General features: G+C 39.9%; 2 protein-coding genes across 8 annotated transcripts; both read left to right on the forward strand.

Annotated features, from left to right (window-relative positions):
* The first annotated feature begins 10,693 nt into the window (after positions 1 to 10,693).
* Positions 10,694 to 86,005, forward strand: atp2b2 (ATPase plasma membrane Ca2+ transporting 2). 7 transcript variants are annotated; one of them, XM_088422594.1, is made up of 25 exons: positions 10,694 to 10,910; positions 18,961 to 19,558; positions 40,954 to 41,154; positions 42,522 to 42,779; positions 43,452 to 43,577; positions 45,261 to 45,386; positions 45,649 to 45,681; positions 47,300 to 47,392; positions 50,838 to 50,879; positions 53,336 to 53,497; positions 55,988 to 56,202; positions 56,275 to 56,517; positions 65,804 to 66,045; positions 66,347 to 66,581; positions 69,207 to 69,386; positions 69,457 to 69,544; positions 70,445 to 70,551; positions 71,285 to 71,476; positions 72,376 to 72,589; positions 72,751 to 72,962; positions 73,053 to 73,160; positions 73,892 to 74,074; positions 75,695 to 75,878; positions 77,141 to 77,190; positions 81,281 to 81,424. In XM_088422594.1, the coding sequence occupies exons 2-24, from the start codon at positions 19,357 to 19,359 to the stop codon at positions 77,146 to 77,148; spliced, it is 3,654 nt and encodes a 1,217-aa protein (XP_088278720.1). In that variant the 5' UTR covers positions 10,694 to 10,910; positions 18,961 to 19,356; the 3' UTR covers positions 77,149 to 77,190; positions 81,281 to 81,424. The 7 variants fall into 7 exon arrangements, with proteins under 7 accessions (XP_088278720.1, XP_088278723.1, XP_088278717.1 ...); XM_088422597.1 differs by lacking the exon at positions 77,141 to 77,190 and having other exon boundaries at positions 75,695 to 75,787; positions 81,281 to 86,005; XM_088422591.1 differs by lacking the exons at positions 75,695 to 75,878; positions 77,141 to 77,190 and having other exon boundaries at positions 18,958 to 19,558; positions 81,281 to 86,005.
* A 6,888-nt stretch (positions 86,006 to 92,893) lies between these two features.
* Positions 92,894 to 115,124, forward strand: slc6a11b (solute carrier family 6 member 11b). Its single transcript, XM_088422850.1, has 15 exons — positions 92,894 to 93,059; positions 93,238 to 93,528; positions 95,063 to 95,197; positions 95,287 to 95,427; positions 95,496 to 95,577; positions 98,285 to 98,417; positions 101,758 to 101,892; positions 105,131 to 105,234; positions 105,305 to 105,429; positions 106,077 to 106,189; positions 107,049 to 107,186; positions 109,752 to 109,854; positions 110,076 to 110,176; positions 110,483 to 110,653; positions 111,332 to 115,124. Exons 2-15 carry the CDS (start codon positions 93,318 to 93,320, stop codon positions 111,473 to 111,475), a joined length of 1,836 nt encoding a protein of 611 aa, XP_088278976.1. The 5' UTR covers positions 92,894 to 93,059; positions 93,238 to 93,317; the 3' UTR covers positions 111,476 to 115,124.
* The last annotated feature ends 10,602 nt before the right edge of the window (positions 115,125 to 125,726 follow it).

Consider the following 125,726-nt stretch of genomic DNA (forward strand, 5'->3'; position numbering starts at 1 on the left):
AGTGACGCGTTTCTATGGCTCTATTATTTAGCTACGTGAAAGCGGACACGTTCAGTGGAACAACGAGTTGGCCGCTGGAAATATTAAGAAGTAGAAACAACCTTTGGGAGCGTGGTTGTGATTTAGAGTTCGAACCTCCGCCCTTGCCTTCCTGTGTGGGTTGACGTGTTCTTGTGTTGGCTACACCAGTTTTTCCCCACTCTACAAAGTATCTATTTGTTTAACTGTAACTAATAGATGTGATTGTGAGTGTGAATGGTTGTTTGTGTCTGTGTGCCCTGTGATTGGCTGGCATCCAGTTCAAGGTTAGGTTAGGTTAGGGTTGTCTTGTTTGACTCTCATGGGTCCATCATTTTACACGGTAGATGACAATATTTCAGTGACATGCTTTCAGCAGCTTGAAGGCTTCACTTGTCGCGGTCCGAATTGGTTATGATCCTATGCGGCAGATGTCCTGGAGTTTCACAGGGGTCAATATCGGGCCCATGCTCTTTTATCGCGAAGGCGATGTTTCACAAACTAGGAAAGATTCGATAGATTCTCTTTAGGGTTGTGCATCTCTCCACAAAAGACAATTCAATAAAATTTTTGCTCGAATAGCTAGAACTGATCTGTTACTGCTACCTTAATCAGTCTACATTTCCTGCTGTCTGCTCGGTTGAAACTGTGAAGTAAACACATTTGTTCCTAATTTACAGGAATCCATACATATAGACTATATGAATAGTTCAACTAGTCTGCAGTGAAGTCAAGTCAATATTTGTGCGAAGCTTTTGCTAGCAGGCATGTAGATGTGTTCGGAAACATTCTTTTAGGGCGATACTCTGGTACAAGCAGGCAAAAGTGTACATATTCAGATCATATCCATATTGCTGTCGTTCAAAGTGATAAAAAAAGAGAGAGAAAAGGGGGCACAAAGCTCTGCCCTTTTAAATGTGCAAAATGCATATGCTATGTCTTTTTGGGTCTGGTTGGGTTCTGGTTGGCTAAACGTCATTTAGCTTGTGGTTGAAGCTAAGCTAATTTACATTAATATGTAATTTTTAACGGTTTGTGGGGGAAAAAAAATGTTTGTAAGGTAGCTGAATAATATAGTACTGTTCCTAAGTCTCGTCATCCTCAATGTGAGACTGTTTAAAGACATGTTCGTCGTGATTCATGTGTCAAAGGTCTGTATGATGAAGATATGATTATGCATCTCCAAAATGCCTTTGGGCTATATAACAGCACATGGTGTTCGTGTTCAAAATAAATCTAATGTTTGTTGGGAACAGGCGGTATTAGCTCATCAAGGTGTTAAACAATGACCGACGCTTTGGTTTTCGTGACGCCGTCCTCCGACGCGTCACGCTAGTGGACCTTGGTGCCCAGTGAATAATTTATTGACAGTGTTGTCTTGGTTACGATACACTTGAGTTGCTTAAGAAATCAACCTATATTATAATTATTATAATAAGTCTTTCCTGCTTTGGACGGACTGTTCTGTATGTGAGCTCTAACGTCATCAACATACACTTTTTCAAATTATACTTACTGTATATACAATAAGTAGTAGATAGATGTCAGTATTTTCTGTATCTACAATCAAATCACATTGCAGCCGTTTCTTTAAAAATCCGTTTTAAAAGTTTGGTTGATAGATGATAGGTACAGTTGCCCAGGGAAGCATGTGGGTGGAGTGTAGAACTGTCAAAACTTATAAATGAACTGACAAGCTATCGAATATCAAATTAATAGCAACTATTTTAAAATTGAAATAAAAGTTTCAATTGTCAATCTTATGATTTCAGCCGCTCAGCAGTAATTATTCTGTGGATTATTTTGTAAACACAAATATAAGGCCAGTAACTGCTTATGTAGCTGTTAATAGTGATTTATTCAGCTCATTAAAAACGGATCTTTCATGTCTATGTTTGTCAATGGCCATGAATGGGTTAATCCAAACAGGAGGTTTTCTTTATTTATTTAGTTTCCAAAATAGCAACCTAATTTATTGTTTTTTCAAAATCTCTTAATTCTTGGAAGTTGGCACCCTTTGCCCAGTTGTACACATTTTGCTAGTTTTATGATGTGGGTGATGCCTAATGATATGGAATGACTTGATACCAGTGCAATTTAGATTTGTCAAAATAGGCACCTTTTGCCCAGAACAGATTTGCACATCTTTTCGTTTATGTTCCCAGTCAACTTTATGGTGTGGATGATGCTTGATGATGTGGAATGACTTTCGGTTGACAGCTATGTATTTTCAAGAGTTAATAGCTTGTATTTCCAGAATACATTTCTTGAGTTTGAAGATTTTCCCAAATTTTTGACTGATAGTACATTTTTTTTGAGTCGGGTAAGTCAACAAACGATGCATGAACAAAGACAATTGTTTGACAAATTGTTTAGACGCGTGTCAATCAAAATAAGAATAATGGCTCCATCTGTTGTTTTGGCTTCTACATGTTTACCTAATGTGTGTACTCCCACTCTGCTGTCATGTTTTTTTTTTGTTTTTTTTCACATCAGTGGGCTTGTTGGCAAGTTAACATTTGAAGCAATCCTAATGAGTGTTTGGAATCCCGCCAAGCCCACCGACACTTGTTGGGACCCTCGCTCGGGTCAACGTGCGCCTTCTCCAATTCCAGATAATAAGTTGCCCCCGGCGCGTGCGCGTTACTTGCATCCTCTCGTTATGTTCTCCCTGGATCCACCCCACCTTGTCACCTCCCTCACTTTGCTGCAGTGCGTCCTCCTCTTTCTCCTCTTCATAATCTCCATCATCGCTATTATCATCATCACCAGAAGGCACATTAACATCTCCGTTACGCCTCTTTAAGGCATCTCTCCTTTCCCGTTGTCCTTCCTTTTCTTAATTCCCTTCCGCGTGCGTAGTTTGTTCCCGTCGAGCCCCCCCCCCCTTTTTTTAAACACTAGCCTCCTGTCTGCCTTTCATGTGCGATCAGCGCCGTGAGAAATTGTTATTTCATCCTCCTCCTCCTTTTTCTCATCCTACTCCTCTTCCTCTTCTCCAGTGATGAGCTGTGCTGTTCCGAGGGAACCGATGCCCTTGGTTTGACCGTGAATGAGAGAGAATATGAGAGAGCAAGAGAGGGAGAGAGATGCATGCGCTAAAGCTCTGCAGTAGCAAGCTAGTGAGCAAGCAAGTTTTTTTTTTTTTTTTTTGCCTCTCAGCCGCTTGTTGGTATATGCAAATGTTGACATCAGCAGGGATGGAGCAAACAAGAAGCAAATGGGGCAGCACTAGTCGTTATGTTTTTATTTTTTTTAAACCTGATCCAACTTTTGTTTACGTCTTTGAAGCATGTTAGGAGCATTTGAATGTAATTTGATCAAACTTGTAATTACATTCTTTTTCATGATCATGACCATGCTAATGTGTCAAGCTAAAAAAAGGTCGTTGGTGTTTTGTTAGAGGCTGACCAATATGGATTTGTTCATGCTTGATGATGATATTGATTAGGAGGCCAATTAATTCAAATAAACATATAATTTTAAATATTACGTCAAAAAATTCTACTATTGCAAAATTTTTCATAATTAATCGCATTCCTCTATCAACAATTTCTACTATTTTCTTCAAATCTTGTAAGACATTCATTCAATGAAAATATTATAATTAACATAAATTTATCAAAAACAAAAAAATATAAAAAATAAAAAAATACAACATTCCCTCTAAAATGGGTCATATTTAAATAATAATGAATGACGACAGCGCGATAAATGTTATTACTGAAGACGACTGGACTCCACTCTTATTATTTTCCTGAAAGTGTCACTTAGGATTAGGACCTTCATTTCTCTGTCTTGTGTTTAGTTTTGACATCACGGCTTTTGATTTCAGTCTCGTTGAAATGCAAAAGCCGTTTTGTACAAAACTGTGAAAAGAGCTGTAAAAATATGAGATCAGATTATACACATTTCGTTGTTGAACTTTTAATAGTTCAATCTCTTAGAACAAGTGCAGAATTAGCCTACATTCTGTACTGCTTACAGTGTGTGTGTGTGTGTGTGTGTGTGTGTGTGTGTGAAGTGCTCTATGTATCCTGTGTGAGCTAACATTTCTGTGTGCCAGGCAGATCAGTTGCATAGCAACAAGAACTTTTTCAAGCGCAGGAAAATCTTTCAGCAGTGGAATGTATTGGGCACAAAACAGTGCAAGAAAATATGGAAGGAAGCATGCCCTCAACTTTTTCCCCATTCTGTCTCTTCATTAGACTAGCTGGAAATCATACAAAAATGTTAACACTAGGGATAGAACAAGATCTGGTACGATGAGATCTTGTGAGGTTAAAAAAAAATCACCAGATTTCCCGTCCTTAGATACCACATGATCTTTTTTTATTCTTTTTTTTTTTCTTTGCTTTTTTTGGCCACCTTTTTTTTGGAACACAGCAAAACGCGCTGCATGGCATGGGAAACACGCCACCAAACGTGGGGTGAAGGCCAGGGCTTCAAAATGAACCTTAGCATACTAAATGCTACATAGTTTTTGTCGCGAGTAATGGAGATGACATTTTATGGGCAAATGTGCGGCTACTTTGACCGTCATTCACTCTAAAATGCTGCACTCTTAACTGTGAAGCTAGATTGGCGTCACAAGAGTGGGAACTAAATACATGTTAACACAATGTCATTAAATTGCTCATTAAAATGTGGAAAAATGTCACAACTAGCGCCAAGCACGTGAGGGCAACTGTTGCCAATCACAAACGTGATTTTGGGGGTAACTGATTTGTCACTTGCTGTCAACTGAAACTGACATCACAGTTGTTCAGCTAATGACGAATCAAAACTCACTTGTTTTATGAGTATAGCCCTGTGACATTTGCAAACTGAGCTGTGATTGGTCCTTACTGAGCCCTCAACAGCTGTGATTTCAGTTTCAGTGGCCATCACGTGGCCACTGAACAAAAGTTCAGTGTTTTGTCCAATCCTTTGATCCTTACTTGAAAGGCATTTCAGATCAAAGGGAAAGCGTTGAAAGAAAACACTAGGGAGCTGAAATCTCACCCAGATGGCAACAACAAAATGCTACCAGGAATGTGCCATCGCTTGGGTAAAATACTGGGGAAATGATGTGGAAGAAGATGATCAAAATACCACACAAGGTTTAACTTCTGTTTTATTCTATTGTACATTTATAGAATCACTTCATTTATTCTCGTCATTTTTGTTGTTTTTTGCCTACATTTCAGTGTCAGGTATACGCTTGCTTCCTTTCAGTAAACCTATTGGAAGAGGCTAATGCTGATCATTTCAACCAATCAATACGTCACACATGTGCTGACATGGCAGTAATTAAATTTGAAGATGCCTCGGGGAATAATGTTCATCATTATTCCTTCCCGCCATTTGGGTAATTTACACTAATAGGCCTGCGTAGGGTTGTGAGGTTTGGATTGCAGCGGGGGCGGCGCTCTTCATCAAACTGATCAATAATTTTCATAGTATATGCTTAGGAAACCAGTCCAAAAGATGATTTATCTCGGCCGCAGTCATCTCGGAAGTTGACTTTTGTTTTTGTCGGAATTTATTGGCGGTCTTTCGCTGCATTAGTTGTGATTCAAAAGAGTGGGCCATTGTGCACTTTGGCTGCCGCAGCATGATAACTTGAGCACACCACTGATCGCTCATTAAGGAATCGCGCACCGTCTCCGGGAATGTACTTGTTCTATTTGCTTAATATATCTTTTCTTCTGGAAAAAACAGATAACCCACTCAGCCAATATTGCCTTTTCAGTGACTCTTGAGTTTCCGTCGCTTTGTATTTTTTTATAAATGAGGAGTCGTTGAGAAGACTGGCTGAGCAAATAGTTTTAATGAGGCGCAGAGCTTATTTGGTGAGAGATGTAAAGAACGTGAAGGAAAAGTAATAATAAAAGTATAACCTCACAGAGGTTATAGTCCGGTCTACATAAACGAGTGCAATTTAATAACAAATATGGCAACACATCCATTTTTATTCCAGTGAACCAAGCAGGCCTCGATTTAATTACAGTGAAATTTTTTAACAAATACGAATCGTTACACTGTTCAATTTACTCTTTTGCATTTTAATGTATTTGTTTATTTAAAATGTTTTTTCGTTCATTTTTTAATTTCATTTTAAAATTTGATTGAAAATTACTATAGTTTTAAGCCTTTGGGTGCACTTTTGAAAACACATTAGATTTTTTTTATTGCCTTTTCAATTTTGTTTTGTATATTTTGTATTTGTATTTTATTCATGTGGAATTAATTTCTTGTTTAACTTTTTTCGACCCTGTGCTTGAGAATAAATGTCAGTCATAACCACAAGTGGAAATGACCTTACATAAAGTCTTATACAAAACACATGCAATAGTTTCATGTGACTTAATTTCTTGATTGTTAATCCTTTGAATACAATCGACCCTTTTAGAACAAGAATCGCGCCTTTATCTCTCTCTATTTTCAAGCGAGGACCTTTTGAAAGTGATCAAAACTAAAACAAAGTATTTCGAAAACTTGTACCTGAATGCTTAAGAAAATGCTAGAGAATCCAACAAACTCTGCCATAAGATCTCCTTTTTTTTCTCTCTTTTTAAGTGCAGGTTACCACCCCCTGTAGATATTTTAACTGTGTGTACTTAGCTGCAATGTACACCCAATTTTTATTGTCTTTCTTGTGACTGACGCAAACTCCTTATGTGCATTGAGTGTTCTACAAAGTGTGCGTTTCTATTTAGCTATGCCCGAGGCTTATCCTTGGGGCAGGAAGTTTTCCGTGACCTGCCTTCCCCAGTAGCGTGAGGAACATATGAGTCAATTAATACTTTGAGTACGAGGAAGGTTCTACCTCTGGGAGCCATCTCATTAACGTCACACACACACACACCAGCGGTTTTATTTTACTACAGCACTTAAGAGATGGTTTGAGGCTTGTGCAATTAATAAGGCTAATGGTTATTGGCCGGTGCTAGTAGTGATCAATGCGTGAGATTTATCCACAAAGTAAACAGGGCACTTAATCGGTTAACACAGCAACCCTCCTCCCCCGTTCCTCACCCAAACACACACCCACAATGGGAAACATGGCTCCTAAGCTTAAGAATTACTGTATGAGTGCATTTGTATTTGTATGACTTCTTGTCTCCTTCATGTGGCGCAATTCACAACACTCCATCTTTTATGATGTGTGTGTGATTTTGGCCAAAATTAAATGGTTACAAAAAGTCACATTTCAGCCATGGTATCTCACAATAACATGATAATGATATTGGCAAACACAATGGCAGCCAATCAGCGTCCACCTCGTGTTGAGCCTGAAGCATTAAATGGATTTAATCAGGATGCATCGAGTTACACATTAAAAATTAGAATTCTTGGATAATTTAGTATGTGCTACACACCACCAGCCATGCATGTTTTTTTCGAGTGTGGGAGGAAGCCAAAGTGTCTGGAGGGAACCCATGCGGGCTTGGGGAGAACATGCAAACTCCACACAGGAAGCCAGGGGCCAGGTGGATTTGAACTCGGGTCCCCTTACTGTGAGGCGACGAACGAACCACTGCACTACAGAGCCGCCTACTGTATTCTATTAATTAGTTATTGTCCATAATAATATACATATTGGAACAGCGCTTCCAAATTCGTTGTATAACTGCGTACAATGAAAATAAAGCTACGCTATTCTCAACTTGTCTAGCCTAGTCTAATCAATTAGTTGTCAATTAATCTTTGGCCCACTACATGAGACCAATAAAATACACTTCAGCGTTGTCTTTTGACTGTGCAACCATCTTCTATTAGGCAAAGCCTTGATTATGGCTTCATAGGTGTCTAACTTGAGTCCTTGAGTTCATATTTTCAATATTTCTCTCTCCAACACACCTTATTCAAATGTTTAGGCTCATATCCAAGCTCCCGCAAAGCTTCGTGATGAGCTCATCATTTGAATCAGCTGTGTTGGAGAGAGAAATATCGAAAACATGTAGAATACCGGTTTGAGTCTAAAAGGTTAAACGGATTTGAAACAAACAACTTAGGCAATTAAACATACGAAGAAAATTTGTATTAGCATGAGCTTTCGTCTTTGCAGCAAGAGCTTAGTCAATAAAAGATAAGGCTAAATGCACGTGGGCATGGCTTTATAGCTGTGCAGCAAGTACAAACTGCAACAGATGTAACATGGCCAGAGCGCCTCCAACCGCACTGCATTATTGATAGGAGTCAAGAAAAAAGGACACACAGGTGAAAACTGCTAATGTGGGGCCGATAGCTACAGTATATTTCAGGCAGTATTTTTCATGCGGCTCTTGTCAAAGATTCGAGCCGGGTGCACCTAATGAAGTGGCAAGTGTGAAGCGGGGTATGTCCTGTTTAACATACTGCGGATGCCCAGACCACCCGCACCTGGCGATACCTGCAGCACTCCGCGTGTCCTCCCCTGCTCTTCCTCGCGCTTTTTTGGTGCACTGCAGCTCTGGAATCTTTCAGACTGCGCTGCATTGATATTCAAAGCTTGCGTCTGATCCCCATCACTGCTCTCCTTCCTTTTCCCTCTCTCCCTTGCTCTTGCACTGTAGGTCGCCCTCTCTTTTTCGACCATGTCCAAGTTAAATAGTCTTAACAGCTGTTGTGTAAAACTAACACTCCATTCGAATCTCCCCGAGAGTACGCTCCAACTGGGTGAACGATTGCTTCTCAGTGTTGCAACTTCGTGAAACTTACTGAAACTGAAGTAAGGCATCATTTATGCCGTACTTTTATTGTTTTATTTGTTTTTTTCATTTCATGTCATACCACATGGTTGCCTTAAATAAGACCAAGGCCAAAAAATGACACCGCGTATGCTAACATTAGCCTACCTTGCTGATGTGCTTTAACCTTGCACGATGATGCGGCACAACAGATCCTCTTTGTCTTTTGCTGCTATTGTTGTTTGATAGCTCATGTGTTGCTCTTACTGACAAGGCGCCCTTTTTTTGCAGTACAGTATTACTTTGAAATGCAAAAGTGGAAGTTGATTGTGCTCGTGTGCCGCCAATGTGCCCAAACTGAGATTAAACATCATTTATGGTCATGTCTGGAGGCTACCTTCAGCGAGAACGCACAATCCTCCGCGTGTTTTCTTTTCGCTAACTTCACGTTACTATGGCACCGCTCTAAATGGTTTGTGAAATTACTGGGCCTATTTCGCAAAATGGACAGCTTTTAAAGTGCACTTAAGGATTATATTCTTATTGTTTTAATCTAACAAACTGAAAATAATGGGTGCATGTGTACTTATTACGTACTCTTGTGTACGTATTGTCCATATTCATCCTGCCGTCCGCTGCTGGCGCATTCATCTTAGCTGGACATCCCGGACTTTTCTCCTTCAATCTCGCGGTGTTTTCGGTGAATTCGGGGGGTTAAAAAACACCACTCACAGACTCAAAATGCATTGTAATGTATTACTTTACCCTCATTTTTTTGTTGGTAATGCAGTATATTACATTACCGCGTTACAGTAAAAAGTAATCCAACACTGCTCAGTAATATGGTCATTGCGCCCCCACTTTTAAAACACTGTATTTTCTTTAACACCGCATCTGATTTAAGATGAATTTATAGTACACTTAATACCTTTTAAATTTTGCAAGTTGCTGTTGTCTGAAAATGACATCACATATGTGCTCAGGGCTCTTAAATAACCAATCATCAGCTTGGGAAGATTTTACCAAGAGTTCTATCGTAATTAATAGGAGTTTCGAGTTTAAACTGCTTCCCTGTTAGCATGTTTGGTCAGCTACGATTTCCACTTTAGGTCACAATGGCCAAGGGCTGTTAGTCTGAGGGTAGCTCTCGCCCTCCGTGTTCCCGACTATAGCTGAATAGCTGAAAGAAAAGTAAAGAATACATTTAAGAAATAGCCATCGTCTGTGTTTAATTTAAAATATTGTTGCTTAGCTGATGTGGCTCCAAATATACCTGCCTGGAAGTTATGTTAGACTGGTCAATTGGTATCGGTGGTCTGGCATCAGAGCGTTTTTCAAGTATGAGCACAGATATATTGGTGTCAGAATCAGTATTGAAATGTTGACAATATGCCAGGATGACTTTGCTTTACCGTTAGGACATTTTCACTTTTTTAACTTCTCCTACTCTCAAAGTCATTCCTAAAGTATCTTGCATGTTTTCCAGATTTCTTTCCTGACACACCTGATTCAAATGATCAGGGTCATCATCAGGCTTCTGCTGAGCTTGCCGGTGTGCTGATCATTTGAATCAGGTGTGCCGGTGAAAGAAACTTTGAAAACACCCCTGACCTTTCTGGTAGAATTGAAATGGACTTGAGCAGGGGTGGCCTAGTCCGGTCTTCGAGAGCCACAATCCAGCCTGTTTTAAATGTATCCCTTCATCCTTCACACCTGACTCAAAGTAAGATCATTTATCAATATTCTGCAAAGCATGCTGATGAGCTAATAATCTGTCATCACCATTCTCCTATCTTCCATCTCTTTGTCCCTTTTGCCTTTCCGCATCTTTTCTCATCCTTGCTCAGGTACGATGTATTTTTTTCAATGTATTTTTAGACGTTAAAACTCCTTGTCACACACAGACACACACACGCACGCAAACACACTCAACACCCCCTGCTGCTAGCCGACATGGTACAGGCTGTGCAGTGAGACAGCCCCAGCTGAGGTGGCAGCACAGTGTGGGAGAGAGAGAGAGAGAGCTGCTCACAGCCTCAGCCTCCTCACACACACTCACATGCACACACACGCACACACACGCAGTCATACACCTACACTTACATTCACACGCACTCGCACTCACACACACATCCAGCACATCGCTGCGGTGGTTAGTCCGCCACCGCCGCAGCCGCATGTGCTGGTGCGCTCGCAGGTGGATTGTAGGACTGCGGGTGACTGTAACCTTGATGTCATGTAAGTGCTTTTTCTCTTGTGTTGTGTGGCTTGAGATGGAAAACACGAGACTTAGTCACGGAATGACACCTTTACCGTCCCTGTTATGAATGTAAGCTACACATCATCTCAACTCGGCCGTTTTTGCCTTTGGCTGGAAGGAGTAGGGAGCGTTATCTCTACGGCGGCGCGTGACCTGCGAGCGTGTCCGATAAACGACCGACTCGTCGGGGATTCGACAGCCCGCGGCGGCTGCTTTGGCAGATAAATCGATGCGCCTAAAGATCATTGTTAAGACAAGCGGGCATGGAGATTGAGTATAGCTGCTATTGGAAAACCGGGATGACTGCATGACCTTAATGGTATTTAAGAACTACCACATCACCATCGTTAATTGCCTTTGCTCCTTATATGCAGACGGCTGTCCATTTTGATATTCTCCTATGTTGTGTTCAATTTTTTTCCATTTGCTACAGTGGTTGGTACCCAATCAAAAAGGTGCTAAGACACAGTTGAGTATGGATGAGTTATTTTGGAACTATTCTGTTTTGCCCCAAATAGGTACCACAGTGAATGGCGCTCAATGGCGCTGTATGGTCCCGTATAGACCGGTTGTTTTGGAACCGAACGTTTTAAAATGTACTGGCATGTCTCTGTGCTTGGTACTTAATAAAATGGTGTTCAAAAAGGGTATCAAATGTCCCCATTTTTTTTTTTTTTTTTTTGCTAGCCCTCACACATGTTGTGAACATCCATCCATCCATCTTCTAGAGCGGCTTATCCTCACAAGGGTCGCAGGCTTGCTGGTGCCTATCCCAGTTGTCTTTGGGCAGTAGGCGGGGGACACCCTGAATTGGTTCACAGCCAATCACGGGGCATCTTGTGAACATGTAAATGAAAAATAAACTGCATGTCATACCAATCTGCAATGCATGAAGAATGGCCGCTATATTTGGTCATCCAAGTGAAGGCTGTCTAAAATGTAGTTATATATTTTCATACCTGCCTCAACCATACTCAGAAGTACCAGAATGATGGAAATGGTACTGCTCCTATAAGTAGCAATGTGAGAGGATTTAAACAAAAAAGAAAATCTGTCAAAACACTTTTTTTTTTTAGGTGATACTGCTTTTAAAAAATGTTCAAATTAGAGTAAACCAGTATGACTTCATTATCTCTCAGCATTCCTTTCAATTATTCCATTGCGTCTTTTCAAATTTTCCTCACTACAAGAAAACAAAAAATTAAAACTGATGAACGTTTGGATGAAGTTTGTTTAACATTTGCGATCTTGAGCAAATCCTTACAAACCCCTGATGTGAACTTGCATTTGCTCCTTTTGCCAACATCCGCATTTGGATGAAAGCTTGAGCTGATAAGTTTTAGGAAAAAAATATCCATCCAAAATTTGTCGGGCAGGCCGAAATTCCGACACATCCAACGTGTCAAAGTTAGCATTATTTTACTACTTATCTTTAAACATCAACCAAGTCCATCCATCCATCTTCTTCCGCTGCGTTCCGGGGTCGGGTCGCGGGGTCAGCTGCTGGAGCAAGGAAGTGCAGACTTCCCTCTCCCCGGCCACTTGGTCCAGCTCCAGGGAGGATCCCCAGACGTTCCAGGCCAGCCGAGAGACACAGTCCCTCCAGCGTGTCCTGGGTCGTCCCCGGGGCCTCCTCCCTGTGGGACATGCTCAGAACACCTCACCAGGGAGGCGTCCGGCAGGCATCCTAACCAGATGCCCCAACCACCTCAACTGGCTCCTCTCAACGCGGAGGAGCAGCGGCTCGATGCTGAGCCTCTTCCGGATGACCGAGCTTCTCACCCTATCTCTAAGGGAGAGCCCGGACACCCTGCGGAGGAAACTCATTTCGCCCGCTTGTATCCGGGATCTTGTTCTTTGGGTCACGGCCCCCAGCTCGTGACCATGGGTGGGTGCAGGAACGTAGATCGGCCGATAAATCGAGAGCTTCGCCTTTCGGTTCAGCTCTTTCCTAACCGAGCGGTATAGCGTCCGCAACATCTCCCGTTCTATCCTACCCTCACTGCTGAACAAGACCAAAAACTACCAAAATCTTCCATTTGGGGCAAGACCCCATCACTGGTCCAATGAGGGCACTCCACGACCCAGTGAGGGCACTCCACCCTTTTCCTACTGAGGACCATGTTCTCAGATTTGGAACCTTCACCGCCAATTAAGGCTTTTGTCGCTGTAACATTAATTTACAGCCATTGGCCACAACCTGCACTGCACATCGTGTGTATGGAACATCCAGGTGCTCATCACATGCCTTAAAATGTCACATTATTGACTGGAGCTTGGGCAGAAGCACATTAATTGCAGTTTACTTTGATGGGTAACAGGAAACGTACGATAAATGGATCATTGTGCTGCCTTTCGTGTAATGTACTGTGTTTGTCCAGCATTTAAGAAATTCTCGTTAGACGGTCCTTAGTGTCTGTCAAAACAAGGTCCATGTCATGCTATGTTTTGAAATTCCCTCCCTTCCTTCGATCCTTCCTTCCTTCGAATGTTTTGCGTTTATTAGTATGTAATAAATCCATTTAAAATGGCTAGAAGTGATTCTTATTGTTAGCAGCAGGATAGACCTGCTCAACTAGCCAGTCATCTTCATTCTACCTTATCTCCCTGTAGACAGCTGAATTCAAAGATAGACTAACAAGCCTCCTTTTTTAGGCCTGATGCCCGTTGTCCTATTTTTCACTCAAATCTTGCCCCAGCTCTTTTTCCACCCTCACGTTGGTTGTCATCTTCCTGTTTCACTGCATCATTCAAGTACAGTTACTTTTTTTTCCCCCTTTTAATGGGTTCAATTAGGATATACGTCATGAAAGCGTGAGTTCGGAAAAGTAACGCGATCAGATTTCTTTAGATTGGGACTAGCCTCATTGGAAATGAAAACGTAATTGTGTCCACTACTGGCCATGTTAACCTTGGTGTGTGTGAGATGTGTTTTCACAAAACCAGGAATATGTCGCGGAGATTCGTCTTGAGTTGTTGACAAAAGTATACATCTTCAACAGATGTCCATGTTTGGATTTCACCAAAAACAACCTTCTGAAGGTCTTGATTTTCACTTCCCTGCAACTAAATGCTTACATTTTGAATCAAAGTGTATGAAAAGATAGGATTAGTAGACGATATGCATCATTGCCTGCTATAACGCGTCCTGCTAAACCTGTCAACATATAAGCCGAATATCCTCGCCTCTAACGCAATTCACAAAAAAAGTAATATAAACGGACATAGGGACCAATAAAAGTAAAAAAAGAACAAAGAACAAAAGCCAGAGTAAGTGAAAAGAAATCATTTTTTCGGAAGTTTAAGTGTTTGCTATGGTATATTTGAGTTTTTTTTTTTTTACACAAATTGCTATGTTAAAATGTAAGCAACTGGATATCTGCAGAGGTTATTCCTATTGAAATCAATTGGGGAGGAGTGAAAAATACTTTGTAATGTAATTGTATTTATTATCCGCTTCTGGATGTTGACGTCGGTAGAGTTATTGAGTATTGACAGTACATGCACTGCAATGCACCTGAAAAAATGTAATAAATAATAAACCAATGCAAATACATTTCGCATGTTGTAGTTGCTCACTAAAAGTAATCTAAATATATGTGTATTTTATCATAATACCTAAAATGAAAGCTGTAATAGATTTTAGAACTAATTTATCCGACAAGCATCTTTAAATTAACACCGGGGCCTTGAGTCACGCCAATTTATTTGAGTAATAAAGTGATAGTTTAACATAGCGGGACACTTGCTTGACTTGTGTGCACGCTGCGTGGGTTCACTTCCCACTCAGTGACAGTGTGAATAATTGATCGTCTTATTCTGTGCCCTGTGACTGACAGATGACCAGCTTAGGGTCCGCCTTTCATCTAAAGTCAACTGGCATGTGCTCATGCAGCCTGCAAGCAAGAACAAGCGAAGCTGTAGTGAAAATGAATGGGCTAATACTATATTTGAAATATGCCGTTCTGAATGGCAATATATATAATATATATATATATATATATATATAACACCACTGTACCTAATGGTTTTATGGATTGTTTATTACTATTCTTTAACAGTATTAATTTGTGCTCATTACTGCGGTTGTAGATCGGCTTGGTGTGCTTTGCTACACTGCATCACGCTGAGAGGCCATAATAATATTTTTGTGACCTTACCTAATGTAGCGGTGGCCTGTGAGTCAATCATCCGCAGGGGATTCTCATGCACTGCAGGGGGCGCTGTGTGTCAGTGATCCTGCCGCTGCAGCAGTGAGTCCTGCTCAAATCTCAGCACTCTGCTCAAGGACGTTTTTTTTTTTTTTTTTTTTTTTTTTTTTTTTAAGAAAGCATGTCATTTCAATGAAAGAACATGTTTTCTTGGTTAGCGCCCGTTTCTCGACTTGAACGCTTATTGCCATGTACTCGTCATGTGTATATGTTCTAGTTGGCTGATCAGGTGTCAGGCAGCTGCTTAAATTAAAGCTCACGTCCCATATGGTGTCCATGGTCCAAGACCAATTAGATGCACTTTCAAAAGAACAAAACAAAAAACCTTTTAATAACATCATCTGCACAATCTGCATTTTGTCTTGCAGTGTGTACTCGTGTTAATCATTAGTCACTGTCAGATCAAGAGGGCCAAAAGTGAATGAAAAGAGAAGCAAGTTATGGGAGGACACTCACAAGAGGGTGCTGTAGTCTTTACATTATATATTATGGACTGAAATGTGTCAGCTAGTCATTTTTTTCTGGCATCCTGTTCTTGTCATCGCTCCCTGTCTTTTCTTTCATATGTGAAACAACGGACTTGACTGCCATTGACAAGCCAAAAAAAACAAATTAAAAGTAAGCTAGAACATGCTGATTCTAAGGATCCTGCTCAGAATGGTGTGCTAAAACATGCACTTCAAAACTTTTGAATTACACCTTTATATATTTATATATATTTATATATTTTCAGAATCAAGTATTTTAGCACTCAGGGTCAACTCTAGCCAATTAATAACATTAATTGGGCATTGTTTTGAATTTTAATTCATCACATCAGTCAATCGAGTAGCCGGCCAAAAGAAACTTGTTTTTACATTATAAAACCTTTACTTTTTCAAAAATGTGTCAGCTGAGAGGTGTTGCTTTTTATTTTCTGTGATTTTTGAATGTGTATGGTTTTAAATGTCCCGACCCAGTGAGTGATGTGAACATCAGTGAATCGTTGTACAGTGGGCCCCCGGGTTACGGCATCCCTGGCTTACGTTTTTTCACGTTACAAAGTGGAATACAGTACTACGTTTTTTTTGTCCTCTCTTTATGGCATTTTTCCTGCCTTACAACATCAACAACAATTACAAAATTCAAACTTGGCGATCAGTTTGCATGCATATGACTGCGAGTCGCACCACGCTCATACGTCACTACACGCGTCATTGCACATGTCGCTAAAATGCTGGTCTGCTATTAGTCGGCGTCACTGCGTCACTATCATGCTGGTCTGCTATTAGTCGGCGTCACAGAGTCTTAAGATGCTGGTCTGCTATTGGTCGGGGTCATGGAGTCATTAAGATGCTGACATGCTAAAGACTTGATCTTGCGTGAGTGCTTACAATATTGTATTAATTGTGCATTTTAATACTTAATTCAAACTTTAAATGGTTAGCCATGGGTCCCAAGATTGCTAGTGATGTTAAAGGGAGAAGAAGATGATTAGCATGGAAACAGAGCTGGATATAATCAAGAAATACGAAGGCTGGGCTAGGCTATCTTCGCAAAGGATTATGGCCATATGTAGCTCAAGTCAACGTCACTCAGTTAAAATTACGTTTTTCCTTTTATATATTTTTTATTTAGGATGTTATTTAATTATATATATATATATATATATATATATATATATATATATATATATATATACATGTAGCACTTACTGTACTATTTTGGAACAGCCAAATAAGCAACTGTGGCTTCCTTGTATCGATGTATGCTCCATATTGTAGTCTCTTCCTAATCCTCGTATGTCTGGATTGCTGTGTTACAGTACGTTCCACTTGACTGGTAAGAATTATGTCAGATAGTGTTGGCCACAGAGTCGGTACTGTGCAGCGCTTGTATGTTGGTGCAGATGGACTTCATACCTCTGGCTGTGGGTTAACTAACCGGTATTGAGATATCTGCCCAGGTTTTGTAGATTCCGCCCTATTGTGCACTGAAACCAGTGACAAACTCTATTCACTCGCTCTCTCGCTTGCTTGGCGCATGCTTCCCAAGTATGGTCTCTCTGAGACCCCAAAGTGCGCGTGCTGCATTCACGTAACACCAGTAAACGGCAATGATTAAAATGATCAAAATGATTAAAACTCATAACAAATCAAAATCAGCAATGTTCTTGTGATCCTAATGGAAATTTCAATCTTCCGTCGTCTTTTCCATTCGGTTTTCTTTCCGGTTCATCGCCTGGTCATATGCAAAGACGAGCAGCTGGGTTCCATTCTGAAGGTAGAGTCAAGGGCCACGCAGGGACATGGTGGCTCTTTTGCAGGTGCTCCATCTGCTCCCGTCAATGATGCGATTTCTTTGTAGGCGTATGATGTAGTTTCACTCCTGAGCTCGGCGCTTGATTGTCTACACACACACGCACACACACACACTCTTTTCTGGGAGATCATTTGTTTACTTTCATTTAGAGGATCTGGCCGACACAGATGCCCACTTTGGCATGTGCACAGTACAGCCGACATGGATTCAGTCTACTGGGCGAGTACAGTAGGAAAATTAATTGAAACGATATATGCAGTACTAAGTGAAGACACTAGAAAAACAAGACAAAGTAAATTCGACGAATGGAAGATGATTATTTAGACTGTAGTTATTTGCTTTCATGGATTTGATGGGCAATAATACCAAAATGAATGGAACCAACAGAGTACGGTGTGATGAATAAGAAATAACCGTTGATGTAAATTGCAAACTTTACATTATTAAATAGAGACACTAAACATGCAATATAATAATGTGATGTCCATAGCAGCAAGAACAGTCAGCACCACAGATGTATGTGGCAAAAAAGAACTTGCATCAATAAACATTGCATCTTAATTGACAGTTTCGAGCATTTACAGGCATGCGGTGCACTTACAAAAACGTTCATACAGCCATGCATTCCATTTACTGCAAGTAATTACTGCTGAAAGAGGCAAAAAAAAAAAATCAGATTAATTAATTGATCCGATTAATCTTTTTAATGTAATGTAAAAACGAGTTGTTTGAATTGTGATACATTGTGTTATTGTTGCTGATCAAAAGATTGATTTACAACAATAAAAAAGTGGCTCCAATCTAAGGTCTAAGTTTGGCTTTGCAAAGAACTGTGGTATGGCTCTCTACATTCGCGTCTTTGTTGCCATCATTAGCTGTTGATGCAGTCACAGATTGGTGCTTTGCATTTATGTGTTAGGCTAAACCTGAGCTGCTTCTGTGGTAAGCAAGCTCCTTCTTATGAAGAATGCAAATTACTCTACCTTTATCAACGATGCAGTCTATGTTTTTATTCATATATATATATATATATATATATATATATATAAAACTACATGGTTGACTGCTGAATGGTAAGAAAAGACATCCAAGTGTCTCCGCTTGTCGTCTCAAAGCGACTCTGTCCGAAATGGACCCCAATGAGACATGTGACGCCAAAGCGCCACCCCAAGTCAGCCAATCCTCCCCGGCGACAGCGCGACGCTGCATGCCGCCTCTTCCATTTTGTCGTCAGAGCGGCTCCCGGCCACCCGCCCCCACACGCACACCTCCTCTTTCTCCGCATCCGAGAGGAGCATCCTCCTCTCTCTCATCCTCTCTCGTCCTCTTACCCGCTGCTCCCTCTCCCTCTCTCTGATTGTCCTCAGAATGAGGTTAGCAGCTTCGTTAGCAGCGTTCGTCCGACACACAAGCGCCGGAGTTACCGCAGTGGCGGGCTGTGGTTGCACCTCGGCGCGCCGTCCTTCACGATCTGTCCTCTCGGAACTAACCTCCTCCACTTCTTTCTCTCCAGCAGTGATGGGGAGGACCACCATGTAGAGGCGGCAGCCGTTTCGCAGCAATGGGAAGCCACACATGGAGCGGGTCTGGACTGCAGCCGTGGTGAGCCTGAGCCCCCACACCACCCGCGCCTCGCGACCTTCTCAGGACCTGACCACAGGGGCCGTCCGACGCTCACCTGGATGCTCCCCAGTCTGCGCTTGGCCACCCCCTCCTCCATCCTCCTCTCCCCTCTTCTTCTACGCTGATGCTGAAACAGATGCTACAATAATTGGATTTTGCCCTCCTTTTTAATATCTCCACAAGTGGCATTCCCGTTGATTTGATTTTTTGATTTATCTTTTTTTTCTCCTTGAATCCCACTTTGGAGACTGATCGCATCCCTATTAGCAATAAACGAGCAGCCGGCATCATGGGGGACATGTCCAACAGCGATTTCTACGCCAAGAACCAAAGAAATGAGGGTGCCAACCACGCAGCGGGCTTCGGCTGCTCGCTCATGGAGCTGCGCTCGCTTATGGAGCTTCGCGGCACCGAGGCGGTGGTCAAGATCCAGGAGGACTACGGGGGCGTCGAGGGACTGTGCAAACGGCTGAAAACCTCACCCACGGAAGGTGAGTTCCCCATCCTTACACTCATACACTCTCCTGCGCTCATGAATGCGGGATGTCTTGTACTCATGTATCCTTGACTCACATCCTGCTGGGTTGGAGTCTTGTAGGAAATAGAACATCCTCACAGCAGAGGGAGTCCCTTTTGAAACGTCTTTTCAACCAGGTTACCTGTTTAGTATGCACAATACTGTCACCCCTTACTCCCACACGCCGCCGTCCGTGTCATTGCCCCATCAGCAGTTCAAACATATTCTCGTTATAGAAGAACGTTGATTGTAATGTGGGATGTGCACATGCCTCAATTGAGCACGTCAGAAGAATATTTGCTAATGCAAGAGGCTCGGCCTGGGCAATTGTGGCAAAAGTAAATATCGCAATTATTTTGATGTTGAAATCCAAATAAATTAACAAAATTAATCATTGAGGTGAGAGGTCGTTGATCTTCGTATTTATTTAACTACCAAAAGTCAACTTTAAATATAGCATAAAAAATATATATGATAAATGTACTTGCAATTTAAAAAAAAAATGTCAGCTGTTCCTGCTGTGCAGACCTTGGCCTCTCAGGGGCAGTGTTGTGCCTTGCATGCATGCCCTACACACAAAACAAAAAAAAACTGTAGAAAAAAAGTTTTCATTGCGCTTTACATAATTTATGCCATTGATTATTGCTGTATCACCTGTGTTACTGCAGCATTTATGTGTGAATATTTGCTATTTCAAGGAATGTCAGTCCTGGAGCGTGATGGTATTTTACATTGACTGCTTGAATTAGCACTGGGGCTGTCTCGCATTTAAATTCAGGGTAGTTACCATTCGGCACAATAACCTTTTTTTTGTGTGTGTTTAATGTTTATTTTTGAACGTGACCCTTAAACAAGACAAAATTTCAACGAATCGCATGGTACATCAAGAGGCACGATTTACTTTGAAAAAGAATCATTACTTATTATTTGTACTACATATGTATACATTCTCACATCAAACATGTCTCATAGGGAACATAGCATGTGCATACCAATCTTAACCACTGTTAATAATTCAAAATGAAATAAAAAAAATAAAGACAAAAGGAAAACTACAATAGGAGCTAGCCAGTCAGTGGCTATGTCTAGTGCATGGGAGCCCAAACTTTTTTGCCCTAAAATTGACTTTTCCAGCAGCCCCTCTCCCACGATCTTTTGGGGGAGCACGCTACAATATTTGTAAGTAGCTGTTGATTTCCCGATAACCTGTGATACAAAGACACCAATTAATATCTCCTCTTTTTTTTAGTGATATTACACTTTAGTAAACACCTCCAATGAAAATGCACATCTGCTCTGTGTCTCCTCACGTGTTCACATTTGTCTGCAATGAGAGACGGAGTCTGACTTGCTTAGCTTAGTACTCATCGCGGAAGCAAGGTCACGTCAACGATCTACTACTTGATCATCTTTACCTCTCAGCGGGAACGGCATTCGCTATAAGCAATTAACTGACTAACAATGGCTGGCGAGCTAGCAAAATAGCCACCCGTCAACAAAGGCTTTTTTGTGTGTGTTTGTCTTAATAGTTTATTTACCTCAGGGCTAACATACAATGCACAACATAATAGATGAGCTAATGGATAGCATTAGCTTGACTTTAAAGTAGACAGTTCAATGATACTTTTGTTTTCTCTATTCCTTGATTTTTATTTTTTTTTCACAATTCAATACAAATAGTTGATTATTGACATGAGAGTAACATGTTTGGTTTGATATGATGACAAATCTGTTTCATCCACAATTGTGCAATGGCGCTGTATCTATAATGTTGCAGTATTCGTATTTTCCGTCTTCATTCTTTATCATATATTTGCTGTACGAATAATTAGTGCGGCTTGGCCTTCCTGCGGTAATTCAAGAACATGTACAGACTTTTTAACCGCTTCTCTCATCTTAAGTCAGCCTTGAAGGTACCTGGATGTTGCAGGACCGTCTTAATAAACAAGATTACACACAGAGTTGCATAACAAGTGCGGCGAATGACTCAGAGAGGAGTCGCGGTGCAATGCGATGCCCGCAGTGTCGCCAGCAATATTTGAAAATGAAACTGATTTGCAAAGTGCAATAAAATTAGCATAAGTGACACATAATTTCTCACGAGCGCCCATTTTATTAGCGCACTAAACACCGCTGGAGAATTAACTGCCTGTGGACCTGTACCAAATCAAAGACCTAAGTTATAAACACCCTGAAATAAATAAAAGGATGAATTTCGCAATTATTAACATGTTTAACATGTCTGTCAGATCTGTTGTTGTCTTCTACCGCCGCTTGAAGCACAAATTGGAAGATGATGCATTTCAATGAATCGAGGCCATCGCACCCCAATTTTTAGGGCAAATGCTTAACATGATTGTCCAACTTTGAGTCCTTGGTAACAAAAAGGTTTCTTAAGAGGTTAGAAATGTGAATATAGGGTCTCTATTGCGCAATCCATGCCGTCTTTTTAAGCATGTACAAGGAATGTTGTGGCGTAAGAATATGCTAAGAAGACGTGTTCAGGTACCACTGGAGTTACTGTTTTTCTTTTGATTACCGGTACTTACATTTGTACTTTGGTTTAGCCCCCCCAACCAAAAAAAAAAAAAAAGAATGGAGGATTACTGTAATCATATTTTCTCTGCTTGGTCTTTTGACAGCAAATCTTCATTTAGGATCTCCTCAATGGCAAATGCTGTAGAATATGTTAATATCAGTCATGCAGCCACGCAGTATGCAAATAAGCTTTCAATTATTCAAAAAGTCTCCCTGAGATTAATTGGATTTCCAGCAACAGGTCGTTCTCTTCTCCTCAGATAACGGCTCGTTTCCATTACATGTTTATAGTCATCGTTATTGGATGCATGGTTGCGGCGAAGACGCTAACAAGCGAGATGCCTGCGCTCTTTCTTTGGGTGAAAATCATTAATTGATGGAATGCATTATTCCAGCGCTTTGCATGGAGAGCGCTGTCATTTGCATTAGTGATCCCAGGTGATGCATGTTTATGCCGTATCGGTTCGTTCTGTGTGGCTGCGAACACATGCTACGTGAGAAATATGATCATGCCAATTAGCTGCGAGGGTGTTGCTTTTCTTTTCAACTATGTGTGTGTGTGTGTGTGTGTTTACATCTCAAAGGCTGGTGAGAAGCCCTCGAGTAGGGCTGACTTATTACTGTCCCTGCTGCCTAGGTATAATCCATGATGCTGCATTTCATGTATGCATAAGGCCTGGTTGAATCGAAATTCCATCTTCACTTAGATTCTTTATTTATTCATCTCCTTTAAGATGAAAGCAGTTGTAAAGAGTGTTTTCATCTGTGCGTGTTTTTTGGAATGTGGAAGATGAGTTCTGATAACCTTCTACTACATCTTTTTGCTACTGAAGTTGATTGGCTAAGTTTGCTGTCTATTGGGGATGCACTTAAATGCACATTTTTGCCTCGCGGCAGCCAATCAACTTCAGGAACAGATAATGTTGCATGCAGTGTCCTGCCTTAGTCTTTAAGTGACTGATGAAAATGAAATAAAACTGCATATTATATTAAATTATTCTTGTTCTGTGTTTAACCACCTGTTCAAAGGGGAGTAATTTTAATTTGCTACAGTTTTTGTTTTTCTTTTTGAATGTTATAAGAATCATATGTAACAAAAGCAGGTTTATTCTTTATTTTGATTCATTGACATGCATTCTAACCACTAGAATGGAAGACAGAAGCCTATTTGATTGGCAGTTATTGCAATTAGGTGAAAGGTCAACACAGTTTCACTCCCATCAATATTTTTGATATATGTCAGTATTTATGGGTTGATAGAAGACCATATTACACATTTGCATGTATTGGCGTTTAATCCATTAATAGACTTTATTTTCTGTCTGAGTTAGAAATCTTCAACTGTGCTTGAACACAACACATGCATAGGTAGCAGTAAGCGCTAATGCTGAAGGTCAAATTAATTAGCAGTTTCAGCGCGCTTACTCTGCATTTAAATTTGACTTTTTATGTTTTAAAGGCAGTGTGTTGATGTTGGTAAAGACGTGATGTGGTGGTAATAAAATTAGTCATGAGGACTCAAGCTAGCCACTCCGCTAGCAATGAAGGCACCCTTCAAAACAAAAGCCTTCTACGGATATTGCATCGTCATCTATGTATTTTTTGGTGTAGTTATTTTGACGTGTGATGTGATGTTGTTGATCTTCCTTGGTAGTTTTTTTTTTTTTTTTTTTTCGGTTTGCTCATCGTCCCAGGAATGAAGTTCTTTTTTACCACTCAATGAAATGCTACTGTAGTTGTAGCTGTACTTGTGTGCATGTGTGAAATTTAGTTAGACTCTTTCAGGATTTTGCATTGTCATAACATGGTTTTTCCTTGTTAATTGTCTTTCGGACAAAAACTGAATATGCAATTTTTGCCATTTTTTTGCCATTTCTGGTTAGGGTTTGGGTCTGTCTTTACTGTAAATTGATTAATGGGCTGCTCCCTTAAAACTGGGGGCTAATGATTAAAAATCATCAGTTAATAGCACCATAACTAAAAATAAGGCATTAATCATGTTAAAACTTTGAATAAGTTAATTTATTGTTTTTATTAACTTGCTTTTCTATGAAATTATTGATATCAATCTCTGCACAATCAAGCATACGACATTATAAATTTAATCAAACAAGCACTCATGGGGAAAAATAATTCCTCTGTTAGGCTCTTAATTGTTTATTTTACAGCAAAAAGGCTAATTACAATCAAATTAATCTCTCCATTGTGATACAAATTGAGGATAATCACATTTAACGAGAATCCCGCCGCATCACGCGCCACAAGCGTGGTCGTCTTGCAGGTTTGAAAACGTGCTAGTTTTTCCGCAGTTTCAAGTCGAGCGTCTAAAATCCGCATGTCAATAACTTGTAACGTTTACCTCAATTAGAAAAAAAAAAATAGTTAAAGCGGATGCATGTTCATCAACTCTCCAAGATTACGTTGAAAAACGAATGCGGCTAAGGCGCACGTTTTCAACATGAATTTATGTATGTATTGATTGTGTGCAGTTGGCACGCCGACGTGGAGGCGGGATGCGTTTGCTCTCGGCGTGTGTTGTCATATAGGTGAGCGCGGGGTGAAGGAGCTAGTGTTCCCTTCAGGCAGACAGCAGGTGAATAAGTCATGCAGAGGCCAGATGGGATGTCAGTGGATTTACAGCTCACTTTCACAGATGCTCCAACAGGATGCTTCATATGCTATGGGGCCCCACTTTCTGTTACTCATGAAAAGGGAAAGGACGCTTTTACTGCATTTGATGACAGTACGCAATTGAGCTCCACCAGCGCTGCGGTTTATGAGAAGGGATCTCTGAGGTAGAAGTTGGATGTAAATTTTAGAAGTGGACGATGGTCCTTACCGAGACCGCGGAAATGATGCAGCCATTCTACTTGAGACAGCTTTGGTGCTTTTATGACACTATGTTACATCAAAGCAGCGCTTCTCAAATAAGGGACGGGGGCGCTTCATTTTTGCAATAAAATAACAATTATCTTTTTATTTTTTCTTAGTTTCAGGCTCTTTGGTGCATTTGGTTACTTTTTTTCTCTTGAAGCTGTAACCCGCGTAAATGCTGTAAAAAATAATTAACACTTGTTGAAAGTTAATTTGAATTCTAAAAAGAATACAGGTCTTGGTAGAGTTATATGATTTTTATAGATAATAATCTCAGCGCATTGAGTGGAGTGGAGGGGCGTTGGGGGGGCAAAACCTGTCTCTTTCCTGGGGGAGCTTGGCAAAATCTAACTAAGAAGCACTGCAGTGAAACAACATCACGTATTATACGCTCCTTAACCGACATCACGAATGAAGTACACACTCGCCATATGATTGTTTAAATCGAGACAGCACACACATAAGGAAAAAAATGAGCACGTTTGCTTTTCATGCTTATGGTGTCTTCCTGCAAATGAATGTTGCATATGAGCAATCAGAACGTGTGTATTCTTTATTTCATGTTTTGTGTGATCTGCTAACAGCGCATCATAACAAATTACTTAGTATACACCGCAGTGTAATACAGCATCTTGAGTGATTATCATATTCGTATAGCTATATCATTATTATGAATTTTCAAAAGCATTATATTAGCCATTACTGAACAACATTTGATTTTTTTTAGTCGGAGCACACAATCGCCAACTAGCCACAAAAAGGTGCATACATTGTTCAACACTGCTTAAAGATATGCATTATAAACTAGCCATTTTCAGTAGTAAAAACACTAATATTGTTTGTCTTTAATTAAAATGATCAATCATGTATAATCGATGCCCTTGAAAACACACTTTTCCATTTTCTGTCGACTGAAAATGAAATCACATTTTGGTCATGTGGTAATGTAGGTAATGTTCACAAGCTGAGCCGTGATTGGTCATGACCTGAGCCTTGAGTTTTTCTGTTGACAGCAAATGGAAACGTGTGTTTTGAAAGGTATTAATTGTACATGAGAAGTCATTTTACTATCAAAAATGTTTTCTTGTGGTATTAATTGTGTGAAAAGAAAAAAAGGGTTCTGTAATTTATCGACAAAATAACATTTTACGATTAAAAATAGCTAAAAAAAAAAATGTATTCAAAGGGCATCCAGGATGATGAGACGTTGCCATTTAAAAAAAAAATGCTGATAATAAGTGATGTGCATAAAATACGTTTATTTTTTAAAATAAAAACTTGTGTGTTTTGTCCTTCTAATGCATCTTGATGATATTTTGAAAGAATTCGGTGTTATATTGGACATGTATGGTTATTCTAAAGAAGTTAATTTGCCAGTAACAAAGCTTGGCCATCCCTCACAGCAAGATAGTTTCTGATGTTAATTTTCACGCTATAATTTGATAACTCCTCATTATACCTTCCACCTTTCTCTTGACTTCTCTGGCCCCTTTTATTTTTATCTCTTTTATTCACGCCTCTGCTCCCATTTCTATTTCCATTTGCTGGTCGGTCGCCTGTCCCAGCGGGCCGCTGCGCGGCATAGCCTAAATATACCTGCTCTACATCTCTAACCTTTATCATCTCTCCTTCCTTTGCCTGCTCAGTAACAAGGCTAAAAAAATAGCACGTCCTTTTAAAGGTTAAATCAAGATTTGGGGGGGGAAGAATACTGTTGAGGCAATGCAGCAATGTGGGAGACACAGGTTTGATATGAGCTAATGGTGTATACAGAAAATCCCAGAGGATCAAGGGCCCCGCGTTGCTTTCGCTGGCAGCCGTGACAATGGACTCGGGCGGACGGCTACATCTTCCTTTCCTCCTGGGAGAAGGCGCTGGTGTAAAGAGCCAACTCGGATTGCATTGCACCATTTGATCCCTGCATACTGACACTATTGATCGCCGATCAATTATGTGGCAATTTGCATCTATTTCCCATGCCGTTATGATGATGATGATGATAGCTAGAGGGAAAAAGTAAAGACGTGAAAATGTATATTGTAAATCTCCTTTTTGATGTTACACTCTTCAACCATGTTGACATAAAATGACCATAATGTTTTTGCATAAACCCGAAATCAATTATTATGGAAAGGGGAGTAGCAAAATGTGGCCAAAATGCTTCCAAATAATTTTTGTCTTCAAGTACCAGTCAAAATTTGGAAAAGCCTTCAAATTCAAGTCAAGATGTCAAACAATTCAAGCTAGTAATGCTTTAAAATGCAGAGCTGTGAACCGAAAGCCGTTTCAGATCATAAAGCATAATCCACGTCATAAAGCCGACTGAAAAAAAAACAAGATATGCTATTATTTGGACAAAGGGTGTCTGCTTTGAAGAATCTAAATTGCATAGCTATTCAATTGAAGTTATTCCAGCTCATTAAGCATCATATTAATGTGTCAAACTGTGAAAAAGGTGCCTACTTCCAAGGCTCAAAATTTTGAAACTTATGTTTCAATTGTTTTTTTTTCTGTTTACCAAATAATAATCAATAATAATAATCAATATTTCTTCATGATAATGATGACTTTAAGTATTAATCTACAAATTAAGGAGATTTTGAAATCAACTTAAAGAGCTGAATTAGAGCAAATTGCATCCATCAAAAACAGAATGACCCGAATTTGGATGAGTTTATCCTTTCTATGGTCAGTGTGACATTCTTGCACTGATCAACTCCGTCTACTTTTCTACTGCCTATCCTATTCCCCACTGTGAATGTCTCCCAGGTGACTTTCTGGTTAAGATGAACCATGAACCAATTTTGATATTTTTTGTTCTACTCTCTTGGTTTAAAAATGCCGCAGAAATTCAATTCAATTTCCCTAGCCTTATTTTTTTTCAAACCAAGAGCACCTTTAGAGCAGTGGTTCTCAAAGTGGGGTCCGTTGATCCCCGGCGGTCCGTGGCCTGCCTGCAGGGGGTCCGTGAAATAATTTGGGTTATTAATAAGAAATATATTCATGTTAACTTCATTTTATTTCATTTGGAGAAGCAAACATTGCGCGTTTTATATACCAAATATGGTAGCTGCTGTTTGAAAGCCATATCACCAAGCAGTTTTCATATCAAATCCCCAGCTTCCGATGGATGCTGGGTGCTAATTTTCAAACCTCGCCTTCTTCCTTCCCTGATGATCATACTAATCATAACCCCTCCCTACAAATTCGTTCCTGTCTGATGAAGTCTATTTAATCTCCGTCCCACGAGGGATCCCTTGTGCGGAACAAGGACAGTGTCTCTCGTTTCTGTATCCATGCTCAAGGTTACCGTGTGGGTAGAAAAAGTGGTAATAAAATCGGGAGCAGACAAGAATGGAGAGCGATGGATCCCACAGGACAGATTTGAAATGATACACAGCCGTTGTGCTCAGTGAGGGAGCCAAACCATAAGGTAGTCCGGCACAGGTGTGACTCATTAGAGGGCAGACAGTTGATGCACTACGGGGGGAAAATGCATTCTTTCTCTCAATGAGGGTTTTTTTTTTTTTTTTTTTTACATTGTGATTTACAAATGGGTACAATGAACCCTAATGATTAATGTTAGAATTAATTGCTGTAAGCCGCCGTGCTAATATTTTTATCTGTATTCTCAAGACTATGTTAAAAAGACGAAGCCACGAAAGGGGGAAAAAAAAACATGGTCCAATGCGCTTAGTAACAACAATTCTGCCTTCTTTGTGCAAAAATAAATGGATTGTTGATGGTGATGATTGGTGAATGATTTTAACTGAAACCAGTCAAAATAGGCCTTCTTATAGTCGAAGAAATGAAAGTTGAAGAAAAAATGCACTTTCTCATTTTGTATTAGTGATATCAGTAAAACGTTCTGTAGCTCTGACAAGCATTCGCATGATTCCTTCCCTGATTTTTCATCACCTTTTATATGATACGTCAATTAAATAAGGACATTCATTGTTTCCAAAGTGAGACAGTGAGGTACAGTATGTTTCTTCTAATTATTTAGCAAGACTTATGAACAACATATTGCAAACAGAAAAAAAAGTGCTTGCATTCAATTATTAGTAGCTACGTCTCATTTATAACTGACTGTCCTACGTCTATGGAAGACGGTTTCATTAGCATTTGTCTAAATTTCATCAGTGACATACACTACAAGGGAAACAAAGTATTGCTGAGGTTGAATCTACTAAAAACATCTTTAATTAGGGAATTAAAAAAAATGTATATCTTGCATTTCCTTGCTAAGAGCCGATCGGCGAAAAGGTGCAAAATTGGTCTGCATTCATTGGTTACGTGAAACACATCCCACAATGCTCAGCAAGAAATGAAACTGGACTTAGACAGGGAGCAACTACAAATACATGCAATAAATGAATAACAAAAGCAATTTGAATCGACCCAGTTTATTCCTTCAAATGGACATATTGTATTGCTACCAATACCTATACCGATGATAAGGACGGAGGAAAATTGCAATTCCGAAATTTTTAATTTTTTTTTTTTTTTTTTTTTTTAGTTTTCCCGTCATTTGTCAGTCCCTCAGCAAAACGGGCGTCCGTCGGCGACAGACAATCCATCAGTGCTGTCTAAGTGCCCACCTCTGAGAATTTCAGATTTCATTTTCAGCAAATAATTCGTGTCCCATATTTTATTTTAGAAAATCTATTTGCGCTAAAGCTGGTGGTGTGACTTATAAATTCATCACGACAGTGGATTTTGCTTTGGATACAGTCAGGGCGAAAGGAGTGAGTTACATCTCACACCTGTGCACTGGTATTTCATTACTAGCCAAAGGCTTTTTCTTCCCAATCATACATGCGTTTATCAAGTGTCTGATCATAATTTATTCAGTGTTGACAACCAGTTGTAGCAAGCTTTGACGTGTAGCAAACTGCGTGTGTGGGTGAGCTTGTATTTGTGTGTCTACCTGCACAGTCATGCCTTGCAGCAATACTGTACCTGTTTACTTACCGCCGCGCCACCTTCCAAAAGCTGCTAACGGCCTGCGAACGTCTCCGCTGGGACGTGCCGTGCATCTCAATCACTTTTCACATGTTTAAAATCTCATAGGCAAGCTTTGATGTGGTTCCCTGGAGTTGGCAATGGCTCGGTGTGGAATTTCTCTTCGTAGAAGGTGGCTTGTCAGTGGAAGTGACACATGCATAGTGGACATGGCTGAGAGCGTAGCTGTCCCAAGAGCTGCCTGTCTAACTTAAGCGGACATATGCCGATAAACTGACTCTTTTGTTCATATGGAGGAACACTGTCTTCCTTTAGGAGTGCTTTGAATTGATTTGCTGTACAGTACCGTATAACGTTGTATGTTCATGTTAATCTTGTATGCATGATACTAGTGACATCTGCGCTATTGCATTAAATGATTGTACCATAATTGTGTTAGAGGATTTAACCTTGTTATTAAGATCATCCGTCATGTAATCATTTCACTCATACGTCACCTCCAGAAAATGAACACGTGTTCGCTCGACGTCTCTAACTTTGAAGTAACTGGAGTAGAATTTGACCTTCATTTTAGTAAGAAAGGTAGAGATCAACTGATATGCTATTTTCAGGGTCGATACCGATCGGCGGTCGCCAAGGAGGCCGATAACAGATATTTAAAGCTGATATTTATTCCAGGGAATCAAGGAATATTTATCGTAATAAAAAATGCAATTATTATCATTATTATTGATGATCTTAATGTAGAACATCGATATCATGTTCCTTCACAAGAAATTGTCAAGATGGCTTCAGGACATATATATAAATCATATAATTTGCTGCTGCTCTCAGTCAACACAGAAAAAGCATAGTAAAAGAACTGTTAACATAATAGCAAAAATACCATTGTTATAATATTAGTAATAACTTGGTTAAACAAACAACACAGTAAAAAGCACAGTAAAATAACTGTAATAATAAAAGTATCTTTGTTATAACAGTAGTAATAATAACTTGGTTAAACAGACAATATTGTGAAGAACTGCTGTCAACAGACACACGTGTAACTTTTTTATACTTACTTATCTTCTACTTATCTAATCAGTTGCAATTTGAGTTCAATTTGTTGTAGTGTGTTTTACGTTTTTCCTCATTAGCTAAACTTAGCTCAGTTTACTTTTCCAAGCTTTCTTGTTTGACCTTTTTTCATGCTTCTTATTTTGATTTCGCTTATTTTAGTATCTCAGTTAATCTCAAAGCTGCCAGATTGAAGGAGCAGGACGCATGAAAAGATGAAGGAAGATAAAGGATACGTGACTATCAATTGGATGTATTAAAATGTGATACGTTTAGTTTCCAATGCAATCGCTTCTTCCTCTAGTATTCCATTGAAATTCACTTCATGTCCTACGGATTGTTCTGAGTGTGAAGCACCACTTGGGCGACAGCAATGTGACAAGCAGGTTGACAGGCGTAGTGATGCTTTTAGCTGCAAACGCACAGTTGCTCTCCGGCTATAACTGGCTTGTTTCTCCCGGTGTCAGCGCTTTTCCTGGGGTGGCCTCTCCCCTCTCTTTTAACTCCCCGGTTGGGTGTTTCCAGGACACTGCATCGTATCGCATGTTTTTAAGATGCAAAAACATGGCTGAAAATCCAGCTCCGCTTTGCTCATTTCATTCACTGCCATCTTCTGGATTACACGTCAAAAATTCACAGGACACAGACTCTCAACTTTAGCCAGAATCTTTCCTGATGCGTATGCATAGCTTGAAAGCATCCACTGACTTGTAAACATGTTCGTCAGCGAATGATGGCGGAATCGGGCCCCACAAAATTGATGCGTAGGCAGGCATTCCTGACACCAAACTATTTCTATGCAAAAGGTTTAAACACCACATTTCCATACTATTTCACCTTTTATTCATTAAAAAAAATACCGACACATTGATACAATTTTAATCACCATGGAGTTGTCCATTTCGCTTACAGTTCTTGTCATGACTATTTCATGCTACTTTGAATAAGAATGGCTGTCCTGCCTATTGTGTTCAAAGTGTATCTGATCTTTGGGCTGAAACCAGAGACTGACATCCAGATGGGAAATACAAGATGGTCACGCACCCTTTCTCTCGCTTTGTCAAGAGCACTCTCACTTTTCATTCCTTCCGAGGATTGTTGATCTGCGTTCTGTGTACTCTTTCATTATTTATTGTTAGACAATGCAATGCGAAAACTTAGTTTTTATACCCACAATACTACATACAGCAGCAGTAATTCTCACATGATTTTGTGTTTGTGATTCATTATACTCAGATGTACCTATTTAGAACTTTAAAAAAAAAATGGTGGCTTTGTGAGGCTCCTTACAATGCCGCCAAAGCCATGTCTAAATTGGAAAGTAGTACAGTAACTGATGTCAAGGAAATGTGGTTGTGGTGATACATAAGTGAGAGGCAAGTTTAAAACCACTGAAAAAGAACACTATTAAACGGTATTCTCTACACTTTGGCCTTAAACAAAAAGCCGTAGCTAAAGGCGTCTTCACTTCAGTCACTCAATCATATAAGTAGACACGCTTAAGATAAAATAAACTAATCACTCAGTACAATGCCTTGTGTGTGTTCCCTTAGCACTAGACTACAATAAGCAATCATATCCACTAGGATGCATGCACACAATAAAACCCTAACCCACAATATATTTATTATACCCACAATATTTTTTTCAGAAACGGTAACTTCGTGTCATACATATTATCTGTTACACACACAAATAAAAAGCAAGGGTTAGTTGAGCTAAATTTACTAGATATTGCTTTAAAAAAAAAAAAAATTCTATTTAACTTGGATTTCTTGGTTTGGAGCCAAACAGAATGAGTGTTACTTTAGTTAGTTATGTTTTTATTTAACAGGGACACTGTACATTAATGAGTTGAGTTCATGAAACCATGACGCTGAATCGCAGCGCAAACATAGACTTTCCAGCCATGTGCAGCTGTTCCTATCCTGACACTTTTACTCTTAGTTTTATCTACTGCATACTAATGCTCTAGCACTCTGCTTGCCGTTCTTGGCTGCATGTATATATTCTTGCAGCCTATTTAGAATGTGCTTACATTTTCAAATCTCAAGTATATGGCAGTTTAAACACTCCTAAGAAATTTGGAAGATTTAACTGAGTAAGGTGATAAACCATTGATTGATGACTAACTTTAGTACAGACTGCTCACCTCTGGATTTTTCATAATAATTTTTAAGGTATAGTTTGTGGTAGATTTGTAAATGCTTGTAGTGTTGAATATATTTGCCGTTTGTCTTATATGCAAATGAACACTTCAGTTGACTAGCATGAGAAGTGGTCATCATCAAAACCTCACAGATCTTACCTGCAAAATACAGTTTTCCACTTAATATTGTGCTGATGCAATATTTCACATGATGTTAAGAAAAAAAAAACATTTGTTTCAAGACAAATCGCCATCAAAAACATCGCCATTTGGTCCATGCATTGGACAGCTTGGTTGTTATCTGTTCAAAGTGAGATACTACATACAGTGCAGCTCCATCACAACAAGACAAATCCAGTGTACTTACAATTTAAGTTAAATTCACCGAATTGAAATGATAGCCACGTTTATGTCTTCATAGTGTTTTACAAAACCCCACCGAAACCTTCTGTATGGCCTTCAAAGGAGTTTTTGTTTTATCGTTGTTGTGTTCCTTGCATAAGCATATACAATCATTTTTTCCCACCTTTCAAAAAGGAACAAAAAAAACTGCAAGAATCATTGTCATGGCAACAAAAGAGCATGTGTGCACATGTACTTTGGGTCAGAAGATGCCTAATTTTATCCAAGATGACTTCTTCATTTGTTCTCACACACTTGATTTCGCCTTTACAAAATTGCCCCTAACCTCGACGCCCAGATACGTTGTGTGTGTCAGTTTGTGAGTGTGAAATAGAGAGCTGTTAGCTGTGTTCTCTCACTCCACTCCGTTATCACTCGCATGAGTCAGACTCATAGAGCACAGTGCCTGACAGCTAAACTCACCCACTTGTACAGCTGCCCCCACACGCAAATACACACACACGCACACACATGTTTGTATGGCTATACTTGTGAGGACATCCATGGACATAATGCATTTCCTCGCCCCTAAACCTAATCGTAACCCTCAGAAATGATTGCTTAACCTAACCTCAACCCTAGTGCCATTCACACCGAGATTCTAAAAGCAAGTCTTGACTCTCAAATAAAGCTCTGAACAAGTAAAGACCGGCCTAAATATCCTCACTTCTCCAAAATGTCCTCTCTATGTCTGTAGAGCACTCAAAATGGTTCTCACGAGAATAAGACATTCACTGTGTGGTATAGTACTCTACATGTGGTATAAGATCTCTTTGAACACAAACACACATATTTTTACAGCTATACTTGTGAGGACATACAATGGAGAGAATAGCCAGTCCACTGAGGCCTTCTTGTCCCGATGTGGGAGTTTGAGAGCTGCCTAGAAAGTGAGGGACACAATAATGTGGACAGAATAGTCCCTCCAACGGGTCCACTTATGGGCAGAACTGAATCTGCATTCATCCCCTGAGGATGCGCAGGTGGCAGGGATGGTGATTTTTGACTGCCGATAGAAGTGCAGTGCGGTAGGAGACCCAATGTTGGCTCTGTGATTGAACTAGCGAGCAAGTTGCTGTTCAACTAGGTGGGAGTGGCGAGAGTAGGACGCTGCGTATGGCCTGGCTTGGACTAAAAACCATGTCTGGCTTTAGGTTCATTTTTCATTCTGTGTTTTGTTTTGTTTTTGTTTCTGCACCTGGTGGGTTTTTTTTTTTGTCTTTGTGAAGCATGACGACTCAACGATGGCACCTACATCGTTTTTCACATTTTTTTCAACTCGGCGTTTTTCAGTTCTATTAACATTTACATATATTGGCTTGACGTGTGGCTCCGAACCAGAATGTACCCGCTAGCAAACAAATCAACAAAAACACAGACAACCCATCTGTTCTTCACTCTGTTTTGTTAAAGAAATTAATTTGGCTCTTATTGTGATTTTGCATTGATTGAGAGTTATCTATTTGCATTTTTATTCTCGGTGAACCACAGGCTGCCAGTTAGCAAACAGATAATAAGTCTAGCTGGTCGAGCTACTGTGTTTTTTTTTTTTTTAACCCCAAAAAAACACTTTTTATTACAAAAAGAAAAAAAAAACAAATGCTATTTTCAAAATTAGAAAACAGTTACAGTCCTGAGGTGCACGCGCCATAGCGTGAGTATTATCTGTTTGTTTGTTTTCACATTCCTTTGCCTGCACTTTGAGATTTGACAGCGTTGTGTGCACAGTTCAAGCTTGCATGTGAAGTGCTGCGACTCAAGTCATGAAACATCAACTTGAACTGGCCTCACGCTAAGCACAACGAAGCCACCATCCATCCATCCTACCCATCCTTTCAATCTGTGCAAGTGCGTACATTGGGAGATTCCCTTATCCTTTGTGCATATTCATGCAGGTGGACCTGCTGTGCTGATGGGTGTGGTCCACTTCCTTCCTTGTGTCATCCTTTTCCTTTATTTATGTTGCATGCTGAGAGTGGATGTTGTGGCACCTCCCATGGATGCCTTCTTTTTTGAGAGGGGCTGATATACACATCCTGCTGTTAAGTCAAAGTATGATTAATGATACACTATAATAATAGATAGACATTTAAAATACTGGAGAAAAGATGCACTCAAACAATTAGGAAGATATTGCAAGTACTGTAGGTACTTCGCAGAGAAAACAAAGCGCCAAGAATTTGATTAAAAAGACACAGAAGACACAGACACAGACTTAGAAACTAGCTTAACATGACCGCTTGAGAATCTGACTTGTTCTGACAATGTTGTACAATGTGTAAATGGGTATGATAGAAAATTAGCCATTTTCTGAGGATGTTTTGCACAAAACAACTAAAAAAGGTTGGGTCAAATTGACCCAAATATTGGATCGTTCCTTTTTTAACCTTTTTTTTTTTTAAACCCAACTACTTTTAGAGAGAATATATGACATCATAGAGTAATCTAAACAACCGTAGCAATTCCATAAAAACAAATATATTAAGGAACAAACCAGTTCCTACAGTTAATACAAAACCCTATATGACAAAAGTGATAAATACATACTGTAAATGTGACAAATACACAACCATTAGAAACCGCATCGCAACTGATATCACCACACAGTTGATCGAGGTCATCCAGTGCCCGAAAGGTCAGCAATTTAATTCATTATCACAGTACGGTATGCTTGCATAATGTAGAATATTATAGAAAAAACTGTTTTTTCTTTTTTGTTTTTGTCGATTTAAAAGTCTGCGATACAGTGAAACCGCCAGAAAAATGAGCTGTGACGCACTGATAGAACAACTCCACGTCAAAATTTTGCTCCCTCATACCCCTTGGTAAAGTAGCATACTTGCCATTATGATGTAGGTCATTATCAAGGACACAGTGACACATTTCTCCATCTCGTAACGGCAGCGTGATAATTAGCCACCTTTTAGCTGCTGGCTCGCTGATGGCTTTTTATTCACAATAGAGGCAGCCTACGCTCTCTGTCGCTGTGCGCTCGCTCGCATGTTCTCCCTCTGAGTCACACTTGAAGCCTCTCTGCCATTTCTGCTTTTTATTCCCAGCCCGCTTTTCAAAGAGCCACTGAGAATGCGCCACGGACATATTGATTCACTCCACTTTTCTCCCATCAATGCGTTGATCATCATCACGGGCGCCTGTTGCCATGACGACTCACACGCGACGAAGGGGGAAAAGTTGCAAAATCAAATTCTCAGCCAATACATATCATGAGAATTAACTTGAATATAAACTGTAATCCCTTTGCTGCTCTCCAAGGGCATTTAAAGGTCGCTCCGTATTTTTATTCCCCGATCGTCTTTTCTTGGTTTCCGCATGCCTGCTCCTGGACACGCCGACAAAGACGGACCACGCACACGTTTAATTCACACCTTCTTCAAGGTTCCGACTTGCGGGTATTTCCACACGAGTGGGACGCATAGTGTTTCCATAGAGATCTATTTTTAGACCCTGTTAAAATATGCCATCATGTTGCTCCTGACTGAGAGAAAAAAAAAATCTCATGCAGGGAGAGAGAAAGAGGGAACGTGGCAAGTTTTTTTTCCTTTGCTTTTCATGTCCCTGTCTGGTGTATTTGGAAACAGGATGTTGGGTAGGCGCCGTTTGTCACAGCAGATTTGAATCGAGCCGGCAACATTTGACAGATCAGCGAATTAGCAGCCGTCAACTGTTAGAGGGAGAACAGACAGCCTCTACACTCTACCCGCCTTTAAAAAGCTCAAAAAATGTTTCACTTTTGCCTCTGACAGTCAAAAAAAAAACAACTTTATTCACATAAAATTAATATATGTCATTGGGAATGAATGCCGGAAACATGCAGGACACCGACCCTCAAGGCTTGGAGTTCGACACCAACGCTTGGTCAAAATACACACACCCGCACACACGACAGCACTTAATCACACTGTTTGGGTGGGATGGTTTTGCCTCATGTGAACGCCCTTTGGTACTATGATGACCTTGGGCTCAGTGAGGCCAGCTTTGCAACTTGAGTGACATTGTTTGACTCATTCAATTGCAAATTTTAAAGAGTCAAGACATCCAATCCCATTTGGCTAAAGGAGGGTCTAAAATAACTGATACTTGTTTTAAGTGAAATTAAGGACTAAAGTACCTCATTTCCTTAGTCCTATTTTTTATTTTGATCCACATATACCAACCCCCCAAATGAAAAACGGGTATTAGGTATTATAAGTGACTAAATGGAACATTTATCTTAATGTAAGTAAAATATCAAAATAATGTCAACCCATCATTCTTCTTGATATTTCAGCGATTATAGATTGGTAGGAAGCTCGCATTATTTAGACGTTTGCGGTTATTAACATTTATTGCTTTGAGAAATCTGTTTTTGAATGAGTCTGACTGTGTTTGAATGCACCACAATTATGGCATGCACAGTGGCTAACACAAGAGACGTGTGCCGTGTCAGGACAGCATAAATGATTACCAATTTCTAAGTATCCTTAATTAGTGATTCAATATGATTTCTTTTTTTTTAAGACTTTTGATGTTGATAACTTTGTGATTTGATTGTAATAAACAGTGATGCCACGTTGCTAACAAAATTGTGAAGGCTAACTTCAAAATAAAAGCTTACTTTGGATATTGCCATACAGTATATTATTTAGTGTGTTTATTTTGAAGTTGGTCTCCATAACACGGCATTGGCATGTGACGTGATTTGGTCTTCCTTAATCTTTTGTTTGTTTGTTTTTTTTTGGCTCACTCGTGGTCTCAGAAAATGAAAGGAATCTCGACAGTGCTATTTACTCGACCCACTGAAATGCTTCATAGTAGTTGCTTACCAAGCCACGCCCTCCTACTTCAGACAAATGCCTTATACTTTATGCTCACAAAATCTGTTTGAATCTGAAAGACTTGAATGCATTATTTTTGCCGTTTTCCGGCAAAATTATGGTGGCTAAAGATTTGATGAATCTCTAAAAATAAGACTTTGTATCATTAGAGTGCTGAAATCTCTGACCCTTTGCTTTTTGTTCATGAACCGTAAGACACGAATTACTTGTCTCATCAAAACTTGGCCTAATTTCTGCCCATCGATGTTTAGTAAGTTTTTGTTAGTCTTGCAACACAAGCTAATTTTACCTTCACGTCGATACATATTTATTACAATAAACAATTGCGTCTCCATCAGCACAATCTTGTATGTTGCACCGAGCCATGAAGTCCCATTCCTCCGCAGCGCAAACATTAACATGCGTGTGACGCATTCTATTTTTTGATGGCACATCACCGCTAGCCATGCTAATGATGGCTAACAGCAGTTGGTGCAGTTTTTCCGTTTTGAACCAGCTCCCTCGTCTGCGTGGAAATGTGGGCCACGCGGAGATTTGCATATTTATTGATTTTACATCTTTCCGCCGTGGAAGAATAAACCCTTTGATGCAGTGGGGAAATGTGTTTATTGACGCCACGGCTGAAAGGACATCAAAAGGTCATTAATTGTTTCACACACACACACGCACACACACACACAGACAATGCACGTGCTGACGGTCACGACTCAGCGAGATGCACAAATTCATCCACGTGCACGCACGTGTGTGATGCCAGACGGGTTGGTGCCGCTAGTGTGAGCTCGCAGATAGAGCATGCAGGTCCTCCTCTCCCAGAGACAATTAAAAGGGAATGGATAATGAAGCTATTTATAGACAGATCTATTTGTAACAAGGGCATTCTCCTACGTAGGAGCCTGGAATGCTTCGGTTTCCTTATGGCCTCTTTCCTCGCTCCCGCCCACCTCCGTACATCTGTATGCATTTGATGCTTCGTCCGGCCCCTCTTGTCATTTATCGGTTATTTTGTGCAAACGCGGTGCGCGCGTGGCGCGTTATCAGGTATCGTCCAGGGGCACTCCTGGGAGACCCGGGTGACGCACAACTGCGTGACATAACAGTGGGCTAATGTCTGCTCTTGTGTGAGGGTGCACAATGCTGCTGTGCAAACAAACTATGGGGCTGCAATGTAGCATCTTTGGAGCGTGCCCTCTTCTTTTGCACATTTCATTTGCATCAACTTTGGGTAGACTATTAGATAGTTGATGTGATATGCTTTGGGTCATTAACGGTTGCTATCTATTGATTGATTCACATGATGCGGTATGTGTTGGATCATGATTAAATTAATAAGAAGTAGTTCCTTTTTGTAAGTAGATGGTGGTTTGTCCTTGATTCTGACTGTCTCCTTTGCATAGATTAATTCATAAATCGCACTCAGTGTGGTGTGCTTTACACGCTGAGCTGTTCTTTTCTGTAGAAAGATTGATAAATGGCCAACATAATGCTGTGGTATGCTTCAGATTCTGAGGATTTCCTTTCAATAGATAAATTTTGTTGAAAGTAGGCGTTACACAAGCAACGTTTTTTGTGACCAACCACAAACAAAATAAATAAATAAATAAAGATTTTAATATAAAAAAAAAATTGGTCGTCCCTTGGCAGGATGATGTAACATTTTCAATATACCGTACTTCTATTCCTCTCAGTAACAACAAACGTATTCTCAAGAATTTTTGCTCATGTCTAGTAATTCATAATTCATTTTCCTAGATATAGCTCTTAATGTGCTTTGCTTTGGATGTTGTGGTATTACTTTGCATATACATAGCAAATGACATAAGATATGGTTTATTTTAGAATCTGTCACTTCTTATAGATCACTAGGTAAATAGATATCACATAAGGTAGTCTGCTTTCAATCATCAGTTCATGCTTTCCATAGATAGTGATAAAAAGGTAGAAAATAATAAGTTACAGTACGGTGCATTAACTGAAATAAATGCAAGGGATTTTCCATGAATTGTTTGGGCATAATACGGCAATAATATATTTTGGAAAGCGAGCTTCCCTTTTAAATACGTGGATTAATGGATAAATAACGGGTAGCTCGGTGACGCAGTGGTTAGCACGTCCGCCTTACATTTCAGGGACACGGGTTCGAATTCACCTCGCTCTGTCCCTCCTGGGCAGAGTTTGCATGTTCTACCTGAGTCCGTGTGGGTTCGCTCCGGACAGTCTGGCTTCCTTCCACACTCCAAAAATATGCACGGCAGGTGTATTGGAAATACTAAATTGTCCTTGGGGGTGCGTGAATGGTTGTTCGTCTCTGTGTTCCCTGCAATTGGCAGCTGGGTTAGGCACCAGCAAGCCTGCGACTCTTGTGAAGATAAACGGCTCTTGAAAATGGAAGAATGGCTAAATAACACATGGTGCGGTATGCTTTGGATGATGAGTGGTTCCTTTTCAAGTTTCCTTTTCCGATGTAAGGCGTTCCGATCATGAATTTGGCACAGCAATCATTCTGACTTGTCACTGACAATTCTGGTGGCTTTTCTCCTCTGTCAGGACTCACAGGTGCCCAAGGTGACTTGGACAAGAGGAAAGAAGAATTTGGGAAAAACCTGATACCTCCAAAGAAGCCAAAAACTTTCCTACAGCTGGTATGGGAGGCCCTGCAGGACGTCACCCTCATCATCCTGGAGGTTGCCGCCCTCATCTCACTGGGTCTCTCCTTCTACCACCCGCCCGGAGAGACCAGCGGGGAGTGTGAGTATGCTTGCCTTAAAAATGTTTTAATGTGATATAAATAGGTAAAATTTAGGTATATGTAAATAGTTAGCATTTAGGTGAATTGCGTCACCATAAACCACATTCAATCTTACTTTACATTAAACGTCGCGATGAAGGCTTTCCCGGTCCAGCAGTTATTTTGTCATATTTTTGTATAGCGTAATATTGGTCAAGTAATCATCGGTCACTAATCTTTATTGATTACTCAGTACTGACTCGAATTTGGTAGAGCAATATGACACACATTCACACTGAAATGTTTGCTTCTTTAATTGCATGGTCAGGTTTCACACTGGAGGGGGGTGGAGGGTGTTGTATGTGTGTCACATGATTCACCGCGCATACTTGCATGTGCACGGCCATGTTAGCGGGAGGTTAATGAGGTATGGCGCCAAGAAATAACCTTGAGCAGCCAGTGTCCATACATTAGTCCCGCGAGCCGTGAAACAGGAAATGAAGACCCATAACGAGGCGCTGAGTCAGCACCATAAGTCACCACCGCCCGTAGCGTTATGAGAGTAATGGCGCTCAACTCGCCTCGCCAAAAGGGACCACTCATCATTTTGAAATCTGTAAAAAGTTTGAAGAATGGCCAAAGGGGACAGAAATGCTGCTATTTAGATATTGTGTGTGGCATACGGATGGTTGTTTTATTCAGATGAATTCATCGATTATGCTTCAGGTGAAACATTTTTTGAATCTTCATTTCTGTAGTTACCTCCTTCAACCTGAAAAGTGAAGAGTGCACACTCGGCAAACGAGACTATCATTAAACTCGTAACTTGGACATTTAAAAAAAAAACAACTCTGCTTTAACTTGTCGATGCATGCTCTGTGGAGTTTGAAATGCGGAGGAAAATGATTGAATGCATCATTAGCTTATGATTATGCGATTTCACTGCAGCTATTGATTTTTAAACAGGCTTTGTTGTTGATTTTTTTTTCATTTAATACAGTACCAGTCAAAACTATGGAAATGACTTCAAATTCAATATTTTTCTTCAATAATTTCTTCATGGTAAATTATTACAAAAACAATGCAGACTATGCAGCAAAACATAAGGAATTATTTAATGAACTCGTTTGGCTTCCAACAGGAGCCAAAGGTTGTAAAAAACAAATCAAAGTATTTTGGGCTTACTTTCATTAAATTTAGTCTCGATTAGGACCACTTAGTAGAGCATAGACCTCTGCCAAGGCAACAATAATAAATTGGACACTTTTAATCGTAGTTTTGTCTATTTGAGGTGTTGTGTTTATTTAAGTGGATGATCAATTGAAGCGAGAGGTCCACCCAACATTAAATTACACAATTTCCTTATAAACCTGTCTGAAACGGACAGCTTGTGGCTCGGTGACGGGCGGCGTGGAGGACGAGGGCGAAGCAGAGGCGGGCTGGATCGAGGGCGCCGCCATCCTCCTGTCGGTGGTGTGCGTGGTGCTGGTGACCGCCTTCAACGACTGGTCCAAGGAGAAGCAGTTTCGCGGGCTGCAGAGCCGCATCGAGCAGGAGCAAAAGTTCCAGGTGGTCCGGGGAAGCCAAGTCATCCAGCTGCCCGTATCGGACATACTGGTGGGCGACATAGCACAAATTAAATATGGTAAGTAGCTAATACCATGATTTTTTTTTTTTAATATAATCTTACACCTCAGTGCTTACTGCAAATCACCCTGCAAATATATTCAAGAAAAATATGTTGCTTTGTAGTATGAGTTCCACATAAAAATATGGAAAACCTGAAGTGACTTTTTGGATGCAGTTCACCATATGTTTCAGGGACACCTAAGGCCCTTTCACAATGCACTTCCATCAATCAACCCATTTGTTTCATAAACGCTGCTGTGGAGGCTGGTGACACACCAGCTAGCGCCCGAAATTAAAAATGTTCAATTGAAGTGATATCATCTCAGTACAATCAGTAGGAGAGATGTTTTTTATGAGTTTTGAGTCTTCCCCAAATTGCTCCTAGTTGTTCCTGATTAATTTATGACTTAATCAAGAATAGAATAGAATAGATTATCCTTTAGTAATCTCTTAATGGGGGAGTTCTCATTTTACTGCTTCCCTGCAGCAAAATGGACAATATCAGCACACGAGCCCAACTTCCTTGCATTTCTCACATTAGCATTGCTTGTAAAAATTAGTAAGGGCCCAGGTAAGGAATTGACCTGGATGTCACTACTTTACACATTACCTAAAGTCACGGTTTGTGAAACAACTGTTTTAATGCAAGTGTCAGCCTTATGCCCAAGTCCTGTCTCTTTGTTCTCAGGTGATTTGCTCCCCGCCGATGGAGTGTTGATCCAAGGCAACGACCTGAAGATCGACGAGTCGTCACTGACTGGAGAGTCTGATCATGTGAAGAAGTCAGCGGACAAAGACCCCATGTTGCTCTCTGGTATGCCCAAAACTCACAAGTGCAGTGCTTAGAATAACAGAAATACAGGAAATCCTACTTGAAGAGCACCACTTTATTTGGGGTTAATGTACTTACTGTACTTTTTTTCAGATGTGTGTCCAGAGTCCAATTTAACGTGAATTTCTCTTTCCACTGTTTATGCATTCTGCTTTGTGGAGGATAGCTTTTATTATTTACCTTTTACACAAAATATTTCTCCAGATTTTCTATTCTATCTAAATACATTTAATTCACTAAATTGGTATCAGATAAAAGGTTGTTCATCATCATCCCAAGGCTGACACGCCTCCTCTTTGCTTGTGCTAAACCTATCTTAAGGGTTTTCTGCGTCAGATAAATCACATTCTGTTGCTGTAGGAGTCGCACAATCTCTCTGAATAAATAATAAAAAAGGAAGAATACATTCGGTTGCATTTTTTTTCCTCCTTGGATAATTAGCTGTGTGCCGTTTTACTGCCTTCATTCATTAGCTTCAAATTCACCCACACTCTCCTAAAGGTTAATCAGGCTTAGATTAGAGAGCATACGTGTGTGTGCGTGACAATGTTTGAGAAGTTTCCATTTTTGTCAACTACCGTATATTCCGCACTATAAGACACACCGATTATAAGGCGCACCTTCAATGAATAGCCTATTTTAAAACTCTTTTCACATTTAAGGCGCACCACATTATAAGGTGCATAGAATAGAAGCTATAGTAGTAGCTGGGGTTGCGTTATGCATCCACCAGATGGAGCTGCGCTAAAGGGAATGTCAACAAAACAATCAGATAAGTCAGTCAAACTTTATTAATAGACAACAATTAATAAAGATGATTTGTGTAAAGTACCAAGTACTATGGGAAAAATACATTTTGATTCTTTCATTAAAAGACTATAGAGATTATTGCTAAGATACAGCAAGAGTTTAAAAGAATGTAATTATGATTCAATTAAATGCTAAACTTTTTTTTTTTTTAATAAAACTGCAACCAAAATCCTTAATAAATATATTGTTTTGTTAATCCAAAAACAATTTCTGGATTTATTTGATAAAATTGTGCTTTTTTTGTAAAAAAAAAAAAATTGCAGTTCCATATAAATTATTTCAAAGTTGGAGCATATATATCATAGCAAAATTTCAAACAGGGTGTTATAAACATTTTAACTGTAAAGAATACATTTATACCTGAAATGGACAGGTATAAATTAAAGAATTTACATGGCAATTAACTTTTTTTTTTGTCCTCCAAAATTGAAAACTCAAGGTTTATGCGCTGTATATGGCGCACCACATTATAAGAAGCAATGTCACCTTTGGAGAAAACTGAAGGCTTTCAGGTGTGCCTTATAGCGCAGAAAATATTGTATATTTCGACTGTGGCAATATAATCGAAACAATAAGGCTCCATATTGTTATTGATGAATATTTGTATAGGGAGTTAAATAGCATAAGTATTACCATTAGACGAGCGAATTTTGGTTGTTTTATTTTGCTAAATTTATATTATCACCACAGAATGATACCAGTTTAAAAAAAAAAAACGGTGATGACAATGGATATGTTTTTCTTCTTTCATTTGTGGGTTAACAAATATGTTTCCAACTGGAGGATGAAAAAAAAAACATAGCGTAGATTATTTTTAAAACATGGTATATAGAAGCATATATTCCATCCTTGCAGGGACTCACGTGATGGAGGGCTCAGGGCGCATGGTGGTGACCGCGGTGGGCGTCAACTCCCAGACTGGAATCATCTTCACCCTGCTTGGAGCCGGCGTTGAGGAAGAAGAGAAGAAAGAAAAGAAAGGCAAGCTATTATATTTTGAATTATTTGTCAAGAATTGATAAACATGACTCATGTTTTTTCTATTGGATTATTTTCCCACGCAAGAACCGTTTTTGTGTCCGCGAGCCTTTAAATCATATGCTGGATTACATTGCTAACGGCCATGATTGAAATACTGTTTGTTGTGTGATTTGGTGGTTGGTGGTGAGGTGTTGAGGTGCATCGGCCCTCAGGAGATTTCTTGTCCTTTACTTTGTCTCATTGTTGCACATTTGCCTTGAAGGAGGCGCAGTGGAAGATGGACACCAGAACACAGGTAGCGTATCCTCTTTGTCTCAACCCTGCGGCTGCTATTCTCAGTTCCTTTCACTTTTAATCCCTACCGTAATAATCAGCCGCAAGTCACTTCCTCCTCAAAACTAGTCCTTCTTTAAATACAGAAACCTTTTTTTTTTAATCTGTACTCCGCACAATTTGATTAAATTCACTCAAATGATAGAGCTAGCATCTATAGTTACCGGGAGTAAATCACTTCACCGGTTAGTTACTTAGTCAGTGATTAGTCACTCAGTCGGTTATTGAAATCGACACTTTTCCGCTAGGATGGTCAGTTTTCGCAGCGAGTTATTTTGACTGTCAGCCACTTAGCTAATCATCTTAGCTAATTATGTCAGTTAGTTTATTTGTTGATCAGTAAGTTAGTAAATGGGTCAGTTTTAGGGTAGCTGGTTAGTCAATGTAATACAATTTACTTATTTTAGTCAGGCAATCAACACACTAGTTAGTTTGTCAGTCAGTTAGTGGGTTTATTTGTGTGTGTTAGTCAGTCACTTGCATTCCAATTTTGGCACATTTGGTCAGTCAGTAAATTAGTTAGCCATTCCGTTCATCAGCCAATTAGTTACTCTGTCACAGTCAGTTGGTCAGACGGCAGGTCGTTATCCAGCTGTTTGGCAGTTGCATCACTTACTTAGACCGGTCGTTATTCAATCAGTTAGTTAGTGAGTACTTGCACATTGTAAATGTCAATACTGTGGGACAAATAAAGCTCATCTGAGTTAGTTAGGTGAGCTACTTATATGTGGTTGATCATTTCATCAATTCTTTGGTTACCATTGGGTACCCATTTGAGTGTAAAATGTATTTTTCCTCTATTTGAGTTGCATGCAACTGTTAATTCAAAATGAGCTGATGTGCTTGTTCAAATAGCAATTTTTTTCTCAACATAGCTATCCAGACTATTCATTTATTCATCCAGGGTTAGGCTTAGTATTATTATCATTAGGGTTATTCAATAAATATTATAAGTCTTAGACCAGGTGAACATTTATACGGTCTTGAGCATCTTTATGTTCAAACTTAAAGTACAATTAGTAAAAGACCTTTTAAAGTCCTACTGCAAAAATCGTTGAACACCGCAGTGCAATTACATCTTAATGAGACCATAAAGGAAAAATGAAGTGACCACAACTAATGACTAAATAATATTGTTGTTGTGGACCGTAAAGCCATTGATGTGGAAAAATCTCCTGAAGGCATCACTATTCAGGCACTCAATTTCAATGAATTGAACTTCAACTTTGCAAAGTTTGCATGGCGTCTGCCCAAGTAATAAAACGCCCGCGACACCACAAAAACCGAAATGGAATTACTTCTTCCCGCAATAGGTTGAGTTTTCTATGCGACGATTACTATCCGTAAACAATGTTTATATTGTGTGTTTCGTGTCTGTCCAATGTTATGCTTGTTTGTTTTAAGCATTTTTTTTCTATTACGTGAATGCTAAATACCCCACGCGTTTAATCTGCGCCATTAACTCGATAAAGATGCTAAAATTGCTAGATGTCTTATAACCATGTTATTTCTGTTCACTGTCCTACGTCTGTTCTTGTGCGTGTGTCCATTTACGTCGGGCTTCCATTGTTACTGGCTAGACTGCTCGCATCCCCCCATCCACCCCATCGCCACTATTGCCACGGATGGGGCAGCGGGCTTTAACGCCCCAGGCAGTGCCAACCTTATTAATGGTAGGTTGACAAAACCTCTGATTCTCTTTCTGTCGTCATCTTTGCCTCCTAAACATGTCATGCGGCCACTGTCTCATACTCTCTGCTTGGCCTTTAAGTTCGACCATTTTTCTTCACACTCCCTGGCCTTCAACTATCTCTTACTGTCAATGTCGGTGGTTTTGGTTGTATTCATCTACCGAGCCCCACGCCGGTGGAATTTAGCTTATTTTTTTTTATTTTTTTCAAATCTCAGACACTAAGAAACATCCCTTTCTTACTTCTGGAATTTACTCTTCAGCAGTCATTGAAATCTTCCTGAAAGTTTTGGGTCAATTTCTTTTTCCTGAGGGACTGGTTGCTATGGACATTTGAAAGATGAATGTAGCAAAACGTTAAACGCGTCTTGCTCAAAACTGGGGATTTTAACTTGGCAGCAGTCAAACTTCTCTAACTTTGTCAATTTATGACCTACTTCCATGTCGTATACATCATTTTAAAGGGACATTTGTGCAGAATTAGAGTATATCAACATGTACATTTTTGCCTATGTAAGCCTGTTTTTTTTTTTAAAAACACATTTATTTTATTTGAAGAGAGTGTAAAAATACTAAAAAACATATTTTTAATTAAGTATATACTTTCATATCTAACAAGGACTCAGAAAAGATACTATATAGCCAGATCATGTACAGGATGCTTCCTAAATAACAATAAATGAAGATCCAGCTAACAAAATAATATAAAAGCGCTCTGATCTTTTCATACAAATCTTTTTCCTTCGCTGGTTCAATCTGTAATAGAAGATTAACTTCTTTCACTGTGGCACCGCGGCGTCTCCAAGGAGACTGGCGCCAGCATGCAGCCTGTGCTTGACACAGCTGGGTGGTTATTTGTACTGTGACGGCGACCTTGCAATGTCCCGGGTTGCAGCAGTTTGCCATCCTCTCCGCAACTTTGGTGTCTGCCGTGTGAATCGGAGACTTTGCAGCCCCGCGGACTGCTCTAGCATTCTTCTCTAATGATATTTAAAGCACAAGCGGAAAGATTTTTGTCGATGACAATTAGTGCTCATCACTGCAATTACAACCAAGGATAGATAAATGGCATCTACAATGCGGTGCGATAGCTCAACCGCTGATATTGCAGACAACAAGTAAATGTATGAACAAGACATTTCTAAATGAAACTTCCTTCCTTGAGTGAGCAAGAATCAACCGATAAATTAAATTCTGTGTCCCCAAACTTTAGATTTTTTTTCCACCTTATGTAACCACCATGTGGGAGGGTTTTATTTTTTTATTTTTTTTAGGCTCTCTCTCCTTTTCTCCGTTTTCACATATTCATTCTGCTTCATTTTGAGCCTGTGATCCTGTATGCACACCAACTTTGTACATGCTGTCTCCATTTTGTGCTGTGGGGCAATCATTGTGTTCAATGTTAAATGCTACAACCTGTTCAGTTCATTGTAGGATATATGCCTTGGAACTTTCAAAAGTTCATCTGTGTTATGTATGCAGGACACTCTAAGTCAACAACCAAAATGTTGCGAAGTTTCATGCTTTATTTTATACTGTTTGTCACACACTGCTGTGGGATTGCCTGCCACTTTAAACCAGGGGTCCTCACCCAGTCTGGTTGTATTCCTCTTTCTATTACAGACATGCCGATCACAGGAATAGTCAAGTAAACAGACTCGTTAGTATGAGGAGGAACTATACGTGTTCCCAACAGCCTGGGAGATGGCCTTTCACTTTTCTACCAATCCGTGCAAATCTCAGAATGTGGCTTTTTTTGGCTAATCTAGGTTAAAATGAAGAAATCTATTCTAGGATTTTTCAATTCAGAACCCTCAGTAGTTTGAGAGAGAAACAATACACAGCTGCAACACTTGTTGCTTGTCACACAATGCTGTGGGATGACCAACTACATTTGCACGCATGAGTTAGGCTGTGTTTGTCCAGAACATGCAACATAACAGCAGTAGTGCAAAGAAGTACCATCGCCAACCTGACACGTCATGCTGGCCTCCCACTGCTGTAGGATGGCCTCCATTCTTGAATCTGTCATTGCAGGACTTTGAGTGGGCACGTGTTGGTCATTCTAGAACCAACCAGCAGCTCCAATCAATGTTCAGTTCATGAGCATGAGGAATAAAAATGGAGAAACGAGAGCTAGCAACTTTATGCTGGTCACACACTGCTGTGGGATTTAATTCCCCATTTGGTCAATCTGGAAAAAACAACCAGATTCCTTAGTTGCATGAATAATTCCTGGAAAAAGTTCGACGCTTCATGAGAGTCAACGACATTTGACTCGTAAACTAGTAGTTAATCTTTCGGCATTCTATATGGTTGTATTGGTCACTTTTTGTCAGCGGCCACACTTTGCTGAAGGATGCTAAAAAAGAAAATGGTCAGGCTTTCCTACAACAGTGTAAAAGAAGTTTATTTATTTATTCATATTAAACACATGATCAACCAAACTATGCCTGTCACGATAATTACTATCGACTTATTGTTTGATGGGGAAAAAAAGAAGCATGATTTTTTTTATTTTTTATTTGGGAAACGCTCATTTGCATGCACCTTTGTTTACATTCGTCACCAACATTCACTCACGCTGCCCCCCCCCCCCCCCCTTTCGTTGTTTGCCGCTGTGTGATCCTGCTCTCACAAACGCTCACATACTTACAAGCCACACACACACGGACACACACTCACTGAATAGCTTTTGAAAAACATTTTAGTTGCATGTCGTTCATTCATAAGCACATGCAGATCTTTATCTCAATTTTAGTAGCGATAATGTAATTTATCTTTGTTGGACAATAATGGTAATGTTAATGAGTTCTGTGAATATTCACCACACCCGCTAGGATCTCTGGTGAAGGGAACCAAATACCTGTGTTTGGTGCCAGAATTGAGTCAATGCAACATAAAGTGTTTCTGGCTCCAATGCAGTAGATCGAGAGAGATTACAGCTGGCTTCAAATTGCTGTAATTCAGGTTAATAAAAACTTGTTCGTTTTCGGGAGTTTTGTTGCGTTCACTTGCAAATCAACTTTTGTTGAGCCAAGGTTTCAAATTGACTGTGGAAATTGACTGTGGAAATATATGAAAAAAGAAAATAATAATATGTTTTTTGCCATAGTTCCTTGGAAAATTTCTCCATCCGTCCGTCTGAGCAAATGTGTGGTCACAGACCTAAACTAAACATGATTATCGAAACTTTTTGGGAAGATTTTTAACTGTGCGATTCAGTCCACTCACATATCACTTCTACGTTGCAAAAATGTATTAAAAGTCATTTTCCTGTCTTCCTTGTATATTGTTTTGTCTGTTTTTGCCGAGAGGGGATCCCTCATTGTGTTTTTTTTTGTTGTTTTTGTCCATGTGATGATTCTTTGTTGACTTGTCTGCCTTGGTTATCTTTGTTGTTACTGTCCTGTATGTCTCCATCGTAGGTAAAATGCAAGATGGCAATATGGAGAGCAACCAGATTAAAGGTAACCAGACCACATCTCTGCCTCCTCCTATCCCTCCTCCCCTTCCTCCCGGTTTTCCCTCTCTCTGGTGTGCCGTGTAAGCTGTGGGTCAAATGCAGGTTTGATTCAATTCGCCTCAACCAGGATTGCGTACTTCTAATGCACAAAAGGATTCTAGGGAATTCACTCTCCCAGACAATTAAACAGTTGGGCCGTATCGGAGCTCATGTTTGGCCTTTGTTTAACCTGGCGTCTTATTAGGTTAGCCTACAAACCCTCTCCCCTCCTCTCCTATCTCCTCCCACCGCTGCGTCTGCCACTGCTGTGTTGTCCTGTTGTTGTTTTTCTTGTTCTTCTTCTTGTCGCGACCACAGCAGCCTCTAATGTGATCAGGTCCTCCCGGCACCCAAAAACGTTCAGATTCCCGATAATAACCAATTGGATTTCAGTTACACACTTTACCTTTTGCCATCGTTCGTCTGTCGTTCATTAGTCTCCGAGGGTTTTGTCGTCACACGCTAAACTGACCTTATGTACCCAGGTAGCGCCAAGCTAGTTAATCTCCAGGTCCAGCATCCAAGTTTTTCCCTCTCATTTGTCGCTATCGCCGCATTAGTCGACAAACAACGAGGCGTCAGCCTGCCGTTACTGCGTGTACTTCCAGAGGTCTACTCGAATGAATTATTGATGTGGCCTATATGCATGTGCACTCCCTACGAAGATCGCACACGTACGGAGACGGGATGTGCCCTCTAATTATTCCTCTCTGATGACACTAAGCTACGACACGTTCTGACTTGCTTGAGAAAATCCCAACTTGACGTACGTTTTCACCCGCTACTCACTTTGAGCCGCCGCTGATTCTTGTGCAGCCCCTACTACACAAATGGCTAAACAGGACTTGACAGTTTGAGCTTTTATGTTATAGCTGATTTAATAGGCTCTCATGTTGTGTTTGACTCTCCAAGTTGACACTTGAAGCTCTTATGTGGCTGACTGGGCTCTTGTTATTGTGATAGTTTTATGGTAGACACTTTGAGGCTGTCATATCATTGAGTCTTTAGGGTGTTGTGCTGTAGTTGACACTTTTGACTTTCATAATTCACAGTCGAGGATTTCACGTGGGGGTTCACGGTTAAGGTTATCATGTTAGGGTTCGACGTTGAGGTAGGTTCTTTTGCCTTTACTGACCAAGTTCTCGTGGAGTAGTGAGGCTCTCGTTTGGCAGTTGGCGCTTTTGGCTTTCACGTCTGCTGTAATGGCGTAGTTTTTAATAGTTTGTCTAATAGATGGCTCTTGTTTCATCATGTTTTCTTTCTAGCTTTGCAGTCTGCCCTAGAAGAAGAGAAGGATAACTTCCTTCCTATCACGTTATCTTTGATGGCTGTGCGCGCGCATGCTAGTGAATAAAAACTCTGCCAAATAATAATGTCGTTGATGATTCTTCCGGTTGTCTTGTAGAATCCCTTTTCTCACTGGCACGAGTTTGTGATTGCGTTCCCAGGCTCTCATATTGTAGGCTCTCAGCGTTTAGGATGCAGTTGACACATCAGACTTTAATGTTGTGGTTGAATCTCTTGGCCAGTGGTTCTGAAACTTTTTTCCAACAAAGTATCCTGTGTGAATTTTTTCTCTTGCATGTACCCCACCGAACCAGCTCAAATAAATTTTGGATGACAAAAAGCGCTTAAAACTGAATGCTTTGACATTCGTGTCTGATTTATTAAACCTCGGAATTAGCTTTGTACTGGTATTACTGGTGCTAAGCAGATCATCTTCAGCAACTCTAGAAGATAAATTGTGTAACATCATTTATTTTATTTTTGACCCGAGCGCCGTCAAAATGCATTCTTAAAAAGAATTAACAAAATATAGTCATACAATGTTTTACAAAAAAGTGTACATAACACAATTTAGCAGTAAATTGTTTCATGTACCATTTAATTTGTTCTTTATTTATAAAGAAAAGAATGAACTGCTTCTGAAATGGCATTAAGAAATGTTTCATTAGGTTTACATAAACCTGCAGAAACCTCCCGTATCCCCTATAGGGGTACTTGTTACCCGTTTCAAAACCGCCGCTCTAGAGTTTCATGTTGTATTTTAAGCTTGCGGTTGTATTTGACAGTTTGGCCTTATATGTTGTAGTCTGATTATACATCCGAGTATATATACTGTAGATATCTGATTATTATTGTGGAAGCAGCAATTAAAACCCTGGTTTATGGTCTATTATTGAATGCTTATGCATGGAATTTAAAATCCCATCGTGGATCTTTTTACGACTATATACTTTTTTTTATGTTGGCCTAAATGGTGGCACTGATCATGTTCTTCCCAAAGGAATCTGCACACTTATTACCTCCTCTTATGATTTTTCCTTGCTTCACCCCGACTTCCCTTTTCTGTCCTTATTCCCGAGCCTAAACTCACCAGTCCTGATGTTGCTGCTCGCTTTGGCTTTGTGCTCTTTGCAGTGAAGAAGCAAGACGGCGCGGCAGCCATGGAGATGCAGCCTCTTAAGAGTGCCGAAGGGGGCGAGGAGGAAAAGGAGAGGAAGAAGGTGTCCATTCCCAAGAAGGAGAAGTCGGTGTTGCAAGGGAAGCTCACCAAGCTGGCAGTCCAGATTGGGAAAGCAGGTAAAGTCTGGTGATTAAAAGAAACCCAAACTACAGTAGAGATAGAGCTAGATCATACAATTTGGAAGTCAACCACAACTTTATTAAAAGATTCAATCTATATGCCTTTTCTGGATTAATGAAAAACGTTTTTTTTAAATGTTACTGTTTTGTCATTATATAAATACATATTTAGTGTTTTACGATTTGCCAAGTTTTCAAACAGATTTATTTATTTATATTTTTAGTTTTTTATTCATTTTTTGCACCACGCAATTTCATACAATTTAGTTTTGGGTGTACTTTATTTATTTTCCTAAGTGTTTTTATCAGGACCCCTATGCCTTATGGTAAATTAATTCATGTAATGAATTAGTAGTGTAGTGTAGTGAATTAATGGGTGGACACACAAATGTATTCAAACATTACTTGAATTGTTATCATAAGTCTCTGAACAAATATGAGCCCCCCTCATTTTTTTGCCTTTTTTAAAATGTATTCCTATTTATTAAAATGGCCTCACGCCATTCGTTATTGTGCCACCTGTTGTTTTGGCATGCACTTGTCAGACTGTTAATGTGTTTTTTCAAGGAGTTTTTAAAAATACTCTTGTACTTTCAGAAATACACTCATGAATTTAGGGTGTGAAGAAGTGCGTGTGTTTGCGTGTGCGCGTGTATTGGCAGGCATTTTTAGCACAACCAACATGCCCACATTGTGGGTGTCCTCTCCGCAGCAATGGCCTGTAGCATGCATGTAAAAGGTGTGTGTGTGTGTGTGTGTGTGTGCGCTTTCACCTAAGTACTTAAAAGTTTCATAAGAAAGTATTTTTGAGGGACTATTTTTGTGAAGGGAAAAAAAAGCTTTTGTTCTGAAAATTCCTCAAAGTCCTTGTTGTCATAGCAACGGCGTTACATCAGCCGGTCGGCGTGAGTGACGGAATGAGGACGTGGTGTCAGAACAATGCAATGCTGCGGATGGATTAGCATAAACTTGGATCATCAGGTGCTCTGGGGGCAGACAGCGTGGACTTTGTTCACTGCTGGAGCTTGTGATTGTCTCACACGTGTGTTTGCTTTATGTTACTATCGCATCGCCTTGCACTCTGCCTGACACCCAGTGTGGCACGCCGCTAAGCACCTCTTTGAAGCTTTGCAAGGTTACTTGAGGTTCAACACCGGGCAGAAAATAAAATACTTCCCAGCAAGATATATGATGTCGCAAAGCTGTTCCGGGAAACACCATCAGTTGTCTAATATTAATATCTTGGTGGACAATTAAAAACTGAAATGACATAAACTGAAATAATGCTATAATGCTCATGCTAAATAATGCTTAAAATATTGTTTTTGTTCTGTTTTTTTTCCCACCCATGTATCACTTGAGAGATAATGGTTCACTGAGATGTTTTATATTATCATATGGAACTTAATCTGGTAAATGTCCTTTACAGATGGGTATACCTACACCGTTACTAATAGGGTCCATACACTTCACTGCTATTAAGATGGGTTTCTAATAGGTTATCTAAAATGATCCAAAATGCAAATGCAAGCCACATTAATAAATACCGGTATATAACAAAATTGAAAGCTCAAGTGCCATCCACTTTATGCTGCGTGGCTTGCATTGCACCACACAAGGCTGTGCAGGTGCGCAATGTCTAACATTTCTTGTCCTTTTCCACAGCAAGCTGCTTGCTCTATGAAAAAAAAAAATATTGATTTCCAGCCGTGGGAATTGCTCACTTTTGTCGAGTGAGTTTAATCCAAATACAAAGACTGATTAAAGCACTTGTAGTGGTTGACCTTTTGCATTGGCAACGAAGCAAAATTAGGTTTGAATGATTATACTTTATATTTACTCTGTACTTGCTCTTGCTGCCTGGGGGCTTCTTGATTTATTTCTATATAGCGACGATACTGCTGTAGATATTGCCTATTAGTACTACCAGTTTTCCTATCGGATTGCCATGTTTGGATGGTATTCAATATGTACTATAAGGATAATGAGTGGGGAAAAATGTTACCTATTTCATAGGTGTCAAATTCCAGTCCTTGAGGGACGGTATCATGCATGTTTTACAGTTTCTCTCCCCAACACACCACATTTATATGATTAGCTTATTAGCAAGCTCTGCAGGAGCTTGTAAATGATCCTAATCATTGGAATCAGATGTGTTTCAGGAAGAAATTTTGAAAACATGCAGAATACCAGCCCTCGAGGACTGGCGTTTGAAACCTGTGATATAGACAAATAGATTCAAAAGAAGGTTTCAAGCCTGAGCTACATAATTCATAGTGTTTGGAATTAGCCTGAATCTTATCATCTTATAGAATTTTGAGCTTGGGTTAGATTTTTATGAAATTGTTTCTAAGGGATGTTTTCCCTCTGTGTTACTGTTTTTTTAAGCCTTTGCTAGTTTCCGGTTCAGGTCGAGAAAGAGTTTCATGTCTGATTGTGTGGATATGTGATGTGTAAATGACAGAATGTTAACTTGTATTTGGCCAGGCTTGCTAATGTCAGCCATCACGGTCATCATCCTGGTGTTGTACTTCGCCATCGACGCCTTCGTCATCCAGAAGCGTCCCTGGCTACCCGAGTGCACGCCCATCTACATTCAGTACTTTGTCAAGTTCTTCATCATCGGCGTGACCGTGCTGGTGGTCGCCGTGCCCGAGGGTCTGCCGCTGGCCGTCACCATCTCTCTGGCTTACTCTGTCAAGGTGAGCAACTGGCGCGATGGCCTCTTTTTGATAGATGGCCTTCTTGAGATGAATTTTGTTTTCGCCCGACAGAAAATGATGAAGGACAACAACCTTGTACGTCATCTGGATGCGTGCGAGACGATGGGCAACGCCACCGCCATTTGCTCGGACAAGACGGGCACACTTACCACCAACCGCATGACGGCCGTGCAGTGCTACATCGGTGACGTGCACTACAAGGAGATTCCCGAGCCGGGTGTCCTGCCTCCCAAATCGCTTGATCTGCTCGTCAATTCCATCTCCATTAACAGCGCCTACACCACCAAGATACTGGTAAGCAAAACATTTTATTCACTGCTAATTCATTGACGTTCATGTCTTATTCACTGTTAATTATATTCATTGGTATTGTTACTTTGTTCGTCAACTCGGCCTGGTGAGACTTTCCATAATCAAATATGGCCCACAAATAGACGTAGATTGTTTGACTGTATACCATGGTAAAAAAAAAAAAAAAAGTTTTATGAACCTCTAAAGTTGTCTCACCAGAAACAAGTTCTTCTTTTCTTCTTCTTCTAAAAAGTGACACAATAGTGTATGATTGGCTGCTTGCAGGGTTGACTCAATGAGATGCCTCTTTGAATTAATTAGATGCAAGTTGCCCGCCATCAAAACTATGAATGAACGTGTAAGAATTATTTTCAGTACTTACCAAAACAAAGGGAGAAATCACTGGAAGCATGTTTTATCTTCTAGTTTCTTCAAAATAGCCACTACAGTGGACCCCAGCTATACGAAATTATCCGTTCCACAGTTGGGATTGTAAGGCGAAATCGTCATATTGCGGGCAATAGAAACCAATGTTGATTAGCTAATGCTTGTAAAACCCCAGGTAAAAACATCAAACTTGTATATCCATATTAAAAACTGCTAACAAAATTTTCCTTTATCACTAGCAATCTTGGGACCCATGACTAACCGATTAAAGTTCGAATTAAACACTAAAATGCACAAAAAATATGATATTGTAAGCATTCAAACAAGATCAAATCTTTAGCATGCTGCCATTTTGATGCCGTGACGTTGACCAATAGCAGACCAGCATCTTTATGATGGCGTGACGCCGACCAAAAGCAGACCAGTATCTTAGGGAGTCCTGACGCCGAACGATAGCAGACAAGCATTGTAATGACGTAAGCAGTGACGCGTGTAGTGACGTATGAGCGCAGTAACGCACGCACACTGATCGCCATGTTTGAGAAGAGAGGTTCTTGTTTTTTATGTCGAAATGTGAAAAAAAGTCGTAAAGAGCGGACGTAAAGTGAAAAAAACATAAGGCAGGTATGTCGTAAACTGGGGGTCCACTGTATTTGCTCTGGTTACTCCTGTGCGCACTCTTTGCGTTCTCCCGATGAGCTTCAAGCGAAAGAGTCATTTGAAAAGGATGTACACACACAGTCCATCTACACACACTGTATATACAGTATATATGTATTATATACAGTAAATACATTTGTATATACACACATATATACAGTATGTGTGTGCGCACATTTGTTAATATCTTTTAAAAGCATTTTAGAGCTTTTATACAAAGCGTCTTTAGCTAAGAAGACTTGAGCTGACAATTACTTTATATGAAATGAACTGCACACAGACTTTCTTTCCATTCCAACATTTGACGGAGCAGCAAGACTTTCATGCTGCGCTGTCACCTCCACCTAGGAGACAGGAAGGCAGTCAGTGTCCTTGGCTGCCTCTTTACATGCAGGAGGCATTCGCTCAAACTTGTCACCTTGAGAGCGCTTGTGTAATTTTGGTCTAATCTGATATTCTGAGTGTAGCAGACTGCAATTGGATCCAATCTGTCCAAGTGCAGCAGAGCGGATGGATGCTGGAGAGAACTTGAGAGATGGAGTCGGACGCAAAATTTAATACCAGTTTGCATTAAAAAAAAAAAAAAAAAGGAAATCCATCCATCCATCCACTTATCCCGTCCCTTCAAAATGATTCCCACTGGGAAGCGTTTGTTCTAAGTCAGTCTGCAGAACTGGGGGGGTTGAAAAAGCTATTAGCTAAAATGACCACTCTGGATGCACACGGGAAGTTGTCACAGTTGTTTAGTCAGAAATTGTACAAAATGTTCCGCGCTGCATCATTATCTGCTGCAGTTGGATTTTGCCACGTTGTTCTTTTGCAATTGTTCAGGTTTTTCAACCTAGTCTCTTACTTTTTGTTGTTTTCTGGGTGCATTCAGAAACGAACAATAATGTAGTCTCCTTCCACTCCCTTAACGGAGTACTATACCTGCAGGTGTTCATGTTTTTGGAGAAAAGGTTTTGATGTTGGGTACATAAAATAGTCATATACTAAAATTAAAGGTAATTAAGGAAAGAATTTCCTGTTTTATCAACTGAATTTCGAAAATACAAGTCTCTTTCTGATGTTGCCTATGATATTATGAGGCCTGATTTTTTTTTTAAGACCACTGTTTTTCTTGAGATTTGGCAGGATAATCTGTTAATCAACAGGATTAAACACTTTATGCATCACAATTTTATGGGTTCATGCCCAATGAAATTATTTTCCTTCTGGTCTGTTTGCCTTTGCCACCAGGGGGCATTGAAATACCGAATACGTGAAGATGAGTTTCATGACCAAGTGAGTCCGTTTTTCAAAACAAAATTGAGATTTAGTGACTTTTGCTAATGTGGAAATATTAAAGGTAATATATGCTGACTCGCAGCTGAGATCCAGGCATAAAGAATTTATACTGAAATTGATACTTATGTTTCTTCACTCAATAAAAAAATAAAACAAGGTAAATAAAAATAATAAAACGGATTAGAGTTTACACGTGTACTTTATCAGTTCTTTATTGTTCTTATACTTTTGCAAAGAGGTTTTAAGTGATATTCCACATTGCGAACAAAATGATTGGTATGTATCGCACCACGCTCTCATATATTACTTTTTGAGAATTCAATCCCAACACCCAGAACGCTTTATTCTGCCCTTCTGGCATCTACTCACCTTCCACTGGACAGAAATGTGCGCGGACCTCAAACAGCGGCCTCACCTTTCACTGAATGTGAACAAAATGACAATATATTGCGCTTTAAGCGTATCTGCAAAAAGAAAAAAAAAAAACCCTACACCACCACTTTGACCATTCACAAGCGCCGATTAGCTCATCCATCCATGCAACCATGCATTAACAACGCATACATGCGTATATATGGATACATGTATTCTCTACAAGCTCTTGAATGAAGAAGACAAGAGAAGCACGCAATTAAGGAAGGAAGTTCACCAAAAGAGCTGAAAAAAAAAAGACATTTCAGAGGAATATTTAGCTCTTGACGCCTCCACCACTCCCTCAGCGCCGCCAGCCCTGCAGTATGTTAGCCACTGTGTTCTTATATAAGAGGCCAATCCTGTGGGATGCCTAGATGGCTGTGGAAGTCTTTGATGGCCATCACACACAGCGGCGGAAGCACAAAAGCAAGAAAGCCAGCCCTTAATACTCGTATCAAGTCCCCTTAGCGCCTCTATGTCTTCATAATCCTGCCACTATTATGCCTCACGTGGAGATGCACCATCCCCTAGGGGGGAATTGGCACAAATTCCATATGTAGACGCTCGCACATAGCGTCCATTTAGAAAGTGGGATTTTTTTTTTTTAAAGGATTTACATTTGCGACCCCACCTTTTAATATTCTAATTGCGATTCAGTACAATAGATTTTTTCTCTGCCCTGTTTTTTTTTCAAACAAACAAATCGATCTGTTCACAGAACACAATCAGATTTACTATACATAAATGTTTTTTGTGTTACACATTAAAAAAAAACTGAACGATGTAGAAACTGCTTAATGCGTCTACTTCAGTGACTGGGCTTGTCAACTTACTAAACACGTTTACTTGCAGTCTTTTGAGCGTTAACTACAACTTCACAAAAGTTTTCCAAAAATCTTTTTCTTTAACATTAGTCAATAAGTTGTACATCAGATAACAAAAATAATGCAAAGCTGCATATTTTTCAGAAAATCACTTAAAATCCTTCAATTTCCTCAGAAATCAACAGCGTGTCTCATAGTCTCATAAATCGGCGGTGCATCTCGTAATCATGTGCAATATATGTATAGGTATAAAAGTTGGGTAAAGTTTGGCCGAGAGAGCGAGAGAGAGAGAAAGAGAGAGAATGACAATTGATTCGGTGCCCTGGTGGGCTTATCGTCCCCCACCTGCTGCCCAAAGTCACCTGGGTACGGTTGCAGCTCTCCCGCAACGCTAAAGTGAGGAAAAGTGCTACTGAAATGAATGGATGGACAATTATGTTACTGCTCTGTATTCACTATAAAATACAACATGACGAAGTGCCATCTGCTCGGTGCAAATTTGCCACTGATGCTGATGAATGGCATTATGGAACAAGAGAAAAAACACACAATGTGGTTTGTATTATGAAGAATTGCTCATTTTGGCTTGGCACGCAGCTTCATTTGGGCTTCATTTGTCATCTGGAGTGTCTTGTAAATGAAAGCCACCCTCACGTAACATATTACCATATTTTGTTCATACCTCCTTTTGGGAGTCTGTAGCCATCCTTTCCATCAGAACTGACAGAGCATCATCTTCGTACTGACAATTTTGCAAGATTTAATCTTAATGGCATGATTCCATGCTTGCCTGTGTTTCTGGGCTGAGCGGTGCCACTAGTGATAGAAGTCTGAATCGTGCGTGCTTATGATAGATTACTTATCCACGGTTTGTTTGGCGATAATCAGTCAAGCCTAAAGGAAGAGTAAACAGAACACTTTAAAGAAATCGGGCCAGTCCGGATATTCTTTAGCGGAATGGCAAGAGATCTTCTCATGATTGGCCCGCAGGGACTATAACCGCCTCTTCACAGTGAAAGTGATATTTATAAGGTTGTCTTTTTCCTCTTTTTACACACAATCTGATTCCGCTGAGCACTTATATACTTACCAGTATCTCTCGTAAGGCTATTTTTGACTGCAGTAAAGGGAAATGTTCGGACACAGGGCGCATAAAGGAAAGAGGGATCTGAAGGACATTTGTGCCATACAGCCTACATATGGGGGGCGGCACGGCACGGTGGTAGAGTGGTCCACTCCCAGCTGAGAGGCTGAGGGTTCGATCCCCCGCCCACTTCTCGAAGTTCCCTTGAACAAGACGCTGAACCCCTAGGTAGAATACTAGTTAGTGTAATATATATATATATATATATATATATATATATATATATATAAACAGTTTTACGATCATAAATTTAAATAAATAATTTACAAATTAGAAGATTATACGTTTTTCAATGATTTCGTGGAAGCAGCAGGCCTTTCTTTAAGAGTTTCTATGATTTTTTTATGGAGGTGGTGGGGGTTGTTTAGCGGTACGTGGTATCAGAATCTGATTTGAGTACTGGGATAGGTCTGGAAAAAACGTGGTGTCGAACATCCCTAATTATTGTACCGCTTTGCCATTTGCTGTTCCGTGTCCTGATACAGTGTTAAAATGAAAAGAATTGGTGGGAAGACCGAGCAGGGAACGGGGAACTAGAGAAAGTAGAGTCAGACAAGATGGTGACATGATACTGTTAGAGGGAGGAGGGAGTTTGTCAGAACGCACTCAAGTGACAAGTGTCCTCATCGTGGACTGCGAGAGCGCCTCGGTGCCTTCCAGCGCACCTCCGGGCTTGAGCCCATTTGGCCTGCGCAACTCATGCGAAGCGCAAGTGTATCATCCACGAGAGGGATGGGATGGAGGAGAAAGAGAAGAGAAAAAGGTCATTGAGCGCGAGAGGAGTGAAGGAGAAGAACAGAGAAAGAAAAGAAGTGGAAGAAACAGGAGGCGTGGAGTAAGGAGAGCCTCATGTGGAACAGGAAGTCCGGTTGCCAGCTCTCCCTCTGGCATATGTCCTTGCCCGCGGGGACGCCCGAAGACCGAGGAGAGGGCAGCTGGTCCTCGACCCGAGCGGGCCCCGAAACGTGCCAATGGCAACCCAGTCGTGCCAACGTTAAACTCCTGGTGCCAGCGAGGAAGTGCGGTCGTGCTTCAACCTAAACATAGTCTCACAAAACCTCTTTCTCGGAGACCTGGACTTGGAAATGCTGTGTTTTTCCGTCATTTAGACAGAATGGGCCGACTACGCCATTTGTGGGCACTTGCCGGCAAGAATGATAAGATAGAACTGCCAAACGTTACACACAAGAACGTCTCTACACAAGCTGTGAAAAGTTGAGGTCATTCCAACGAAATTGTCAAAATTATTGGCCTACGAAATGGAGTCAAACATTTTGGAACATCCTGTACTATGGATAAATGTTGCTACTGGTTATTTACAGGAGCGTAAGACCAACATAATATTAACTGTACATATAAAAAAAAAAAAAAATCCACAAGAAAGCGGGACCATGAACATAGAACCCAAAAATGAGGAAGGTTAGCAGTAATTCCCCTTTAGATGACTTTTTATCCTGACCACAAATGATGGTTTCATATAAGCGACAGCAATTTAATTTAACAGTTTCATTCCTGCTATCTTTACAATAGCCCCAAGTCTATTTCATCTAATAATATTGTACTCTGGAATTTGAGGGAAAACTATATTTTGATTAAAAGTTGTTTTATTTATAATTAATAACGGAAATTATCTTTATCCCTAGTACAGTGTTATTGTTGCCTGTACGTTGCCTGTGGCGTTTTTGAGGATGTGAACCCAAATGCAAGGAAAACGTGAGGCAGATGTGGTCAAAAATAAAAAAAGAACTTAAGTGAAGGATAAGAGAATAAACTGTAAAACAAAACAAACAAATAAAAAAAACAGGCTGTACAAGGTGTACAAAAACAAAACCAGAAATGAACTTGCTACAAATAACTTGGAACAAGCAGGACAGCAACAAACAACATGAATGACTAAGACAATGACCCCAACAACCTTGAAAGTCACGCAGCAAACTAAATACACAATAAACTGATTAGACAACAAGGAACACCTGTACAAGAGACAAGTGGTGCAGGGAGCTGATTGGGCAACACAGGAAAATGGGCAGATTGGCACCATTGGACAAAATCAAACTACCAAGCCACTGACACAAGAGGATCACAAACTATGAACCAAATTAGAATTGAAACAAAAAACCAAACCCAACTCAAAAGACAGAACACGAAAAATAAATAAATAAATATGTAAAGTGGAAAAAACCCCACCAAATTTGAACTGAAACAACAGCAACATGAAACATGCAAAAAGAGTTTTGGCCATGAGTTGAAGTGAATTTCTGGAAAAAAAATGAACAAAGATGACCAGACCTCAGCATAGAAAAAGGAGCAAGCCGCCTCCAGAAAGAACAACTCAATATGTGGATTTCTCAGGAAGGAAGAATAATGAATGTTGATTCATTTTGCCGCGGCCATAGTTACATGGCGGTCTCCCAGCATCTGCCACCAGCAGAGAAGCTCCAGCTGAGAGAGAAAAAAAGAAATCACATAAAATCTTATCAATTATTAAAAATCCTATCATTTCATTCTGTAATCTGATTGATGTTTAGCTCCGAGCCAGGATAAAGACTTTACATTGAGTGTGTGTTTAAAAGACAAAACACATGAATTTTCGCTTCTAAATGATCGCTAATGACATCAGTGAGACGCTGCCCGTCTTTGGCTAATGAACGGAAGGAACAATTGTCGCCAGCCAGCTGCTTCATGGAACAGGTTACAAAATCACCTCACTTTGTACTCTGCAGTGAACGCAATTGAATATTGCAATAGCTGTACGTAGACCACCGCATTATAACCCACTAGACATCTTTTTTTTTGTTGTTCTTGATACTGTACCTATAGTAGTTCATGTTGTAGTTCAGGATACTTGGAAAATTTGTTTAAAAAAAATTCCCACTCCCCTTTCCACCAAGAAATACCACTGGGTATCCTAAAGACCGTGATACTCGAACAAAAAAATAAATGAAAGATAAATTAAAATGATCACCAAACGCCTACAATACATAGCAATCAGTGTAATCTATAGTAACACACATATGTAGCACATATTAGCAATATATTTCCTCAATACTAGATGGTTAATTGAGGAGAAATAGTAGTACAACACAACATACTTTGTTGACTGTGGGCCCACCATTGGCTTGTTGTGTATGGAAAAGTTGGTAAATACCACTAGAATCTGTAGATAGGCGTGTAATGAAATGCTGGGATGCCATATCAACTTATTCCCATGATTCCTATATCCACTGCAATATTTTGAAAAGCTGTAGCACATGTTGTCCCGACGTGAGTGAAGGGGACGTGGACAAGACTTGAATATTTGTTTAACTGCATATGTTAGAACACAAACGAAGGTGATATCAAATAAATTCAATTTGTATTTATTTCTACCCCAGAATGCTGCCAAAACATCTGTGTTTTGCAAGATATTTTTGTTTCCGAAGTTTAATCCAGACTTTTTTTTTATCCTGTGTGGGGTAATGCATACGACAAAAGTGGGACTGCAACTAAGCACTATTTTTACCCTTTCAATGCCAGAGGCTTAAAAAGAGAAAATACCAAGCCAATTTTCAGTATTTTGACTATGTTTTTGCAATTTTCTCATCGTAATGATTTAACTGGAGATGTCATTCCCATTTAAAAAAAAACAAAAAAAAACACTTCTCAGCAGGGTGTCAGTTGGCGTACTTTTACATAAATGGTGTTTATTGTTAAGCCAATGATCGCTTAAATATATTAGTTATTTGATAACTAATATATTTATCAAATAATGACAGCGAATTTCCTCATTGTGGCATGAATAAAATCATGACTCATCTTAATTCTACTTAATATATCACTGTCGGGGAGTTGTAATTCAATTAAACACTATTTATAATTAACATATGGAATGCATTTTCTGATTTAGCTACCCTAGCTTCTTGTCATCTTATTTTATCTTATTTTTTCAGTCATTTTTCATTCATCTATTCATCGTGAGCGTATTTAATTTATACACCTTTCCACCCTCAAATTTAATGCAAATGCATTGTCTTGATTTTCCAGTTTTGAAAAAACACTTTTTTTCTTCGTTTTTATGGTTACACGTGCATGCAAGTCACACTGACCCTTGAGCATTTTTGCTGCACCAAAAAATAAACAGAAGCAGAGGGTTGAAGCAGGCTTTCTTGATGATAAATGAGTGCGGATGACAGCATTGCTTTCTATCCTAATGTGATCTTGAGACGAGCAAATGTGCCAAGCGGCTTGCTTTAAAACGACAAAGTGTGTGCAATCTTGACATTAATGAGATTTGTGTTTCGGCGCCAGCTGAAAGGGAGCATGAATTAAAAGAAGACAGCCCGCGTTCCATGGATATTTCTTTATTTGCGTCAGCTATTCTTTTTAGTTGCCGGGTGATTAATATAAGCTCCGTGACAAAAAAAACAAAAAACAGAACTGTGTTCACATAAACCAACATGGCTTTAGTGTGATGTTACAAAACCTCTGCCGTTTGATCGAGATGATAAAACAAAAAAGAACAAGGCGCCTTTGGTCTGATCTGAGAACACAAAAACTCACAAAAACTCCAAATGTATCTTCTGCATCTCTGCAGCCCCCGGATAAAGAAGGCGGCCTGCCGAAACAGGTGGGCAACAAGACGGAGTGCGGCCTGCTGGGATTGGTGCTGGACCTGAAACGGGATTACCAGCCGATCAGGAACCAGATCCCTGAGGAAAAGCTCTACAAAGTGTATACCTTCAACTCGGTGCGCAAGTCCATGAGCACTGTCGTCAAACTGCCCGACGGAAGCTTCCGCATGTACAGCAAGGGAGCGTCTGAGATCGTCCTCAAAAAGTAGGTTTATCTCCGTACAGATTACCGTATTTTCCGCACGATAAGGCGCACTTAAAAGCCTTATTCTTTTTTAAAAAAAGCTGATGGTGCGCCTTATAATCAGGTGCGCCTTATATATGGATCAATATTGAGATTGGGATTCGTAGATGGGAAATGAACAGATACCTGTTTCTTTTGTGTGTTTACAGTTGAACAAGGTTGCTCATATTGACTGAGATATTATGCTATTGAGAGTTTACAGTTATTATTTGAGTTATTATTGTTATTACTTTGAGTATTAATATATTGTGTTTGCTCCCAGATGCAACCACATTCTGAATGAAGTGGGCGAGCCCCGGGTTTTCCGTCCACGGGACAAGGACGAGATGGTGAAAAAGGTGATCGAGCCAATGGCCTGCGACGGCCTCAGGACCATCTGCGTGGCGTACCGCGATTTCCCGGGCGACCCCGAGCCAGACTGGGACGACGAAAACAACATCCTCAGCGAGCTGACCGCCATTTGCGTCGTCGGCATCGAAGACCCCGTCAGGCCAGAGGTAGGACGGGCTTGGGATGAATTGGTGACGAGATACTGGAACACTTTCAACGGCGTCACACTTATTGATTGAAATCCGGTACACGCTGTGTAACAGCAGGAGAGCTCTGGGCCACTCATGATTTGTTTCTATTTTCATCCATGATGCATGCGTTCAATGCAATTAATTAATCTACTTCTTAAATGATCTTTCCATCTGTAAATAATATATTCCCTTGGGCTGCGAGTCCACAATCTTCTCTTGTCTCCCCTTCGTACTAGTTACTGCACATGTGCACTTCAGTTACCATGGTTATGTTTTACTCGCGCCATTCTTTCACACAGTTCACTCACATCATCCTTTGATGCTGTTGCTTTGCTTCTTGGAAATGAAAAGGATGCGGAATACCTAAGCAGAATCGGAGGCGCGTACACCAATGGCAGCGATTTTTTTTTTAAGTCATTTACGCCAAATGGCACTGAAAGAGGTCACAAACATCAAAATCTCGCCCGCCTCCCTCCTTGTTAATTTATGCACTGTGTTACGGAAATTCTCCTTAATTGAGATTTTAGGACAGCATAATTTTATAATATTTGTGGCATATCTGAGTGGTATTATTATGCAGCTGGGCACTGATCTACAGATATCCAAGGATGACTTCTTAGATAATTTTTGTGACTGTTTAACAATTGATGTGTTTTGCCTTGAAGAAAAATATGCAATTCAAATGTAGATTGTTAAATTCAATGAGAGACAAGTTATGTTTAATTGCTGTTTGCCAATTGACAGCATTTTTAACCAAAACAAAAAAAAAAAACCTTTCAAATGACAGATTACACAATCTTTTTTTTTATTTTATTTATTTTTTTTTTTTACATCTAGGTACTTTTGTGAGTCAGTTTTACGATTTGGATGATGTTTTTTGACCTGGAATGTCTTCCACTTCATAGCTGTGTCTCTTCACTCGCTTGAATTTCTCGATCTCGTTATGTCTTATAGACAATCGCAATTTGAAGGTGCTTTCAAACTTTCGACTTGTTTTGTATTTAGGACTCATAACAGTTATTTTCCACTCTGTCCAATCCAAACAAACTGTTGCTCCATTAGCAAAGTCTTGAATGTGTCTACACACATCTCTATTAATCCAATTTTAGCAGTGCGATTGAATGGTGACCATTCCAGGGTCTTTTTTTTTTTTTTTGCCTCAAGTCAGCGGTTAGAGTACATCCCTTTACATGACTGAACAAACAGTGCATGTGGCGGATATATTTTGATCTCGTGACGAGGGCAAATCAATCTTCAGGATTGTGATGTTTACAAAGAACTACTCCCAAGAGAGATAAGGAGCCAAACCGTGTTTGAAGGAAGTATCTATGTGCAGTAGGAAATCTGACCTCATTTGGCATCTCGTGCTGGTACAGAAAAGCAATGCTGCATTATTTAGCCTCTTTTCAATCTGTCTACAAGCGCAACTCACTCTCAAATTGCAGCTTTTCCATCTCCTCTGCTCATTTTCCCTCTCAATTAAAACTCTTGTAGGTTGCTTGTTTTGATGTTCTAACAAAGCTTAAATATGTGGAAAAACCCTTGGGGACTCGCGAGTCAAACGTATGCATAGGTCCGCCTCTGTGTTTGTGGATGTGTGGGTTTGGAGAGCGCTCGTTCGCCTACACTGACCTTTGCCAGAGAAGAGGACATGCTGGCTTCTCGTGTGCATCAATCTCCATACATAATATCTCCCAGCGGATCCGCCATGCTGTTCGACATCACATCATCACACACAGGCAATAACTGCGTCTGTTGCAGAATGCGTAATTTAATTCATGACGGTGGTTATTCTCTGTCATGTTAAGAAAATGTTACCATCTGGATCATCAAAGTATCATAAACAATAAATGTGCGGTTGGATTTCCTTATTCGTACATTGTGTTGTAATTGACATCCTACGAAACGATACGGAACGGAATATCAGAAAACTGAAGCAGAAATACATCAAAATTAAGAAACGTTCAACAAAATACTGGGAACGTATAGATCCCTAACCAAGAATGATTATGGATATTACGATGAAATTCGGGATTTATGGGAACCATCCTTGGTGAGCAATTTTGGGTACCCTTAACTGAAAAGTACATTTGGGACCATTTACCTTTTCAAACTGTAAACAAAAAGTTGTATCTAGGAAAACAGACCCATACAGTATTTTGGTATTCTGATCAATATTGCATTTGTTGAGTAAAATTCAAGTAGAAAAATCAACCTATTTTTATAATTTGAGGGTGGCTGTTTTTGCTCTACCTCGAAATGAAAAGCGCACATCACAATTGCTCAGGGCTCAGCTTGTGAAAGTTACACTACAAAACTGAAAAAAACAAACAAACTGGTGTGCAGTTTTTAGTTACCTGAGCAACTGTGTCTTTTTCAGTTGACAGCATGTAACAAAATGGCTGCGGAGCCGACATGGAAGATTTTGCTGTCTTAATTCATATTCCTCAAATGCAAGATTAATCTGAATATCGTGTTTAGCTTAATTGTTTTGTCAGTTTATACCTGACACAGATACAGTAAAAGAACAATGACACAACATACTGTATCCCCGCATTTACAAAAATGATGTAAACCTTTGTTGTTTGTGCACATTTGTAGGTTCCCGAAGCCATTCAGAAATGCCAGCGTGCCGGCATTACCGTACGTATGGTGACCGGTGACAACATAAACACAGCGAGGGCCATCGCCATCAAGTGCGGCATCATCCATCCCGGAGAGGACTTCCTCTGCATCGACGGCAAGGAGTTCAACAGGAGGATCCGCAACGAAAAAGGAGAGGTATGCCGCCGCCCGAGAGTTGACCCTTTGAAAACGGGACATTACTCACTCACCATGCGCTTGTGTTCAGGTGGAGCAGGAGCGCATTGATAAGGTTTGGCCCAAACTGCGCGTCCTGGCCCGATCCTCCCCGACTGACAAACATACACTGGTTAAAGGTAAATACGCATTTGTCATGGTCGCATCACTTGTTGCTAGGCAAAAATCACATTTGCAAGGTGGGCAATAATGCACAAATGCAGCTGTCATGTCCTACTATGATTCTTTCTTGGCACAGTTGGGAACACTCACAAAAATATATAAAAGACAAAACTTGTTAGTTTTTCTGTTTGTTGATTTGTAAACAATTAAAAACATAAATAGTACGCTAAAGTCATTTACGGAATGCTTTGCTGTCCTTGGCGCAGAATTAATGACGTAGACAACAGCCAAGTTCATTTATACTCATAAATTTTCATTGCTCTGCGTTAATTATAAAACACCTACAAAGCCAAACATATTTGGCATGATGCAGTCATGCCCTCCATGCTGTTTCATTGGCACATTAAATGGTACTATTTAAGATGATGGGCCAAGTTCATTTATAATATGCAACCTTATTCTTGTTAGTTTAGAGCTTTTTTTTTTTTTAGATGTTCCATTTCTTATTATTTTTTAAATCTTTTTAAGTGCGTATTTTTTTTTTACCATTTAAAAAAAAAAAAAAAAATATATATATATATATATATATATATATATATATATATATATATATATATATCTATCTTTATTCTTGAAAATAAGAACTATTAACATCCATACATTTTCGCTGCTTTGCATTCATTTTAAAGCACAAAATTGGTTAAATTTGTGTAAATGTGCTCACACTGTGAAATTACTCCGTCCTAATCAGCCGTATTTCTAAAATAAAATTCATTACATCGAACAGAAGAGGGCAAATTGTTAGTGTGAAGCACATGCAGCGCTTAAAGGATTTTTTACGTATTTATTGTGCAATTACCTTTTGCAGTTTACTGCATACGCACATACTGTATAACATGTTGCTATGCATGTGACAGGCATTATTGACAGCACCATGGTGGAGCAGAGGCAGGTGGTGGCAGTGACAGGCGACGGGACCAATGACGGGCCGGCGCTGAAGAAGGCTGATGTCGGCTTCGCCATGGTAACCAAAACTATTTTCCAGCTAGAGATAGATCTCGCTCTACATCTGCAGATGTATCTTCTTCACCTCTGCGGTATACCGGGGTGCTTTTTAAAGATGATGAGCTCCCCTTAGTGGAGGACACGGGACACACAGCATTACTGCAGCAGAATACCAAATGATTGTGTGACACTGTGTCATGTTTTGCTGCTTCTCCTCTTGATTTATTGCTATTAAACAAACACTGCATTTTAGGATTTTTTTTTTACAAACAAACTTTAGGTTTTTGTAAAGCAGTCACATTCAGATCAATTCTTTACACGACTTTCTTGCATTGCTCACCTAATAATTACTTGTAAAAACTAAGACATGTTTTGTTTTGAATGCCATATATGATGATATATATGATGATTACCAGATTATGGTATTTTATTCAGGTGTCGTGAATAATGACACCAGTATTACTTGCATACATCTGCAAATAGTTAAGTACATAAAGGTGCACATTAATATATTCAGCAAATATCTGTCATTTTGCCAAATTCTGGTCATTTTTCCGATTATTATTATTATTATTTTTTACGGCCAATGTTTGGAGGTCCACAAACAGCCAATTAAATGTTCAGGTCCGAGTTACAGTATAACGGTGGCATATGATTAATAAAGTACTAGCGTGTTTTTATCCCTATTAAAAATATATATTATTACAAAAATGACAACATAATTGAACATAATTTTCACCCTTCTCCCACAGGGCATCGCTGGCACAGATGTTGCCAAGGAGGCATCCGACATCATCCTGACTGATGATAACTTCAGCAGCATCGTCAAGGCGGTTATGTGGGGCCGCAACGTCTATGACAGCATCTCCAAATTCCTCCAGTTCCAACTCACCGTCAATGTGGTTGCCGTCATTGTGGCGTTCACGGGCGCCTGCATCACACAGGTGCGAATGCATATGCCTTGAAAAGGGAAACGGTACTTGCCACGTGTGATGATGTTGCTGCAGAAGACTTCTCTGAATGCTGCAGTGCAGTTTTAACACCACTTCATGTATCCATCCGTTTTCTGTAGCGCTTGTCCTTATTAGGATGATGGGTTAGCTGGAGCCTAGCCATGATGACTTTTGAGCAAGAAGTGAGGTACAATCTGTACCTGTTGCTAACAGCGCATAGAAACAACCATCCACACACACATTTACACCTATTAACAATTGTGAGGCTTTAGTGAATTTCACATGTTTTTGGAATGTGGGAGGAAGCTGTAGTACCTTGAAAAATTCCACGCACAGGCCCTAAAACGATGTTTTTACTTTATTTTATAAAATAGCCCGTTTTTTAGCATGTGAAACTATTTGCACTCCAGTGCCCCCTTCAAGCATAACAACATGTTATATATTTAGTTGTATGTTGCCTGATCACCACATTGAATCAATCAGTTCAAATGTAGGTTATTTTTAGCTTGAATTATGTGACCTTTTATTGAGGCAAATGAAGTATTTTACCTGTGCTGAGTAGTAGCACAACGAAGCTTGACGCTAATGCTATCTTAAACACTTTCTGTCACTGAAGCAATCAGCAAGTTATTTTGCACAAACGCGGCAGTTGGTCACTTCCGCTTGTAAGTTGCGGCGCTCATCCAGGCATTGCTTGCAAAAGTAAGAATTTTCGTTTTTTGGATTATGGACAGCAGACAAATGGATTCGGCCCTCCTAATTTTATTAATGGTTCACATAATCATCTTGCGGGCCGGATTAAATCTGCTTGCCGTTTGTTTGACGCCTCCGCTGTCGATGTTGTCGTCACGAGGCAGCTCACTTGTTTGTGCTCATCTGGCGCTCCTCAGGACTCCCCCCTGAAAGCGGTGCAGATGCTTTGGGTGAACCTGATCATGGACACGTTCGCCTCGCTGGCCCTGGCCACCGAGCCCCCCACAGAGTCTCTGCTCAGGAGGAAGCCGTACGGACGCAACAAGCCGCTCATATCCAGCACTATGACTAAGAACATTCTGGGACATGGCGTCTATCAGCTCATCATCATCTTTCTCCTCCTGTTCATCGGTACGGAATAAAGACATCTAAAGAATAAAGGCGTCAAATGGGACTAATAGCCGAGTGTATAAGATGAGGCGGTCTAATAAACTTATGCAACTATGCAATAAACTTATGCAATAAACTTATGCATATGGTAACATGACTCCTCGCTCTTCTTTCGTCCACAGGTGAGCAGATCTTCGACATCGACAGCGGCCGCAACGCCCCCCTCCACGCGCCCCCCTCGGAGCACTACACCATCATCTTCAACACCTTCGTCATGATGCAGCTCTTCAACGAGATCAACGCACGCAAGATACACGGCGAGCGCAACGTCTTCGAGGGCATCTTTCGAAATCCCATCTTCTGCTCCATTGTTTTCGGCACCTTTGCTGTACAGGCGAGTTTCCGATTTTCATCCCTTTTTTTTACAGTGCCAGTAAAGTGTATCAGTTTTTTTTTGACAATGCTTCTGTTGGTGTATTTTTAGATCGTAATCGTCCAGTTTGGAGGGAAGCCATTCAGTTGCCAACCTCTGGACCTAGAGAAATGGATGTGGTGCGTTTTCCTCGGCTTGGGGGAGCTCGTGTGGGGGCAGGTAACCAAAGAAACCGCCGAGATGTACACACGTCATTTTGGAGCGCCCCCATTCAGAACAGAGCTCATGTCCGGTATTTAGACCGCATTGGATTTTTCAGTTGAAAAATGTTGGTTTTGTGAAAATATGACTTAAATCGCGGAAACTGCAAAGCTAATGATATGAGATTGAGACAAAATTTTGACTTAACGGTTTGTTAAAAGGTACAACCTAATAAAAATAATTTTAAAAAACGTTACAATTTTGGTCTCATAAGGTTCTATTCCAACTTTGAAAATATGGTCTTATCCTCACTAGGGTGGCGAGAAGTTAAATAAAAAATAACTCAATTATTTGGGTCAATTTGATCCAGCTTTCTGCCTTTTTTTTTCCATACAGAAAAACCTTATTTTTGAGGTTTTGTTGTGCAGTATAATTTACACAACCTAGTCTGTCTCGAGCAATAGTTTTTTATTATGAGTTTTTTTTTTCCCCAAATAATCCCATCAATATTTCTTAGTAATGTTGATCATTTACGCTAAGTATGAATTCACTTCAATTCAGCAGTGCTGGGTGTTTCCAAAACCTATGCTGGCACTGTATTTATTTTTGGGGTAAGTATAGTGCTAATATGCTTTCATACAAAGCAAATCACTATTAATGTATTACATATGTAAATCTCATCATCTTTATGCGTTGCATCGTACATTTATTTCCACTTGTAAACTTCAGTCTCCTCTTGTGGGTGTCAGGTGATCGCCACAATACCCAACAGCAAGCTGCGCTTCCTGCGGCGGGCTGGCCAGCTCAGCCAAAAAGACGAACTCCCAGAGGAGGACGTAAACGAGGAGAACGAGGAGATCGACCATGCGGAGAGGGAGCTGAGGAGAGGCCAGATTCTCTGGTTCCGAGGACTCAACCGCATTCAGACTCAGGTGGGGCGCTCGTGACATCACCGAGGAAGTCCGAATGGCTAAATGTTTGTCGGCCTAGCCCGTAACGGAAAATGTTTGCTCTCAACATGAGTTGAGTTCACAGACACGCGGCTCTCGCTCGGGGTTCGGAAGCGATGGGCCTGGCGGACCTCCAGGAAGACGCTCTTTGGAACTTGAACTCGGCAGACCGTTATCACTGTGATATTCAAGACTATCTGACTGTCGTGCGCTTAGTGGTTTCATCTCACTGTGTGTGTGTCGCTGACGGTTGAGGGTGAAGCTATCACTTCGCAATGGTAATACAGGTCGACGTCCCATTGGAGCTTCGTAACGACAATTAGAAAAACAGTCAAAATATATGGGAATTTGCAGAAATAATTGTTTGCATTGTTACAGTTCATTTGTGTTTTAAGGGCTAACAATCGCTATAGTTCGGGTCCTACATGGTTTGTGAAAATTTCGCTGAAAAAAAAAGTGATTTTGTGCACGTCAAAATAAATTCACCAAAAATTATATGAACGTCAATGCTATAGCCTTAGCGGGCTTTGATTTTTCTGCATTCTGATAAGCTTGACTGTCCTCACAACTCCTTTAACCCAATTTTTTTTTTGCCATCACGTTAGATAGCTACCAAAATCGACATACATCAAAAATATCTGGTTCAAACGATGTTTAAGGACATTAAGAATTACGTATGATGCAATCTAATGCAGTCAGACATTTTAAATTCAGACAGACAATAGGCCACCATCAAACATTCATTATTTTAATAATAATGTCATCATTATTAATACAAGCCTGCTGAATAAAAAAATAATTATTTTTTGCCCAACTATACCATTTTTACAGGCCAAACCTAAAATAAATGAAATTTAAAATGCTCTTTTTTACTGTTCCCATGTTGGGATGCAAATAAAGATGATTGTTTTTAAAAATAATATGTAGATTTTGTCACTGGATTTGATTCAAACCTATTTACTTCTATTTGTTTATTCACCAAGATGACATGATTTCAAATTGACTACAGAAAATATAAAACCTTAATGAATTAAGTTTGTCACTCATTTGGTCTGTCATTTCAACCAACAAGAAGGGTCTGAAATGTTTTTTTTTTCTTTATTCCCAAAGTAAGCACAAAAGCAAATTTGTGGAGGATGACAGAGACCTGATGATATTTCATGTTGAGACGGTGAGGTAGTTTAAATTAAACGAGTAAAAACATCATTGCAGGTCTAGTCTCAAAAGCGTTTCCCTAATTATTTTAATAAATAAGTTAACCTTGTTTTTTTTCTGCACTGCTTATTATGTTCAGTTTGCTAAAGCCTATCCCAGCTGTTGGGTTTTAATAAATAAATAAATAAAACGAAAGTCTCTGGTGGATAAATCAAACACAGTTATTAGAAATATAAATTTATCCTAGAGAGAAGCCAGTGAGAGAAGCTCAAATCCAGTGGCCAGAAAGCATGTTGCCAAGGTGATGCAAAACCCTGACCTTCAGCCTCGTCTCATCACAACAGTGACTTTTTTTTTTTTTTTTTGCATTATTTTTGTCCCTGGAGTCAACACGCTCACTCGGGGCCGCCATTTGTCCTCTGCTGTCCCGCTCTCTCCCGCCCGCAGATCGAAGTAGTCAACACCTTCAAGAGTGGCACCTCCTTTCAGGGGGCGGGAGCTCTGAGACGCCAGTCGTCCACCACCAGCCAGAACCAGGATGTAACCAATATTTCTAGTCCTAGTCACGTGTCCTTGTCCAATGCCCTTTCCTCTCCTACAAGCACTGCTGCTGCTGCTCCGTCTACTGGCCGTGAGTCAGAACTCTGTCAGTCTGCTTGTCTGTCTGCCGGCACTCAGGGACGTCAGCCCCGTCAAGTTAGAAGACATAGTAGAGCCTCCAAAGTTGAACGAGCGCAAACATGGCTAGTATCGCTCATTGAACTGTTGTTACTTGCGACTGACTAAATAACAGGCGTCAAACTTCAGTCCTTGAGGGCCGGTATCTCTCCGCAACACACCGGAATCAAATGAATAGCTCATCAGGAAAGCGGGAGCTTGAAGGACATCTTTGGATTAAAAGTGTGTCTGGGAGAGGAATATCAAAAACATGCAGGATACCGGCCCTCGAGGACCGGAGTTTGACACCTGTGGTTTAAATGATTTAGCTCTGAATGCCGGCTCGCTGCTTTTGCGCTAGTGAGCAAAAGTTAATGTAAATTTAACGAAGTGCTTGCTTTTTGAAAATTTGCTGAAATTTTTTGGAAAATTTGAGGACGGGAAATACAATTGTAGCTGAAACTCTCAACGCAAATCTTAAGCGACCAAATCAGATCTAAAATGTATCCTAGATCAGTAGAGCTTAACTATAGAAAAGCATTTTTTTGGAGGGGGGGGGTGAGTGTTGTGCCATACGTGTACTATTTATTAAACTTTGAAATGACATTTGTAGTGGAATCTCGAGACATAATGTTTTCGGCAACTCCGGAAGATGGACGATCTGTTTTATTTCTGGCTCGTCTGCCGGAAAATTGTGTCACTAATAACAACGCGCATGTCACTAAACCTTAAGAAAATAACGGAATAAAACATTTTACAAAAGAGTGCCTATAATAAAAAATAGTCCTGTTATTCATGTTCCATTTAATATGCTCTTAGTTTGAAAATAAAAACGTCCTGTTTTCAATACAGCATTAAATTACGGTCGATTCTCCTGCAGAAAGACCGTTAAGACCTCACGTACCCCCTGAGGTTCCCTATCGTACCCCAGGGGTACTCGCGCCCCGGTTTGAGTACCACTGGCCTTGATGGTTTCTCAAGGTTTTACAATACATACTTTGACTCAACAGGCATCCACTTTGGAGGTTCCACTGTATTAACCCCATAAACAAATCAGAGTGCTTTTTATATTTATGGGGTTGGAGTCCCTGAATCATTCTTTTTAATTTTCTGCTTCTCTTCTGCTTTTTTGTTTGCATATTTCTGTCTTGTTGCTTTTCACGCTGGAATTCAAATCTCCTTCCATGCTCGGGTGTACTGTCCTCTCATTGGTCAATGTGTTGTCTGTTTCCTCAGAGTGCTAGGAGCGCGGGACTAAGGGTGATACCCACGGCGTGACATTTCAGGTTGTGAGTTTGTCTCCCTCTGCTCATATCGCTGTAAAAACCAACACCAGCCCCCCCACCCCCCCCCCCCCCCCCACCCCAACTTAACCCCCACCAACATTCGACCACTAACCCTCACCACCGGCATCCCACCTGACCCGTTTGCGTCTTGACGGACGCCAACTCGAACTAATTCCACTGATGGTAAACATTTAAGTATGGGCTGCAGTAGTTTGGGTCATTTAAGGATCCACTCCTAATTTTAGTACTATTACTACTTGAAATACAATAACGTTCCTCTAAAAATACTACTTTAAAAATAACAGTGTTCCGTTTCACTATCCTCTATTCAATCTATTCTGATTCTGAACTTTAAGAGTTGGTTTACTTAAAGCCCAACTCAATTTTAAGTGTGTAAAGATGCTACACTTCTAACTAAAATGTCATCTTTTCGCTTACTCGGACATTGGCGCGCACCGTTTGGATGAAGTCTTATTTTCTCAATGTTGAATGTGAGGCAACCTTGAAATGTATTCCTCAATGTTCTGTTGCTTCATGCTGTTGTGTAATTGAGTGTCCCGTCGTCATGGTTACGGGCACAGAGCACCTTGTCCGCGGCGACAGCCACTAATGGCGATGTTACGTGTCAGACGTCCTATTACCTGATCCCATATTATAATTGCGCTATTTATGAGATAAAATTCAGTATTTGACTGATAGACATTTATAAATCATTTTTTCAATATTTTAAGGTAAGTTTTCACTAATAGTTTCATTCGCGTAGTAATTGTTTTTATATTGTAAAAACATGAACATTTAAAAAAATATAAAATCTGTTAAATTTACATGATTTTAAAATATTTATATGATTGTCATTTTAATATGTAGTTTTATTTGTCTTTTGAATATAATCATGTATGACTAATGTCAAATATAAACTATTTTATTTTCACTAAACTGATGTCTTGTTTAAGAGAAAACAAATATTTGCAGAGTACTTTTACTATATATTTATTTATACTGTATTTTTTTTATATTTGATTTTGATTAAATGAGAATCATGTTAAAATGTCTAAAAGAAAGCTTACTTTAAAATGGAAAGAAACCAGCAATTTAAAAAAAAAAAAGTGAATTAAGAGGTAATCTTGTTATTTCTGTTTTACAATACTTCTTTATTTTTGTATATTTAAAAACTGAGCTGAAAAATCTGAAGGAACTATTGTGCATTTAAATTGATTGCAGGTCTTGGGGTCAAACAAAAATTCCATTTCAATCATTTTTTTACTATTGCACATTTTTATGCTATTGCACAGTAACCCTTTCCGTAAATAAACTACATTGGTACCTTGAGCTCTTACTTGAATGTTTACCAATCCATGCATGGAGTTGAGACCTGATTTATAAAAAATTAAAAAAGTATATATATAATATATATATATATATATATCTTCCCCTCCATGTGTTTTCATACTCGTTGTCTTGTTGCATGTGAGTTGTGTTGACCTCCTGTTGCAATGTTTGCTCATAGTCTCACAACATGCGTGTGCTGTTTTGTGTTGTTGTGAGTCCTCCTGCACTGCTTTGTATGTGTGCGTGAGTGTGTGCGTGTGTGTGTGCGTGTGTGCGCAAACCATTTCCACCCTCCTCTTATTTGGCACCACCCTGTGCTCTAAATGTGTGTGTCCCACGCAGAATGTGTGGATGCTGAGCCAGCAGATTTGGCTCTGGTACATTTTTTAAATTTTTTTTTAGAGCACCTGATTAGATGGCTCAGATCTAACCTCCTTCCTTTTAACTGACCTTGTCCACCAGATATCCTCCAACTTGCATGTGATATTCTCCTGAATTGTATCCCACTGTGTAGACTATGAATTCATAGTCAGCCATCTGCTGCTGCTAGATTTTACAATTGCGTTTCATCGACAGATGACATTTGTGTACAATACAAATGGAGCTAGAAAACCAGTCAAATTGTACAAGTTAACACCATTTAAATGAGGATGTGCACACTTGTGCCACACTTTTCACAGCGTTTCAATGATTAATTTTTAATATTTCATTTCTCTTTTTAGTTAATTTAGTTGTAACTGTATTAGACATGTTATCAGTCTGATGCAGTAATAACAATGATTTATATTTTATGAATAAAAACAATTTCAATTAAAATATATATTTTGTCTTTAAAATTATAATTACAATACGCGAAGAGCTTGTGTAGCTAGTCAGTCACTTTAGACGTATGAAGAAAAGAAATCAGGTTTTGTGCTGAAAACTGGAGCGTGCCCAGTGGGATACAAATGTGGTGGTTGACGACCATGCATTTTTTAAAATTTCATTTATTTTCATGTTTTTTGTCTGTGAGCATTGCGTTGATTAACGTGGCTTGTTTCTAGGTATACCGCACATTGGACTAAAAGCGTATACTTATAACAGGCATTTGTGTGGCTTTGTTGTTGTTGTTTTTTTTTTTCTTTTTTGTGATTGTTACGTTCCTCACAGTTTCCTTTAGTGCACGCCCCCAACCTGAGTGAAGTGTATAGCAATGTTGTACAAGCACAGGGAAGACCTTCTCTTCTCACCCTGCCTACTTATTACCAAGCTCTAATGGGGGAATTTGACATGATGTCACCTCGTATGAGCCGCCATATTGGTCTTGGGAAAACAAATGGCGATTTTCGCTCTTTTTACGACGGCAGCTTTAAATATGCCGTCACCACGCCCAGAACAATGATGTGTTTACATAGATGTCATCAGTTTGTGGTTAAAAATTTATTCTGTGTTATACAAAAATGATGTAAGTGAAAACACACTTTATGAATCATGAAATAAAGTGACAATTTTTAGCAAAATATTGTGCAATGACAAAGATTTTTCATCTAGAGTACACGTAGTTTACAAAATGGCGACCTCTGGCCCAAGGAAAGTTGTCTTGCTTTGTTGGAAATGGTTGCCACGTTTTCACTATGATAACTGCAAACGAGTTTTTTTTTTTGGTTTTGTTTAGTTGTTTACTTTTCTTAATGTTCCTCTATTTTAAGTGTCTTTCGGCGTTGTAAAAAGTGTGATACAAATTTGGGTAAAAAAGACTTTATTTTGTGAGGACTTTATTTCAATGTAGTTATTTGCTTCCTAATATTACTAATGCTCGCAGGTTTCTATTTCTTTGGTACCTTTCTTTGAGTTAAATAGGAGCACAAAAAAAAAAAAAAGATCCAGTACTGTAATTGCAATATATGGCACAGAGCCAATGATACACAGCGCAAAAAAAAAGCACAACGGACTGAGTCTATGCCAAAACATTTCAAAAAATGAAAATGTTGCTGAAAATGTATCTGAGTTATTTTTTTTTATTTGGCACGTAACATGCAATGTTTGCAAACCTCATTTGTAAAATGTAATATGCTCCACTTGATTTATTCTGTACTTAAAATTGAAAACAAAAATATACAAATGAGCTTATGCGAAATTACCGACTTGCACGACTGATCATGAAATCAATGCACTAATAGGAAGTTAGGCTTCCAGGTGAAATTTCTGGCTGAAGCTAAAATGCGTAATAACCTTTATAGGTAAACGTATTTGGACTTTCTGCAAGGTTTTGGATGCACATGTTGATCTTTCCGCACAACTTGGAACGGAAGAATTTCCAATCCTGGAATTTAGCCAGGGACGTAGCCAGAACATTTTCAGTGGGGTGGTCAGGGTGCGAAAGTCATGATTTTGATTGGCATTGACTATAAGAATCGAAAGTTTCTTTATTCTTCAAATATGCAGAGTATGAAGGTATCGAGGCTTCTAGGAATATTGCGGTCATGTGAAAACGGCAGATGAGTTTTCGGACACGTATCGAAAAAAATTTGCCCTGTAGTTTGGGCCAACCCTGGCAACCACGTAGCTCCACCCGCCATATTTGCGGGGCTTTCGCGGAAACTCTATCAACGGGCTTGCGGACTCACACGAGTAACTTATGTTTTACCCAACACCAATAAGGCGCCACGTATTAACAAAGAGCCAGGATGCCCGAGTCCATCCATGAGAGGCTCCCTCCTTCCCATCCCGCCGTCAAGACTCACCCTTAACCCGACGCGTGCTCTTCTCCCCCCCCCGGCAGATCCGCGTCGTGAACGCATTCCGCAGCTCCCTCTACGAAGGCCTGGAGAAGCCCGACTCCCGCACCTCCATCCACAACTTCATGACGCAGCCCGAGTTTAGGATAGAGGACTCCACGCCCAACATCCCGCTCATCGACGACACGGACGACGACTCGGCTCGCCGGAGGGGGAAGTACTCCAGCCAGCCGTCGTCGCCCAACAAGAACAACAACGCCATCGACAGCGGCATCAACCTCACCATCGACACCAGTAAATCGGCGGCCTCGTCCAGCCCCGCCAGTCCTTTGCACAGCTTGGAGACCAGCCTCTAACGTCCCGGTTTCCGAACCCTCACCTCCTCAAGTAACCGCTACATACAATCCGAAAAAAGAAAAAAAAAAAAAAGAGAAGGAAAGAGCGACACAGCCATCTCGCATCTGTGGTTGTAGGAGCAAACTGACGACGACAAGGAGGAAGACAAACACTGGAACCTCCCCTCTCCTCTCCTCTCGTGATTCCGTTCCGATCGACATTATTGTCCTATTATTATTACTGTCGCTCCTGCATGAATGTACGTTGCCCGAGTTTTATTTCAAAGGGTTCCGCCCCCGCCCTCCCGTTTGGATTCTTTCGCGATGGACGTAAGGACAGCTTCCTCTTCTTCTCCTGCGCGGCACCATCACATGACGCTGGTTCATGTGGCCGGGTGCCAGGGCTCAACTTGCACAGCAGCTTTGCACCTCCGGCCCCACCGCCTGCCCCAAAAAAGAAAGGAGGAGCGCAAACGTAATACAACGCCGATTTACGGGATTATATTCTATAAATATGAACACATATAAATATATTTACAGTAGAGAGAGTTTTATCTTTGTTTGTCGGCATGTTGCCTTGTTCCTGCTTCGAATGGCTCGAAAGTACTTTTGACTTATTTATGTCTTAAAAGAGAATGTAATTTGTTTACAGACCACTTAGAGATATACTTCCCGGTTTCTAGAAGAAGGGACGCCAGAGCTCAGACGGTGTGTTAATATTACTGCTAAGGATTAAAAAAAAAAAAAAAAAAAAACGGGGAAAAAATACGAGAACATTGTGCTGGAATTTGCCTGCTATCTTGTGAAATATTGTAGATATTTTTAGAGGATTAACAAACAAAAAGAAACCAAACTATAATGATAGTAAATGTGGAATCTTAGTATTATTCTTTATGATTGTTGGGTTGGAGCTGCCTTTGTTTTAATTATCTTTTTTTTTTAAGAAAGGCCTCCACAGGGACATGGGACATATTCTATCTCTCACTAACTTTTCTTTCATTGCTGCTTCTTCTTTCTTTTTATATATGCTATAAAATAGTGTTTTGTTTTCTCCAGTTTAAAGTTTGATACCAGGACCTTCAAAAACGAACTGCATTAGCACTCGTGTACCTTGACCTCACAGGAATCGATTCAAACAATGTCATTGGGGTATATTGTGTTTGTGTTTTATTTCATTATTATTATTCATCCAATCCAGATCATTTTCAGTGCTTTCCCTCTTTCAGAGAGGCCAACATCCACACAGCGCTGTCGGCCATTTTTAAACAAGGTTACGCCTCGTTTTATTTATTCGCCGAATAGTAAAAGTTTAACACGTTCTCATTAAACTAATAATTCGGTCTTGAATTAAATACTCTTGCTTGTTCAAACTTACTACCACGCTCGGCCCACACGCAGTGACAAAAACAAATTGTTTTTAAATTTATTGTTGCCCGTCTGTCTAAGATACCTGATTAAAATTAGGTAGCAAACAGAAATCTCGAGAAGTAGTTTTGTTTTGAGTGATACTGAAATAAATGACGGACACATCAAGCCAAAATGGCTGTGACGGATACGCTGACCAAATTTCACTTTGCTAAGTTAAACGGGCTTTGGAGGCTTTTGGAGCTTTGTTTTTTGTGCTCGAATTTTCATAATGAGTCATCAAATGGCTGTGCCATGTTCTCTGCGATGGAAACTTTAAGGCCTCAAACGTTCATAGATTCGGTCCACATTTGGGAGCAATCAGACAATCAAACTCTAGTTGTTTGCTTCTGATTGACCAATGAAATGGCCAAAATTAGCATAAAATGGTCCCTTCAAAATAAAATGCCATATTTATATTTTTTTAGGCATGGCTTCTTGGGCTATTTTGAGCTGTGGGTCTGCCTATGATATACATGGCTACCAAATTTTATGTTGATGAGGTAAACTGGTTTTGGCAACCTTGATTTCGTACCTTGTGGAGCTGGGTTAGAAGGTCTTCAGATTTCATGGCAAATCATCCAATTTTGGTGCTGCCATGGTGAAGACTCAAAAGCCTCCAAATATTGCATCGCCCGGTTATGTTGTAATGTTTTGGTTCAAATCTGGAAGCAATGACAGAATTGATTGATGGCCTCATGACCTGAATATGTTCAAGTCAAGTTTTCCTAAGACTTTTATTGTGGGTCTCCTCATGTTAGACATGGCTACAAAATTTCTTGCTGCCATATCAAACCGGGTTTTATCAAACCTGAGCTTGTGGATTTGAGTAAGTCAACATTTTTTTTTTTTTTAGGAGTTAAGTGAAAGAGTCTTTGAAATTGCTAAAATGTCCCATAAATGGCCTTGTCAAACAAAAATGGCAGACTTCCTGTGTCATTTGGTTGATTTTTGTTTTTTCTTTGAAGGTCTACTCATGTTAGTTATACCTTCCAGATTTCATATAGCGAAGTGAAACTTGCTTCCCATACGTCAAATCAAATCTTATACATAGAGTGTCTTTTTTTTTTCCAGATTAATTTGAATAGATTTTCCTCCACAAATAGCCTCACAGCGCTGTAGGCCAGTTTTAACATCTCCGGGGGGAAAACAATGATACAAAAATGGAATGTTGCTTTGGCTTGTTTTCTATATACATATATCCATATATCTAAAAAAAAAAAAAAGAGACTTTTTCTGCACTATTTGGTTATGAATGAAAATTTACGTGGTGTAAAATCTAGATGTGCTTTTTGTGTGTTTTAACCGAGCTTGTCTTCCTGCCGTCACGGAATATACAGTACTCTAGCATCTCAGCTTTGCTCACTTATAGTTGTAATATTTATTGTGCTTTGACCGATCCACACGATCAGCAGAGGGAAAGTTTAAAAAACAACAACAAAAACAACATATTGCACTCAGAAGGAAAAGGCCACTTTAAACAAGCCTGTACACTTTCTAATACTAACTCAAGTCACTGGCAAGTGCGGCATGTTCTATAGGCTCATTATGCAAACCATAACCATTTTTCTACTAAATAAAAATACACTCTTGTATTACAATGTTTATCCAAGCTGTCCTATCTCATTGGCTCCTATCCTCTCATCTGATGCCGTGTGGAGAGGGTGCACAAACTTTACCAGCCAGCTCAGGCCTTTCGAAAAATCCTTCAGTTCACCAAGAGTCGAAATTGTGTTTATTTATTTATTTGGCTGAAAAAAAAAGCAAAACTGCAATCAAGGCACACATGCAATACAATCAAAAGACAACATGCATAACACTGAATGGAAAGTACAGTGGAACCTCCAAAGTCATAGAAAAAATTGGAATAACCATCATTAGAATGGTCAATGCCTATTTAAGCCTCCTGCAGGTCAAACTGACTCGTCCATCCATTTTCTGTATGGGCTAGCATTTACAAGCCGACTTTAGCTATCGCTTCCTCCTTGGTAGCATGATTTACAGCTTTTGCAATGGAGTGGGACTATAATGCTAAATGTTATCAATTTAAAGTTGGATTCATTTTTTGAATGTACAATCAAACCAGATGAAAAATGTAGCTGCCATTCAGAAATGTTACTAACGCCACATCGCTTCCGAATTTTTTCAACTGCGTGAGGTCCCTTTGCTTCCGTTAGCTAGCCATGAGGCTTCTCCCCCTTATAAATTTCCATGGATGGGCATTCCATCAATATGCCGATTGATTTCTCTCGTTTAAGTCATTCTTTGGAGGTTCGACTGTCAATGTTACTATTGACAGTAGTATTGAGGTAGTACTGTCAATGATAAGTCTCCCATCACGCATCAGTAATCAAATTCAGTCTGTCCTAGGCGGCTCAAAACGTACGATTTTCACATCACTATTTTCTCTCTCCCTCACTCCCCCCCTCCCCCACTGATGACAACGACGATAACAATGAAACTTCTTGCAATATGCTCTCTCACCTGCCTCGATGTACTGTATTTAGCAGCATGCAGTTTGTGGAACCAAGAAAAAGAGACATGCCAACAAGCTTAACTAGCCTTTTGGCATACATGCTTAGCCATTTATTGGGTAAGTGATTTAAGTGTTCATCTTGTTTTTAAACTATCTATTTTTTTTCTAAATCTATACGATAATTGTAAATAAAGAACTCAATGTGTCTGTTCATTTAATACTATGCAAAAAGTCATGCTTTTTTTCCCCCCCTCTGATTGTTACCCACCTTTAATCCTAGAGTGTGTTGCTGGAATGTTTGTGCTCTCCAAAATCAGTTAAACAATGTGATGTAAACTAATTTTCTAGCTTGAGGAAAACTTCTATGATGATGATGATAAATGATTCTGATACAACGGGGGAGGATGCTCATGATGATGATAATCAACTGTGACTCTTGCTGCTTGACTGTCCCACTCATCACACTCCTTGACAAGAGCGCAAGTGGAAAAGATGAAAAAAAAAAGTTTAAAAAAAATGGAAAATCACTAAATAAATCTCCCAGAGCAGCATGACCCAGCATGGTGTGTCCTGACACATGTCCTCGTCTGACTCGATGCGCTTCTGCAGTATTACAGATTCTTGTATTAATGTTGGACATATTATGCGGACGTGAGCAAAATTGCAAAAAAAAAAAAAAAAAAGATGTTTAAAACTAAGTAGCCTCCAAATATAGAGGAAAAAACAGGCAGCTTGCAGTTAACTGAATGCATCTTTTGAATTGTAATTAAATTTATGTTTTATTTTGTTATATTTTTAATTATTAATACATTTATTTATATGTGATTGCAGGGGTCATAAAATGAAGGAAGAGTGGAAATCACAATGTGAAGTAAACGTTTTTCGGTAGGCTACGTTGTTCTAACATACTGCAAAGTCGTTCCAATGTATTGCTAAAGTCATTTGAATGTATTGGTATAACAAAGACTAAATGCCAAAAACTAGGGTTGTCCGATACCACTTTTTATCAGACTAATACCCGTGCAAATACTCCTCTTGGGCATAGTCGCTGTTATCAAGTACCAATAATACTTTTGATACACCAAATTCCCCCCCCAACGAAAACATACATTTAGAAAAGGACCTATATGTTCCAATATACCATTTTGTTTTGTGCATAGAATATTTTTTAATGTCATTTTTAGCTTGAATATCGAAGATTTATGATTTTATCATGAATTTATATTTGATTTTGTTTAAGTTAATAATGTGTCATTTTAATCAAAAGTAAAAAAAAAAAAAACAAAAAAAACAAAAAAACTGCTCCATACGACAGTGGAGCATTGGCTATACTTAAAACATAGTATGTTTCCCTTTTAATGCCACATGGTATTGACTTGCGCATGCTCGTAACTTTTCCATATTTTAATTACCATTCATATGTTTATTTTTCTGTATGAATATAATGTTGTTTTAACCGTGTGAAATGAACGCCATAAATTCATGAGCTTATTAGTAAATATGATTTTTTTTTTCCATTCCCGTTTTCAAAACATAAAAAAGGTGGATGAAATGTATCAACGGCGTTATGTTCCGCATGGATGTAACATTAAACGTTCGGAAAAATAAACGATAAGGAATATTTCTCCCGAGGACTTAACGTTGCTGTCGTGCTAAAGTGGCTTGAAAGAGGATTGAAGTGGAAGACTTCTTGACTTAATCTTCTTTGCTTTGCCGTTCTTCGTTCTCCGTTGCAGATATGGCAATTTGTAATATATACATCTGCTGAGCATGCTGAGCTGCTTTGATGGGCTTGTATTGCACGTCACGTGCGCGTACGACATGTTTGTGCGCGCACGAAGTGTTTGTGCGCGCGCACGTGCGTGTGTGTGTTTGGTAGGGTCAGCTACAGAAGACAGAGACCAGCCGAGCGCGTCATGTTGGTTTTGTAACCGTCAATGCACATTTTAAAACCACTGGAGGGCAGTAGCACACCAGTAGTAAATATTGCAGTTTGTGATCAATCCATGTACAGTGATTCTTTTGTTATTTAACAGTGATGGGAGCTTGTTCTTTCACTTGCATTTTCTTTGGTTTGGTTTATGTTAACATATACGGGGGTATATTTGGGATAGTTGGTATTTTTGCAGTGTTTTTGAATAGTCATACACTACTTGATATGTAAACACCTTTTATTATGGCTTTGCTTATCAATTATATTTTGCCAAACAGACACCCCCCCACCCCCCGACGCGCTGACTATAAATAAGAGTAGTATCCATACAAATGTTTGAGTATACCTACACTTTTTAACATTAACAAAAGAAAAAAAAAAAGCAATATGAATCAACTTTCAACAACTGATATTGTAGTTACGGCTTACTCTATAATTTAAAAAATAAATAAACAAGTTCGTCAAAGGGCCTGAAACAAAATGTTTGATTTTCCCCCAATATGTTTAATGTCAAAGGTTTTTTTGTGTTTGTCCCGTTGACCACTTGGGAGCAGTGTGCCAATGTGCCACATCATCCACCATTATAGCACACTTGAAATGAAATCCCTCAAATCCTCAAATTCCAGGAGCTACATTGGCACAATTCACACGTTGCATTTACGCGCACGTATAGCATCAGCATGCGTAACTGCACTTACTCGGGGGGTGGGGGCGCTCGGAACGGCCTGTGAATATAGAGTGGGCTCCCACAGCTCGGAAGATTAGCGCCGGGGTGCATTCAAGTCCGTGAGCGAGGGCCCTTTTCCAGGAAGAAAAATCCTTCACAGGGCCCCCAAGTTGAATCCTGCTGCTTTCCTTTCGCTCCAAAATGAGGGGAGCTGTAACTGACAGTCCTTTACAATGGGCCAACATTGGTGCTGTTTTGTCAAGGGAGGGGGTGCTCCTTTTTTTGGGATTGGTATGGATGTGTGCATTTGAGGTTTTGGTGCATGCGTGTTGTGTTACTGTATATCAATGCTTTTATTTTATATATAGCTTCCACTTGAAAATATAACCCCCCCCCCCCCCCCCCCCACACACACACACACACACACACACACACACACACACTTGCCATAGTATCAATGAATAAGATAATTATCTATACAAAAAATGGATCCTAAATATTAAAAAACGATAAAAACAATATAGATCAACTTTCAACAAATGTTTACTTTTTACAGGGTTTATACCGGTTACAGGTTAGTCTGAAACAGAAAAATATAACAAGCGCCTCGGACTTGGCTTCCATATTTGCGCAGCGTACATTTTCAGTTGTCTTGACCACGATATTATATTTTCCTCTAAAAGGGCCTGGGGTCCACTTACAAGTACATTGTACTGCCATTTAGTGGTGGAAGGAGTGTAAATCACATTACAAATAAGGTTCAGGATCGCTTTTAACATTAGCCCAAATAGCCAAAAGACATGTAAAATATATGTCATTTTAGAGTCCAGGTCCTGGGATGTTAAAAGTGCATCAATATACATTTGTCAACTGGACTGTTTTGATGCTGAAAAAAAAAATGAAATCAGTAAATCATAATTAATGAAACTTGATCTGGAACATTAACACAGGAACACCAATACTACAAAGTTTGTGGTATTGGTACAAATTACATAAATGTATTAACCGGGAGAAAAATGTATAAATAATGTATCCAAATGTATAAAAAAAATGTATAAATAGTATTCTTTTTTATGCCTGTTCCCCGGGGTCATACGCCGCCCCCTGGCATCGCAGTGAACCCGCCCACCTCACTATTGGAGAAGGACCGCTGTATATGTTAGAAAAGGGGTGATACCTTTATCCTGTAGTAAAACAAATAGTCAAGGGTTGACTTGGAAATACACGCTGTATGTAAGTCAAAAACAATAATATGCATTAAATTATGTCAACTCTGCATATAATGATGTTTTCGTTTGTTTGCAACCAAAGGGGGGTCAAGTAAGGACAAAGCAAATGAGTGGGGGTTTGGGATGGACTGCAGTGACCTGCTCTCATCTCTAGGGATCATCCGCTGTTGAAAGTATCAAACTCAGCACTTCGGCTTCATGATGGATTTGTAGTTGAGTATGAGATACAATACAAAAGATTAGGAGGTTTAGTTTGGGCTGGCGCCTTTCAGAGGCTGAGATGCAGGCGGGAAATCAAAAAAATTGATGTGAGAAGATGGTGGGTGTGGAAGATGATGATGTGTTACCTTACCCGCACAATGATCAATAATTTATATGTGTGTGAGGATGAATGCCAATAATAAAGACAAAGAGCACTTCAGACCAAAAGATTAGCTGATAAGTAGAAGTAATCACAAGGAAAGTCAGTGGAGGAAATGCTGCGGCTAGCCACAAGATTTTTGAACCTGAGTTTGGCACCTTCTTTGTGTCTGCTCTCCCTCTTCTGTCTCGCACTTTCTTTTTGTTGATGGCAGAGTGTTCCTCGAAAACCTCTCGGCCAAGTGACGCATGTTTAAAAGCCGCCGATTCAGGACATTAGGAGGTGCCCCGATTGATCGTTTTTTGTACGCAGCTGGTTGAAGTTATGACTTTCTTTTTCATTACTGTAGTTAATTTCAGTTCCTATGACAGAGTCCAAATGAACCCCAAGATGAGATTTTAGTGAGACATGGGACATACAGGATTACCTTTATTAAAGACAAGGGAAAAGCCAACCACTCCCGGGTTTTTGGGGATTATACAGTATATCCTTCCAGGTAGGTGCGAATGATGCAAACTTTGCATGATCTGCAAATGCAGTGGTCCAACTTTCCCTACCTCCCGAATGAAGTATTCCCACTCGGATAATGTCGCACAGCTCACAACATAAATAAAGGACTTGACTCCGGCTGAAAAGACACACGGTGTTTGCCAGCCGCTTTGGGTGGCCGTACTTCTTATGCAGACCACTTCCTCCCAGCTTCTAATGACGAGTGACCCTTGCGTGAAGGGATTCTTAGAGACTGGGTCAGGCTTTTAGAGTTAGGGGAGTTCCTTGTGTAACGAGCATATCACGCCTGGAAACCCGGCAAATCGACTTGTGTATGAACAAACACCTACAAGCTTCTTAAAACGCCGAATCCCCGGAGAGCAAGCTATTGTTCCGTGAGCGGTGCGTGCAATCGGACTTTATGACAGGCCGATCGTTAATCATGAACCGCTGACAAAGACGTTCCTCTGTTTCATTTTTCTTTTTTTGTCTTTTATTTTTAACAAAGGAGTCTATTGGTATGCCGGAGCGCGGAGTGACTGCTGCAGGAGACAAAGAGCGGTGACTTGGTATGCTGCTAGCAAAGCTGAAAAAGAGGGAGCGAACAAGACTGTTGACTTCAATTGACAAAATCAAACGGGGGTCACTGTCTCCAACTAGGCCAGGTACAAAGAGAGAAGTCTTAACTTGTTTTGTGCTGCTGGGATTTTCATGAATGCAGCTTAATGCTAAACCCATGTCACCTTTGCAGGATGAAAAACTGTTGGAACGTTTTTTAAATTGTTCATTCTATCGAGGTTGAGTAGCTCCTGTATTTTGTTGTTTGTTAAGGACTGGGACTAAAAGTTGAACACCAGTACAATGGACGTTTAACCGGTTGCTCTGTGAAAATGTGCCCCCATAGTTACACAAAACTAAAGTTCAAACCATTATTAGTGTGTGATATCAGCACATGAAAATTATATACAGTCAAAGAATGATTTGTTTAGCTGGATCAGTTGATTATGTGATATAATGTGACGTGTAACACACTGTAAATATTTTCCTTTGTTGTTTTGGGCTGTCACATTATCGTGGTGGAGAGGTTTGTGTGTCCCAATGATCCTGGACGATGCCTTGGACTTTATGTCCCTGGCAGGGTCACCCATGGCAAACAGGTCCTAGGTGAAGGTCCAGACGAAGCACAGACTCTTCATGAAGGGCAAAAGGATTGGACCTAGTGTTCCCTTCGAGGTATCAAGTTATTCTCTGGAGCCAGGCCTGAAGGTGGAGCTCCTGTGAAGAGAGGAGCAGAGCTCTCAACTGATCACCACCTGGTGATGTGTTGGCTTCGATGCTGGTGGAGTATGCTGGTCAGACCCGGCAGACCCAAACGTACTGAGAGGAGCCGGTTGAGGTGGTTTGGTTAGGATGCCACCTGGTTGCCTCCCAGGTGAGGTGTTCCGATCATGTCCCACCGGGAGCAGGGCCCGGGAACGACCCAATTTGGAAATGACGTCATTTGGATGTCCAAAAGAACTCGCATGCATGTTTTTGTTTTGTTTTTTTTGGAATGTGGAAGGTAGCTACGTGCCGAAAACTGGATTGGCAATATATCGTGATTTTTAAAAGTCACGTTTATCCGACAAACGTGTCAAAAATGTATGTTCTTTCCCTTCCTGTATCGTCTGCCTTCATGGGTGACTGCACTGTGCAGTGGGAGCTTCCTCTCATTGTGTATCATTCGAGAGCCCTCTTAGCCAATCACATTACACTTCCTGTTGTCCACTTTCTGCTTCGCCAGCAAACACGTGTAAAATGGCTAACAAGCTATCTCATGCTACTTTTGCACAGCGTTTTATGTGTTATCGCTCAAAGTAGGACACAAGCAGTCTCGCAAGCTGGAAGGGTGCCCAACCAATCAAAGTTAGGGATGATTTCGACTTTTAATAAAGTGGCAGGTGACCGTTCCGTGTATGCAGTAAGTGAGTGAGAGTGTGTGTGTGACAGAGAGCGAGAGAGAGAGAGAGAGAGTCTCCCACACAGTCGCCTACTGTGTCACTCAGAGACTAACAAAATATCCCTTTTAAGAATAAAATCTTAGTTTCATTTGATAAACTATTGGCCCTACTGTCAGATGAGCAGAAAAAACTGGATCCAGAAGCAGAGAGGGCACCACAGCATACATCAGAAACTAGACTAAAAAAACTAGACTTGGAAGCTTGACTCGGAATGTAGACTGGGAAACTAGATTAGAAATTAAAAGGACAGCTTGAAATGACAGCATACAAGCTTTACATTCTGACATGTCAGTGTGAACCCTTAGAGCTTAAATACTGTCAAACATCAATCCTATCTGACAAAATGCAAACTAAAGAACCCCAGCGACATCATAGCAACTTATTTCCAATTGATAAATTAAGAATCAAACCATTCACCACCAATTACAACAGTACTTATAGGACCCTAAATGACAAGATGATAAATACATAGAAATAACAAAGCTGACAAAAACAACACCTATTACTGGAGTTCAACGTGGGTCAATAACGTGTAACTCGGACGGCCGCAAGTTGAATCAGCCGCAGGTTTATATTGTATAGTTTAAAAACAAAAACGAAAAAAAACACAACACGTCTGACATTCAGTATCGTTTCACCTGCATCATGCCAGCGTTCCTCCATGTTTGATCATGCATGCGCCTTGCCTTCACCTCCCTCCCACCATGTGGCTTTAGTCCAAGTGGAGGCGCTTGAGAGAGGCGCGCTTGGATAGCTGGAGCGCAGTCGCACATCGTCCACCGCCCGCTGCGCAACACGGTCCGACCGGATTGGGGAATCCTCACCACTCCATCTAAATCGTTATCTGCTCCCGTTTACTCGTACGTTTTCTATCAACATCGAGAAAGCCCAAAGGAGTGTTGCCATTGTTGCTTTTGGGAGTCTACTTGGTAAGTACTTTGAATTCCACTTGGTAGATTTCAACTTTTATCTTGTGACCGTCTGCCGCTCAAGTCGTCTTTTCAGATTTGCAATCTCTTTTTGATCTGATTCTTTCATAAGCAAAATGGGAATGAATTGTTAATGATATATCACGCTCCACTTCCCCACCGTTCCTGTTTTATTCAGGGCGGAGGGCCGTGCTGCTGCATTTGAAGTGAAACTTCCTCATCTTGCCCGCTGGAGATTCTGTGCAAATCAGCAGCGAAATGACAGCCGAGAAGAGCGGGCCGGTAATAAACGGGAAACCGGAGGACGGCAGGGACACCGATGACTCCAGCTCCAGCCTGGACAACAGGGAGTACTACGAGAGAGGCCAGTGGAACAACAAGATCGAGTTTGTCCTGTCCGTGGCCGGGGAAATCATCGGCTTGGGCAATGTCTGGAGGTTCCCCTACCTCTGCTACAAGAACGGAGGAGGTAAGGATGCTTTGAAAAATGACAAATAAGGATTTCACTGCCATCAACTACGGGGACAATAAACGATCGACTGAACAATCTGTGGCTATTTTTTAATACTCATTCGATGGGGATCTCAAAATACCTTAGTGATTGTTCTGAACTCCTACTTCCATGCCTCCATGTGACATATCGTAGGTCTGCATGGAGATAAGCTCACTTTCCCTTGGTAGATGTCATGTTTTCTATTCTGTTTCGAGTCAATGCGTGCCATGGTTTTTTGTGGGAAAGGGGTCACTCCCCAACATGAAGGTCCTGGTTTTGGCCAGAGTTCCCGTGTCGAAGTGCTCTTGAGCAGCACACTGAAGCACTAAAGTAAATACTTTGGACTCAGGGGTGGACTTTACACAGACCTAATTGGCTGGATCAGTTTGAGTGATATTTTGCATTTACTGCAAAATTGGTGATTGATTATTGGTTAATTTGCGCATCGAGCAATGGCATCATTGATAGGAGCAGCAAAAAAAAAAAAAACATGAAAGCAAACATAATGTCGTTCACTCCATAGACGCCATTGTTTATAATCCAAGATTTCTTTGTATACAATCAATTTTTTTTCTCCTTCAGCTTTTTTAAAACTTTTTTTTTTTCAAGGGCAACGGTATGGGCCCCTATTTTTTTCAAATTCTATTTATTTGACATCAATTTGATCATGTTTGTGCTGTTTATGGCTAGCCTGGTCCCAATCACCGGTCGCCTAGTCGTTATCTAGATGCGATGAACTGGTGCTTGTTCTTTTTGGATTTGGTGGTCAGTTGTTTTTTATGTATTTATTTTATTTCACCGATTGTGATCAGCCCCCAAATTCCGATCGAACAATGACTATGATCCATTGCATGGACAACTGTACACTTAAAAAACTATTGGGGCAGAAATAACACAATTCGGGTTAAAAAGAAAAGGATCGAAACAGTATTTGGATCACTTTGATCCAACTTTCTGAGTTGCTTCCACAAAAAATCCCAAGAATGGAATCACAGAGTACTCGAAAACCTCAATTATTGGTTTGTTTTGAGTTAAACACCCCAAAATTTCAATCAAATTGATCCAAATATTAGGCAGGTTCTTTTTTGACCCATAACTAGGTTATTTTTGACCCAACTATTTTTAGAGTGTAAAAAAAACAGCTGACGACAACAGAAAAAGCAATCTTAAAATGACATCATCATGCTGCCGTCAGCAGGCCTAAACATTATGAGTCACTTTTTGGTCAATCTCATCCACCCATTCGTTGTATTTTTTCCAAAATATGATAGTATATTGATTAGTCCACACGTGTAGGTGTTTACACATTACAGAACTAAAATGTTGAAAATCGCTTGTTAACGGCTTAACAATGCTGATGGTCAAATAGACATGACATATTTTAGGTGTTGATTTTAGAAGATACGAGGATTCTAGCAATATCTGAGCATATTTGCGTATTTACTGTCACAGCAAATGTCCTAAACCTTAAAGGGCATTTTGTTTTGCTTTTTCTTTTTCCGGTATCAAGGTGCCTTCTTTGTTCCGTACGTCATCTTCTTTGTATGCTGTGGTATCCCCGTGTTTTTCTTGGAGACCGCTCTTGGTCAGTTCACCAGTGAGGGAGGAATCACTTGCTGGAGAAAAGTCTGTCCCCTGTTTGAGGGTAAGAAAGCCCTCACAGTATTTTAAAGGTATTTCTAATCACAGAGGTGTAATTTCACAAAACCTTTTTTTTTTTTTTTGCATTGTTAGGGATTGGCTATGCAACCCAGGTGATTGAAGCTCATCTAAATGTCTACTATGTAGTCATTCTCGCCTGGGCCATCTTCTACCTCTTTAATTGCTTCACCACTGAGCTTCCGTGGGCTGGCTGCGGCCACTACTGGAATACTGGTGGGAGAGGCGCATCTTTGATCAGGTTTTGCCTTCATCAAGCTAATGAAGTCAATGTTTCTTTACAGAGAACTGTGTCGACTACTATGGAGAAAATGCCACCAACATTACGAATCCCAACGCAACTTCTCCTGTGATTGAATTCTGGGAGTGAGTACAGTTTTTTTTTTTTTTTCAACATTCTCCTGTCATATCAGTATTCCTTAGATGTTGCTAATTTTTCTGGGAATCAAATGTGAATGAAACAGTTTCCATCTGATCACACCACAGCCATTCCTTTGTTAGTGAACATCTCGCAAAGCCTAAACCAGATAGCTTCCACTGTAATACGGAATGAAAATCTTAAAAACAGCCTCAGACGCGTTCTGCGACCTCCTCAACTTCTCTCCCCAAAATAATTAGTCAGCCTTTTCAGATTTGTCAGCAGGGTCCACTAGGCCAGCTGTCTCTCAGCTGGAGTCACAAGTATGGCAGCAGATCAGCCTGTGTCAGCGGGGAACACTGACCACACTTCCAGTCTCCTTGCCAGTCCCTGTGGTTACACCATAATGGTCCACGTTTTACTCCTTAATACTGAAACTCATCAGAGTACATTCTGAAAAAAAACAACCTTTTGGGATGATTATATATCATTTAAATTTTAATCAGCGATGAAGAATTTTGTACCTATGGAGGCAGTCTTGTTTAACCTTTTCCTATGCACCCAATAAAACAATAAAGCATGCCTTGTAGCACAGTTATGAATGTTAAAATTGTAACAGAAAAAGTGTAAACACAAAAAATGCACAATGACAATCTCCCATTTCAACAGTTGTCTTTTTACTGTAATTAATTGAGAAGAAAGTGATGCTATTTATGACTCACTGTCATAAAGTTAGAACAGAAAGATAGTTTTTTGATTGCCTAGCTTAAATTTAGACTCTTCAGAATTATTCAGAACTGCCCTATGCTAAAGCTAGCATAACTCGCACAAGTCAATGCAAAGATGAACGCTGCACAGTAAACATGTTTAAAACCTCATCGAGCGTTCCAAGTTAGCCCTCGTGGCTGACCAGGGTGTAGCAGCGTTGGACGTAGCCTGTGGCCTGCCACCAAGAACATGTCACCATGATCAATAGCTGCTTCACAATCTCCCGGGGTGAACTCGGTGGCAAAAAGTTGGCAAACGGCGTTTAGCTCTTCCGCCTCGCAGCCTCCATCAATGCCGTTGCCTGGAAATTCTTTGAAAAACAGGAAGCACAGAGTTGGTTCACCGCCGCGAGTGACCTACGGTGGCACACTTGCCAGGGTCACCTAGTCCGTAACAGCTGCAGGGCCCACCATGGTCATCAGGGCCAATATATATTGAATAACTATGGAAAATATTTGCCAATATTTTTTTTACAAGAACGGCGTGCGGATGACCACTGCTACTCGATTCTTTATTTTGATACATTGACTTAAGTGAATAGACCATTTATTGCAGTGAAGTAAAATATCAAAGTGAACGGTGAGGGTTTGAAATGGCTGACTGCATTTGAATGCACCGCCTGATGTGCGGCAAATGCTAACGCCGGAGACTTGCGTGTTTCAAATTGACTTGCGGTTTCTTCGATTTGATGTTTGTAGAGGCGCCACGTGATAACAAAAACGTAGTCGCGAGGAAGAGTAAAAGTACCTGGTAGCAACCACTGCTGCAAAGGCTAACTTAAAAAAAAAAGTGTACTGTGACATTGACATCCATATAATAGTTTGTGAGTATATTTTGAAAATGGCCTTTGAAGCACAGAGTTGATGAGTGGGACGGGATGTTACTGTCTCTTCTTCTAGAGTGCACCTCTGGCGAAGTTACATAAAAGTCGACCGGATGAAGAGATTGTTTTATTTTTTTTAGGACATTTTATATAGAATCTGAATGGTAGTAAACGAGAATCTTGATCCTGATCAATTTTTTTCCTTACCCATTTTAAAAACAACCAGGTAGATACAGTTTATTAGACACTCCAAATTGCCCTTAGGTGTGATTGTGAGCACAAATGGTTGTTTGACTGTGTACCCTGCGATTGGCAACCGGTCCAGGTTCCCCGCCGACTACCCGAAAACGGGTGGGATGGGCTACAGCAAACCAGTGACCGAAGTGATGCTAAATGGCTATAGAAAATAGATGGATGTCTAAGCACATTATTAGCATCGTTGGACTGATTTTCTCATGTAGATGGAGCATTGAGCATTGAGCTTATTGCTAAAGCCGCCAAGAGTCTTTACTGGACATTGCAAGGGTTTTCTTTACTATGTAACCTTATGTGATGTCTTATTGTCGTAATGGGTTAGTTTGGGTCAGAGGTCAGCTACCTTGTCTGACACAGACAAAGGATTGTCTGAATTATATATATATATATATATATATATATATATATATATATATATATATATATATATATATATATATATATATATATATATATATATATATATATATATATATATATATATATATATATATATATATAATGCAATTCTTCTCAGTCCCAATTCTCAATCAATAAATGGTAACACATGAGAGGCTTCACCAAGTTTTAGAGGTGAATCCATTGAAAGTAGCACATAAAAAACATATGACGCTTTTATCTTGATAGATCAATGATTAAAATAATCATCATCGAGCAGCTATCGAAAATGCGCAACTCACGCATGTGATTAGTAGGGGAATTGGTATCGGCCAGGTTTGCTCGTATAGGAATCTGCATCGTAAAACTGATGGGAACGGCCCTACATATGACAAAAAAAGTGTCGTTGGATGTCAGACATTTATAATTGGACACATTTGTATTTACGTGTTATAGTTTTGGCAAAGTAATCAGTCTTTTTGTCCATACAGACGGAGAGTGTTGAAGATCTCTGATGGCATTGAGCACGTCGGGGGGATGCGCTGGGAGCTGGCCATGTGCTTGGCGCTGGCCTGGTTTATCTGCTACTTCTGCATCTGGAAGGGCCCCAAGTCGACTGGCAAGGTGAGACAGAGTTGTTTACTGACTACTTCGCACCACTACTTAATCCACATTTAATTTCTACTATGGTCCAGAGTAGGAAGTGCATCTCAGCCTTAAGGAAACTTCTCTGAGGACCAATGATCCAGAATAAGATGGAAGATGCGGAAAAGGGTTGTACGAAGGTCAAAACGGAGAATGAAAAAAAAGGTGTGTGAGAGGGAGTAAAAACGAATGGGTTCACATTCTACAAGATGGAGGGAAAACAAAACAACGAGGAGGCAATGCTGATTTCCCCCTAAAGTGTCTTTTGTGTGTCTGTGAAGTAAAGAGGAGAGAATGCTCCTTCATGGCTGGCTTTAGCAGCCGGTCCAAGATTGATTCCTGTATTCACTGGAGGAAAGGGGAGCGTTCATGAGGAGCATGCAGAGTGTATCCTCAGCCTCTCCCTCCCTCGCTTTCTTCTCCACAGACCCAACGGGCCCATTCAGCCGCGACACCGCTAAGCTGTTTGCTTTGTGGATCTGTTTGCAAGCCGTTCTCACATTCAAGCCCTCCCGTTCAGATTTACGGCAAGGCAGGGGCAAGTTTGACCCGTAAATTTGCGCATGGCTTAAATGTTTACCCCTGGTGAGGTGGTGGCAGCATGCGGCGCTTCAGAACTTCACGCATGGAGTGAATATTGCTCTTTTTTCTCACCCCAAAAGTGAAGGAAAAGGAGGCAAGAGGTTTAGGATGTTTAATGGTTGTATTTGTCAATTTGAAAGAAGCTAGCCGCATGGCAGGAGACGGGTTTTCCCACACTTTTCCTGTCGTACATGTTGGGATTAGCGCGGCTTAAAGTGCACAACCTTAATAAGTCTTTGGCATCATAAAACATGACTTTTTCTTGCTTCTTTACAAATGTTTGCATAACATGCTCAGCCGGGAATTTGGTGTCTTGCTATATTTAGAGCCGCCGCAGCATAAGGAATCATTCCATGCGCTTACAGTGAATGGTCAGCTCTGTGTGTGTGTGTGTGTGTGTGTGTGCTTCTAAGCTGTGAATGAAGTTGTGTATTTGTCCGCTTGTTGTGCATCTCTTTGAAGCACATTTTCCCACACTGCCAGCATCACTCCTCCGGGCTCCTCCTGTTTTAGAGACTCAGCCAAGGGAGCCCTCACTTTCTTTTCACTCTCCTGGCCTGGCCAGCTCTGTTCTGTTCCGTTCTGCCCTCAATTGGTGACCGTTGACTGGGTTCCAAAAAGCCAGGCGATATATGTTGCCCACTCTGGCCTTTTTTTTTTTTTCCAAATGGGGTTCTTGAGAAGTTGAGCTTACCAACATCTACCCTTTTGGAGGTTTACTGCTGTGGTGAACACAATATATCTTAAAGGGCAGTTTTAACATGAAAAGACGTATTTTATTTTGTAATACGTATTTTGTTCATCATTAGTTTCATAAGTAAATTATTATTCATGTCCAATAATGTTTTCTCTACATTTATTTAGGAGCGGAACCCCACCCCGCTGCTGCTAAAGCTGAACGATATATTATTTCGGTCCCAAATTTGCTACCTCGGACAACGGTCTCATCCTTCGGGAATATTCGCCGAGCTCACGGGTTAGCATGCTACAGGTCATACAAAACCAGCCCTGAAGTGAAAAAGTTTTGCGTTTTTGTCGCACTGTCGCCCGTCTATGGACCTTCTATGGGCCAATAGACCAGGACCACTAGATGAAATATCTGATTTTCATTTTTTGTGATTTTTAAACTAAACTCGTTTAGTTTTTTCTTCAATTATTTTTTTAACTGGCTCCAGGAATCTCCATTTTGAGAAAAATGCAAAAAAAAAAAAACCCTTTCATAGCGTAGTATTACAGTTTATTACATACTCAACCCTTCAATTTCCATAAATAATGAGAAATGAACCCACACTGCATGCAGATAAATATGTTCTATCACATCAACAAGCTTTTTTTCCCCCTTTTTCTGCTAAGAGTGCATTTGTGTTGGCGAAACGTTTAAACACGATAATGCTTGACTCCAAAAAGTTACTTATCGTTGTTGTTTTTGGTTAAGATAAGTGTCTATGCATCCTAGTAGGAATTCATTTTTGGCAGGGAGTCACCTTTCAACAACTGATCAAACACTGAATATCCAGCCGCTTCCTGTAAGGACATATAACATTTGACCAAGTTTTGGAGTTTCTGCGCTATTGTGCTCTATTGTGCCCTTGCACTCTCACTCTCTCTCCTCACTGTCTCGTTTGCCTGGAAAGTGTGGTCTCTCTGAGACACTATTGTGCACGTGCTGCATTACCGTAATGCATGTCTCGCATTGTACGTACCTCTAAATATTAGTGATTGTCCCTATTAAAGGCACAAACAAAAGAAAGTCAATATTGTTTAGAGTTTAATGTGGGAAAGTTAGTAGCATTACTGTAATTTTGTTTGCATTTGTTTACACGGCTTTTCCCCGGAACGTCTGCCCGTGTTGCTGAAAAAAAGTCATAGAAGGAGCACTGCAATAAATATCTTTAAAAACACATTTTCCACTCATTGTCAACTGAAAATGACATCAGGACTCAAGGTAGTGACCACTTATAGCTCACCTGTGTTTGGGATTGGTTGCTGGTACTTTGTGTTTGTGTTTTAAAAACATTTTCAGACTACAAGATGATCTGGAGTATTAATCAGATTTTTAGGGTTAATTGATTTTACAATAAGGCGTCACGGTAGTAGCATATCTGCCTCACAGTTCAGAGGTCATGGGTTCGATTCTGGCTCCAGTCTTCCTGGGCGGGGTTTGCATTGTCTTCCCATGTGTGCAAGGGCTCTCTGGCCTACTGCCTAAAAATAGCTGGGGTAGGCATCAGCAAGTGAGCGAACCTTGTGAGGATAAGCGGTTACAAGGATGGATGGAATAATGGTAGGAGGAATTTACAAAACCCAAGACCAAAAAACAAAAGTGCTCGGACCCTCATCCAAAAATGGTATTCCACTATCGTTGGTGCATTTGGAAAAGTAGCAAATGAGCTTGTAATTCATTCTGCCATTCTTAGAACTGCTTCTCTTCACATTATTGTGTTTTCATCCACAAGAGGCGGTCTTGATTAGATCTTAACTACTTTATGGCCTTCAAATTAAAATTCAGCAACTTTCAGATTGGATGAAATAAAAAGTGTAATGCAAAACAAATGATGATTTGCTAAATGTGTCTTGTTTTGGGTAAATGCCTATTGTAGGCAACTAGTTAGCATTAAATCATTCATTATTGAATGATATATATATATATATATATATATATATATATATATATATGTATATATATATTATTTTTTGAGAATGAAATGTAATGTTTCACATGTAAATGTTCTTGCAGGTTGTGTATGTGACGGCCACATTCCCTTACTTCATGTTGCTGATTCTGCTGATCAGAGGAGTAACGCTGCCAGGAGCGTTTGATGGCATCAAGTTTTACCTCTACCCAGATATCTCTCGTCTCTCCGATCCTCAGGTAGGCTTGGAAATATATTTGGAGATTGTTTTGACAAATACTTGGATGTTTACATGACTCAGAATCTGAAAGATTGAAACATATATGTAATGAAAACCTGAAATTTTCACAAATGTTTGACCTTGTGTGGAATAAGGTTAGCCAGCTGTGTCACAGAACAAGCCAACTTAGTCAAGCTGCCATGACAACCTAAATAGAGGCAGATGATTGAATCTTCTTTGCATAGGGCAGGGATGTCCAAATGTGGTCCATGAGGATCTGTATCCTGCAGGTTTTCTAGGTTTCTCTCACCAACACACCTGTTTCAAAAGATCAGCTCATAAGCAAGCTCAGCTGAAGCCTCATAACGATTTTGATCAAGGACCCTCAAGGACTGGATTTGGACATGGGAGGAAGCTAGATAGAATTGATATTCCAATAGCAATCAACACCTACAGGTTTTTGGCAGTTTTGCGAACTAGTATAGAAAGCCTCTTTGCCCAAATTTGTGCAATTCGATACTGGTGGTCTGTTGGTAAATCTGTTATTTGTACATATCGTTAACCATTTTAAAGTGTTGAAAATGACTCTGAAAGCGTCAATACACTCAGTGCAGCGTTACACCATCTAAAGATCATAAGCCTGGATGTTTTGTGGATAATAATGACTTAAAATAATAAGGTTAGTTGCAAAGTAAACCTGTTCAAAATGACTGCTTTGCTCTGGTGCAGAAGGAACTGGTCAGCCACTAAGGTAAGTGCATGCAGACCTCCTTTTCTGTTGTCATGACTTGCAGCCTGTTCGCATTGATGAATATGTTTGATTTAAAAATAAAAACATCCATTATAGACTTCTTTTCAACTGCAGTGTGGAAACATTGTATCAAGTCGTAAAAAGTACAAAGAATTGAGAAAGACTGTGTGTGTGTGTGTGTGTGTGTGTGTGTGTGTGTGTGTGTGTGTGTGTGTGTGCGTTTGGGAGGGGCGGCGGAAGAGCAAAGGCCCAAACAGAGGCATTTAAGGAGAGTGATATAGATGCGACGCTGTTCAGCAGAGGAAGACATTACTTCTGACTCTGATGTTAAATTGGCTTCCTTGGAGGACAATCAGAGCTCTGTTTACTTCCAGGCTTGTGTAATGTGTGTGAGCGTGTGGTGGTGTGTTAGACCACTTCCATCAACTTACCTTGCAAGTGTTGTGCATCACTCCTCCTCTCCAGATCTCACTTTCTCTCATTGCCACCTTAAAGGTACAGTGTGTGCAATTTTGAGCATGCACACTAGGTGTGGGGAATTTAGAGAGAATACAATAAAATACAGTATTGGTTTCAGTGCACCATAGTGCGGCATCTACAAAACCTGGGCAAATGTGTGTTAACACTTGTTAGTTACCCCAGTCTTCTGCATACGCAAACAAGGAAGCCAAAGTGGAGAGCAGTTCATCGGCGCAGAAGGTTGGTAGGGTGTCGACAAATGACCACTGACGCAAAGTACAAATCCAAAGCGAAAATCCAACAATTCCCATGTTTTTTCCAAATGCAAACACAAATGAATTCTTACCAGTCAGCAGGAGTTAAAATGAACGCTGAAATACAATATACAAAGTTTGTTGTTGACACAACTTGGCGGTAACATAGCCGTAATGTAGTGTACTACAGCAAAATATTATGATAGTAATCATCACGGAGGATTTTGATCATTTTTGTGAGAATTAGGTCAAACGTTTTTAGTTTTGGAGATTTCATATTTCAGAAGTGGACAATTGTGAGTTGACTTGACCATAGGTAAATCTGCTGAAGTTTGTACGTAATTATTCGTGTCACAAGGACTGCCCCTCTTAGGCCTTTTCTACATGTAGTTTGGGTTCTTGCAAACAGGCGGTAAATGTCTCTCGTTTGCCCTATTTCCTATATGTGCTCAGGCTTTTTTTCATCAAAATCAAATATTTCAAAATTTCCGGCCAAAGTAGAGATTTGCCCAACCTTTCAGTTTCGCGGTAGGGTGGAAGAAGTTTAAACTGAAGATTTGTGTCATCGAGCTATTCTTTTTCCCGCCAAAGACGCAGATACAAGTGACGTCAGAGGCGGAAGATCTTTCTGATTGGACAGGTCAGAGGTGGACGTTCTTTCTGATTGGACAGAATTTGCATCACCAATAAAATCCCGTATATACAGAATACGCGCTTGGAGATGCAACTACTATGGTGAATGGACTTTCACTTCAAACGGCGCTTTTCAAACTTCGGTAGTCGCTACCACAAAAAATCTCCAATAGTAACCAGTAACAGGGTGTAGGTCTTCCGTTCCTCCACTTTCACATGGCAGACATTTTCAAGACCCAACACGAGCAAACACGAGCCGACCAAATTAGGCACAACATCAACAAGGGTTTCTCTCGTGGTCGGGCCGTTGAGATTTTCCTGCGCTGTGCAGCCATCAGCCCAGGGCAAACTGAAGGGAACATTAATGAACATTAGGAAAGAAAGGCCTGTTCTTCCACAGGAACAGGCCTGTGTTTGTGGGGTCACGGAAGTTACCGTGGTTACTCGCAGGAGGGAGTGAAGATTGTGCGTTTGTCAATTGTTTTGTGGCGGTGAAATGAGATTAGTGGCTGAATGGTGATGTGAGGAAGTTTTCAAAGAGCCATGCAGCATTCGGTTAGAATTTGCTAGCACCCCACGTTAGGCCTGTGGGTTTAAAGCAACTTGTAACTGGTTTCATAATGCACCCTATTTAATATACAATTTTGGGCCTAATTCATCACATGGAGTCACCTTCCAAAAATAATGGCCTGGAGTAAGTCATTTCTTCAGTTTTTGAAAATGATCTCAAATGAGTTGCCAACAAAAATCAACAAAAGCTGTTATTCCATAACGTATCAGAATCCAAAACTGAAATTCACTAACAGGAAGCGATCCCACAAAGTAAGGGCGCAAAAAAAAAAAAAAATGTGATAGGTCAATTCTGAACAAGGGTCAAGTGGGTGTGCACACTTTTGGAATGCCATTATCTCAGATAAAATGCGTTTCCATCTTCCAAAAAAAAAAAAATGTTTGCATCGCACCGATTATGGGTCACACTGGTGGAAGAACTTTGTAATCATTTATCATCTCATGCTAAATGGGTGCGTTGACAAACTATATCACACTATTAAATAAGTGCATTACGATGAAATAAGCACCAGAAATAGTATCGATAAGTATCGCGCGCTATCAATTTCCACTCCGTTTGACCTTTAAGTAATGTATGCGATAACATGCAGGTATGGGTGGATGCGGGAACGCAGATCTTCTTCTCCTACGCCATCTGCTTAGGCTGCCTTACCGCTCTTGGTAGTTATAACGCCTACAACAATAACTGCTACAGGTAAATTCGGTTTTGTCCTAATTTGAATTTGACATTTGGGGTTGTAATCTCTTGCTGCCTCGCTCCTCAGGGACTGCATCATGCTATGCTGTCTGAACAGCGGCACCAGTTTTGTCGCGGGTTTTGCAATTTTCTCCGTGCTGGGATTCATGGCCTACGAACAGAACGTTCCCATCGAGGCTGTGGCAGAATCCGGTGAGTACGGAACGGAACTCGCGGCAACTTGTTTGTGACGTGGGCGTATCAAAATCACATACTTAAGGCTGCAGAGTCTATAAATCTTTTGTTCCGTCATCCATCATAATGTGAATGCACGTTATGTAACTTCACACTCTCAGACCGCAACTTGATGATTTATTCAGGTTGGTTTGAATGATTTAGCGAGAATGACAGCGTGAAGGATTTTAAATGCTTGTCTCAGAGCACAGGGAGGAGACAACTTAATGCTTTTCGGAGAGGAGTTTGCCCCAAGATAACATGGCTTCCTGCTGCATCTTATTTTCAATCAGTTAGTGTTGCTTTGCAAAACAGGAAACATCATCAGTCGCCCGCATTTCTGTTTTGGGCCATTTATCTCTGCTGTGGTGCAACAAACTCAGCAGCGTAATGCATCACAGTTTTTCCAACTGAGTGATAAATGCGTCTGCTGGGCAATGATGGTTAAAAACGGAAAAAATGAGCGCAACTATCTTTAGACAGCGAACATGCAGCGTACACATGCTTAAGAAATAAGATGTAACCACAAAAAAAAAAGCTACTGTTCTTTAAGCATGAACAATAAAGGGCAAGAATCAATCGTCTTTTTCTTATGACAATATTGTGACACCAACGTGCGTTTTCAGGTCCCGGCCTGGCTTTCATTGCGTACCCAAAAGCTGTTACCATGATGCCTTTATCTCCTCTTTGGGCTTGTCTCTTCTTCATGATGCTCATCTTTCTCGGACTGGACAGTCAGGTGAACATAACCAAACACAATATGCGCCTATCCATGATGTGATGTTACATGTAATCATTAAAACCAATTCATAGCTATTACTCGTTTTTGGAAAACTAGGGCTGTCACTAACGATTGTTTTCATTTTCAATTAATTGGCGACTATTTTTTCGAATATATATTAATATATTTTTGCTTGAAATTAGCTAAAGCTCTGATGCAGATTCCAAATAACCTTCGGCCCTTTACATCGGTTTTAAGGTCAATATATTATATTTAAATACACACACATAACTTATCAACTTGTGTATTCAATACACAAAATAAAAAATAAAAAAATGAATTACATGAATTAAAATGATGGAAAAAAAAGAGCAATCTATATTTGAAGAGTGCAAATGCTACTTATTTGCTTGCTACATTACGTCTAAAAAACATGGATAGTGTTACATTGCTTCTGGAAACCATCCATGAGTAGTGAATTAGTACTGTAGAACTTTCACATCAGCAAGACTATAAGCTCAGCAAACCAAAATTGCAAAGTCCGTCTCGACAGAACAACCATTTTACTACAGAACAACCATTTTACAATCAGCCTTCTCCGATAACTGTAGTAAACTATGGAACACAGTATATTTTTATTGTAACACCTCTACAGAGTGGACATTTTGTAGCTTTTTTTATGTATATTTTACATTTTTACCATTTTGCAATGTTATGGAAGAACCCAACCATGGAGCAGAGTTGAGAATTAGCATTCTCTAATATGCATCACAACTGACTTTATTGTCCCTATCAAAATGATGCCTTATTTGTGTAGTAAATACATATGTTGATATCCTCACTTGTGTGACCCGTACATCGTTGTGTTATTTCCCAGTTTGTGTGCGTGGAAAGCCTGGTGACGGCTGTGGTAGATATGTACCCAGAGACGTTCAGGAGAGGTTACCGCAGAGAACTGCTGATTCTCGGCATGTCGGTGGTTTCTTTCCTAATAGGACTCATCATGTGTACAGAGGTGAGACTTGGCTTTTACATTCAAATATTGTGCAAAAAGTGGTGCCTTGGGGTACATTTGTCCTGTGAGCACACATGGAATAAATGAAAGGTTAAGATATACAAATTTCGTCCATCTGTGCGTGTGTGTGTGTGTGTGTGTGTGTGTGTGTGGACATGTGTTGCTCACAGTTTGTGTTCCAATAGCATTTTCTTAAAGTGATAAAACACTGTCAAATAGATGCCTGTCTCTGGCAATTCCCATAATGTATTACCATTAAACATTTAAGCAAAGTTATTTGGCTATTTAATTTACAATGTGTAATACTTCTTGCGGTTTAGTTTAACAGTAAACGCAAACTTAAAGTGACTTTAATCTTTGTTTTAACTCATTCAATGCCAGGGATGTATTTTCACGTTTTTTTTAAGAGTTCGGATATTAAATGCCAGATACTTAAGTATTAAACTGATACTTAAGTACAAGAACATTAAAATCTGGGATTGAATGTCTGGACTGTTAAAAAAAAACGTGAAAATACATTGCGAGCATTGAATGAGTTAAAGATTTGTACAGAAATGCTGTTTGTTGTGAAGTTGCATTCACACCTCTGATCTCAAAGGTTGCCTTTAGTCAAAGTAAAAAATACAATCATAAATCTTTTGATCTTGAAAAAGCACAGCAAATGTCAGTTCATGCGTATCTAAAGGCATTTTAAGGCGCTGCATTTAAAAGCAATTAAGTACTGCATTTTTAATTTCTGATAACCCATTTCTACTGCTCAATAACAATTGTTTTCACTTCCATGATATGTCATCATCATCGTCATCATCACTGTCATCATCATTACCATCAGAAGAAAACTAACAGGTACAAAGCATTTTGTGATACTGCGTGACTCTCATACAGTATTAGTTTAGGGTCCATTTGAATTAGTTCTATCATATTTCTAGTGTACTGCAACATGCAGTAAATGTACATTTTGTATCTGGGGCAGCCGCTACCTTTTCAAAGCTTTTAAGTCCATCTTCTGTACTGTACTTTATGACAACAATTATTTCTTATCTCAGCCACTAAAAGCTTCTCTCTGCTTCTATAAGCGCTGTATTCCATCCTCCTACTCTTAAACCTTTCTGTACGGCACAGGGTCCGTAAGAGCTATTAAATGAGACCATAACCAAACGAATCATGCTGAATTTATATGCTTATGAAAAGGTGTAATCCCTCCTCTAACAAAAACAATTTTATTTTTTTTCCGTAGTTGGTCATCACGCTTTTTCATCCCTTGTGTCACCAGTACATTAAAATATCCAATATCTTCGGCCGCTTTTACACATCTGCCACAAAATAGGACTCGTGGATTTAATAAGATTTGTAGAGTGGGTTCCTAAGGACCCTCAGGAGGTTATTGAGTATTGAGCTTGAACAGTGGAGACAATGCTGAGAATTTTTTTTTGTTTATGAGCAATCGGGTCAGACCTCTGATGTAACCCTGCTCCGGGATTCATGGGAGATTTTATTCATGAGTGTCCTTTTAGCAAAGAAGAAAGGAGGAGTTGTTCTTAGTGGATCTGCAATGCAACTGTATTAAGACCTTGCAGTGAGCAGAGGAGAAAAATATCAACCAACGTACGATTGTAGCGCTGTTGATGCTGGGAGAGTTTCAACAAAATGTCTATGATATGACATGCTAATTTATCGGAATAGGCTCACATGATTAAATGTTTTTCCTCGATGAATCAGCATAAAGCTCAACAATTATTTTGTTGTCTATGTTCCAAGTAGCACCGAAAGGTTAATCGACATTGCGACGTCGTTGAATGCAGTTTTCAAATCTCAAAATGCTCTGTAGTGTAGAAAAAAAGACATTTCGTTTTCAATGCATCAGATACTTACGATTGTAGCTGATAACAGTCACCAACACCAAGGAGTCATTTTAATATCTGGAGCTGAATCACATTCATTTTTCTGTGAATTGTATTCATGTCAATCAACTCATATCCATTAAAGATGCAACCTTTGTAACTACATGTATTACATGTTCATTAGGTGTATACAGATAGATTATTGTTGTTATTCTATTGCTTCCAAAATGTATTTATTTTGCACCAATTTCTGTATGCCTGCTAGAGTTTTTCTCTCAAGAATTCTGTCCATTTCCATCCACTTATATTAAGTACATCATTTTTGTTTTCTTTTGGAGAAAGCATCAAGCGTTTGTCTCGACTTAGGAGTATAAGTTTATTTGCTGTCAATTTCAAAAAGTGCACCTCGTTTTATATGGGGAGCTGTTTTTTTTTCTCCAGCTCTCAGTTCTGATTTGTTGGATTTTCCTGAAAAGATGAAAAACGAGATTATACACATAATTCCACAAAGCATCCAATCAGATTGATGCAAATGGCCCCTAGGGGGACATAGAGCGTATGCCTCATTATCTGGAGGATTAAGGTAGCTCCACTTTAAGTTCAAGAAATGTTTGGGTTTCATGCATCCTAGAACGAAAGGTTTCAGAGCAGCATACCCATGTAAACATATCAAATAAAAATGTATTTCATGCCATCACGTCATACCTGCCTTGTCTCCTTTCAGGGAGGGATGTACGTCTTTCAACTGTTTGACTCGTACGCCGCCAGTGGCATGTGCTTGCTGTTTGTCGCCATATTTGAATCCATATGTATCGGATGGGTATACGGTAAGAAATAATGCAAGACGTCCTGCCTGATTTGAGTAACCCTGTCGCTCACCGGTCACACGTGACACATAACTGAGAAAACCAGGATAGTGGCAAACGGCGTCATCTGCTGGACGCAGGAAAACTGTTCCGCAGGCCTTGTGGCGTCATAACAGATCAGTCAAGTGAATCATTTGAAGCCAAGGGAAGAAATTAAAGTGAGCAATATTTATGTTTTTCAGGCAGCGACAGATTCTACCGAAACATTGAGGACATGATTGGATACAAGCCCGTCTTCTTCATCAAATGGTGCTGGATGATCTTGACCCCGGGCATCTGTGCTGTGAGTCCACCACACTGACGCACACACACACATCATTATTCAGATGAGCAAGAACATGTGGAATAATACGCACACACACTTTTGTGCGTGTTTTTTTTTTTTTTTTTTTTTTAATCGTGTGGGCTTTGCTTCAATTACTAGTCCAAACTCTTACATAGTTGTTGATTAGTGAGTTATCACCCCAAATTGAAAGTGGAAACCAGGCCAACCTTCAAAGTACTGCAAAATGATTATGATGTACTTTTCAAAAGCGTTTGCAAATTAATAATGGGTTTACTTTTTTTTAATTCATCATTTGCACTGCAGGGTATTTTCCTTTTCTTCTTGATCAAATATAAACCGCTCAAGTACAACAACGTGTACACCTACCCCGACTGGGGCTACGGCATCGGCTGGTTTATGGCCATGTCTTCCATGGTGTGTATTCCTCTGGGTATCATCTGGATGATCTGGAAGACTCCCGGGACCTTTTCTGAGGTAAACACACACATGCACGCACAAACACGCACACACCTTAAAGATTCCCTGTCCAGCACAATGTACCGCAAAATGAATGCAACCATGGCAGCATGATTTCAAAATGAATTTACTGGTTTGGTCCACAGTGTGATTCACCCCTTTGTGCAACTGCTAATCTGGTTCCCAAAAGTAGACTCGATCTTAGACTCCCTAAACCGATGCAGGAAGCTTAGACGCAGTTTTGGTGGATTAGAGGATGATTAAACAAGTTTGGAGGTGCTCAACATTTGACATAAATGTGCCTGTCCTCCTGATATACAAGCTTGTATACATTTATAACATTAATCAATGAAATGAAACCAAAACAACCTGTTAGTTAAACTCAGAACTATTTGACTGGTTACATCCCAACATGGCGCACAGGGGCGCAAATGCTCCGTTATGCAGAATTTTATCATACGCAGTCCAGGAAATGACCAAAAGAGAGAAAAGTCCGGGCGCACATATAGACTGCAGTGCACACTGTGTGGGAACACCAAAATAAGACCCATAGGCTCACATTTACCCATTCACTCACACATTCATGTCTACACCAAAATACATACCAGACAGTCTTTACAGTTTGAATCTCGTGCAACCCCAGGATGACTTTGCCCAAAACCAAAAGCTCACCTCCTGATGTCTCGTCTTCTGCAGAGAATGAAGAAGTTGACAACACCAAGCCCAGACCTGAAAATGCGAGGGAAGCTTGCCGCTCTCAGTCCGTACGCCGCCAACGACGCCATGCTTAAGGCTGACGGGAAAATATCCACCGTCTCAGAGAAGGAAACGCACTTCTAACTGACTCTCTGGCCTCAATTATGTCCAACTCTTCAGAAAAGAATGACGGCAAACGTCAACTGCCGTTACAGAAATATGAAACAGTTCAAAGGCTTATTTTGATTTTGTAAAAAAAAAAAGATAAGAAAAAAATGAGGACAACGGTTCCCCAGATATTTAGTCTGCTTTTGTTTTGCACACATTTTGATAACACATTTGTTGGGTTCTTTAACCTCGTCTCTAAAGCAGACACTTTCTTTTCTAACCATTTAATAGTTTCAAGTTTTGATGATGTATGTTTATATTGCCGATAGCTGGCCACTAGTGTCTGTGCCTTGAGAACACTACCAATGTGTTGAAAAAGGCTTACGATGTACACCAGGGGCGCAGCCATGGTTTTTTTGGGTTTTTTTTTGTGGGATGGCCATGGTGAGTGTAGGCCTAGCATGGATGTGTGCGTGCATCATTCTTTATTATAATCTATACCGTCAGGGTTTCATGGCAAAAGATAATTATTTTATTGTATACATTTAAATATGATGGGCACCAGCACGCCAACAACTCTTGTGAGGATGAATGGCTATAGAAAATGGATGGGTGTTAGGAAGTTTAAATGTGCAGTTAATACAAATTACTTATGGTGTGTGTAAAGGGGTCTAAGACAACTGCATGTGTGGAAGGATGGCAGAAAATTTGCCCCTAGGTATAGAGGTGGCCAAAAGGGTGGCCAGAGACTGACCATGCATCCCCTAGCCACCATGTAGCCTCGCCCCTGGTGCACAAATCTTATTTGCTACAAGGCGCCCAAATGTTTGAAATGTTGCAACTTTGAGTCCATGTGGTGTGCGATAGAGGATACTGCCACGGGTCTTAGAATCTAAAGACTATAGGAGAGCACTGAAAGCAGTAAAACGGTCAAATCCGATTTTAATGTTGTCTAATTTCTAGTCAAAACACTTCAAATCAGGCACAATAACCAAAATGTGTTCAAATAGACAAATGCATTGTTGCGTTTGCATTGTAAAATTTGTGCTTGTATACAGAACAAGTGATTATGTACACATTATGCATCATGAACTAAGATAATCAAATGCATCATTCATGACAGCGGTTCTCAAATGGGGGTTTGTGAGATTTGAACAGGGTTTCTGCAGGTATCAGCAAATCTAATTTAATGCATTTTACATGCCGTGACAGGAACAGTATGGTCTTCTTTTCAAACTAATGGCAAATGAATTGGAACATGAATCAACTTATCGCTGGAATATACTATAGTGACTGTTTTGCAAAATGTTTTATGCCTTTATTTTAAGTTTCATGTGACCCCACATTGTCATTAGTGGGGCAATTTTCCAGCAGACGAGCAAGAAATAAAGCAGACCCGAGCTATCTTCTGGAGTTGCTGAAATAGAATATGCCCATAAATACTATAAATGTAGTTCCAAAGTTGATTAAATCAGACACAGATGGCACAGTGTTCTGTTTTAAGTCTTCCTTTTTTTGTCCATTCAAGAATGCCTTGTGTTGATTAGGGATTACTTGGCTGAAAAAGAGAGAAAAAAAAAATAATTGGAAAAAGTTTGAGAACCTTTCATTCATGAGATAAGTTGTTGATACTATGTTGGATTCAAAAAGGAGCAATCTAGCTTCATAATATACAATTAACGTGCCGTAAAGACTTTTTTTTACGATAAACTATCCTGTTTAAATAAGCTAATAATGTTCATAATGTAATTACGTTTTGACTGGATATTAGCATAACGGACTTTTACGGTTGATGGATAGCATTAAATGCGTGGTCGCCGCATTGGATTTGACAGAAAAAAGCAATGTGGATATTGATCGTGGGTTATATTGGATCCTGGGGGGGCTTATGTGATTTTACCCATTTCTGCTGGGGGGAGCTTCACGGTGACACTGACGAGCAAATAAATAGGCTTAAAGCCTCCAAAAATCTTCACATAGCTGCGAGCGACCGGCAGGCCGAGTCTTAAGATGAAGAAAGAGAAAGAACAAAACACTTTTCTCTCTCCCTCTGTCTCTCTCTCTTTCTCTGCCCTCCTCTAATGTCTGCATGTGTGTCATTTCACGATAATTATGCTGGGCCTTTCGCACGGAGTGACTGACAGACAGATAGGCTTCCACCCCTGCACTCTCATTCCCTGCGGAGGACATGTCATACATCACATCAACATTTGCTCTTACCTATTGCTTTCTCATCTTGCCTTTTTCACACAGAGACCATGCAAAAATAGCCACATCTGAGACACAACACAACATTCATCTGTCTGCACATTTTTGCAAAGAATCCAACAATCCTTTCCGGAGCGAGTCGATACTGCTCTGACCTCAGTAGGCAACGTTTTGGATTAGCTATTCCACACTGTTGGTGTTTGGACAAACCAACGATGTAAAAATCATTCAAAATTAGCAAACTATTTGTCGGGCAAGCGCTTTGAGCTTGACTTGAGAGCATTCATTTACTGTGGCTGCCAAAGGGGGCGCTCAAACCTTTTCCCATGAGCCCCACATACAGAAAAATAGAACCACGAAAGGGCCAAATTTTTTTTTTAGTCTTAAATATAATCATTTAATTTTTAATAATTTATTAAACATGATAAAAAATCAAGCAAGCGATTACACATCATGTATATAACATAGTTCCTTACCAAAAAAAACAAAAACAAAACCTTAAAATATCAATGCAAACATCATTTCCAAATTTATTTTTAGTGTATGTTTGGCCACAAAAATGTAAATGGCTGGCCACAAATGGTCCCCAAACCATAGTTTTGACACCCTGAACCTATGTAATGCGTCCATCATCAGCAGAGGTCAAATCCTAGTCCGTCCTATTATTTCAGGCAAATGAGCTGGTCTCATTGTTGCTCAAGATCAGCAGCAGCCAATCAGCGCTCTTTTCACACCATTCATCCTCTCATCCTCACCTATTACCTGCCCAACGCTTGCTCGTTTATTCCCATCGAAACCGTGCTTAATAATATTGCAATCGTGGAGAGGAATGGAGCTGTAGCGTTTTCTCCAGGAGGGGACAAAGAAAGCGAGAGAAACATTTCGGAATTAAATTGGATTAAAGTAAATTATGAGGGGAAATAGATTGAAGCCGTTTTGTTATTTTCCTCAAACGCAGATGAGGAACCTCCTGTTAAAGTTGGGACGCTCTTCTTCAACACACGTTGTCATCATCCCACCTCCCTCCTCACTCGCATGTATTAACCACAAAATTTGCAGTTCTCACCCTTTTTTTTCAAGATATAAAACACACAAGATGCAGTTTTACAGCACAAATCTGTTTGAGGGAAATTTCCATATATAGGGTGCGCATAAGGCACGTGTTTTTTTTTTTTTTTTTTTTTTATAAAGTGAAAAGATTGTAAGTGTGCCTTATAGGCTAAAAAATACAGTAACACTGACGTGATTGTTCACTTTGTAGGAAATCTGTGCTCTCTATCTTTAGATGAACACACTGTCAAATTAAAGGTACTTTTGATATGCTGCTCAAAAGCTATTTGTTGTCATAGAATTATAATGAAAAAAATAAGGTGTTCTAGTGTTCTGTACTGTTCTATACACTTTTTGGTGTTCACAGGACACATGAACTGTCTGCTTACTCATTTTTAAGAATAAATATTATGAAGGAAGTGCACAATTGGTCTTTCTATTTAATTTACATTGGACAAATTGAGTGCCCCAACTTTCGGGTCCCATTTTAACCGGGACAGTCCTGATTTTGAGTCCCGACAGATTTTATCAGTGCTATTAATTTGGCTCGATTTTTGTATATTGCGCCTTGGTGTCCCGTTTTTGTTTTTTTTTGGTTTGTTTTGTTTTCTTAGGGTTAGTCCAGCAAGCCAATTGTTTAGGCCAGTGGTTCTCAAATTTTTCATTTCTGGTTTCTAAATGACGATAGAAGAACTTGTGTGGCGGATTTGCAGGGCGGATGCAGGTGCAGTGAGACAGATGAGGAAAGACAGAGAGAGAGAGAATGAAAAAGACGGAAAGGCGCAGATTAGTTGACTCACTCTATGAGTTGTGCAGCTTGCGGGGACGGAGCCAAGCCAGGCACACGATGTGGCGCGGCCAAAAAGTCAGTCTCGCTCACGGATGACTGCAAAATTTATAGGCTTGTGTGTGGACGGCAAATTTACAAGCTCACCGATTCCAATTGTCATTTCACGCGCACAATGGTTATTCTGGAAGAGAATGGAGACAGAAAGGGTTTTTTTTTTCCTCTTTTGATCTGCCAATGCAAGGCCAGAGTGTTCTTTTGTTTGTCAGAAGGGGGCAGCAAAGTGCAAACTTTCAGTACATAGACTATGGCTTGTTTCTTGTCATCGGTTTCTGCACTTGTCATAACATATTCCATTAAGGAAGGTGTGTTCGAAATCATACGTCAGTGTGTGTGTGTGTGCGCTTACGTGCGTGTGTGCTCCTGTGTGTGTGTGTGTGTGTGTGGCGGATGGGGGGGGGGGGGGGGGGGGGCGTTAAGTCATAGAAGTCCTCCCTCCCTCCCCTTTTTTTTTCGTTTCAACCCGCAGCAAGTTAGTACAATGATTAGGGTTGCAGGTGAACATTAAAAAAAAAAAAGAAAGAAAGAAACCTGCTATTTTATTACTAAATTACTCTCATATGATGCTTATCAGGACAGGATCTCTGACTGGGTGACAATCACTTTAGTGTCCACCCCCCTAGTGCCCGAAGACCGCTGGGATAAACCCCAGCAAGCCCGCAACTCTTGTGAGGACAAGCAGCTAAGAAAATGGATGGATGGATGGATGGATGGATGGATGGATGGATGGATGGATGGATGGATGGATGATGCTCTTAAGCTTGAAAGAATTACTGCCACTTTAATTTTAAGGTCTTCTAGGCAGGGATAGGGTTTCAGTGTATGGTTTAAAATCAGATTTTCGACCGTTACGGGAAGCAGGATGGAGGTTCTCAATTAGGGCTTTGAGGTTTCAAATCGGGGTTTGAACATACACTTTGAAATCAGGGTGTCAAACTTGGGTCTGTGTTTTAAATTTAAAATAGAGGTGATGGTCTCTTTGTTTAATGTAAAATTTCAAGCAAAGTTTAGGATTTCAAAATTTAAAGTCATAGATGTTTAAAGTCAGATTTCAAGCTAGGCTTCGGGTTTCAATAAATGATATCAGTCAAAGGTTTTAAGGGTTTTGATTTCAAGGTATCATTTAAAATTTTGGTTTCAAACACAGGTTAGGGTTTAAAAACTGTTTAGAATATTCAAGTAAGATTTCTATACAGGGTTACGGATTCATTCATGTTATCATCATCATTAGCAGATACAACAAGCTGATTGCAGGACAGTGTTTTTGCTGATAGCCTGTATTAATACTCATTCAGGAACACTTGTCCCCACTTGTCCGCCAATTTGCCGCCATGCAGCCAATTTGATACATGGCTGTAGATTTGAGCAGCATGCTGTAAAGCGTGTATCTGTGTGGAGCTCGCGTGGACCAACCAACGTGAAATAGCCCATTGACCGCTTTGGGAGGTGAAAGTCGCCTGTGTGTATGTGTTAACTGGGGAATCTTTACAAAATATTAGCAAGTGTAGCAATTTTGTTCTTCTGTTTATTGTTAATGTTTTTGTGGACACATTCAAGGTTACATGATAACAATATAAATACTGTGTGGGATGGTGAGCGACAGAGTGTGTACGCTGCTAACTTTGTTTGGCTTGAGTGTAACGTGCGTGTGTGTGTTTGCTTTGCCTGTTGGGCGGGCCCTGTTTTGCATGATTGTGCAGTAATGGCTTTTGGCAGCTGTGTAATTTCTGTTGATTTATCCTGACCTTGACGGTATAAAAAAACGTACTTGTGGAGCTTCCTTTGCAGTGCACAATCGCATAAACACAAAATGGATTTTTATACAAAAGTGCATGATAAAACAATATCAATAATAAATACGGGAAAATTAGTTTGACTGGAGGCCTGTCACTATCTTATTAATTTTGATTTTTTTTTTGCTGGTTCTTCCATCAAGTAATTGTGTAATCAAACCCCTGGCCTAAAAAATAAAACAACAAAAATAAAACATTTTATTGTTTTAGTAACTTTAAATATTTTAAATAGTTGGAGTGGATACAAATACACAAGTTATTGTCTTCTACACGTATAGATTATTAAAACAACCAAAATTGTCTGTGCAAAACCGTTAGCAATTGTGATTAATAATAGCGTGCTAGTGACTACCATTTAGGGTCGACAAACTAACTACCATTTAGTTCAAACTTTTGTGATATGTACTTTATAATGTAATGGTGTCTTTTAAATAATTTACAAATGATGCTTCAACAAAATTCCATGAGTAAACCTCAGGGTGTTGCCTGTTGGCTACAATGAAGTCAATAACTTCCTGGTGGTCTTCTTCTTCTGCTGCATCAACTTCACTTGGCCCCATTACATCATTAATTGCCTTCACTTTGCCACCAATTCTCAAGAGCCTGTATTATCCAAATTATACAGCCCTAGTGCTTTTTGGGAAGTTCATAACTTTTTTTTTTCTTTTTCGGATGCGCCGTATGCTAATGTTGTCATTAATGAGAGTCCGCAAAATACTATATCAATACTGTATGTGTATTTTAGTACATAAATAGGATCACCCATTGTGGTGGTGCACCAAGATAACAAATGTAGCCTTGTGTCAAAACGGTCTTTAAATACAGGTGTTTTCTGTTATTCTTCTTTAATTGAAATGAGAAAAACAAAAAAAATAATCCTAAATGTGTGTTAAATGTGTGTCACGCGTTTACAATTTTTTAGCGTCCAAGAACTTCATGTTTGTACTCAATAATTGACTTGAAGAGACCCATGAAAAATGCATTGTGAAATTCTCCCATTATAAGGTCGAAAGGGCCATTGTGGTGATTTTTTTCATGAATAAATCAACTTTTAAATCATGTCAGCTGCATAATCATGGTGGTGAGTACACAGTATTATATCTTGGACTTGTTTAGTTTCATTTTCGTACAGTCGCTGCATTATAGTCTCTACTTCCACTCCCCACTCAGCACATTCACATATTAAGCGCCCCCAATCACCCTCTAGCTACACACACACACACACACACGCAAACACACACACACACTTAGTGTTAGTGGGTCAAGTAACCGTCGAGGGACCAGCCAACGACAATGTCACTAATTTCTCTGTCAAGTGCTGTTGGCTGGTTTGAATGGGTCACTGGTTAGTTGGGCCACCATGCAAAAAATGCCTGAGAATTCAAATAATTATTACACTGCTGCTTTATCTAAAACTTAGATAAGGAGTCTAATGAAGTTGGAAGACCTTCAGTAAAATAACTTGTAATCACAAATTATGCAGACAATGTATACAAGTACTACGTCAATGACATTTGTTACGTTCATTTAACTTTCAGTGTAAGATTTTTTTCTTATGGTTGATAATAATGATTGTATATAATAAATGTAATTTGTTGGTTTTGATAAAGAGATATATTCTTGAAAAAAAAAAAACAGTACTGCTCGGAACATTTGTCAAGCCTTGCGAAACAATTCAACAACGCTCCAAGTTTGTTTGATAGATAAATGAGTTACCAAAATGGCTTGTTGGTCGTGTAAATTAGGTGTCAAACACCACACATAATGTTGTGGCCTACTTTCCTATTAGGGGATACTGTTCTTTTTTTTTTTTTTTTTTTAGCAGCGTTTGAGTATTTAATGTAATGAGTCTTGTCTGCTCATTTAAGGCGAATAAGAAACAAAAACTACAGACATTAACCCATTAAGACTCATTTAAAAATGTGACACTAGTGCCACCAGAGCTTATTGTATTGCTCCCTATAGAATTTTCCTCCATTACGTTCATCACTCTCCTCCCCTCAATCTTCTTTCATCGATTGCCACAATAATAGAAGTCAATGCCTTTTTTCCCTCTAATCTCACAACCACCATTATCACACTTCTTTCTGCTTGAATAGAATCGGTGCGTGTGGGTGTGTGTGTGTGCGGGGGGGATTCATTGACAGAGCAGCAAGATTCACAGTTCACCCGTCTTTTTCCTTTTAAATTGGGTACAAGTCAATGCTCAAAGATTACCACAAAATTACTACCCTTTAATACATTTTCCATTACCGAAACCTTTTTGCACCTTATGCATGAGGACCATATGTAATTAGGTAGGCCACTAGAATAATCAATCAGCAGTGTAACACTGCTGTTTGGCTATACACGTGAGGTATATGTAAAAAAAAAAATGGAAGAAACAGCTTTGAGCATGTTCCAGTGAAGTTCTGTTTCCTCAGTACATCTCTTTATTGCACAGCTATATTTAAGAAAACGCTCAATGAGTGTTTTTCAAGCTTCCTTCTTTTTTTCCCAAAAGACCTCCAAGGACCATGAATCATAAACTACTATATTTAGTCACTCTTTGTTTTCTTAGAAAAACAACAACAACCATGTATAGAAAAGTGGTTAAAAAAACCAAGACGGGCGGGGGTGGGGGGGTCATGCATAGTAACGTGTTTAAAAAAATAAAACATAAAAGGCCATATATTGTATGCAGCTTGTAATCCTGATATCTATTTGTTACCATTTTTTATGCATTTATATAGTTTATTAATAGGCTGGCTTGTCTATTAACGAGAGAAGTTCTTTGCACTGATGTTTACTGTGGTATTGTATTTTGTCTTTACACGCTTCATCCACACTTTCCACCGACAATTTACACCGTAGAATAACAAAAATAAGATTGAAATTAGCTAAGGCAAATATTGTACATATTCACTCAAAAACACATAGCCTACATACTACTTTCGGCTGCTGGAAACAAACTGCTTAACATTTTCTCTTGTCCGCTAATTAACTTGCACGCTGTCGCGTCTGATGTTAGCGTCTTTCGTTAACAGGTTAGGGGTTAGGGTTAGGGTTACTAACCCTAACCCTTAAACCTAAACTTAAGTAAATTTAGATGGCCAAAATTAATATTATTGCTTCTGTAGACTTGTAAACTTGTAAACGATTCTAATAGAAAACAACAAAACAAAGTTCTTTGCACGCACCACCGATACACCAGCGCTGTCCCACGGCAACCAAATGAGCTGCATTCATGTTATCAACTACTACAATTAATATTATTAATTCAAAGCAGGGACGCCCAATGCATCGCTCGCATCAATCGCTTAGCTATTTTGGTCTCCTGCATGCCCCCCCCCCCCCCCCCCCCCACACACACACACACACACACACACACACACACACACTTGGTATATTGCTAAATCGCAGGGGGTTTGGGCAGCCCTGATTTGAAGGGTTAGGCAGCAGGTTTTGGAGCTTGGAACTGATTAGGCTATTTGCATGTAAAAAGCACCCCTACTCACAAAAATTCACATTATGAAATGACCTCTGGAATTAACTTATATCATAAGTAAAGGTACCATTCTATTTGGAAGGAATACAGACAATATACTGTAGATTTACTGCCCCATTTTCTGAAATATTTCAGATATCTTTGTCTTAAATGGAAAATTTACAATAAAAAAAAACAGATATTATGTCATTCATAACTAGTAATTGTCATGTTTTCATTGTGGTTTCGGGCTGGGTTTTCTGTTTTGGGGGATTTAGGTTTTTTCAAGTTGTGAGTTCTTTTAGTTCTTGTGTCTTGCACTCATTCGGTTTCCCTCGTGTCGATCCTCGTTAGCATGATTTGTTTCCACCTGTGTACTCGCCCTCCTTGTGCCACCCAATCAACTCGCTCTGCCTTTTGTTTCTCCCCAGCTGTTTCCCGTTTCCTTGTCGAGTCCCTGGTCTATTTAAGTCTGAGTTTGCGTTCAGTTTGTGCCGGGTCATTGTCCTGGTCAGATGGTCGTTTTGATCGTCATCCGAATTTTTAGCCTCTGTTCACCTTAGTTTTGTGTTTCCCTCTGCGAGCCTGCCCCCGTCTGCTGCTTTAGTTTTTCACGTCCTTCAGGTTGCCACCCTTCAGTTGCTACTTTGACTTTTGGTCCTCGCTTTCATTAAATACGATTTTTAAGTACAACTTGCTTCCCGATTCCCTGCCTTTGGATCCACCACTGCACACCACCATGCTGAACCGTGACAGTAATAAATGAAAAATATATTCGAAAAAAAATAAAGCCCTACCTGGTGCTATGTTGGACCTTTAATTTGATTTTAAATAAACCAACAAAGCCTGAAGAAAAACAAGGAATTAGAGACAGAAGGTGTGATTATTGAGGTGTCACTCATTGTCATTCACCCGCGGACACGCTCACATTAGTAGCTAGTTCCTATTTCACAGTGAAATGATCCTACATTCAAATCTTGCTAGTAATTCAAATATTGCAAACTCACCTGATAAATAGGGCATGACTGGAATCTCTCAGCCCCCCTCCCATCCAAGTAACACCCACTCTCTGTGTCAAAAGCACAAGTGTATAAAGACCTTCAACGTGTCCATCGGGACTTTGCAACATGCATGTTGATGAGTTTGGCTGCGGGAGGTTTGGGGGGGCTCACGATGTGGGGGGATGCCGCGGTGTGAGGTACCGCCGCCACTCCGTCCCACAACATTTCACCCTCCGCTTAGAAAGGTCACCGTGTAGAAGCCAGTGGCGAAACATGGTGGTGGTGGTGGTGGAAAAAAAAATGAAATGTTGTTCCTCTGGGTAACTTGTGGTCTGTGTGTTGTGTGTGCACGCTTGCAACATGGAGGTGATTATGTTGAAATGGAGGTAAATCAATTGGACAGTATGACTTCAAAAAGGTCATAGCTACCCAATTTTATTGGAAATTTAACTCAACAGCATGCGACAAGTAATTGAATAAAGCTTTGACTTTACATGATTACCATTTCAGAGCCCTTGACTTATCAACAAATTTAAAACAGAGACCAATCACCGATTTAATTAAAACGGGACCAATCCATTTAAACGTTCCTATTCTATAAAAAAAATAAGTAAACTATAAAGGTCTAAAAGTGCTAAAATTTAATGAGTAAATGTACCATTCAAAAATTAAATAAAGCGTCATTAAATAAGTAAATGGTTCATTAATTAATTAAAATTATAATTAATTAAATCAAATGTTTCATTATGAATTAAATGTTACATTAATTAAATAAAACATCTAATTAATCAAAATTTATCTAATTATTAATACATAATAAATTAAAGATTTATTTGATTAATGACACATTTATTTAATTAACGACACTTTTGATGACACACTGCTGCAGCGTTTCATGCATTTTGTTTGTCTGTCAAACCAGCTCGTCAAAGTTTAATGGGCGGGTTCTAACACCTGATTGGTTACCCTGCTCTTTAAACCAAGACAGAGCAGGTTATTGATTTATTATAATTATTATATTAAAATTATTATAATTATTGAATGGTGCATTTATGTATTGAATTTTGGCACTTTCGGTCCTCCGAATTAAACATCAAAATACTAAATATCAATGTATGGAAAATTTGGAAAATTGTTTACAATCACAGGACGTTTTTATCATCAGTGTGACCTGTGATCCTAATGAGTACAAACGCTGCAGAATATTAATGGATGGGAGGCAAGCATTCAAGTGAAATGATCTATATTACAAAGTAGTTGGAATTACTCTCAAATATAATCTCGTACGTGGATGTCAGATAAGACTCCGCGCCTCCTAATAAAATAATTCACCACACCTACTTGTGAGAAGATAGCACTAAGACTATTTTCCATGGGGTTATTTTATCTCTGCTACATTTAAAAAAAAAAAGCAAGAACCAGGCACACTTTCTGATAGAAACATTATGTCCACCCACGGATTCTCTAAAAGAGGGATAAAGAACAAATATCCTGACGGTGGAGAGCCACCCACAATGGTGTGCTTACCATCCATTAAGTCATAACACATGAAGAGCAACTAAAGCGCTCAAGTCACATCTTTGGATTCATATGAGGTGATCACCATGGACTGCGCATAGATTTCACTATTAGCATATTTTTTGATTTTCAAACTTCAATAAAAAAGATGGAGGGATTTTGTTTCAAGGTTATATTGTTGTGAGGTAGTGTTTGATCATTTTAACGTTGTAGGAAAAGACATCATAGGAAATGAAAAATCACACTTGAACTTGAATACAACTAAAAAATATAATGTATCGGTATATTTTTGTTTTTATAAGAGGCTGGGACAATGTTATTTTACCATGATTTTATTTCATATCAGTATTTACTTAAATCATACTTTCGTTAAACAAATTGCCTTTTCAAAATTATTGGTCATATCTTTGTCTAATTTGGTCAATCCACAAAACCGTGGCATTTGAAGACGGGTTGTGTGGAATTTTCATATGCGTTCTAAAGCAGGTTTAATTAGGTACGAAACACAATTTTTGCGCTTCAAAAGGCAGGTGTCAAATAGTGGTGGCAGCAAAGAGATACCCGGGTCGTCATCAAAGGAAGAGACTTGGGCCAAATTTGAAAAGAATCAGGCCAAAGGTGCCTGAGGTCTGCGCAGCGTCGGAACATCCGCGACTTTCATTTTCTGCTCTCTGTTCCAATTTCCTGCACCGCCACTTTGGTTTCTATTTCTTGTCCCCTCTTCCACTTAATTCACTCAAGCTACCTCTTTTGTGTCCAATTCCCCTTCTTCCATTTCCTCTCCCCTAATCCGACGGCGAATGACGTGACGGCGTCGTCAGTCCCATCCCATCCTACCGCGGCTCACCTATCGCAGTCAAATCAGAATAATGAAGGTTATTAGTCATTTTAAATGTCGTTCTTTCAGACGTTTTCTGTATCGCCGGCTTCCTCGCCGAGACGGCGTAGCACATGAAAGCCAGATTCCCGATGCCTAATGGCGTGTGAACACGGATAGGCCATTAACATAAAATGATGTGCTTTGCGATAACGAGTGGATTTACTTGGCTTACAAAGCCACGAGCGGCTGCGCGGAAATAACGCGGAGGAGAGAACCAGAGAGAGGAGGCTAATTCGGTCCTAATTCAAAGCCCGAGGCCTTCTTATCTGTTTTGTTCTTGTACGTATAGTATCAAGTGGCTCTCCACTCCTGCGAGTGCAATATGGTCCAAGGCTATTTTAGAAGCTGTTGGATACGGTGTGACCATTGCAACCAGCAGATTGAAAGATAAGGCTGCAGGCCAGGCATTTGAGATTGCAAGATGCATTTTACTCATTCTCCATAATGTGTTTCTTACCTTTTCTTATCTTGGTGCACTTGAAATGTCCGGATAAAAGCAGGAACATGATCACCTTTACTTCTGCAAAGTGCTAAAACGTGAAGGTGAGAGTTGTGGAAAGACTGTGACATCTGAGGCAATGCTTGTCCTTCAAGAAGCGTAAGGTCCAAGACTCGGTGCGAATAATCCAAACGAATGAATGGAAATGAACGTTTATTAGTGGTGCCAAACGTTAGCTTTGCCAGATCATGCGCAAACACAAAGCGTGATCCGAAATACGAGACCGAAAACAAAAATAACAAAACAGAAATGCAACCAGGGTGTAAAAAATGAGCAAAAGACTAACTTAAGAGCAGGGCCCAAGTATTTAATAGGCCTTCAAACATCATCCAAAAAATATCAAATAAAGTATTTGCTGACTATTTTATTTTATTTTAAAAGAATTTACCATTTACTTAACCATTTACAGCAGTTGTATACAAGTAACATTAATGTATTATTTATTTACGCTTCTTTATTTCACAAGAATCTATATCATAACCTTGCATTCTTAAATATGCGTCATAAAACATGTTAAAACATGTTTCTGCGGACCTATCATTAAAAACAAAGCTAGCCATAATTTTACAAGCAATCATAAGCAGAGAAATGCAAGGATGTCCAAAGAATTGACCTGGATGTTACTATGACCATAATCATAAGTCAATATGAAAAAAAAAATCATATTGACAAGGTTTAACAGCCTTATTAATTAATTGTTCCAGACAATGCATGCATCCTGTTTGATTGGTTTGAGAATCTTTCATTTTTCATTCTGAAATTTGTTTTTTTCTTTTTACCCCCCCCCCCCCCCCCCCCCCCACACACACACACACACACACACACACACAGTTTGTGTGGCTCGAAAATGTTGCAGGTCAACTTTGCCGTTCGCTCAATAACGAGCCCTTATATTTAGATGACGGGCCGAGGAAAGAAATTGATTTGTGATCATTCTGTAATGACTTTAAGACGAATGCATAGAGTGAAACTGAACAAATGATTTCAGGTGACAGCAGCGGCAAGTCACTGCCAATCACCTTGTG

This window comes from Hippichthys cyanospilos, chromosome 9 (assembly GCF_059441005.1).
Source record: "Hippichthys cyanospilos isolate Australia breed blue-spotted pipefish chromosome 9, RoL_Hcya_1.0, whole genome shotgun sequence".
NCBI classification, from domain to species: Eukaryota; Metazoa; Chordata; class Actinopteri; order Syngnathiformes; family Syngnathidae; genus Hippichthys; species Hippichthys cyanospilos.

Bases quoted from the DNA above. Each gene is read 5' to 3' on its own strand.
- atp2b2 (XM_088422597.1), top strand. From the start codon at position 19,357: ATGGGGGACATGTCCAACAGCGATTTCTACGCCAAGAACCAAAGAAAT. The intron at 53,498-55,987 runs GTAAAGTCTGGT...GTATTTGGCCAG, and splicing joins AGTCCAGATTGGGAAAGCAG to GCTTGCTAATGTCAGCCATC. The intron at 69,545-70,444 runs GTAAATACGCAT...TGCATGTGACAG, and splicing joins CAAACATACACTGGTTAAAG to GCATTATTGACAGCACCATG.
- slc6a11b (XM_088422850.1), top strand. From the start codon at position 93,318: ATGACAGCCGAGAAGAGCGGGCCGGTAATAAACGGGAAACCGGAGGAC. The intron at 107,187-109,751 runs GTGAGACTTGGC...GTCTCCTTTCAG, and splicing joins GACTCATCATGTGTACAGAG to GGAGGGATGTACGTCTTTCA. The intron at 109,855-110,075 runs GTAAGAAATAAT...TATGTTTTTCAG, and splicing joins ATGTATCGGATGGGTATACG to GCAGCGACAGATTCTACCGA.